This window comes from Kogia breviceps, chromosome 6, assembly GCF_026419965.1.
Source record: "Kogia breviceps isolate mKogBre1 chromosome 6, mKogBre1 haplotype 1, whole genome shotgun sequence".
NCBI classification, from domain to species: domain Eukaryota; kingdom Metazoa; phylum Chordata; class Mammalia; order Artiodactyla; family Physeteridae; genus Kogia; species Kogia breviceps.
In genome coordinates this window covers 43,443,294-43,587,472 of record NC_081315.1, presented here as the reverse complement: position 1 = coordinate 43,587,472, position 144,179 = coordinate 43,443,294, and the positions used below count along the sequence as shown (strand labels likewise).

At 35.6% G+C, this 144,179-nt stretch overlaps 2 pseudogenes; one reads left to right on the top strand and one right to left on the bottom strand.

Moving 5' to 3' along the window:
- Window positions 1-33,035: 33,035 nt before the first annotated feature.
- LOC131758149 (speedy protein C-like) lies at window positions 33,036-64,013 on the bottom strand (annotated as a pseudogene).
- Window positions 64,014-64,091: 78 nt separating this feature from the next.
- On the top strand, window positions 64,092-117,078 carry LOC131758148 (retinoic acid receptor RXR-gamma pseudogene; annotated as a pseudogene).
- Window positions 117,079-144,179: the final 27,101 nt, after the last annotated feature.

The following is a 144,179-nucleotide window of genomic DNA, read 5'->3' as shown; positions in this document are numbered from 1 at the left end:
CCAAGATTAGTATTGTAGTCAATATATCCATTAACACACAGTGCTTAATGCAGTACCTAGCATATAGTAGACTTCAGGGAATATTTCCTGAATCTTATGTTGAAGATGATGCAGGATTTGAGCTCGTAAGATGTTCTGCCAATATGAGAAATTAGGTATAATATTTAAATGGATCTTGGGTATTTCAAATAAATCATGTATTTATGAGATACCATTCCTGTTTCTCAGCAGCTGTATTTTCATGTTTAATTCTATGAAATATTAAATTCATTTGTTTTTAATTATAAATACTGGAAATATTGAGTTATTTCCCCATAATATAAGCTTTGTTTTTTCCTGCAGGGTACTCTGTGTTTCATTGGCTTGGGAAAACTTTCTCACTTCATGAATAGAACAGAAGGTGTGTCAAATTCACTCAGTGCTAATCATGAGTTGAGTATTTTGATGTTTCACTTCCTCCTCTAAGACAAAGTTAGAGGTGCCAGGAATATGGAGTTGCAACTTGTGAATCTTGATAATCCGAACATACACAGGAGACCAGAAATTACCCAGGGCCCATATAGAAGTAGGTGATAGAAACTGAATTGCAGTATATTGAAGGACGTGGGAGCTTTAAACATTGTTTTTCTTGTATTTATAGTTGGCCCTAAACACTTTGTTTTTCTTTTTTTTAGCCACGCCTCATGACTTGTGGGACCTTAGTTCCCTGACAAGGGATCCAACCTGTGCCCCCCTACAGGGGAAGCACAAGTCCTAACCACTGGACCACCAGGGAATTCCCTCTTGTATTTATAGTTGGGATTTTAGGATGGATCAGCATATATGGAGTAACAAAATGAATTCTATGTGGTTGGGGAAGAAACTCGAACTGGATACTCAAGCTTTTCCCAGAGATTTGCTTGTGCTGGTTCTCATAACTATCTAGTTTGTGGGGACTCCTATATTCCTAATTGTCTGCTGCCCATATCGTCACTTCAGTGAAGTACTAAGGTTTTGGTTTGCATTTGCTTTGATTTTTGGAGCAGAAAATGGGCCTTCCATCTAATGTAGGGTGTCCTGACATTCCAGATAAAAGTGGTCAAGTGGCTACTTTGGGATTTTTTATAGACAGATTGTTATTTTTTTGAAGTATAAAAGTTACCTCTTCTCACACCATCTGTGGTTGCATAAAATGCTGAGTTTTTAAAAAAATTTCTAAATATTCTAAATAACTCCAAAAATGGCTTGTTTTATAAGATCACTCGTAAGTTTTACATATTAGAATATTCATGTATAATATTTTAGACCCCTTGCTAAGTTGATGTTGAATCATTGCACAGTTTTGTGTGTGTGGGGGGGGGTTTCTGTAGGATAGGAGAATATTCCCAGAATACATATATCTTTTAATTTCTTTTTCTAATAAGTCACATGTTATACTTTTTAAATCAAATAAGTAGAAGCTTGGGTGCTTAGAAGGGCTAGGATGTGTTGATCCAACAACCTAAACTGAGCACCTGGACAGAATGAGAGCTGCTCATGAATTTCAGTGTATAAAATTGAGGTAGGCATCTGGAGAGTCATGATTGGGGGAAAAAGAAAACCAAAGTGAAGCAGTCAGTCTAATTCAGATGTTGGTCTAAAGAGGCTAAGAGGAAAAGGAGCAGGTAGCCTACTGGCTCAGCAGAATTAATCAGAGCAAGAATTAAGAGTGAGAAAATATTGCCTTTGAAAAGGGAAATATAAAAAAGGCTTTTTAGTTGTATTAACCAGGGTTCTCCAGAGAAACAGAGGCAATAGGAATACATCTCTCTCTCTCTCTCTCTCTCTCTCTCTCTCTCTCTCTGTATACATATATATATAGCAAGAGAGAGGGAGAGAGAGATTTATTATAAGGAATGGCTCACATGATTATGGAAGCTGTCAAGTCCCAAGATCTGTAAGTTGAGTTGGCAAGCTAGAAACCTAGAAGAGCAGATGGTGTAGTTCCAGGTTGAAGGCCAGCAGACAGACTTTACCCAGGAAGAACTGATATTTCAGTTGAAGTCTTAAAGCAGGAAAAAAGCCAGTGTCCCAGTTTGAATACCATTAGGCAGGAAGGAATCTTCAATACTCAGGGGAGGGTCAACCTTTTGGTTCTATTCAGGCCTTCACCTGTTTAGGTGAGGTCCACCCACATTTTGGAAGGCAATCTGCTTTACTCAGTCTGCTGCTTTTAATGTTAATCTCATCTAGAAACACACTCACAGAAACACCCAGAATAATGTTTGACTAAATATCTGAGCACCCTGTGGCCCAGTCAAGTTGACCCATAAAGTTAACCATCATATTAGTGGAAACAGAAAATATAAAGTCAATGAATTCACAAATCACAGATCTCTGACACCTTGTAGAAATTAGACAAGATGACCACAAAATTTCACTGAGCTTTGGATGCAGTTGGGCTGGATCAAATGGATTAGAGGGTTCACTGTGGCAGAGTTGAATAGGTGGAAGTCTCAGTTGTTCAAGTGATGAGGCTCCCTCCCCACGCCAGATACCTTATGATGAGAAAAAGAGGAAACTCACACTCACAAAAAGGAAGTAAAGTATAATTAGAGGGAGAGTCACTTGTGGTCTAGCAGCTAATTCCACACTGGAAGAAGGTACTGGAAGGAGTTTGGGAAGAGTTTATCATGAATTAAATAATTTGAGAAATGTACATATTAACTTAAACCGGGGTATTCACATAACATCAGAATGTACTTTGTCCCACTAACTTTGTTCAAATCCGTGTAGATAACTGTTCATGTGGTTTCATGCCTGTACGTTTCACCTATTGTACTTGTCAGCCTGTGAGGAGTTTTAGAACTGGGAAAATACTGAAGATTATCCTCCCCACATCTGTGTAACTTGTTTAAGGATCAGAGACATTGTAGTAGTCAGCATCTTAGACTAGTTCTGTTGCCCTTACTGAGGTTGGACCCCACTACGGCAGGTAGCAGAAATGGAAAAGGGAATCAGTGCTGGCAAGAATCGCCTGGTTGGAAATCAAAAGAAACAGCGCGCAGTGGTTTATCCTAAGAAGACGCTAGGAGGCAGTCTTGGAATAGTTTCCTCAGTTTCAAACCATGTGTGCATTTTTCATGTGCCTTAAGACCAGAGACTATGTTTTGCTTCTGTTGCTGCTGTTTTTCAAGATCTCATAAAGCACCAGAGAACTTGTAATGTCTTTGATGTCAGTGCTCCTTTGCACTCATTCCTGTATCTCTGCATTCCACATGCCCTTCACTCTGACAACTGCTGATTACAGTCACAGTGTTTAGTTTATAGTTGCTCAATTCGTATTTGTTGATCATTTGTTTTATAATAAAAACATCTTACCTGACCTTTAGTTACTCAACTCTGTAAATTATGCAGATGAATGCCCATTGCATACTGAAGTCCTGGCTGAAAAGCCTGTGCGTTTGTAACATTTGAGTTGAATCTTTACCAAGAATCACTTGTGTTCATTCCTAGATCTATTTATTCCAGTTAACATTGTCGTTGCAATCATAAACTTAAGTATGCTTGTTCAGATGAAATATGAGTGTGAAAGATGAAGTGTTGTTGCTTGTATGAAAACGAACTTGAATGCTTAGGATAGACTTGATGAAGATGAGAGGAAAAGAAAATCTGCTGAATGTTGCATAGGCAGAAAATTGCAAAAAAGTGGGAGAACATTTTAAAAATCTGGAAATAATCTACATCATACTGCTTAGCAACTGTCTTAAGTTCCAACTCACTTTGAAGAAACTCAAGCTGAAATTCATACATGAGATAGTTTGTGCAAGGAAGACAGTGCAGAACTTTAACTACGTTGAAAATAATGGGTGAATGGATGTGCATTTTATACTTTATATTAAAGTAATATGTTAAAGGTACTTGTAGGCTTTTATAATCCCCCATTTTAATCAGATGATTGGCTAAATATCTATACTAATACTTTTGGCTACAAGACATCTACTGTGGTCAAGTCGATTTTCTTAGCATCAAAAAATTACTTAATCATTATTCATCATATTCCTTATGTTCTAACAATATTTAGGCCTTATGGCTGTTAAATATAAGCATAGGAGTTATTACTTTCCAAGAAAAAAATTGTATCCAATTACAGGAGATACTATTTTACATATGGGTTGCAGTAACTAGGAAAGTCATTATTAGAAGGAGGTGGGACTTGAATTGAAATGAGGAGAAATAAGTCAGCCATGGTGGAGTGTGGGGAGTGTAGGCCAAGTCTGTTCAAGAGAACATTAAGGGATAAGAAAACCAAGAGGTTGCAATTGGAAAAGCACCTCCAAACTATCTACCAGATCCAAAGAGTCTTACTGAGGAATAATAAGTGATTCATCTATAGAATGGAGACAGGTGGTATCAGCTTTCGATGCCATGCCCAAGTATTGTGATTTATTTCTTTGTGTGCAGTTATCAAATGATTCTGAATAGCAGTAATAGTAAAAAGAGACAACCTAATTAAAGCCATATTTTATGTGGAATCAATTCATTAGATAGATAAAAGGGACAGGAAGATGAAAGATGTGGCAACCATTAGGAAGATTATTATAAACAAATCTTTGAATTATTTGACCCCAACTCTCTAATTCACCATAATTACTAATATAAAAGAGTATTAATATTTTGTCCTAATTTGAATAACTATCCTTTTACTGTTGTTATTCTTTGCAGTTGCTCTGAATTTTCTAGGCTTTTAGTTCAAATCATTTTAATTAGATCACATCATATATGTATATATGTAAACACACACACACACACACCACACTCACACATATATGTTTATAATTTATTATTTTATAAGACAAATACAATGATATATTTTGAATGGTTTGTTCTGACCTATCACTGTAGTAGTCTCTGGAATATTCTGACAGTTACAGATCAGCTGGCTTGGTTCACTCAATTCCACAATATGAGTTGCTTGACCTTGATACATTTTGTAATGCTATTTCTATCTACTCCTCAATTTCTCTGACTTATATATCTCCATGTAACCTCAGTTTTATCTCTCCTTAGCTTATTTCATAAATCCTTCTCTTCTAGTCACCTGTCTAATACTATCTCAATATACCATCTAATAGAGGATGCCCATTAATAGTAGTAAACTCTAAACTGCAGTAAATTATATGACTGGAATTTTTATCTAGGCTTTTTTTCTCATAAAATATGTGGTTTATTGTGTCCCTCCTGAACAGGCTTTGTCAAAAATGAACAGCATATAAATATTTGATTTATTACATTCCTATCCACAACACCAAAATTGAAATGCCATACCTAAAACACCATTTGTCATCAGTGTGGTAAATGTTCAAGCAGTCTGCTTGAATTCTTCATAGGCATAACTAGAACTAGGATTTATATGACCAAAAGAAGAAAAAAACCTACAAACAATTGTAGTGGTTAGTATTTCGCCTGGATGAATACATTTCCATTCTCATTACTAAGAGATAAATGTGAAAGGGACTAAGAAAAGAATTTAAATCTATTTATAATCTCCAAACATCATTTTGAGCAATAATATCAACTTGTCACTCAGAAAAATTTAACAGAGCTGGCCATAAATATCACCATTTGACAGAATGTTTCATATTTCCTCTCTTCTCTTGTCTATCCTCTATGAATTTATGTATAATGTACCCTCTCATACCTAATTGATTACTGTGAAGGGCTTGCTAGGGATCTTCTACCTGAACTCTGTGTTTTAGTGGTGGAGGAATGTATAGAAGGAGGATGGATGTCATCACTCAGTACTGTACTTGGGTGAGAGAATAGGCTGTCCACAAGCCATCAAATAGCGAATGGGTAAAAAATAATTTATTCATTTAACAATTATTGACACTTACTCTAGACTAGTTAGCTTACTGAGGTTAAATCTGGCTTTAGAACACCTGCATTTTAGATTTTCCTTTAGATAGTCCTTCTCAGATTTCTTTGCTGGTTTCTCCTCTTCTTGAACTCAAGGTTGGTGTCAAGTGCTCAGTCTTTGGCTTTCTTTTCTTATCAGTCTATACTCTTTCCTTTCAGGATTGTACCACACGGTGTCATGGCTGAGAACTATTTTCATTCTATCGACTGCCAAATTTGTATCTTCAATCCTTGACCACTTTCCTAAATTCTGGATTCATATATCCAACTATCTACTCAAGTATCTCCATTTAGAGTCTATAAGACACCATGAATCAATATGTCCAAAACTGAACTCCTGGCTTCCCCAAACCCTCTTTACCTCTAGCTTTTTCATTCCATTTGAAGACACCTGCACCTTTTTAGTTACTCGGGCCAAAATGTTTGGAACATTCTTTGACTCTTTTCTTCTTCTCATAGCTCTGCATCCAATCTGTTAGGAAGCACTGTTGGCTTTACTTCCAAAATATATCCAGAGTCAGACTTCTCACCACCATTCACACCTGAGCCACAATAGAATTATCCTGTTAGAACATAGATCAGATCAAGTTATTCAGTTCTAAGTGCTACAGAAGATTCCCATTTTACTCAATGTATGAGCCAAAGTCCTTCTGATGGCCCATGAGGTTCCACATGATCCAACTCCCACTTGTCTTTATCACTTCATTCCTTTTTCACTTTTCTCTTTCTCACATTTCTCCAGTCACGTTAGCTTCCCTGCTTTTCCTAAAATATGCCAGGAACATTCCTGCCTCATGACATTTGCACTAGCTCTTCTTTCTGCCTGGAATGATTGATCAATCACAAAATATCCACATAGAAAACTCACTCACTTCTTTTAGTCCTTGCTTACATGTCATCACGTGAATGAGTCCACCCTATTTAACAACTCTATTAAATATTTAACACACTTGTATTTTCTATTTTTTATGGCATATATAAACATTTAACAATTCATTCGTATGTTTGTATTGTCTATTAGGTTTTTTTTCTGTCTGAAATGTACCCCTTGTGAGGGCAGGGACTTTAACCTTTTTTTTTTTCTTTTTTACACTGATATATACTGGGCATATAAAACAATCTCTTGTACATACCAGATTTTATCTAGTCTGAAATGCACATTTTAAAACTTTTAAAATATCATAGTAAACAGAATACATTTTACTATTGATAGCAAATCATAGATCAATTAAACAGATTTTTCTTTCTTATTTGTGCATAAAATAGTATAGTATAATGTACCATTGACAGCATGCTAGTTTTAATGAAATACAAAGGGAGGCAGTTAATGAATATTTGTTGAATGAAAGAGTAAATGACTGAGAAAGAACAAAACACAGTTTTTCCTTTAAGGAATTTACAGATTAGTTGAGTAGAAGACTTGTAAAGGGATATTTATAATAGCACAATGCACAAACTTATCTAAAAGTAGTATCTGCTCACCCCAACCTCCCACTCCATCCCTCCCCCAACCTCCTCCCCCTTGGCAACCCACAAGTCTGTTCTCTATGCAGATGTAAGGTTAGCAGATGTAACCTATTATATATAGAATGGATAAACAACAAGGTCTTAATGTTGCACAGGCAACTATATTCAATATCCTATAATAAACTGTAATGAAAAAGAATATAAAAAAAGAATGTGTGTGTGTGTGTGTGTGTGTATATATACACACACATATATATCTGAATCTCTTTGTGGTATAGCAGAAATTAACACAACATTGTAAATCAACTATATTTCAATTTAAAAATAAAAGTAGTATCTGAATACAGAAAAGACATTTACATTTAATTTTATTGCTGACGAGTAGGAGGGGATGGTCAAAGAAAGTTGTTGCCAGTATCACCAGGAAGGTAAGAAGTTTTGTGAACACTAGGGTAGAAAATTGTTGGTCAGAGAGATAAGAACATAGTATGGAGAGTGCTGTGTGGTGAAAATTGGGTAGAACCATCTACAATCTATAATTATTGTTATAGGAGTTTTCCTGAGCTTTCTTTTTGAACGCTGTTTTAAGGCTTCTATAATAAACCTTTGCATGAATTATGCTTATATATATGAAATTTGAGTTTATTTAGATTTACATGTATGTGCTTTTTTCTTGATTGTGAGAGTTTTATTCTAATATCTGGGAAATGTAATTTCACTCCTTTTGGGAATAAGTAGAAAAGAAGTCATAAAAATCTGTGCCCTTGTATTTCTACAGGATGTGGATGATGTCTGGAAACATGGTTAGTATGTTTGGATTTTTTACAAACTGAAGAGGTCCTTGATAATATTATGTATATTTTCCTAAGTTTCCTGACTTCAAAAATGCCCTCTAGAGATGTTTTCAAAGAAAGTTTTAAAAAGTTAAAGCAAGGATGTTATGGTAAACCTAGGTCACAGAATTGCAATCTCAAGTTTATTATGAGAGAGAAAGGGAGGTAAAATGGGCAACTGGGATCTTCCTTGGCATAAAACTGACCATAAACAGTTTACCTTGTTATGATGTATGGGTGGGGGCTCTTTAGTGTTTGTTTGTTTGATTGCTTTGTTTGTTTGTTTGCTTTTGGTGGGGTGAGAAGTGAATTTGACAAACATCTTCTCTGTAGATAAAATTAACTACCTAAATTATCAAGTTAAATATCAAGCAAAATACCAAATTATTTGGTGCTTTGGGACCATAAGATGGTAACATTTGAATGATGATCTATAAATAGTATTAGAAATATATTGAGAATTTGGACAAAAGAACCAAACACACAACAAATACACATTAATGGTTTTTGGCTTAGCATGTTATCTATAGCGAAAAGAAATTAAAAGCATCACATAAAAATGAGGAAGGGAAACATTAGAAATATTTAAGGTACAGGGATGAATATTTATGGTGTAGTGTCTATAAACTCTATTTCACCTTATTTAGCTCTAATTAATTCATATAATAATGTGAACAAAGAAATATGTATAATTTAAAAAAATCTTTTCTAAGAGGAGGATGAAATTTCATAAAATAAAATAATTATTCTGGGAAGTTTAGCTACTTAACAATAATGAGGCTTGATTGACTAATTTGTTCATTTCTTTCATTAAAACTTATAGCATATTTCCTGTATTGTAACCACAGGACCATGTGCTGAGTTAGCTATGAATACCTTCTAGTGAGAGCCTCTAACAGACAATACTCTACTTAAATAGGAACCATTTTATTTTTGCTACTGTTCACCACTTGAGCCCTACTACCATCTAGCACAGTATTTGATGCCTTTCATTTATCCTTGATTTCTCTCCTTCTTTCACACCCCGCATCCAACTCATCAGCCCCTCTTATCACCATTTGCTCCACACCCAACTGCTTCCTGCTATCACCTGCTCCAATGTTATTTCATTTTTAACCAGACTATCAAAATGACCTCTTAATGGTTTTCCTGCTTCCTCTCTTACACACACCCACACCTGCAAATGTCTATAAGACTGTTCTCCATACAGCAGTCAGTATGGTCATTTTAAATTTAGATCTAATTGTATAATTAGAAGTGTCAGGACTAAGTGAAGAATTCAGGGCTCCTATATTCTTTCATCTTTCCATGAAACTAAGGAGCTTCATTTACAATTTGAATTCATGTTATGTATCAACTATGATGCAATCACATTTATCATTTAAATATGTAGTTGTATGAAAGAAAAATTACTTTCCTTCGTATTATTAAGTATGAAGTACATAGTCTGGGTACTAGCATGCTGTACTAGCTACTCTTAAAAAAAAAAAGATGCATGGGCTGAGTCCAACCTCTCATTTTTCTAGTACTATCTGTACAAATCAACAGATCTCCTAACCCACCTAAACAGGGCAACTAATATAAATGTTCACTCTCCCAAAGTTTCTATTTCTCCATCTTTACCTTCTTGAGTTTATATTGTGTTCATTCTTTTCATTTCTCAAGCCATTACTTTGTTTAATAAGTTAGAATGGCATCATTGTACATCAGGTAACCTAATCCTGAATCCTGAATCGTTAATCTGGAATTAGTTTCTTATCTCAACCAACCTCATTTTATCCAGCTTCTCATCGACCCCAGTTTTAGATCTCAATATCACTCTTACAAGTGTTACACTTATTGTCACATTCTTCTTCTACACTCCAGCATACCTGAAGAAGTGCTTTAAATCAGTATCTGTTTGAAGTGAGTGTGCTTGGAATTTTTAGCACCATGTTAGCAAGAGGTTCTTTGCTTACTAGAGAAATCTGGAAAAATTAAAGCTTAGATTCATGTATACCTCCAAAAATACCATACAGATAATATTAAGTTCTTAGGAGATTAAATTAGAGAAAATAAATTACTCTTTATTCTTATTTAATAGTAAGCAATGGCATTTATGACAGGTATGAAACTATTTTACATTAACTCAACAAGTACTTATTAATTTCCTATTATATGGAGTACCATAGTAAATATATTGGACAAAAATCCTTATACTCATAGAACTTAAAGTTTAGTTAATATTGAGGAACAATTTAAAAATAAGTAAGATGTAAGATATTCAGTAGGCAATAAGTGTTTGGGGAACATTAGAGAAGGAAAGTGTGATGGAGAGTTTTGGGGGCAGTGTTCATGTATAAATCAGGGAATGTCCCACTGAGAAGATGACAGTAAGTAAAGGCTTAGGGAGGAAAGTGAGTCGTGGAACTATCCTTGGGAAAGTGTTCCAATCAGAGGGAAGCACCCATGCAAAGACTGAAAATAATATTGGGCACATTATATTTCATCAGTCATAAATTTGACTGTACCCAATTTCCTGACATAAAGTTTAAACCTGTTGGTCCCAGAAGTATGTTTTGACAATTTCATACAGCAGTAACTCTTATAAGCTGAACTGTGTGCTCCCCAAATTCATATGTTGAGGTCCTACCCTTAGTACCTCAGAATGTGACTATTTGGAGATAAGGTCTTTCATGAGGTAATTAATATTAAATGAAGTTATGAGAGTGGGCCCTAATTTAATATGACCAGTGTCCTTATAAGAAGAGGAGAGTAGGACACAGACACACACAGAGGGAGGGCCACATGAGGACAGAGGGAGAAGACAGACATCTATAGCCAAGGAGAGTGGCCTTAGAAGAAATAAGCCTGCAGATTACCTTTATCTCTGACTTCTAGTCTTTAGAAGTGTGAGAAAATAAATTTTTGTTATTTAAGTCACCCAGCCTGTGGTACTTTCTCATGGCAACCCTAAAATAATTAATACAGTAATATTTTAACTATCCTAACTGTTATCCTAATTAAGAAATTTGCAAACAAAAGATGCATCTTTAGAAGATACTCTTGTAGGATATCAAGTAAGTTGTTATGCTTTCCTGAAAATTTATTAGTGCTATGGCTTAGACATAGGGGATCCAAATACCATAGGAAGTACAAGTCATTGCACAGTTATCTTTTATTATATTTTCTGTTCTGAACATGTTAGTCTGGATTAATAAGAATAAGAGTTATTTTGAAATCTTATCAGAGCAGACCTCCATTATACAAAGCACAGCTGTGGAAATATTAATTATCCTACAGTGTTGGATTGTATTACAAAATCAAGCCAGTCAGGAAATCGAGGTATTGGAAATGTACTTCAGTCAAATCTTGTAAGAGAGTCTAAATAGTTTTAAAAGACTTTATTATAAAGGCATACTTGGCAGACTCCCTGTGCAGTGATGAATATGCTTACATCTTCTGGAGGACATTACAGCCAGCAGGGCTTTTGGAGAACCTGAAATTCGTGAAGAGGTAATTTTTTTTTTCTTTTTTTTACAAACCTTATAACCCATGGAGTAAAAAACGTACAGACAATCTGGCTGTTCTCCAGGCTTCTTTTGATTAACTTCACGAGAGAGCAAAGATTTATGTGCGGAAGTTGTTTCTGCATTGACCTCTTGTGCGCTCCTTTCAGAATATGAAAAATGGCATCATCTGATTCCAGAAGGGGGTGACAGGACAACGCACCATTATAGGGGTGCATTTGCAGATTCCTGCTGCTTGCTTTTCCAGGAGGTTTACACTGGGCAGAAATAAATCTATTCTTGCTTTCACTTACCTTTGTCATTAATATGTTGTGCAGAAAGAAAATTCCAATAAATCTCTGTTAATTCCAATTTGCACCAAGAGTTTTCAAGAAGCTAGAGATGAACCCACTTGAGTTCAGCATTGCATCTTCACCTGCAATAATTCTTCAGTCTAAAATAACCTAGAAGAAAATGAGCAGGAGAAAGCTTTGAGAGTCTGAGTTAGTAGAACTCATCCTTGGTACCCATTCTTTTTATTGTTAATGTGCCTAAAAATTACTTTGATAATAGTAGCTGTCATTTATTGAGGTTTGCTTTTAATCCTACCCATTAATTTACATTTATTATCTCATTGAATGTTCAAAATACTTCTCTGAATTGACTTACAACACTCTTACTACAGACATAAAAAAACTGATGTGCAGAAAAGCTAAATAATTTGTCCAATGTCACACAGCTAAAGAGTTGATGAAAAATTCAAACCCAGTTTGACTCCAAAGTTTGTTTGTTTAGCCCCTAAAATATACTACTTAAACAGCTTATATGAATGGATGCTTGGTGCATTTAAATACCTTTCTCTTCTTTAGAAATGAAAGGCGGAACTGACACATCTCCCAGCCTGGTTTTGAAGGGTTACATGTCAGTAAGGTTTGAAAGGATGACTTTGTGTCCTGATATATGTGCTTGATATTTTCCTTCCCTCCTCCCCATACCTCTCTTTACCCTTCTCCACCCATGCCATGCCCCAGGAATTGATCTACATGGATTACGTTAATGGGTTCTCTCCCTCAAACTTCCAGTGGGTTTAGACACTGGGGAGCTCAGGCAATAGATTGGAAGAGGAGAAAGAGGCGGGAATCATTATTACCTTTACTCCCTCCCTGTGGTGCAGCCAGGATTCAATTGAGTCCCTTGACTAAAGATTTCAACTCCTTGAGACAGTCTTTCCACAAAGACTTCTCAGCCTCTGAATGGTGGTAATTCTTTGGAGGTAGGAATGGTGTCCTATACTCACTAGCCATGGGGGATTATTCTATCTCATGGTCTTCCTATACTGCCACCAATCTTGTATGTTATTCCTTTACAAAACTCTCCTTGAATTATCATAATTTGTATATACTGAATGGTTACCTTGATCAATACAATTTAAAATGTTGTGTGGACTAATATAGAATACTGTGCTTCTTACTTTTTTATAACCAGTCACTGCATTAAGCATGCTTTCTTATAGTCCCCAGCCATTTCCTCAGTCTGTCCTCAAATCTGTCCTTGCTGTCTACCTTTGACGTACTAAGTATCAGGTCAGGGTCCAAATGGATCTAACCACTAAAGCATGATATAGGGGATAAACAAAACAAACAAAACCCCATAATGGACTACAATTGTGACTCCTGTCCTCTATATAAAAAATAAAATATATCCTTACTGTACAAAATTCATTAGTGATGATTCATTAAAATAGGCCTGAGTAGTTTTTCTTTATTATACTTAATTTCTTAATATATTTAGTTTCTTAAAATTTCTTGTTTTGGAAAAAAAATATATAAGATACATATTATTTCTTTGCTAGAAAATTAGTTAGAATTCTTCTAGAACACTGAAACATTGATCAACTGTGAATTATAATAATCATCATCATCATGTTCAAGCAATATTGATGAGGCCTCAGGGTGTGTGCATAATAAAAAAAGTTTACATATTGCAGTCCATAAGATACGTTTCCCTACCTAATGAAGAACACTACTAAATAGAAGAGGAGGTAAAGCTTAGCAGTTTCAGACACTAATCACAGAATAATTTACTGCTTTTATAATAGAAACCAGTTTGACTTTTGAACTTGCAGTATTTTCTCCAATAGCAATAGAATTGGGGCCTTGGCCCCAGCCCTGAGAGAACACAGTTTTCTATTATTCTCTTTACCTCCAACAAAAATGATCTTCTTCACGCAGTGATTTTTTTTTTCTTGTTGAAACATTTTATAACCCGCTTACATTGCTTCACCTTTGTACTATTCCGTGAGAATAATAATGGGGAAAATAAGCTTGAAGTACTCTCTTATTTTTTCCCTTCTTTTACTCTGTTAATAAATGAATTGATTTGAGAGAAAGTAAGAATTGCTTAGACAACTCTAATGGTTGCAATCATTTCAGAATAGATTGTTGACTATTGATTAAATTGGAATGCTACACATGAACACATTTGTGATCTGATTTCAAATAGCAGTGTTCTGATTTGGTTTTGGTAGACTATAAGTGACTTAAGGTAGGTGTTTACTTAGAAATAAAAGCTAAGTCTTTATCAAGGTTCTTTTTGTTTGTTTTTATTTTATGTGTTTACATACAGGAAACAACAAAACATAATAGTTTCCTATACAAGAGTGATAGTACCTGCTCAGAGCAATATGACTTATACTCACTTTGGTGACACTTGTTGTGTTTGATAACATCAAATAGTTTCTTAATTCCTAGAAGAAGGAAAGTTGCCACACTATCAGGGTGGTTTTGCTGGCCAAATGGCAGTGATGAATAACTCTTAGCTATACTGTGTAATTTTTCCCTAACTACTGTTATTCTAAGTAAATGTCTGTGTAATACTTTTCTCAAAAATTTAACCTATTAGCTACTAATCTAAAGAACAACCAAAAATGTCATCTCATACAAAAAAAAGAAGAAAAATTACAAGTTTAGTAATATCACACCTAATCAAATCTCAGGACCACATAAGAAATACATTATGGCATTCTCCATTTAGCATGCAGGAAGAAAGTTGTTGTATGATATTAAGAGAAATGTATTTTAATTTAAAATATTATTAAAATTGTAGTTATATTTTAGCTGTGCTTTAATTTATCTCTATTACTTAAAATCTATATCTAAATAGTGATAATATTTAAGGACAAATGAAAGATGCATGATGTTCTCTTTGAATTATAAACTCTTAAATAAACTAGAGTAAAATTAATAAATAACTTATAATTTGAGGTAATTCTACCAACATAAAGAGGAGAAGAATAATATGACAAAGGGGTGGAATGTCTGATTGCTTAGCTCCGTCCTTTAAATTCTAACCTCCCATACGATGACAGTCAGGAAAGACTCATATCATAGTCAATAGGACTACTTTGTCTTATTGAGAGATTACAAAATGGTTACTTTGATCAGTTTCAGATGAAAAAGGAAAGAAAGGTATTAGACTGGGAATAAGAGATCTGGCTCTTCTATTACATACTTGTATAATCCTGAGAAATCATTTTGCCTCTGTGGACTTTCTGTATCCAGCAGTACTGAATAATGATTAAGACTACTTATTCTTGGAACCAATTTGCTGAAGTGAAAATTGCAGTCCACCATTTATGTGTGTTATTGGGCAAGATTCCTAATGTCTCTGTTTCCTCACTTTCACAATGTAGACCATAGTATCAGCTCATAGGTTTGTTGTGAAGATCAAGCGAATAAATACATTTAAACCATTTAGAATAGTGCCCAGTCCATTTTAAATTCTTAGTAAATGCTGGCTTTAACATGCTACGGTGCTGTCATCAATTAATTGAATTTTTAAATTTAATTTTGATTGACATATTGCATTTATTCAAGATCTGAATATAAAATGAAAACAGTGGCTTTTTAACTTTTTTTTTTTTTTTTTTTGCGGTATGCGGGCCTCTCACTGCTGGCCTCTCTCCTTGCGGAGCACAGGCTCCGGACGCGCAGGCGCAGCGGCCATGGCTCATGGGCCCAGCCGCTCTGAGGCATGCAGGATCCTCCTGGACCGGGGCACGAACCCGCGTCCCCTGCATCGGCAGGCAGACTCTCAACCACTGCGCCACCAGGGAAGCCCCAGTGGCTTTTTAGATTCAGCCCACTCGTTCATGTGAAATTCTATATTGATGAACGCTTTGCCAAAATGTAAATGTAAGGAAGAGAATGGGCCATTTATGGTATAACACATTTGGCTCAATTCAGATGAAGGCAGTCAGGCATGTGAGGCTGTCAGCACTCTTCCTTCCTTCCTACTTATCTGGTATCCACTTGCAAGACGGGCCCAAGCAGCAGAAATCTGGTAAGGAGTTGAAAGAAGGAGGTTCTTATGGTACTCAAAGCAAAAAGAAAAAGGTTACTTATTGTGTTATTGATATCTGTTTTTTCTCTCAGCTTTGGGGATTGGCTCTGAAATCTCTAAAAGGATTTCATATAAAAACAGTTTTAGAGATGGTTTTTGAGAGATCTGGGACATATGTGGCAGATGGTAATGTGCAAGCTACAGTTGGGGTTGTGTAATATTGTCCTTATCACAATAAGGGATTCTTTAAGGCTCCAGAAACATAACAGAGGCTTTTTTCCAAAAATTTAATTGTAGTAAAATATACATCACATAAAATTAACCATATTAACCATTTTTAAGAATACAGTTTAGAGGCGTGAAGTACATTCACGCTGTTGTGCAAACAATCTCCAGAGTTATTTTCATCTTGCAAAACTGAAACTCTAAAGCCATTAAACAACTCCTCATTCACTTCTCTCACCAGGCCCTGGCAACCACCATTCTATATTCAGTCTCTATGAATTTGACAACACTAGGTATCTCATACAAGTGGAATCATACAGTATTTGCCTTTTTGTGACTGGCTTATTTCTCTTAGCATAATATCCTCAAAGTTCATCCATCTGTCGTATATGTCAGAATTTCCTTCCTTTTTAAGGTTGAATAACATCCCATTGTATGTATATATACCACATTTTGTTTATCCATTAATCTGTTGATGGACACTTGGACTGCTTTCACTTTTTGACTATTGTGTATAATGCTGCTATAAACAAGGGTGGTCAAATATCTCTTAGAGACTCTGCCTTCAATTCTTTTGAGTATATACTTAGAAGTGAATTTTTTTGATCTATAGTAATTCTATGTTTAAGTTTTTTAGAAAGCTCCATAACGATTTTCATAGTGTCTGCATTGCACTTTACATTCCTGCCAACAGTGCACAAGGGTTCCAATGTCTCCACATCCTTGCTAACACTTGTTATTTATTTATTTATTTATTTATTTATTTATTTTTGGGGGTACGCGGGCCTCTCACTGTTGTGGCCTCTCCCGTTGTGGAGCACAGGCTCCGCACGCACAGGCTCAGCGGCCATGGCTCACGGGCCCAGCTGCTCGGCGGCATGTGGGATCTTCCTGGACGGGGGCACGAACCTGTGTCCCCTGCATCGGCAGGCAGACTCTCAACCACTGCGCCACCAGGGAAGCCCCTATTTATTTTTTTTAGTAACCATCCCACTGAGTATGAGCATAACAGGGACTTAAAATTTCTTTCTTTTCCTCTGGATTAAAAACTCCTCAAGGCAAGTGTAAGTGTCTTATTTACTGCTCTATCCCCTGTGCCTCATGCCATGTCCAGAACCCAATACAGATTCAATAAGCGTGTGTGAAATATAAATATATAAGGAGCACAGCATAGTTCGGGCACCTCGCGTGTTCTGCAACTCTACTATATGCCAGAGAGCAGCATCTCAGGCAAGGTGATTTCCCAACATGCTCAGGAAACAGATCAGAGGTGACCTTCCTCTCTGGGGAGATTTGAGGGCAGCAAATATCAACAAGACAGCTGTTGAGGAGAAATATAGATAGATAGACATTTCTGTAGGAATACAGGTATTAAATGAGCACTTTTGAGACACTCCATAGGGCTTTCTGGAATTATTAAAGAATATGTTAGACTTAGTAAAGTAAAAAATGGAGGACAGCAGGGACGCTGACGTTTTACAACTAGGATAAGTCAACAGAATTCAGACATTACAATTTAAGTGACTACAATTGGATTTTAATTCCAAACAGCTATCCTGAGCCCAAAATGGGCTAAATTTTCTCTACTTATGAGTTCGTATTTCTGACTAACCTGCTTATTAAGTCTTCACATTATAAACAAATTGTTAGTCATCCTATTTCAGGCATTAGTAATGGTAATTGTTAGTAAAGAATTGATAACGGACAACAGCAGTTAGCTTTAGCTCACGGATGTCAAAATACGCTTGATCTAACAATGACTTCCATTGGATGATATTTCTTTCTGTAGAAAAGATTTGCCTAAAACATAGATGATTATAGATGCTAGGTAACAGTTGAGAGGTCATGGAACAATGTACATAAGTCATATGATTACCTACTTTGCTGTGGCATATGGTCCTTGTATCACTGTATGAAACAGCTCAAACTTAGAGCTAATTGAATTAAAAAACACAGGAGGAATTTGCTAATTTACAGTAGAAGTAGGGTCAATAATAGAAGATCCAGAGAGAGCTGAAATTACAAAGTGAGTGGAGACTGTTAAGTTTCTACAAGAAAACAAGCCAGTAGATGAGAGACAATAATTAGATGCATTTGGAGATTGAGAGGCAAATCGAGAAGAGGTATCCCCTGGTTTCAGAGAAAGAAGGAGAGAGCAGCCTGAATCTAGAGTTGTCTCACTTTGTTTATAGGTTTTCTGTTCCACTTCAGTCTACAGGCATTAATAAAATCATCCCACTTTTTCCTGAAATAACTTGAGCTACCATCCTTCGAAATCACTCTAAGAATTATATCCTGTGGTTAAAGCTGATCCCAAACCTGCTTTTATGTGCTGAGGGCAGTTTCATTCTCCACTACGCTTTAGTTTGTAAATTGGTTAAACATAGTAGAGGGTCAGAGAGTAAAGTTCTGCACATTATGTTATTATTTACTCTCTTACATTGTAAGTCACCCGCTTTTGCTATGGAAGTTTAATACCAGAATTAAGTACAACAGCCATTTACGGCATGCATTTTATTCAGTAGGTATGGAGCTAGGTACCTCAAAATAACTCTGTGACATAGGTAATAATATCCTATTTTATACTGATATATGAAGACGTGAAAGCCCAGAATGTTTAAGGATTGTTTCAGAGGTCACACTCAGGTCTTCTAAACTCCAAAAAACAAAGGCTCTGAAACATTAGAATGAGAGAGTATGATACCTGCTTCTATGTCGAAAAGCCCAGATCTTGTCAAAGAAAAATTCTATGTTTAGTCCTCAAACATCCATAATGTGTAAAGTGCTAAAGTGTAAAGAAATTTAAGGTGCAGAAACTTCATCTGTGCTAAGATATACGTAAGTCATACTACATTAATACTACACAGGAGCTGTCTGTGGCCATGACACTCCTCTCCTACCAGATGCTTCCTGGGTTTCCTCCAGTGCTTCTTGTAGTCAATGGTTCTGACTTCTGAGTCACAGCTGTACCCGTGACCTTATATTTTATGAGACACCACTGTATCCTAATCATAAATATATTGGAAGCCCTACTAAGCTGTCTGCACTTTACAGATTCACCAGGTGAACCAACATTCTCCATTCCCTTCGAAAAACATACCAACCTCTCATTGTAATCATGGTTGAGTGCTCACTGCTTGTAGGCCCCTGTCTAGAACCCTAACTACTCCTGCTGTTTGAGTTCAATGCTTAACTAGAGTCAGCCTTGGTTTTTCCCTACTGTGCCAATCGATTGTCCCTAAGTTGAATCATTAAATTCAAATACCTATTACATAAGCCAATGGAATATGAATGAAAAAAAATAAGAACAATTTCTGTTGTCATGAAATCTAAATTGAATACTGAGGAAAGACTCAAGAAGGAAAGAAAAATATTTTTTTAAATGCTGTGGAATTGGAGTGAGCAAGTCAACTCTAAAAGACTGGGATACAAATCTTTTGTAAAAAAATATTCTACCCATACTTTTGCTGTGTTCTTGATACAGTTTGAGAAATTCTAAGCTCATGTTAAATTTGGGGCATGGTTTACTCAAAATAGGTGATTCTAAACTCCAGTCAAATATACACCCCCAAAAAGCTTTGGCCCTATATCAAAAGTTTAGCAAACAACTATATACTTTCAAATTTAAGTCAAAAGAAAATATTTAAATTAGGAATGTGTCACTTTTTTGGTCCACAACTTAAAGTGGATATTAATTAGTCTACCAATTCCCAAGCCCTCTGGATTTGGATAATAACACTTTTATTCTCCTCCTATTGCTTAAAATTGAAGTAGAATTTGTTATTAGATTCCCCCCTTTACCCCCAAAACAGAATTTTTTAATGCAACTTCCATGGATTATTTGGCATTTTAGCATGGTGAGGGAAGCCACGGTGAGGCAGAAAACATCATACTGGGAGGAGGAGCATTCAGAGGCAGGGGCAGCTAGGACTCAATAATAAGATGTAGAAGTTAGCTAGGTGAGATTTTTTTGTTTCCTTGCAAGGAGTGAATTCACTATTACTTTACATAAGGTATATAAACCAGTGTTATGGTGTTTCAGTTTCTTTTATTTACTTCTACATTTATATTTTACCTTTTGCTAAAAGGATTTGAAGTGGTGTATCGTAAAAACACAATTCACTAAGACTGGACCATTAACTGAGAATTGTTCTCATTGAGCATTTATTGCATTCCAGTTCTATGTTGTATTTGAAAATGTCCTTGCATTCCAAAAATTAGAGCTCGTAAACAGTTTGAAAAAAAAGTCAACTCTACAAAACTGCATGTCTTTTCCTCCCTTTCCTCTCTAACTACCCTCCTCACATTTAGTAATCAAAAGAAGAAACTTAATGTAATACATGTTGCAAACTTACATAAAGCTATATAAAGAAGGTGTCTATAATAATTTTTTATCACATGCTCTGAATTGATTTTGTTTAGCTGTATACACATAAGTAACATATATATGCAGTTATGAAGAGGAAAGTGGTTGTTTTTGAAGGTGACTGTGTTATAGAGGTTTTGTTTTTTAGGTATGGCTAGAACATCTATAAAAATTAAATTCAGGACTTGCTTACTTATCACTTTTACACTTTCAATCTGAAAACTTCTTCACTATTTTTTTTGCCACCCTACTCCAAAGACTGTGCCAGCCTAATAGCTATAAATCTTTTTGTTCCATTTTCTGCAATAGTTTCCAGGCTATAAAAAGTCTACCACACTGCTTATGGGTCTAATTTACTGACTCAATAAATATGCCCCATCACTTGATTGACAAGAGTGAATTCATTAATTTCTAGCAGAAATTTTAGATAAAAGAATCAGCTCAAGATTCCTATTCTTGGATGAAGGCACGGTGATGCCCCTATGCATGCTTTGCTCTGGATCCACTAGTGGTGATCTCATCATGTCACTTGGTGTCCAGTAGAAAAGAGATTTATATGATATTTATAATTATTATAGATGTCTAAGCCTCATTGTGGAAGAAAAAAAAGTATTAGAATTTTAAAGTTATTTTAGCTCTGCATTCTCTGTCTGTTGGGTCCTCAAAAACAACTTAGGTTTGACTGGCTCAAAAATATATTTAGATCTGACTGATCAAAATAAAATGAGCTGGTTTCTGTTTTTATTTTTTAATATCCAGTGTACCTGATGTGGGATTCTTATAAGAGGTTCAAACAGAGAGAAGCAAATATCTATTTTAACTAATAAAATATCCATTAAAAAAGTTAAAGAGGTTCATTATAGCTCTGATCTGCTCATTCCATTAAAGAAGTTATTAAAGATTGCTTCAGGATGTGGCCAAAGTAATGAAGTGCTCAGAGTAATACCTTATAAACGTCATTCTTACAACTAATGGCTTCTGAGTAGCCATTTTAAATATTAAACCTTTTAAACATCTTTTTTGAATATTTATGATTTTGGGAAAGAGACTCTACTTATTTAGTATGTATCCCCTTGTACATTTGTATGAATGTATGTTTACATGTGTGGTTTATGTGTACAGGGCACTTAAACTATAATCTGGCAATTCAGGTTGATCCTAATTCCATCCATGTACACTTGGATTTGGGACAAATAGATGTCACTAAAATGTGCCCAGCTTCACACTTCTAGCAGCCTTCTTTTATATATTTAATTTAGTTCTTTCCAAATCTCACCAAAAAAAGGTCACATCCAAATAAAAGATTTGTAAATTTCAGGAGAGCAGACTGATAAATGTTTTGCTATGTTTTGTATGCTCTCAATTCCAAGGAGGGTGCCTGGAATATAATTTAAGAATTAAAAGGGCAGGGTACAGGATAATATTGCCTGAATGGGAATCTAGCATCATCACTTACTTGCTGTGTAATGTTGGGTACGTTGTTTAACTTGTTCGTGCCTCAGTTCCCTGAAACATAGAGTGGATCTGATGTCTGCTGCTATGTTTGTATCTAGGCTGTATCTATTCCATGATCATGTCAATTACAGCACAATCCTGTATACTCATCTAATTAGATAATAAACTCAATCTAAATTTTAGTTTCTCCTACCAATTCATAGCCCATTTGAAAATTTCACTTTGAAATCTACCTCAAATCCTTTTCTTGAACACTGAAGTAACTGATCTACTAATCTTATGTGGTATGGGTTTTGTGTTACCCTTATTCTACCCCCCTTTTATGTCCTCATAGTAGTATACAAACACTTGGAACTTTTAAGCTGAATAACGTGTGTTGTGTGTGGGGTGTGTGTGTGTGTGTGTGTGTGTGTGTGTGTGTGTGTGTGTGTGTGTGTGTGTATTTGGTATGTGAGGAGGAGGAGCAACTCTGCTTGTTGGTATGGTGTAACAATACTCTTTCCCCTTTTTTAAATGTGTGGGCATCAATCTGCTCAGATAATAGAACATGTCAGTGTCTTGAATTTACTTGACATTGCACTAGCTAACTCACGATTCACATTTTTCTCAAAAAAAGTGAAACAGAAAATATGCTTTAATAAAAAGAGCATATATATGGTTTTCTGGTTTAAAATGTAAGAATTTTTTTTTTGCTTTGCTCTTTTAATTTCACAATTTCTCCATTTTCTTATAAGTGGGGTATTTCTCAGAAGGGCTGAGTCTGAATTTTGTGCTAAAGAATGAAGAGATTAACCATGTAAAGGGATAAGAAAGAATATACACGACTCTATGGTTTCATAGGGATACGATCAAAATCTCCTAAATTGCAGTGAAACCAACCAGTCATGGTTTCACTAGCTGCTGTGGAGTCCTGGGGATGAGGTGGTATTTATCTACTTAGGACTGATAATAGCTCCATCAACACTGTTGGCAATATCGAGGGCTGCTGAGAGTTCAACAAAGTTAGGGACCAAACTGTATGCATTAGATTTGACTATAAAGTGATCACTAGAGCTATGCAATCAAGTGGTGTGAATGCTGTTCTATTATCTGCTCTATTATCTCAGCCCTGTGTCAGGGTGTCAGAGGAGTAAGGAACAGATCCTTCCTATTCAAACAGTGGTTTATGGACCAATGGCATCAGCCCTACCAAGGAGCTTGTTAGAAATGTAGAATCTCAGGCACCTCCTCACAACTACTGCATCAGAATATGCATTTTAACAAGACATCCAGGTGATTGCCAAGCATGTTAAAGTATGAGAAGCACTGGTTGTAGACACCAGTTTTGAGAAGGTTGCCTATGAAAGAAGGGACAAAAAAATAAGACAGCAGGTAGAGGAAGAGATATAATTCATGAATTTTGTTACTATTATTATTATTAACAGACTGAGCACATAGAAAATGATAATAGGCAACGTTTAAAATACATATTACATATAATATCAAATCAAACATTAACAGAATAGATGTTATTTTCAAAGTATAGATTTGAAAAATGAGTCTCAGAGAGGTTAAGATAAATTGTCAGTTATAAAATAAGATGTTGAACCATTTTTCAAATGTGGGTGTGTTTGTCTGCAGATGCTCATACCCTTTATTGTAATTAAGGTTGACTCTTAATGAGAAGAAACACACTGAATTAAGCAAAGGAAGAAAGCTATGATGGTGGAGACTGTTAATTTTGGTATTATCATTGATGGTACCAAATGGTATAGGAATTGCTTAATTTATTCACTTCCCAATTATTTTATCTAGCAAAGCAAGTCAATTTGGCTAATAAAACAATCAATGGACATTTTTAGAAGATATTTTGTGATATGGCAGGTTCATGACAGGTATAATTGCTACTAGAGTTGCTACTCTTTTGGGAAGCTAAATATTGTGAAAAACTTGAATAAAATATAATTTCATGTAAACATAGTCTCCTAGCTGGTAGTCTATCAATGTTGGGGTGTCCATCCCAGATAGCTGTCACAGAGTTGATACACTCCATCCTTGAGCTGCACGGCTAACTCCTTTCCACGAATTGTCCTTAGCTAAAGGGATTTTTTTTTTTTGCCCTCTCCTTGGGCAGCTCAACTCCAATGACTATAGAGGTATAAAGACTTAGCCCTCTTGTTTCAATCTGGTCTAACTGGAGAGAATCTGAGCTCACAGAATGCTATGTGGGATCAGCTGAGGCCTCCGCTGCACCTCCGCTGCATTATAGTTCAGTTCAATGGTGTGCTGGGGCCAGCTCCAAATGGCTGCTGAGAGGGAATTTTGTGCATCATTCCCAATTCCCCATTTAGTGAGTTTATGCCAGTAGTTTGAAAGAATTAAATACATCATGAAAATCAGCAAATGCTATAAATCAAGGATTTTTTTTTCCTGGAGAACTTGTTAAACTGTTACCAGCACACCACAGTTTCAAATACTACTTCTACTCAAACCTACATTCCTTACTTCTCTAAATTTGTCATGCATTCCTCAATAAACCCCCTTCATGCACACCTTTCCTAGCATCTGTTTGGAGGGAACCCACCTAAAACAATGGCATTTTTGTAAAAGTCAGATATTTTCAACACTTTTCAGAAGGGTTTGGTAAACAATGGCCAAAGGGCCTGGTCTTGTAAATAAATTTTATTGGAGCGCAGTCACTCATTCATATATTTATCATCAATGACTACTTTCATGAGAGAATGCCAGAGTTATATTGTCTCACAAAACCAAAAATATTTTACTGTCTGCCCCTTTGCAGAAAATGTTTGCTGACCTTTGAACTACTGGATAACTTTTATGTCTCTCTAAGACAATTTAAGCTTAAAGGTGTCCAAAACTAATCTCACTATACTGCCTCTCCTCCATTTTCTATAATATTCCTGTGCCTGTGTATTTCTTCATTTTCAGTGTCATAAACCATCCAGTTTCTGAAGAAACACTTGAGTTCATGTTTGTCTCTCCATCCTTACTGTACTAACATTCAGAATTGTGTTTATTGTTTGGTGCCACCTTTTATCTGCCCCCTTTATAAGCCATTTCTGCCATGTCAGTTTTCTCTCTATGTTCTTCTGAGAATGATTTTTCTAAAACATAAATCTTATTATACAAGTTTTAGGCTTAAAACCCTCATTCAGTCACCATTGATCAAATAAATTGCAAACCCCTTAACTTCGTATATGTGCTCTATTTTTTTTAACATCTTTATTGGAGTATAATTGCTTTACAATGGTGTGTTAGTTTCTGCTTTATAACAAAGTGAATCAGCTATACATACACATCTATCCCCATATCACCTCCCTCTTGCGTCTCCCTCCCTCCCACCCTCCCTATCCCAACCCTCTAGGTGGTCACAAAGCACCGAGCTGACCACCCCGTCCTATGCAGCTTCTTCCCAGTAGCTATCTATTTTACATTTGGTAGTGTATATATGTCCATGCCACTCTCTCACTTCGTCACAGTTTACCCTACCCCCTCCCCATGTCCTCAGGTCCATTCTCTACATCTGCGTCTTTATTGCTGTCCTGCCCCTAGGTTCTTCAGAATCTTTTTTTTTTCTTCTTAAATTCCATATATATGTGTTAGCATACAGTATTTGTTTTTCTCTTTCTGACTTACTTCACTCTGTATGACAGACTCTAGGTCCACCCACCTCACTACAAATAACTCAATTTCATTTTTTATGGCTGAGTAATATTCCATTATATATATGTTCCACATCTTCTTTACCAATTCGTCTGTCGATGGACACTTAGGTTGCTTCCATATCCTGGCTATTGTAAATAGAGCTACAATGAACATTGTGATACATGACTGTTTTTTGAATTATGGTTTTCTCAGGGTATATGCCCAGTAGTGGGATTGCTGGGTCGTATGGTAGTTCCATTTTTAGTTTTTTAGAGAACCTCCATACTGTTCTCCATAGTGGCTGTATCAATTTACATTCCCAACAACAGTGCAAGACGGTTCCCTTTCTCCACACCCTCTCCAGCATTTATTGTTTGTAGACTTTTTGATGATGGCCATTCTGACTGGTGTGAGGTGATGCCTCATTGTAGTTTTGATTTGAATTTCTCTAATAATTAGTGATGTTGAGCATCCTTTCATGTGCTTGTTGGCAATCTGTATATCTTCTTTGGAGAAATGTCTATATAGGTTTCTGCCCATTTTTGGATTGGGTTGTTTGGTTTTTTGATATTGAGCTGCATGAGCTGCTGGTAAATTTTGGAGAGTAATTCTTTGTCAGTTGCTTTATTTGCAAATATTTTCTCCCATTCTGAGGGTTGTCTTTTCAGCTTGTTTATGGTTTCCTTTGCTGTGCAAAAGCTTTTAAGTTTCATTAGGTCCCTTTTGTTTATTTTTGTTTTTATTTCCATTTCTCTAGGAGGTGGGTCAAAAAATCTTGCTGTGATTTATGTCATGGAGTATTCTGCCTATGTTTTCCTCTAAGAGTTTGACAGTGTCTGGCCTTACATTTAGTTCTTTAATCCATTTTGAGTTTATTTTTGTGTATGGTGTAAAGGAGTCTTCTAACTTCATTCTTTTACATGTAACTGTCCAGTTTTCCCAGCACCACTCATTGAAGATGCTGTCTTTTCTCCACTGCATATTCTTCCTTCCCGAAGAGGGAAAGTTCCCTCTATGCCTACTTTCTGGAGGGTTTTTATCATAAATGGGTATTGAATTTTTTCAAAAGCTTTTTTTGCATCTATTGAGATGATCATATGGTTTTTCTTCTTCAATCTGTTAATATGGTTTATCACATTGATTGATTTGCATATATTGAAGAATCCTTGCATTCCTGGGATAAACCCCACTTGATCATGGTGTATGATCCTTTTAATGTGCTGTTCGATTCTGTTTGCTAGTATTTTGTTGAGGGTTTTTGCATTTATGTTCATCAGTGATATTGGCCTGTAGTTTTCTTTCTTTGTGACATCTTTGTCTGGTTTTGGTATCAGGGTGATGGTGGCCTTTTAGAATGAGTTTGGGAGTGTTCCTCCCTCTGCTATAATTTGGAAGAGTTTGAGAAGGATAGGTGTTAGCTCTTCTTTAAACGTTTGATAGAATATGCCTGTGAAGCCATCTGATCCTGGGCTTTTGTTTGTTAGAAGATTTTTAATCACAGTCTCAATTTCAGTACTTGTGATTGGTCTGTTTATATTTTCTATTTCTTCCTGATTCAGTGTCAGAAGGTTGTGCTTTTCTAAGAGTTTGTCCATTTCTTCCACGTTGTCCATTTTATTGCTGTAGAGTTGCTTGTAGTAATCTCTCATGAGCCTTTGTATTTCTGCAGTGTCAGTTGTTACTTCTCCTTTTTCATTTCTAATTCTATTGATTGAGTCTTCTCCCTTTTTTTCTTGATGGGTCTGGCTAATGGTTTATCAATTTTGTTTATCTTCTCAAAGAACCAGCTTTTAGTTTTATTGATCTTTGCTATCATTTCCTTCATTTCTTTTTCATTTATTTCTGATCTGATATTTATGATTTCTTCCCTTCTGCCAATTTTGGGTTACTTTGTTCTTCTTTCTCTAATTGCTTTAGGTATAAGGTTAGGTTGTTTATTTGAGATGTTTCTTGTTTCTTGAGGTAGGATTGTATTGCTATAAACTTCCCTCTTAGAACTGCTTTTGCTGCATCCTATAGGTTTTGGGTCATTGTGTTTTCATTCTCATATGTTTCTAGGTATTTTTTGATTTCCTCTATGATTTCTTAAGTGATCACTTCATTATTAAGTAGTGTATTGTTTAGTCTCCATGTGTTTGTATTTTTTAGAGATTTTTTTCCTGTAATGATACCTAGTCTCATAGCATTGTGTTCGGAAAAGATACTTGATACAATTTCAATTTTCTTAAATTTACCAAGGCTAGATTTGTCACCCAAGATATGATCTATCCTGAAGAATGTTCCATGTGCACTTGAGTAAAATGTGTATTCTGTTGTTTTTGAATGGAATGGCCTATAAATATCAATTAAGTCCATCTTGTTTAATGTATCATTTAATGCTTGTGTTTACTTATTTATTTTCATTTTGGATCATCTGTTCATTGATGAAAGTGGGGTGTTAAAGTCCCCTATGATGATTGTGTTACTGTCAATTTCCCCTTTTATGGCTGATAGCATTTGCTTTATGTATTGAGGTGCTCCTATGGTGGGTGCATAAATATTTACAATTGTTATATCTTATTCTTGGATTGATCCCTTGATCATTATGTAGTGTCCTTCTTTGTCTCTTGTAATAGTCTTTATTTTAACGTCTATTTTGTCTGATATGAGAATTGCCACTCCAGTTTTCTTTTGATGTCCTTTTGCATGGAATATCTTTCTCCATCCCCTTACTTTCAGTCTGTATGTGTCCCTAGGTCTGAAGTAGGTCTCTTGTAGACAGGATATATATAGGTCTTTTTTTTTTTTTTTTGTATCCAATTAGCCAGTCTTTGTCTTTTGGTTGGAGCATTTAATCCATTTACATTTAAGGTAATTATTGGTATGTATGTTTCTATTACCATTTTCTTAATTGTTTTGGGTTTCTTATTGTAGATCTCAGGGTATATGCCCAGTAGTGGGATTGCTGGGTCGTATGGTAGTTCCATTTTTAGTTTTTTAGAGAACCTCCATACTGTTCTCCATAGTGGCTGTATCAATTTACATTCCCAACAACAGTGAGTGTTTCCCTTTCTCCACACCCTCTCCAGCAGGTGATTTCCACGTCTTACTCCTCCGCAATCTTGATGGTCTCCCTGCGTTCTTTCTTTGTATGACCCTTCTGCTTTTCCAGTTTTGCCTGTCAACAGTCTCTTTCAAATTCAGCCTCTACTTTAACACCACCGATGATCTTTTACAAACCAGAAGAGCTCTTTGTTCTTCTGTGTCTGTGTAAATAGATTCAGCTGCCTATAATGGCTGCCTCTCTTCTGATTCATAAAATCCTATTTATCTCTCAAGATCCAGCTCAAACGTCCCTTCTAACTTTAAGGCTTCCATTGCTCCATCTAACAAAATTAATTACTCTTTCCTTGGCATTCACAAAGCATGCTGTACTTATCTCTACTTTGTATTATATTGTGTTTCAATATTTAATTTTATATATAGTAGGGCCAGTACTGTTTGTGCATCTGTCTTTCTCCACACAGTGAGTGAGTTCTCAGATCATGGACAGTATTTTGTTATTCCTTTTTATCTTCCCCAGAACCTAGGACAATGCCTGAGTTTCCATTGGTTCTTAATGAATGCTGCCTGTATGGATAAATAAATAAAAATGTATCCCTTGAAATATCTTGAGATTTGTCTTAGAGGGGGTTTAATCTTATCAAATGGTAGGAAGTGGTGTATACTAGATTATAATATATTATCAAGTTTCAGAATTTTGAAAAGACCACTGCTTTCTGAGTAACATATATTTTAATTTGAGTGTTTGAGTTTGGATGAAGAAATGCCTTATGCAACTTCTGGAACTAGAGAGAAATTTTGGATTTCTTAGGAAATGTATTTTATCATTTTGCTTGGCTTGAAGCAAACATAAACGTTGAAATTCCTATTCTTGCCATTTTTGCATGCCCTTGAAAAATGGTTATGGGAGATTATTTGGGGAGATTAAATTACACAAATGGTATTTTAACAACTTTTTCCTTTTAAAATCATATCCTGAGATAGAGTTCCAAAAGTTCATGTTTCCTGACTTCTCAGCTGCCATAAAGTTAGACATAGCTCTTTAATTTAAAGGATTAAATTGGTTTTAACTGAAAGAGTAGAGCTTGGTTTTCTTTCACAGATTGCAGTGGGAACATGAGTGCTGCAAAGCTATTAGACCTCTCATATAAAACATTTCAAATAATTTGGAATATTTCAAACAATGACATTCAATATCTCCCAAGCATGATCCAGAATATTAAAGCTAGAAGACCAGGTTATTTAATGATATAGTATCTTTTTAGATATTGCAGTAGCACCAATTTAATAAATCATAACTCATCTGGAATAACATTTGATTCAGTAATATTTTTAAATGTCTAATTAGAACAGAATATGTATGGCAAAAATGTAGCAAGCCCAAACATAAGACAACAAAACTCAAGCAATAGGAAAGAAATCATTAAAGATGTAGCAGGTGAAATTGACCAGTGATTTTTCTTATGACCATATAAATATTAAAAACATCTTTTGGAAAAGAAGCCCATTGAAAATAAGATTTTATAGCAATTTGAAATGTGAACTTTCTATCTTTGACATGTTACTGATTTGCAGTGCCAGTTCTATACTCAACAAGAGAACTGAAATAAGGTCGCTTTTTCCTTCATTCAGTATCAAGTACAAATTTTACATTTTATCCAAACTTATTGCTACTGCCAGCATGATAAAAAGTTCTATATACAAGTTATCTTTAAATTGGGATACATACGTTTTTATTTTTAATTTTACTTCAATGTTGTTGGAAGCAGTTTTAGTAAAGGCAAAAAAACACAACTAATTTTCTTTAAAAAAACAACAACATAAGCTGCTCCTTTGATTTCTTTCTACATTAAAAAAAATGCTGTCTGAATATACTTCAAACATCATGAGGCAAACATTCTTTAATGAAATGTTGATTTTTCACATCATTAACCAATTGGTTTTATTCTTTTTCTTCCCTTCTTATTTTGCAAACATCTGAAATTATCTTTTTTTAAATAGTCCATTATGGACTATACTTTAGCTTTCTAAGTACACAGGGAACCTATATTTTCCCACACAACTATAACAAAAATTCATTCTTTTTCTTTTTTTTAGGTATAGTTTTATTTATTTAATTTTTAAACATCTTTATTGGAGTATAATTACTTTACAAAGGTGTGTTAGTTTCTGCTTTACAACAAAGTGAATCAGTTATGCATATACATATGTTCCCATATCTCTTCCATCTTGCATCTCCCTCCCTCCCACCCTCTGTATCCCACCCCTCTAGGTGGTCACAAACCACCTGGCTGATCTCCCTGTGCCATGTGGCTGCTTCCCACTAGCTATCCACCCTACGTTTGGTAGTGTATATATGTCCATGCCACTCTCTCACTTCATCATAGCTTACCCTTCCCCCTCCCCATATCCTCAAGTCCATGTTCTAGTAGGTCTGTGTTTTATTCCCGTCCTACCTCTAGGCTCTTCATGACATTTTCTTTTCTTAGATTCCATATATATGTGTTAGCATATGGCATTTGTTTTTCTCCTTTTGACTTCACTCTGTATGACAGACTCCAGGTCCATCCACCTCACTACAAATAACTCAATTTCATTTCTATTTATGGCTGAGTAATATTCCATTGTATATATGTGCCACATCTTCTTTATCCATTCATCTGTTGCTGGACACTTAGTTTGCTTCCATGTCCTGGCTATTGTAAATAGAGCTGCAATAAACATTTGGGTACATGACTCTTTTTGAATTATGGTTTTCTCAGGGTATATGCCCAGTAGTGGGATTGCTGGGTTGTATGGTAGTTCTATTTGTAGTTTTTTAAGGAACCTCCATACTGTTTTCCATAGTGGCTATATCAATTTACACTCCCACCAGCAGTGAGTGTTCCTTTTTCTCCAGCATTTATTATTTCTAGAGTTTTAAATGATGGCCATTCTGACCGGTGTGAGATGATATCTCATTGTATTTTTGATTTGCATTTCTCTAATGATTAAGGATGTTGAGCATTCTTTCATGTGTTTGTTGGCAATCTGTATATCTTCTTTGGAGAAATGTCTATTTAGGTCTTCTGCCCATTTTTGGATTGGGTTGTTTGTTTCTTTTGTTATTGAGCTGCATGAGTTGCTGATAAATTTTGGAGATTAATCCTTTGTCAGTTGCTTCATTTGCAACTATTTTCTCCCATTCTGAGGGTTGTCATTATTTTTCTAATGATTTTAACTTATGCTCTTGACTAATCAGAAGGAATGCCAATTTTTCCTAAGGGAAGACTATGTTTTGGCTATTTCTTAAATATTTCACATTTTCTAACTAGTTCAGGGTCAGATTCATTAAACTTTAAGTAAATTCATCTGAAAGTTTGGTTTTTCATTCTTAATGCACTGTTTTCCAACATTCTCTATTCTGTTACATCTTCCTAACAGTAACTGGGACTGTGTAGAGTACTGGAGATAAACTAGTGAGGAAAAATCAAGCGGAAGAACCATGATATAAAATGTAGCAGCGTGGACTTATTTCATTTTGTCCCTAAACAGAGGGTAAATGTGTGAAGGTAACTGCACTTTCAGCAATTAAAAAAGTTACATAAAAATAATTTTCACTTACTGGGACATGCTTCAGAATAGATTTCTCATTTGATTGCATAACCCGTTTCTGAGTTTCTTAAAGCAATCTGATTAATGTTAAAGACAAATTAAAAACCATTTTTAGTCATTTTCTTCCTTCAATACCTAGAAAGGAGGAAAATTTATGACTGTAGTTTAATTTTATTGCTACTGAACTTTTCTTAAAAATGAACTGGCAGATGCCATTACTAGGTTAATTGATTTAATAATGTTCCTGTGAATAAGCTAGCACTTCTGACTTGAATTGCTTTCTCAATTGATTGGTACTCTACAATAGAATTCTATAAAATGTATAGAAGGAGCAACAAGGAACTCAGCTCTGGATTTTTTGGTTAATTCATTAGCATTTAGAAATCTAAGAAATCATTGCATTTTCACTTTGCTAAGTACATGGCATTTGTTACTAATAATTAGGCACATACATTGCTTTTATGTAGGCTCTTTAAAATGCAGTCTTGTAAAAATCACACTAGAATAAAAAGTGCGTTAATAACCTAGTGGTGTGTTTATTTTTCAAATGCCAACAAGTAGCACCTTCTAGGGATTTACAAGATGGCAGAAATCAAGATCAGTTAAGGTAACCTGCAGGGCAGGCTTCGTTCTGGAAAAAGAGGAGGAAAGGGGAGTGTCACAGAGAAACTGCAAGACAGGAGCTGCCACCTGAAGCAGGAGTCAGGGGATGGGGGGATATATCCAGTAGAGCACTGGGTCAGCAGGCAAGCAGGCAGGCTGCTCCTCACCCTGTGAGTTTCTGAGCCTTGGAACATTGAGAGACTTTGGGGGAATGTGGAGGGTGTAGGTGCCTGGCTCCAGTTGCAGCTGGGGTGGGGAACAGGATGATGAGGAAGTCCCCACCCCAGAGATCTTCAGTCACTGAAAGACAAGCTTGGGAGAGAGGGTGATACCACTCAGGGTTGAGGGAAGGGCACTTGGATGAAGTAGGCAAGGGGCAGGTATGGTGGCATCAATAGCTGTGGTGAGGGTGTGAGCCACAGAGGGAACAGTGGGGTTACAAGAGGCCGGGCCTGGGGATGTTGGACTCAGACCTTTGGATAGGCCTCTGAAGCCTGCTGTGATGGGGGCACCAGGCCCAGGAAGACCATGACCTCCTTACAGCACTGGCAGCTCACAATGACCCAGAAGGCCATCTGTGCCCATAGTGTGTCCCTCTGGTACAGGAAGTTTCCCACCCAACTACCCAATCTTTGCCCAGGGCCCACAGGAAAATCCTACATTTGGGGTTCACCATGTTCTCTTCCATGTCCTTTACAAGCACTATAGCAATGTAGTGCTATGTTTATATACTGTATATCTAATAGAGATTTTTTAATTAATTAATTAATTTGCACCTGGTCTTAGTTGTGGCAGGTGGACTCCTTAGATGTGGCAGGCAGGCTCCCTAGTTGCCCACGCAGGCTTCTTAGTTGTGGCATGCAAACTCTTAGTTGTGGCATGCATATGGGATCTAGTTCTTTAGACTTCTGGATCTTATATTTTTTTTGTAATGAGCACTACAAGTAAATAAAGCATGCTTTCTGGCATATATAAACACAAAGTAGCCATTTTTCTACCTTGTCTTTTAAGGCTTAGCTCAATTCCCCTTCTTTAAGATATTTCTCTCCTTAGGGAATTATTTCTCTTTTCTGTGTTTTAATGGACTGTATGTATTTGTATTCACTTATCATGGTTTCTACTATATTATATGATACAGATTTATTTGTCTATCTGTTCCACTAAGACTCTGGTAGAAGACATGCTATATAATAAATGCCCAACCATGTTTGTTCAATTAATTAACTCACAGTATTATAACACAACATGCTTCCTTGGTATCCTCTTAGTATATGGCATCATTAACAAAATGTAATGACATCTTATTTTTGAGTGATAATACATTTCTTGTTTAAGTTAGATTTCTTTCTTCTTATTTTGTATTACTTATCAATCCTTGAACATAGAACTATCATGAAAATAATATTGATGTGGAAAATATTTAAATTATTGTTTTTAATTTCTCATATCATCTATATATTAAATAAACATTCCATATTTATAATGAGACCTTGATTTCTTTTGAGTGGATTAAACAACACAAATTTATTTTCTCACATTTCTGTAGGCTGAAAGGTTAAGGTGCTGTCAAAATTGGTTTCTGGTGAGACCTCATCCTGACTTGTGGATCGCCACCTTCTCTATGTCCTCAGACGGCCTTTTCTCTGTACACACATGGGAAAGGAGATCTCAGATGTCTCTTCCTTTTCTATCTAATAGAATATATTCTGTCAGATTCCAGTTCTATGAGATTAGGGCCTCATCTATTTTTATGACTATCTGTAAATAGTCCTATAGATTAGGATTCAGATTGAAGGAGAATACTCTGCCTTCAAAAGACAGAAAAATATTCTAAGTCAGAGAGGATATCTTAGCACTAGTAGGTACTAAGGCCACTCTGGGTAAAGTATTTTTACTCTCCTGGGATCCCTTTCTTAAAATATTTAAATAAAGAAATCAAAAGTCATTCTCCCCATAGTGGTCCTTGATAGCCACAGAAGAGAAAACCTTATTCCGTTTCTTATTTAAAAATCAATTTTATCTAATAAGTATTTATCAAGCACTTATTGAGTCAGGTCCTATGTTAAGCACTGAGAATATTTCTAGGATAAAATGTACATGATCCCTGTCCTCATTGAGCTCACATTCTCAAATAGGTGACAAACATTAACTAAACAATATTTATACAATTAAAATTAAGAAAACTGCTATGAAGAGCAGAGAGAAATATTCTAGATGTTCCAGAAATATTTCTTTAAGGTAGTTCCATTTAAGTACTGTATTAGGTTACTATTGCCACAAACTCAGTAGTTTGAAACAATACAAATTTACCATCTTACAATTCTGGAGACCAGAAGTCCAAAATGATTCTCACTGGGCTAAAGTCAAGATTTTCAGGGATGCACTCCTTCTGGGGCAGAGTTTGTTTCCTTTCCTTTTTCAGCTTCTATAAATCATGCACATTCCTTTGTTTGTGGTAAGCTTCCTCCAATTCAAAGGCAGCAACTATGGTTGTCACACTGTTCTCATACTGCCGTGCCTGTGGTTCTCTCTCTTCTGCCTCCCTCCTCTACTTTTAAGGTGTCCTGTGATTACACTGAACCCATCTAAATAATCTGGGAACATCTGTCCCTATCAACCCTATTTCTATCTGCAACTTTAGTTCTCATTTGCCATATAATCTAATATTCATAGATTCCAGGTTTAGGATTCGGGCATCTTTGGGTGGCCATTATTCTGCCTACCACAAGTAGCAACGTAAATGAATGGGACTTGTCCCTGCAAAGGCAGGTAAGGAAGGAGAGCAGTTCAATCAAAGGAAACAACATGATAGAAGACTGTAGACTGTAATAGAGTGGTATGACAAGGACAAAAGTGGTCTACCCCTCAAGCGGAGAGCATGGGTAAGAGTGAGACAAGATCTGTTGACCTCGTTACATAATGAGAATCAGTCTTCTGACCAAAAAGTACAGCCATTCACGTTATCTAGTGACCTGTAATTCCTGAAATTTCTAATGAAACTAGCATTTCCATCAGCAAGAATCTCAACAGTTAGTTATTTAAGAACAGGACATAAAGGATGTCTGGACGAGTCATGGGCTGAAGGAGGTGGCTCTGGGAGGCACGGACCGCTGGTGGCGGGCCCCGGTTGCAGCTTGTGTGTGCCTGCCAGCTGCACTGGAGAGACGGAATTGGATTTTGTGAAAAAGTAACAAAGAAGAATTATCTGCAAGGATCACATCTAAGTGCACTTTTTGCTGATACATCATTTCTACCATGTGGAAGACAGGCTTTTGGTGCTCCAGCCAGGCATCAGGGCTGTGCCACTGAGGTGGGAGAGCCAACTTAAGGATACTGGTCAACAAGAGACCTCCCAGCTCCACATAATATCAAATGACAAAAATCTCCCAGAGATCTCCATCTCAACACCAAGACCCAGCTTCACTTAACGACCAGCAAACTACAGTGCTGGACACCCTATGCCAAACAACTAGCAAGACAGGAACACAGATCCATGCATTAGTAGAGAGGCTGCCTAAAGTCATAATAAGGCCAGAGACACCCCAAAACACACCACCAGACGTGGACCTGCCGACCAGAAAGACAAGACCCAGCCTCATCCACCAGAACACGGGCAGTAGTCCCCTCCACCAGAAAGCCTACACAACCCATTGAACCAACCTTAGCCAATGGGGACAGACACGAAAAACAACAGGAACTATGAACCTGCAGCCTGCGAAAAGGAGACCCCAAACACAGTAAGATGAGCAAAATGAGAAGACAGAAAAACACGCAGCAGATGAAGGAGCAAGGTAAAACCCTACCAGACCTAACAAATGAAGAGGAAATAGGCAGTCAACCTGAAAAAGAATTCAGAATAATGATCGTAGAGATGATACAAAATATTGGAAATAGAGAAAATGCAAGAAACATTTAACAAGGACCTAGAAGAACTAAAGAGGAAAGAAGCAATGATGAACAACACAATAAATGAAATTAAAAATACTCTAGGGGCTTCCCTGGTGGCACAGTGGTTGAGAATCCGCCTGCTCATGCAGGGAACACGGGTTCGTGCCCCGGTCCGGGAAGATCCCATATGCCGCGGGGCGGCTGGGCGGCTGAGCCTGCGCGTCCAGAGCCTGTGCTCCGCAGCCGGAGGGGCCACAGCACAACAGTGAGAGGCCCGCGTACTGAAAAAAAAAAAAAAAAAACAAACAAACAAACAAAAAAAATACTCTAGAAGGGATCAGTAGCAGAATAACTGAGGCAGAAGAACGGATAAGTGACCTGGAAGATAAAATAGTGAAAATAACTACTACAGAGAAGAATAAAGAAAAAAGAATGAAAAGAAATGAGGACAGTCTCAGAGACCTCTGGGACAACATTAAACACACCAACATTCGAATTATAGGGGTCCCAGAAGAAGAAGAGAAAAAGAAAGGGACTGAGAAAATATTTGAAGATATTATAGTTGAAAACTTCCCTAATATGGGAAAGGAAATAGTTAATCAAGTCCAGGAAGGATAGAGAGTCCCATACAGGATAAATCCAAGGAGAAACATGCCAGGACACATATTAATCAAACTATCAAAAATTAAATACAAAGAAAACATATCAAAAACAGCAAGGGAAAAACAACAAATAACACACAAGGGAATCCCCATAAGGTTAACAGCTGATCTTTCAGCAGAAACTTTGCAAGCCAGAAGAGAGTTTCAGGACATATTTAAAGTGAAGGAGAAAAACCTACAACCAAGATTACTCTACCCAGCAAGGATCTCATTCAGTTTTGATGGAGAAATTAAAAGCTTTACAGACAAGCAAAACCTGAGAGAATTCAGCACCACCAAACCAGCTTTACAACAAATGCTAAAGGAACTTCTCTAGACAAGAAACACAAGAGAAGGAAAACACCTACAATAACAAACCCAAAACATTAAGAAAATGGGAATAGGAACATACATATAATTACCTTAAATGTAAATGGATTAAATGCTCCCACCAAAAGACACAGACTGGATGAATAGATTCAAAACAACACCCATATATGTGCTGTCTACAAGAGACCCACATCAGACCTAGGGACACATACAGACTGAAAGTGAGGGGATGGAAACAGATATTCCATTCAAATGGAAATCAGAAGAAAGCTGGAATAGCAATTCTCATATCAGACAATAAAGACTTTGAAATAAAGACTATTACAAGAGACAAAGAAGGACACTACATAATTATCAAGGGATCGATACATGAAGAAGATATAACGATTGTAAATATTTATGCACCCAACATAGCTGCACCTCAATGCACAATGTAAATACTAACAGCCATAAAAGGGGAAATCAACAGTAACACAATCATCGTAGGGGACTTTAACACCCCACTTTCATCAATGAACAGATCATCCAAAGTGAAAATAAATAAGGAAACACAAGCTTTAAGTGATACATTAAACAAGATGGACTTAATTGATATTTATAGGACATTCCATCCAAAAACAACAGAATACACATTTTACTCAAGTGCACATGGAACATTCTTCAGGATAGATCATATCTTGGGTGACAAATCTAGCCTTGGTAAATTTAAGAAAATTGAAATTGTATCAAGTATCTTTTCTGAGCACAATGCTATGAGACTAGATATCAATTACAGGAAAAGATCTGTAAAAAATACAAACACATGGAGACTAAACAATACACTACTTAATAACGAAGTGATCACTTAAGAAATCATAGAGGAAATCAAAAAATACCTAGAAACAAATGACAATGGAGACACAATGACCCAAAACCTACGGGATGCAGCAAAAGCAGTTCTTAGAGGGAAGTTTATAGCAATACAATCCACCTTAAGAAACAAGAAACATTTCAAAGAAACAACCTAACCTTATACCTAAAGCAATTAGAGAAAGAAGAACAAAAAAACCTCAAAGTTAGCAGAAGGAAAGAAATCATAAAGATCAGATCAAAAATAAATGAAAAAGAAATGAAGGAAATGATAGCAGAGATCAATAAAACTAAAAGCTCATTCTTGGAGAAGATAAACAAAATTGATAAACCGTTAGCCAGACTCATCAAGAAAAAAAGGGAGAAGATTCAAATCAATAGAATCAGAAATGAAAAAGGAGAAGTAAAACTGACACTGCAGAAATACAAAGGCTCATGAGAGATTACTACAAGCAACTCTATGCCAATAAAATGGACAACCTTAAAGAAATGGACAAATTCTTAGAAATGCACAAACTGCTGAGACTGAACCAGGAAGAAATAGGAAATATGAACAGTCCAATCACAAGCACTGAAATTGAAACTGTGGTTAAAAATCTTCCAACAAACAAAAACCCAGGACCAGATGGCTTCACAGGCGAATTCTACCAAACATTTAGAGAAGAGCTAACACCTATCCTTCTCAAACTCTTCCAAAATATAGCAGAGGGAGGAACACTCCCAAACTCATTATATGAGGCCAGCATCATGCTGATACCAAAACCAGACAAAGATGTCCCAAAGAAAGAAAACTACAGGCCAATATCACTGATGAACATAGATGCAAAAATCCTCAACAAAATACTAGCAAACAGAATCCCACAGCACATTAAAAGAATCGTACACCATGATCAAGTGGCGTTTATCACAGGAATGCAAGGATTCTTCAATATATGCAAATCAATCAACGTGATGCACCATATTAACAAATTGAAGGAGAAAAACCATATGATCATCTCAATAGACACAGAGAAAGTTTTCGACAAAATTCAACACTGATTCATGATAAAAACCCTGCAGAAAGTAGGCACAGAGAGAACTTTCCTCCACAAAATAAAAGCCATATATGACAAATCCACAGGCAATATCATCCTCAATGGTGAAAAACTGAAACCATTTCCAGTAAGATCAGGAACAAGACAAGCTTTCCCCCTCTCACCACTCTTATTCAACATAGTTTTGGAAGTTTTAGCCACAGCAATCTGAGAAGAAAAATAAATAAAACAATCCAAATCGGAAAAGAAGAAGTAAAGCTGTTACTGTTTGCAGATGACGTGATACTATACACAGAGAATCCTAAAGATGCTACCAGAAAACTACTAGAGCTAATCAATGAATTTGATAAAGTAGCAGGATATGAAGTTAATGCACAGAAATCTCTGGCATTCTTATACACTAATGATGAAAAATCTGAAAGTGAAATTAAGAAAACACTCCCATTTACCATTGCAACAAAAAGAATAAAATATCTAGGAATAAACCTACCTAAGGAGACAAAAGACCTGTATGCAGAAAATTACAAGACACTGATGAAAGAAATTAAAGATGATACAAATAGGTGGAGAGATATACCATCTTCTTGGATTAGAAGAATCGACATTGTGAAAAATGACTCTACTACCCAAAACAATCTACAGATTCAATGCAATCCCTATCCAACTACCACTGGCATTTTTCACAGAATTAGAACAAAAAAATTCACAATTTGTATGGAAATACAAAAGACCCTGAATAGCCAAAGCAATCTTGAGAATGAAACACAGAGCTGGAGGAATCAGGCTCCCTGACTTCAGACTCTACTACAAAGCTACAGTAATCAAGACACTATGGTACTGGCACAAAAACAGAAATATAGATCAATGGAACAGGATAGAAAGCCGAGAGGTAAACCCACGCACATATGGTTACCTTATCTTTGATAAAGGAGGCAAGAATATATATACAGTGGAGAAAAGACAGCCTCTTCAATAAGTGGTGCTGGGAAAACTGGACAGGTACATGTAAAAGAGTGGAATTAAAACACTCCCTAACACCATACACAAAAATAAACTCAAAATGGATTAAAAACCTAAATGTAAGGCCAGACACTATCAATCTCTTAGAGGAAAACAGGCAGTACACTCCATGAGAGAAATCACAGCAAGATCCTTTTTGACCCACCTCCTAGAGAAAGGGAAATAAAAACAAAAATGAACAAAAGGGACCTAATGAAACTTAAAAGCTTTTGTACAGCAAAGGACACCATAAACAGGCTGAAAAGACAACCCTCAGAATGGGAGAAAATATTTGCAAATAAAGCAACCGACAAAGGATTAATCTCCAAAATTTATAAGCGACTGATGCAGCTCAATAACAAAAAAACAAACAACCCAATCCAAAAATGGGCAGAAGACCTAAATAGACATTTCTCCAAAGAAGATATACAGATTGCCAGCAAACACATGAAAGAATGCTCAACATACTTAATTATTAGAGAAATGCAAATCAAAACTATGATGAGATAGCATCTCACACCAGTCAGAATGGCCGTCATCAAAAAATCTAGAAACAATAAATGCTGGAGAGTTTGTGGAGAAAAGGGAACACTCTTTCACTTTTGGTGGGAATGTAAATTGATACAGCCACTATGGAGAACAGTATGGAGATTCCTTAAAAAACTACAAATAGAACTACCATATGACCCAGCAATCCCACTACTGGGCATATACCCTGAGAAAACCATAATTCAAATAGAGTCATGTACCCAAATGTTCATTGCAGCTCTATTTACAATAGCCAGGACATGGAAGCAACCTAAGTGTCCAGCAACAGATGAATGGATAAAGAAGATGTGGCACATATATACAATGGAATATTACTCAGCCATAAATAGAAACGAAATTGAGTTATTTGTAGTGAGGTGGATGGACCTGGAGTCTGTCATACAGAGTGAAGTAAGTCTGAAAGAGAAAAATAAATACCGTATGCTAACACATATATGTGGAATCTAGGGAAAAAAATAGTCATGAAGAACCTTGGGATAAGACGGGAATAAAGATACATTCCTACTAGATCACGGACTTGAGTATATGAGAAGGTGGAAGGGTAAGCTGTGACAAAGTGAGAGAATGGCATGGACATATATACACTACCAAATGTAAAATAGATAGCAAGTGGGAAGTAGCCACATAGCACAGGGAGATCAGCTAGGTGATTTGTGACCACCTAGAGGGTTGGGATAGGGAGGGTAGGAGGGAAGGAGACCCAAGAGGGAAGAAATATGGGAACATATGTATATGTATAACTGATTCACTTTGTTATAAAGCAGAAACTAACACACCTTTGCAAAGCAATTATATTCCAATAAAGATGTTTTTAAAAAAAGAACAGGACATTGAACCAATATCAGAATGACTTAATCTGATTGGAAACATTTTGTTCCCTGTTCTTAACACAAATTCAGATAAACTTCATCTTCTATCAATAACATGGACAATTTTCTAGTGGGATCTTTAGGTGGTGACAGCAGAAAGATTTGTCTAGGTGAATGCAATTTGAAACTTCATCAGTGTATTATATCTGTTTTGGTAAATTTTTTCAAACTTGTTAAAAATTTGCTAAATATTTGAATTTTACATTGTTACTAAACAAATTGAACTATGACTTATGTTTCACAATTAGCATAGCTGTTTCATGGACTATCATGTTTTGTATCATAGCAAGTTTACCTTTTTCTTCTTTTGTAACAGTGTGAGACTGCATTGCTTGTGACACTATTACCTTATGACTTGGGATAGTCCCAAAACATCCCTCTCCATATTTCTGTTCATCCACCCTGTCTCCCTCCCTCACCAATCAAGACTTCCAACATCAGGATGCCTGTCTTAAAAGTGACTCTTATAGGTGGAATATTTGTGTCTCCCTAAATTTATACATTGAAATCCTAACCCCCAGTAAATTGGTTCAGCCACTATGGAAAACAGTGTAAAGGTTCCTCAAAAAATTAAAACTAGAACTCCCATATGATCCAGCAATTCCACTTCTGTGTATTTATCCAAAGAAAACAAAAGCACTAATTTGAAAAGATGTATGCATCGCTATGTTCATTGCAGCATTATTAAAAATAACCAACACATGGATAAAGAAAATGTGAGATATATATATCTATATATCTATGTCTCTCTATCTATTTATATACACACACATACATACACACACACAATGGGATATTATTCAGCTATGAAAAAGAATGAACTCTTGCCATCTGCAACAACGTGGATGGATCTTGAGGGCATTATGCTCAGTAAAATAAGTCAGACAGAAAAAGATAAATATGATATGATCTTCCTTATTTGTGAAATCTAAAAACAAAACATAACAAAAACAAACAAGAAAAAAACAAATGAGCTCATGGACATAGAGAAGAGATTGGTGGTTTCCAGGAGGTGGAGAGTGGAAAGTTGGCGAAATGGGTCAAAAAGTAAAAATTCCCAGTTAGAAATGAGTAAGTCATGGGGATGTAGTGTATAGCATAGTGGCTATAGTTAATGCTGTATTACACATTTGAAAGTAGCTAGGAGAGTGGACCTTGAAAGTTCTCATTACAAGAAAAAAAGTTATAACTATGTATGGTGATGGATGTTAACTGGACTTATTATAGTGATAATTTTACAGTACATACAAATATCAAATCATTACATTGCACACCAGAAACTAATATAATGTCATTATACTTCAATAAAAAGATCTAAGATGAATAAGTAAAAACAACAATAACCTATGCATTTATCTTCTTGTCTTCAATATATACCTATAAAGTTATCAATAAGAATATTTTACTCCCAGAGCTTGAAGAAGTTTAATGCTTTGTACAAATATAAATTTATATGACATGAGAATGAACCTTACATAAAATTCACTTGATACTTTTCAAGCATTTAAAGAAAACTGAGAATCTGTAATTCGACTTTCAGTGAACTATGAGTGAATAGAAAATATTTTTCAATCGAGAGTGAAGGGTAAGTGACTGGAGGGATTGAAAATAAGTCACCTGGAAAGTCTGAATTTCTGAAAAATTTCACGAAAGCTCTAACTTAGTCTAGGAATTTTGATACATACTGGCATTTAAACAAATTTAGAATTTAAAAGTCATTATATATGCCAAATATAAATATGTATTTCTTCTGCATCATAACTCTTTCTTAACTCAATAAAAGCTTCCTATTAATTATATGAAACACAATTTCTATTGAATACTAATAAAAATGAATTACAGGCCTTGAAAAGAATGTCACCTGTTCAATTTATATGACTGTTTCATTTTTAATCAGAGCTTCTTCTCAAATGATTCTTTTTTTTTCATAGTCACAGAATAAAGGAAGTGTTAGAAATTGACCTTGGTAATTAGGCTCTAAAGATGAAAAATTTTAGTGGTGACAGGATGACAGAATTGAATGATTAGCTAAGGAAAAGCAAAGTTTCTATGAACTTACCATACTTGAAATTTTCTCATTTATAAGCATGTCACTTTACCACTAAATAAGAATTATTTTTGAGGAAAATAGAATGCTATATGATTTTTCTTCCTGCTAAAATGGGCATAGATAACCACATATCCTACAGGTAGGGAGTATTTGTACATTCAAAACTGGGTCAAGGAGGAGAAAAATGATGGGTGTGTTGATCAGGAGTAGAAAAACTAAACAAAGTGTTACTAAAATGCAAATAAAATTGGGAAAGAATCACATTTGTGTATAATTTTAATTGAATACTATTTATCAAATATCTGGATTTTTCATGGTTTTAAAAAATAATAGATTATTTAAATAATAATAGACAAATCTAGTTACAAAGTATATAATCTGTTAATACTCAAACTGTGTACAACACCTTAAAGATAAAGGATACTCAGTGCTGGCCTTGAGGAGTAACCATTTTAAAACACTCAAACTGACATTTTAACCAACTTTGTTACCATGGAACCCCCTACAAAGGCGGTCTGAATCTCATTCATGGAAATCTCAAGGCGAATAAGAGTGGGCAGAACTATCACAACAGATTTTCAGAGCCAAAGATACTATGGGGGTTCATATACAAGCTTTGTGACTCTATTTCTAGCTGCTTCCTAAGGCACACTTCTCTCCTAAAAGTTCGGAGCCACATTGACACTCCCTGGAGAAACTGTAATGTTTAGCTAATAATCATGATCAGTCATTATTTGTAAATGTGGTCAATTCTAAATTTTACTCCCACCTTCTCTGGATCAGCCAGTTCCCCTTTCTTTCCCAAGGGAGCCATTTCAGTCTCTGTACTTCCCGCTCTCACTTAAGAATAAATTTTTTTCACTCTAGACTAAGAAGTCCGAAGATGGGCCAAGACTCTCACCGAGCTGGGTGGGTGAGTAGGTGCTCTACAGGGCAATCTGTGTGACTTCGTATGTGGTAGAAACAACACAAAATAAAATTATTAAGTAAAAGGTTAATTACAGAATTTCTAGAAGAGACTTCTCCGGGCAAGAATCCTCCTTAATGGATTTGTTTTTGGTTGTGGAAATGAGTATGGCTAGGAAGATCAATAGAAGATGAAAGAGAAAACCAAACTGCTCTGGAAAAAACTGAAAAGGGCTTTGGGGAATGAAATTGAGGATTCTAGGGAGATTAATGAAAGAGTTCTGATAGAGACAGAGGGGCTATATGAACATGGCAAATGACTGAAGCTTGCACAGAAGAAAACTGCAGTGACAATTTCCTTTAAGGGAAGAATACCCAAGGCACTTTAAAGAACAGGGTTTAAAATGCTAACACACACACCTTTTCCCCAATCCAGGTGCCTAATATACATGATCTAGAAGTGGAGAAATAATGGATTGAGTAGCATGTGGAAATTCAGTGCAAATCTTACCATCTTTCTCAATTTTAGCTCCTGCTCATGGGTCATCTTTCAGTAGAATGGCTAAAATCCAGTAAATGGACAATGCCAATTACTAGTGAAGAGGTACAGCAACAGGAACCCTCATTCATTGTTGGTGGAAATTCACAATTGCACTGTCACTTTGGAAGACAGTTTGGCACTTTTTAAAAGAGCTAAACAAAGCCCTGCTATACAATCCAACAATTGTACTTCTGCTTATTTACCCAACTTATTTGAAACTATGTCCACACACAAAAAACTGGCATGCAAATGATTATAACATCTTTACTCATAATCACTCCAAACTGGAAGCAATCAAGATGTCACTCAGGTGAATGTGTAAACAAACTGTGATACAGCCATACAATGGAATACCATCAAGTTTTTAAAAGGAATGAACTAACAAGCCATTCAAAGACATGGATGAATGTTAAATGCATTCTGTAAAGTGAAAGAAACAGTGTGAAAATTCTACAAACTGTATGACTGTAGCCATTTATATGACATCCTGGAAAAGGAAAAACTATAAAGAAGTTAAACAGATAAAAAAAAAAACCCAAAACAGATCAATGGTTGGCAGGAATCTAGAGTGGGAAAGTTCAAATATGTGAAATGCAATGGAATTTTAGGGGTATGAAACTATTTTGTATGATAGTATAACTGTGAATATATGGCACGATTCATGTACCTATGTACTTATAGAACTTGACAGTTCAGAGTAAATCCTATTGTACATAAAATTTTTTAAAAATTATGAGGGCACAAGTCCTATGATAGAATGCTGTCTGTGGCAAAAGGATATAACTGTATTACAAATAGAAGAAACAACCTCATATTGGGGTTCGAAGGAAAAGCTGCTGACCTATGTAATTTTGGAAGTGAGTGTAATCTGCAAGACTGAAAGTAAAGGGAAGTGTACATAACTCTGTACTGCAGTAGATAAACGTCTTTACATGGGGGTGCAGATCTACAATTCTGAAACCACTATACATGTATCCTGAAATTTAACAATTATGTAATGAATGGTAGATGGTAGGATTTCTCATTGTTAAAGTGGAAAGGTACATACCAGCAAGGAGAGGAGGCTAGAATAATCCATGCCATAAAGGACTCAGTTGTAGACAACAGTATGAACTCATGTTTATCTTTGCATAAATACAGATGTTACATAGAGAAATAATTACATATATGTGTACATACATGGTTTAATATATGTATATATATTTCCTTGCTTAGTCAGGTGAGAGCATCTATCAGCAACACCACCTGACTACGCTGAGTGTCCAGATCTTGGCTTCTAATGCCATTTTCCAATGAAAGGAACCAGGGGTACTTGGAGAAATAGCTGATTTAATAAATACAAGATGAGCCTGAAGCATTTTACAGTGCCTGAAATTAAGGTAGCACTAAAAAAATTACAATAAAAAACATAAACAATGGTAGAGGTATATCAAAGGGACATAGTTACCCAATGAAAGAGCTTCTAGTTGCCAAATATAAAACAATTTGAGCTGCACATGCACATACACACACACAATAATATTGGATCATAACCCAAAGTATAAAATGAATCCATGATGAATAATTAAATGGGGAAAAATAACAAATCTGGGCAGAAATTTTTCAAAGTATTTATGTAAATAATCCACCCTCCAGGAGGTAGAGTAAAACTCTCCACTCTTTAAAGATAGACTGCACATAATGACCATCTTCCAAAGACTACAGTATGGAAAAGAAGAAAAATTAGTAACTTTACAATGGAGAAATCTGACAAATTCTATCTCAACTCAGGTGATCAATTTTAACATTAACAGTGATAACTCATGTTGACAGTATGTACTTTTGATGTGATGCAGTGAAGATGACATTTGACCTCTGTGGTCTTCCTCCCACAAATGCATAACACTAGATCTAATTATGAGAAAAATCCCAATCGAGGGGTATTCTACAAAATGCTTGAAAAATACTTCTTAAAATTGTTAAAGTCATAAAAAATAGGCAAGTCTGAGAAGCTGTCACAGTCAACAGGAGCCTAAGGAGACATGATGACAAAATGTAATGTGGTATCCTACATGAGATCTTGAAACAGAAAAGAATATTAGTTACAAACTAAGGAAATGTAACATATGGACTTTAATTAATAATAATATATCAGTATTGGTTCACTAATTATGAGCAATGCATCATCATAAGATTTGACAAGAGGGTAAACTGGGTGTGGACAAAACTTTTTGTGTTATCTTTGTAACTTTTCTGTAAATCTGAAACTGTTCTAAAATCAAAAGCTTATAAAATACTAAAAGATTAGTTCTGAAAATGGAAAATTACATTTCTTATAGTGGAGTTCTGGATACAGGAACTTGTGAGTAAATATATAGACTTCTAATACAAGCTGAGCAAAAATATTTTTTATTGACAGAGGGTTGACTATAATAGATCATGTAATTAAAAGAACGTGAACAAGGTGTAAATTTCTGAATATAGTTCAAAAAGATAGTATGAATTCATCTTACCAACAGTACATTCTGTTCAGTTCTGTGTCCTAGCAGCATTGAAGAAGAAATCTTATTATCTAGCATCTATTAATCAACTCAGTAGGAAATTCACACCACAAAACATTAGAGTGATGAGGATTTTCTTCAGTATTTTAGAAGTCCTCAAGGTAAAATTAGTATTTTGTTGCATTGCTTAGAGAAAATAACATTTAGCTTTCATTGTCATTATCATCATTGGCAAGTCTTACTTGGTTTTGTTGACAATTTGTTTTGTTAGAATATTAGTTGTTATTAGTCTCCTAAACAGAAAGGAAGAGCTATCTTTAGGGAGAAGCCATTTGAGATAGAAATATATGTGACAACAGAGTTGTAATATCTTAGGTGGGAAACATGTTGATTTAAAAATATGAATAGAAATCGTGGCATAAACTTCAAACATTTCAGGTATCATAATCATTAATTCTTACGTATTCTATTTCTTATGTTTCCTTATTATCTCAAACTTAGTTGGATTATTCACTGTGGAATACATTCTTAATCAAATGCATATATGATCTGTACAATTGTTAGCTATTTTAATATCACTGGCTGGAACTCTGTGTTCTTGATCAGGTACTATTTTTACAAAAATGTTTAAGATAATTTATTAGTCAGTTTAGCAAAATGGAAAGGTAGTACCCCCTTACCAAACCCATACCCACTCAACAGGCTAGAAGGCAGCATGATTTTGTGATGAGCAGCATTGGTGAGATTTCTTGCTACATATCATGGTGGGAGGAATGTTCATAGAAGAATATAGTCTGATGGGAAGCAAGGTGACTTTGTAAAAAATATCTATATTTTAAAAATACCACCTCTGGGAGAAAAGACTACAGTTACTGAAGTGCCTATATTTTATTGCTGTGTTCACATCAACACCAATGGGTAAACATACATAATTTTAATGATCTAAAAATATATGACTTACTTAGACATTGTGATTATTTCTGTGATTACAACATGGCAACTCAATATATAAAAACACATCTTTTGTTTCCAATTATACCTGTTCCTGAACATTTCCTTCATGCTAATTTCAGTTTATTAAATAAGCAGCTGAAATAACTGAATTTGCGTTTCCTTTCATCTCATATTTGTTTAAGCAGACACCTGGGAATTTCTTTCTATAGGGAGAAATATAACAAGATGATTCAAAGATACAGCTTACAACAAAGATGTACTGTTTTCATTTTTTTGCTATTATTTTTATAAAGTTCAAATTTCCCATTTCTTTCCCCAGAATTAAAACTGTTTTATCCTCTTCAGCTAGATGTTATTGGTGGGAAAAAAAAAAAAAAAAATGAACCCTGCAACTTGAAAGATTTTCCTGGAAAATGACTTTGATTAAACTTTATCATAAGTAGAGCTGAAAAAGTAACATATTTACAATGAACTAATTTTTCCTGTTAGTTCTTGGAATTCAAGTAAACTCATTATTTCCATTTAGATAACTTACATCAATGCCTCAGTGAATCACATTATTAATCAATCAGTTATAGAATTTACTATCTTCATCATTTTAGGTGTTATATATAACATGAATTTTGCTCTTGCTGAATATGTAATCTAGTTGAGGAGACATGTCTTAACATATAATTGAACATATAATAAGAGAGTTAATACTATTATCAATAATGGTCAAAATATGTCACATAATCTATATGTTATTAATTTTCATGAGAAGGTTAAAGAAGATTAGACCAGAGAGGCAAAGCTTTAAGAAAGGGGTGACTTTATATTGGGTTGGCCAAAAAGTTCATTCTGGTTTTCTGTAACATGTTATGGAAAAACCCAAACAAACTTTTTGGCCAGCCCAATATATGTGTTTAACTGAATAATAAAGTTAAGATGTTCCTGAGGAGTGAAAAATATATTTCAAAAAAATAAGAAGAGATGAAAGGCAAAGAGAGCATGGGCAGATATGACTAAAAAGTTAGACCCAACTTCTCCCACTTTTATTTGAAGTTCCAAATCAGTGAACCTGACAGGGACTTTAAAACCTTTCACAGGTACGTACTAGGAGGCCAAATTATTCTGTTAGGTGAGTATAATTATGAAAAAAGCAAGCAATTAAAAATCACAGTGATGTCTAGTAAAAATTTTAACTTTACCTAAAGCAAGAGCTAGGAAGAAATGCTTACCTAATAAACGAGGGAGTATCAATCTTCATGACCCATTTCACATATTCCCTCTTATTCTCTTTTTAAAAGTGTCTACTCCTTTTTACTTCATGATTAATTGTCAGGGTAACTGAGTAGCTCTTTCCTGAGCAATATAAATGTCATTCACTTCTCTTGAAACAAGTTTGGTACCTCTTCTTAGAAGCCGAAAATCTCAGACTTCAGTAATCTCACAGACAGAGAATGATAAATTATCTTTCAAGACAGCAACAGGGTCAAACTTGTGGAGAATAGATTTCTAAAATTAAGTTACACATGGAAATTGGTATTTTGTTGTATAAATTGGCATATCAGTGAAAAGTTGCTAGAATATGCCACAATTATTCTATTTTCATCTACATAAAATAAACCTTTGATAAAACAAAATGTCATGAGTCATCGCAAATAGTGTTTTTTCACATGCCCCCCTTTTTAAAAAGGGATATATCTATGCTTACAGTACTCTAAACATTCTTTTGTATATTTTGTTACTTTTATTTCTATTACCATTCTCACCTTTGAAAGAATAGTGTAGTGTAGGGGCTAAGAACTTAGCGCTGCACTTAAACAACCAGAATTCCAGGCTTCTCACAGCCACTTTCAAGTTGTGTGACCTGTGCCTCACTCCTTTGTGCCTCAGTGTCTTCACTGTAAACTAAGGAAAAGAATAGTGTCTATATCATGGGTTATTGTAAGGATCAGTAGAATTAATACTTGAAAAACCTTTAGGGTATTGCCTAATATTGCCTATATATGGTATTTGCTACCATTTTATTATTACCTGGAAAAATTCCTACTCATTTTTTCCTGGATTCCCTTCTAAAAACTCTTTTTCTGACAGACTTGGACAAAATTAATCATTCTCACCTCTGTGTGACCATCTATTTTTACTTATACCTAGCTCTTTTCCTGTTGCATTTCTTGTATGGTTATCTTTCCTGCTACACAGTGAGCTTCCAGAAGGCAAGATTATGTTTTACACATCCTGTGTCACTGTAACAAAATGATGTGCCAAGCACATACTGCACAAATGATTATCATTCCTGGCGGGATCATTGTAAGGAGTCCTCAAAATATGTACACTCTGAGATGAGGATTCAATAGGAAATTTAGATCTTTGTTTTAGAAAGTTCATTGTATGGTTTTCATGTTTTGACTACTTGAGATTCTCTCAGGTGGGCACACAATAAACAGGTAAATAAAGAAATGAGTTATACTTTCTCCTTGCCTGCTATTTATAAATGTAAACATTCTTATCTCTCATTCATTCTGAGTGTCTTGTAGAAAACTTTCTTTTATTGATGGAAAAGAATAGCTAGACATCATCTGATTTGTGTAATTACTTTTTATATTTGGATACTATTACATATCACTTTTCAATTTTCTCTGATAAAGTCTAAATAATTACATATAATACCTTTGGATTTATTTAGGAATGTCTCTGGGTATGATTCAACACCTTACCAAAAGAGAACTTAATCAGGCAAAGGAAAACTTCAAACGTATAGGGTAACTGTACCCAAGCTTTGTATATATTTCTACTTTCAAGAGTTCTTTATTTGAATGTGGTGATTTATGTTTGTCTAATATGTCCACTGGGCAAATTAGTTAAAACACATAAAATGTTCCTTGTTATCTCTAGGTTTCAAAGAGGAGAAGAGTATATGTAGATAATATGGGAAGGAAACTTCTTTGAGGAAAAAACCATTTAAAAATGAAAATCAAATCAAATCTCTCATTGAAACTATCAAAGAGTGTGTTGTAACCATGAATTTGGAGTATTGTTGAAAATAGGAATACATTTTGATAGATATATTTTGATATTATTACAAGTTTTAGTATTAGTAACGTTTTTATTACATTGAGATCTATATAATCTTTTTGTTTGTTTTACTGGCACAATTTCAAATTTTTCATTGCAGTTTTCCAAAAGTTTTGGAATGGACACACATATGTACACACACACACACACACACACACTGTTTTTTCTTAATTACAAACAAGATGAACAGATAATTAGTAAAATGTCACTTTGCCATCAGATTAAATTAAATGAATCTGCACCTGTATAGTGGCCTTGGAACTGAGAGATAAAGTGAACCCATGTGTCTTTCTGTACTCCTAGAACAAGTGTATTTTATCAAAAGACAGATGGTTGTTTAGCAATGTATCACCTGCATAAAGAACATGAGTGGAACATTAACTCTTTTCTGAACTGTATTGAAATCCTCATGTATTTATTATTTCTCATTATTTTTTCATTAACTGAAATTTCCACTTGTCTTTATAATATAATTGGATGTTTAAAAGATACACATTGTTTCCTGTTTTGTATTCAAATCTCTTTGGTTATTTTCAGTAGCAGATATTTTAAACATTTCCCCACTCCAAATATATTTTTTTTAGAAAATACATATGGTAAGGTGTTCTCTCATTTGAAAATTACTTGCTGTGTCATACTTAAATACCGAACAAAATTACTAAACTCATAAAAGCATAGTTTCCTATAAGACTTCTGGGTCACTCAGGTTGATCCTATGGTTCTCTGAAATATTGTTGTAAAACTTTTTCATAAAAGAGTTTTTGAAGGATCTTTTATGACAAATTCTTAGTACACAGCGGGTTTTTGTTTGTTTTTGACCTGTATCTTTTAAAAATTGTCAGTATGTAAGGAAAGTCACTGAAACTGGGGGGCAAAATAATAGCTATACCTTTGGGTTTCATTCAAATTTTTTGCAACAATGGTATTCTATCCCTCTCTTTTATAAAGCTGAAAACAAGTTTCTTGGAGCTGAAAACTCACTTGGGAGATCCATCTTCTCTTGTGCTCCCAAGGAGGATTCTTTCAAATCTTGACCTAAAAGGAAAATTCTAATTGATGATTATGAGCATGTAACCCCTGCTCTAAGCCAGGAAGGTACCTCTGTTTACCTTACGGGTTATTACTGATTAAAGACCTAGATCTTGTCCAGTAGAGTTTCAAATAATTTCTGTCCATTAGAAAAAAGTCCCAGATGTTATATTTTTAATTCTCTGCAAGTATTAATCAGTTTTGTGTCTTTCCTAGTTTTCTAGTTCCCCAAAATACCTAGTTTCTCAAAATGCTGTTTCAACCAGCTTTTTCATTTACTGGTTTCCTATTTTACAAATTAAATATATTTTTGATATATATCATTCTGTATTTGAAAAAATGGTTTGAGCATATTATTAATCTTTATACCTCTCATAATGCACTTTACGCGGGCCTCTCACTGTTGTGGCCCCTCCCGTTGCAGAGCACAGGCTCCGGATGCGCAGGCTCAGCGGCCATGGCTCACGGGCCCAGCCGCTCCGCGGCATGTGGGATCTTCCCAGACCGGGGCACGAACCCATGTCCCCTGCATCGGCAGGCGGATTCTCAACCACTGCGCCACCAGGGAAGCCCCCATAATGCACTTTTAAATTTATTTCACAGAACAGTTTGATGTGCTTGTGACAGGTAAGCCTCAATGAACTGTCTCCCAGCCAGTGAGGCTACTAAAAGTTGAACTGATTATTCCCAAGATCAATCTTTATGGTAAAATCTCTCATGAGAGAGATTCTCCTTTGAGTATCTTTTCTAGTTGGAAGGTACAATGAGAAGATAAGGTTCATACCAGTGATATTCTCAGTGTACTCTGAAAATTCCAAGCGATTAGGGGATAATGAGCTCTTTCACTTATCTTTCTCATGGTTAAGATTATTCATGATCTAGAGTAACATTGTAAAGAATGGACTGTATTATGCTAACTCATATATAAACTTAAAACACAAGTCTTACCCAATTCCAAAACATTACTATGTAATTGTATCAATATTTTAAGAGAGCCTACATTTGAATTTTGTTCCCGATAAGAAGTCAAGCAGCAGTAAATAATTAATTTATATTTCTTCTATATATTATTATTGTTACAAATTAGTGAGCTAGTGTTTGGAAGAAGAATGAAGCAACATGTAATTTTTTTTTTTTTTTTTCCTTTTTTTGTGGTACGTGGGCCTCTCACTGCTGTGGCCTCTCCCGTTGCGGAGCACAGGCTCCGGACGCGCAGGCCCAGCGGCCATGGCTCACGGGCCCAGCCACTCCGCGATATGTGGGATCTTCCCGGACCGGGGCACGAACCCGTGTCCCCTGCATCGGCAGGCGGACTCTCAACCACTGCGCCACCAGGGAAGCCCGCAACATGTAATTTTTGCTAAATAATTGGTTTTCTTAAATCATATGGCTGCATAAGGATATATGCTCATTTTCTTCTACGCCTACACATTACTTAGATGTTCTTGGAAGAAAGGTAGATAAATTGGAAACAAAAGTAAAATCCTAAGACAAATTTTCAGTCATTCGGAAAAGAGTAGGATAAAATCCTGAGTTATTTTAACTCTACTGCAGGGACTAATCAACTAGTTTCCAGTGCTTTTCTTTGAAATAGATTTAAAACACAATGTCCTTGTTTTTTCCTTTTATACCATTCCTCATGTTTGAGTTATGCATCATTGGTAGTGATTTAAACCGTGGCATCTACATCTGGTCTTTATTAAATGCTTTATTGCATACTTGAATGGCATTTTTCAAAGCCTGGAGGTTTTTCATATTTCCTTTAGTGAGATTTATGCAATAGAATTTGTAGAGTCAGAAAAAAGAGAATCAAGAAAAGAGAGTTGATGACTCTATTTAATGTAACCTTAGATTGCCACAGGCTAACTCAGACCTAAGGAAAAAAAATCAAGTACCCAACTTAAATCAATGGCTTTTAATTATTTATTTTATTTTATTTTATTTTATTTACTACTCTATTGAAGTTCTAATTCCACCAGTCTTCACAAGTGGCTGCTTGTGATGCCGGAATGCCTTCTAACTTCTTTTTCTCTCTCAGTATCAAGGGCAACTTATTTAAGGAAATATGCCGATCACAGTTATAGAATGCTTAGAAAACTATTTATTGAATGAAAGGGCAATGTCAAAAATCTAAGTAGTCTTTGCACTGTAAGACTCCTTTCAGCAATGGGCAGATGCCCTCCAGTATCTGGGGCAATCAATAAACTAGGATTGTTTCCACTAAGAGTTACATATTTCACAGGCATCATGGTATAATGTAAAGCACCAGACAGGCATAGATTTTTAATCCCATCTCTGTATGGCTATGGGAATGTTACTTGGCCTACTAGGTTTTAGTTTCCTCTTATATAAAAAGGATGTGACCTTGGAAGTTTGCTGGTAGATTAGAAATAATGGATACCGAGCACCTGGAACATAGAGTCATTCTATAATAGCTGTTAGTAAAAATTTTCCCACCCCAAGTAGAAAGAACTGTCATTTTTTTTGGTTGCTATTGGATACCCTAATTGATTCATGTTCTTTTGGTCTCACAAGGTAACCTTGTTCTTTCAGGCTTACTTACTTTTCTGTGAGTTTATATCATGTCCTCCCAGGAATTGGGACAGGAGCTGTTTTTCTGTCAAAGCTTGATGCTAAGCTCAGTTGTCTCTTCCACTGACCTTCCCCAATTTTTCTGAACTGAAGTTTTGTATTTCAAATCTGTGACTAATCGAGGTGGAAGGGACTGGAAATACAATGCTGAGTTAGATATGAGCCCTGCATCTGGGATCTCCTGTCTTCCATGTCACTAATTCTCATGTTTGTTTTAGAATGCTTCCAGCAGAAAGCCCAGGGACCTAAATGCCAATAGTATCCGTAGTAGACTGATTTACATAAGCTGTTCATGGTCTCAATTTCATTGCTTTTCAGACTATTAAAATAAAATTTTAAAATAAAATCTCTCTATAATACAACTGATTGTTGAAAACCAGAAAAAAATGTATAGTTCTCTCTCCCTCTCCCAGTACTTCCATCCTTAAATTGCTGCTGCAAATGAATAATAAACCATTTATTATACAAATGTTTACTGGGAAGCTACTAAAGTTCTAGGGATACAGCACTGACTAAAACAAACAGCAATCCTTCATGGAACGCACACATTTGAGCCTTGGCCTTGTGTGGAACATAGATTGTATAGGCTACCATATGTAGGTGATGGGAATCATTTTTTAAAATTTTTATTATTTTTCTGCTTTTTTTGAGATATAATTGATATACAACATTGTATAAGTTTAAATTGTACAGCATGATTTGACTTACATACATTATGAAATGATTATCACAGTGAGATTAGTGAATGTCCATCATCTCATATAGATTCAAAATTAAAGAAATATTTTTAAAAATGTTCTTTGTGATAAGACACTGGATTTCCTGTCTTAACAACATTCATATATAACATACAGCAGTGTTAATTATATTTGTCATGTTGTACAATATTTCTCTAGTACTTATGTATCTTATAATTGGAAGTTTGTACATTTTGACTGCCTTCTGCCAATTCCCCCTCCTTCCCCCACCTCTGGTAGCCACAAATCAGATCTCTTTTGCTATGAGTTTGTTTGTTCGTTTCTTTTTGAAGTATGTTAGTTCCTGGTATACACTATAGTGATTCGATATTTCTTTACATTTCAAAATGATTACCAAAATAAGTCTAGTTAGGGTATGTCACCATACAAGGATATTGCATAGTTATTGACTATTTTCCCTACACTGTACATTTCATATTCGTGACTCATTTGTAACTGGAAGTTTGTACCTCTTAATCTCCCTCACCTATTTGTTTTCTCCCCTCATATGCCCCCCCCACCCTCAGGCAACCACCTGTTCATTCTCTGAATCTATAACTCTATTTCTGTTTAGTTATGTTTGTTCATTTGTTTTTTTAGATTCCATATATAAGATAAATCATTCAGTAGCTGTCTTTCTCTGTATGACTTATTTTACTTAGCATAATATTCTCTAGGTCCATCAATGTTGTCGCAAATGCCAAGATTTCATTCTTGTTACAACTGAGTTATATTCCATTGTATATATGTACCACACCTTCTTTATTCATTCATCTATTGATGGACACTTAGGTTGTTTTTATATCTGGCTATTGTAAGTAATGCTACTATGAACACAAATGTGTTTCAAATTGACGTTTTCATTTTCTTTGGATAAATACTGGGCATGGAATTGCTATGGTAAGTCTATTCTAAATTTTTTGAGGATCTTCCATACTGTTTTCCATAGTGATTGCACCAGGATACATTCCCACCAACAGTGCATAAGCATTCCCTTTTCTCCACGTCCTTGCCAACACTTGTTATTTATTGTCTACTTGAAACTCGTGGTTTTGATTTGCATTTCCCTGATGACTAGTGGTGTTGAGCATCTTTTCATGTGTTTATTGGCTATCTGTATATTTTCTTCAGAAAAATGTCTGTTCAAGTCCTCTGCCCATTTTTAAATTGGGCTGTTTGTTTTTTTGGACGTTGAGTTGTATGAGTTTATTGTATATTTTGGATAGTAACCCTTTATTGGAAATATTGTTTGCAGATATATTCTCCCATTCAGTATGTGGCCTTTTCATTTCATGATAGCTTCCTTTGCTGTGAAAAAATTTTGTAGTTTGTTATAGTCCCATTTGTTTATTTTTGCTTCTGTTTCCCTTGCCTGAGGAGACATATCCAAAACAATATTACTAAGACTGATGTCAGAGAGCTTACTGCCTATATTTTATTCCAGAAGTTTTATGGTTTCAGGCTTTACATTTAATTCTTTAATCCATTATATATTTATTTTTGTGCATGGTGTGAGAGAGTAGTCCAGTTTGATTCTTTTGCATGCAGCTGTCCAGTTTTTCCAACACCATTTATTAAAGAGATTATCTTTTCCCCATTGTACATTATTTCCTCTTTTGTTGTAGATTTAATTGTCCATATAAGTGTGGATTCAATTCTAGGCTCTCTGTTCTTTCCCATTGATCTATGTGTCTGTTTTTGTACCAATACCATACTGTTTTGATTACAGTAGCTTTATAGTATAGTTTGAAACAAGGGAGCCTGACACCTCCAGCTTTGTTCTTCTTTCTCAAGATTGGTTTGGTTATTTGGGATTTTTGTTTCCATACAAATTTTACAATTATCCTAGTTCTGTGAAAAATGCTGTTGGCATTTTTGTGTGTGTGTGTTATGCAGGTCTCTCACTGCCATGGCCTCTCCTGTTGTGGAGCGCAGGCTCCGGACGTGCAGGCTCAGCAGCCATGGCTATCGGGCCCAGCCACTCTGTGGCATGTGGGATCTTCCCGGACCGGGGCATGAACCTGTGTCCCCTGCATCGGCAGACGGACTTTCAACCACTGCGCCACCAGGGAAGCCCGCTGTTGGCATTTTGATTGGGATTGCATTAAATTTGTAGCTTGCCTTGGATAGTATGGTCATATTAACAATATTAATTCCTCCAATGCATGAACACAGTATAACTTGCCATGTGTTTGTGTTGTCTTCAGTTTCTTTCATCAGTGTCTTGTAGTTTTCTGGGTACAGGTCTTTAACTCCTTGATTAGATTTATTCCTAGGTATTTAATTCTTTTCAATTAGATTATATTCTTTTCTTAACTTCTGATAGCTCATCGTTAGTGTATAGAAATGCAACAGATTTCTATATATTAACAGTGTATCCTGCAAATTTACCAAGTTCATTGATAAAGTTCAAATAGTTTTTGGTGGTATCTTTAGGATTTTCTGTATATAGAAATGTCATTTACAAATAGTTACAGTTTTACTTCTTTCCATGTAATGTGAATTCCTTTTATTTTATTTTTTTTCTTGTCTAATTACCATGGCTAGAACTTCCAATACTACATTGAATAAAAGTGGCAAAACTGGATATCCTTCTCTTGTTCCTGATATTAGAGAAAGTGCTTTTAGCATTTCACTATTGAGAGTGATATTAGCTGTGGGCCTGTCATATATGGTCTTTATGATGTTGAGGTATATTCCCTCTATATCCACTTCATGGAGAGTTTTTATAAATAGATATTGCATATTGCCAAAATCTTTTTCTGCATCTGTTGAGATGATCATATGATTTTTATTTTTCAGTTAGTAAATGTGATTGATTTACAGATATTGAACCATCCTTGCATCCTGGGATAAGCCTCAGCTGATCCTGGTGCATAATTCCTTCTATGTATTGCTGAATTCAGTTTGCTAGTATTTTGTTGAGGATTTTTGCTTCTATGCTCATCAGTGATATTGGCCTATAATTTTCTTTTTTGTGGTGTCTTTGTCCGGTTTTGTTATCAAGGTGATGCTGGTCTCATGGAATTAATTCAGAAGTGTTCCTTCCTCTGCAATTTTCTGGAATAGTTTGAGAAGGATAGGTGTTAACAACTCTTTAAATGTTGATAGAATTCAATTGTGAAACTGTCTGGTCCTGGATTTTTTTGTTGGGAGTTTTTCTTTTTTTAAAATTACTGATTCAATTTTATTATGGTGTTGGTCTCTTCATATTTTCTTTTTCTTCCTGGTTCAGTCTTTGGGAGATTGTACATTTCTAGGAATTTGTCCATTTCTTCTAGGTTGTCCATTTTATTGATATATAATCGTTCATAGTAATCTCATAATTCTTTGTATTTCTGTGGTGTCAGTCATAACTTATTTTTCATTGGTGATTTTATTGATTTGGGCCCTCTCTCATTTTTTTCTTGATGAGTCTGGTGAAAGGTTTACCAATTTTGTTTACCTTTTCAAAGAACCATCCCTTAGTTTCATTGATCTTTTCTATTGCTTTTTAGTCCCTTTTAAAAAAAATTCTGTTCTGATCTTTATGATTTCTTTACTTCTACTCACTGGGTTTTTTTTGTTCTTCTTTTTCTAGTTCCTTAGTAAGGTTAAGTTGTTCATTTGTGATTTTCTTGTTTCCTGAGGTGGGCTTGTTTCAATAACAACTTCTGTCTTAGAACATTTTTTGCTGCATCCCATAGATTTTGGATTGTTGTTTAATTGTTTTCATTTGTCTCAAGGTATTTTTAAATTTCTTCTTTGATTTAATCAGTGACCCTTTTTTCATACCCTCACTTTCAGTGTCTTTAGATCTAAAATGAGTCTCTTGTAGACAGCATATAAATGGTCCTTGCTTTTATATCCACTCAGGCACTCTATATCTTTTGACTGAGGCATTTAGTCCATTTACATTTAAAGTAATTATTGATAGGTGTAAACTTATTGCCATTTTATTGTTTGGGGTTGATTTTTTAGTTCTTTTCTGTTCCTTTTTTCTTTTTTTTTTGTCTTCTTTCCTTGTGATTTGATGAATATCTTTAGTATTATGTTTGGATTCCTTTGTCTTTTTTTGTGTATGTATCTATTATACATTTTTTGTTTGTAGTTACCATGAGGTTTATATATAGCAATTTATATATATGTGTGTGTGTGTATATATATATATGATTATTTACTTTCAAACGCATTTTAAGAACCATGTATTTTTACTCACCTCCCCCCCACAGTTACTGTTTTTGACATCATATTTTATATGTCTTTCTTTTGTGTATCCCTTAACTACTTATTGCAGTTATAGATTTTACTACTTTTGTCTTTAATCTTCCTACTAGCTTCGTACATGGTTGATTTACTACTTTTACTGTATATTTGCCATTCCCAATAAACTTTTTCCTTTTCATGTTTCTAGTGGTGACCTTTTCTTTTTTGCTTAAAGAAGTCCCTTTAACATTTCTTGTAAAGCTGGTTTGGTGAACTCTTTTAGCTTTTCTTGTTTCTAAAACTTTTAATCTCTCCATCAAATTTGAATGAAATTCTTGCTGGATAGAATATTCTTGGTTGTAGGTTTTTCCCTTTCATCACTTTAAATATATGATTCCACTCCTTCTGGCCTGCAGAGTTTCTGTAGAAGAGTCAGCTTATAGCCTTATGGGAGTTCCCTTGTAGGTAACTTTTTCGCTTTTCCCTTTCTGCTATTAATATTCTCTCTTTATTTATTTTTTTCAAATTAATTAATTTATTTTTGGCTGCATTGGGTCTTTGTTGTAGTGCATGGGTTTCTCATTGCAGTGACTTCTCTTGTTGTGAAATACGGGCTCTAGGCTTACAGGCTTCATTTGTGGCACATGGGCTCAGTAATTGTGGCACATGGGCTTGGTTGCTCTGCGGCATGTGGGATCTTCCTGGGTCTGGGTTCAAATCCATGTCCCCTACATTGGCAGGCAGATTCTTAACCACTGCACCACCAGGGAAGTCCCTCTCTCTTTATTTTTAATTTTTGCCATTTTAATTACAGTGTGTCTTGATGTGGTCCTCTTTGGGTTGATCTTGTTTGTGTCTCTGTGCTTCCCAGACTTGGATATTTGTTTAAGGAAGTTTTCAGATATTATATCTTTAAATATGTTCTCTGCCCCTTTCTCTCTCTCTTCTCCTTCTAGGATCCCTATAATATGAATGTTACTATGCTGGATCTTTCCTCAGAGGTCTTTTAAACTGTCCTTATTTATTTTTATGCTTTTTGCTTTTTCTGTTCAGCTTCAGTGATTTCCACTATTCTGGCTTCCAGATCTCTGATCCATTCCTCTACATCATCTAATCTACATAATCTTATCATATTCTTCATATATATATTTGGCTCTTCTTTATATTTTTAACTCTTGGTTAAAACTTCTAATTTTTCACTCTGTTCATCCATTCTTCTCCTGAGTTCTTTGAAGCATCTTTATGATCATTACCTTCAGCTCTTTATCAGGTAGACTGCTTATCTGTACTTCATTCTTTTTTTAAAATATATATATTTATTTATTTATTTATTTATTTATGGCTGCATTGGGGCTTCATTGCTGAGTGAGGGCTTTCTTTTTAGTTGCAGTGAGAGGGGGCTACTCTTCTTTTTTTTTTTTTTTTTTTTTGTGGTACGTGAGCCTCTCACTGCAGTGGCCTCTCCCATTGCGGAGCACAGGCTCTGGATGCGCAGGCTCAGCGGCCATGGCTCATGGGCCCAGCCACTCAGTGGCATGTGGGATCTTCCCAGACAGGGGCACGAACCCGTGTCCCCTGCATCAGCAGGCAGACTCTCAACCACTGCACCACCAGGGAAGCCCGAGGGGGCTACTCTTCATTGTGGTGTGTGGGCTTCTCATTGCAGTGGCTTCTTTTGTTGTGGAGCACAGGCTCTAGGCACACAGGCTTCAGTAGCTGTGGCTCACGGGCTTAGTAGTTGTGGCTTGTGGGCTCTAGAGTGCAAGCTCAGTAGTTGTGATGCACAGGCTTTGTTGCTCTGGGGCATATAGGATCTTTCTGGGCTGGGGCTCGAACCTGTGTCCCCTGCATTGGCAGGCATTTTTTTTTTTTTTTTTTTTTTTTTTTGCGGTATGCGGGCCTCTCACTGTTGTGGCCTCTCCCGTTGTGGAGCACAGGCTCCGGACGCGCAGGCCTAGCGGCCATGGCTCACGGGCTTAGCTGCTCTGCGGCATGTGGGATCTTCCTGGACCAGGGCACGAACCCGTGTCTCCTGCATCGGCAGGCGGATTCTCAACCACTGCGCCACCAGGGAAGCCCTGGCAGGCATATTTTTAACCACTGAGCCACCAGGGAAGTCCCTATACTTCATTCTTCATCTTGGGTTCTATCGTATTCCTTCATTTGGAATGTATTCTTCTGTCGCCTCAATTTGCCTAATTTGCTGCTTTTATTTCTATGTGTTTGGTAAGCTGGTTAAGTTTCTCAACCTTGGAGAAGTGACCTTTTGTAGGAGATGTCCTATGTGTCCCATCAGGGCACTCCTCTCTGATCACCAGAACTATATGTTCTAGGTGTATCCCATATATGCACTGCATGGGTCCTTCTGTTGTAGCAAGCTGACTACTATGGGTGGTCTGATAGGCATGGCTGACCCCCAGTCTGGTTGACTGCCAGGCTCTGACTCGTGTGGAGACAGCCAGTAACAGATGGGTTGGGTAAGGTCATGAAGCAGTTGGATGCAGATCCTTGGGGCTAGTACTGGCCTACTTGTGGGTGTAGCCAGGTTCCAGGATGGGTAGTGCAGGGCCAGAGACCCTGGATCTATATCAGCCTGCTGGTGGGTGGGACTGGTTCCTGACTTGGCTAGCTGCTGAGTCTGGGGAGTCCCAAAGCTGGTATCAGCCTGCTGGTGAGTGGGAATGGATCCTGGGGCAGCTGGCTGAGGTGTCCAAGGTGTCTCAGAACAAGTGTCAGCCTGCTGGTGGGTGGGGCTGAGGCAGAGGGTGTCCCAGAGCTAGTCCCAGGCCAGTTGTGAATGGATCTAGGTCCCAGGGTTTCTGGCTGCAGGGTCCTGGGGTTTCCGAAGTTGGTGTTGGCCTGCTGGTGGGTTGGGCAGATCCTGGGGCTGCTGGCTGAAAGGCTCAGGGTATCCTAGAGCTGGTGTTGGTCAGCTGGTTGGTGGAACTGGGTCCGGAGGTCCTGGGGCTGGTGTCATTCTGCTGGTGGGAGGGCTATTTCCTCACATGACAGGCTGAGGGGCTGTGATGGTCTCAGGGCTAGTGCCTGCCCACTGGTAGGTATAGCCAAGGTGTTGCTGCTGGCTGCAGGGTCCTGGGGTTCCTGAAGTTAGTGTCATCTTGCTGGTGGGTGGGAGTGGGTCCGAACATCTGACTGTGTTGTCCCTGGGGGGTTCCAGGACTATTGCTGGTGCTCTGGTATGCAGGGCCGGGTCCTAGGGCTTTATGGTGGACAGGACCATGTCCCAAAATGTCTGTGGGCTCAGAGGGTCTTAGGGCAGTTGGCCTGCTGTTGGGTAGAGATGTGTCCCTACCCAGTTAGCTGCTTGGCCTGAGGCGTCCCAATACTGGTGCCAACAGGCTGGTGGGCAGGGCTGGGTCCCATCACTAATAAGATAGAGGGAAGATTCCAAAATGACGCTTGTCAGCACCAGTGTCCTTGCGGTGGAGTGAGCTCCCAAAGATGGATGCTACCAGTGTCTATATCCCTATGGTGAGCTCCTGTTGTATCCTGCCTCTACAGGAGGCTCTCCGAGATCAGCAGGTGGGTCTCACCCAGGCTCCTTTTAAATTACTGTTTCTGCTCTGGGTCCAGAGTGTGTGAGATTTTGTGTGTACCCTTTAGCAGTAGAATCTCTATTTCCCATAACCCTCTGTGTCTCCTGAGAGTAAGCTCCACGGGCCTTTATAACATGTTCTGAGATCTCATCTTCCTGGTGCAGGACCCCTGGGCTGGAGAGCTTGATGTAGGGCTGACACCTGTTGCTCCTTAGGGAAACTCTCTGAAATTGTCATTATCCTCCCATTTGTGGGTCACCCACCCAGCTATATGGGTCTTGAGTAAACCTCATCTTCAGCACTCCTACCTGTATCATTGTGGTTCCTTCTTTATATCTTTAGTAGTAGAAGATCTTTTCTGCTAGTCTTCTGGCCTTTCTCATACATAGTTGCTCTGTAGGGCTTCCCTGGTGGCGCAGTGGTTGAGAGTCCGCCTGCCGATGCAGGGGACACGGGTTCGTGCCCCGGTCCGGGAAGATCCCACATGCCGCGGAGCGGCTGGGCCTGTGAGCCATGGCCGCTGAGCCTGCGCATCCGGAGCCTGTGCTCCGCAACGGGAGAGGCCACAAGAGTGAGAGGCCCGCGTAGTGCAAAGAAAAAAAAAAAAAGTTTCTCTGTAAATAGTTGTAATTTTAGAGTGCCTGTGGGAGGAGGTGAGCTCAAGGTCTTCCTACTCCACCATCTTGGCCACTCTAGGAATTTTTTTTTTTTAATGCATTGCTTTCTCTGTTCTGCTATTGGTTTCTTTGGAAAGCATCATTTATCTGCTAACTGGGCATCATTGCATGTTCTATAACCATTCATCAGAAATTTAAGATCCCTTTCTTAAGGCACAAGCAAGGACCCAAAGTCCTATTTAGCCAGAATAATCACCTCAGGTTAGAATTTTATCCGGGACATTTATTATTTTATTTTTGAGCTAAAAAGCTGTACTGAAGCACATTTTGACAAAGGGAAAGTGCGGGTTTTTATTTTGATCCTGGGAATAAGATATCAGTTTCTTTTCTTTTCTGCCTGAAGCTATTTGCTTGCTTCAGTTAATAATTAACCCCTCAGAAGAACCAAAAAGCAAAAACAAACAAAAAAAACTTTTCAAGGATAAAACTATAAGTTGTTTTCTCAGACCATTAATAATTTGGTCAGCAGAAGCTGAATTAACTGTAAAATTATAGCTATAAAAGCCGTTTTACATAGTGGAAAGAGAGAGCTCAAGAATGACCTAGACATTTGTTAAAATCTTTACTTCACCACCTGGCTATTGTGCAGTCTCAGGTAAGTATCTTATGTGTAGTAAGCTGAAATTTCCACACCTGTAAGATAAAAATAATATTACCTATCATATAGATATTTGGGGGGAAAATGAATACCATAAGTACAATACTGTGACTAGAACATGGTAAGTAGTCAGTAGGTAGTAATTGGTCTCATTGTTATTAACTTTCATAAATTCACAGGAATTAGAGAATTAATATTTTAAAAAACTATTGAAAATGTGAGTAGTATTGTAGAAATTTAGAAGAAAATGTTGCATTTTTACTTGAGCTGAAATATTGGATTATTATTAATATAAATAATAAACCTTAAAGATTTCTCTATTTACTAGAATTTTCCTCTCTCCCAACCTGACAGAGAATGTTGAGGAAATCTTTGTTGAAAATTCGTGTTACAGATAGCTCCACTTTTAGATAAGAATAACTTATAGATAAAATAACATTCAAATTCATAAAACCAGTATTTTACTAACCATTGTTCATGTATCAAAAATTGGTTTAGATGAGAAAAAGTTAGATGTATAAAATTAAGAAAAACATTCTCAAAACTTTGCCTTCTCATGGATAAATTCTTTCACTCATTTGCAAAATGCCATAAATTGTTTAAAATGCTAGATATACACATTTAAATAAAATTTAATTTTTGGTCTATTATGTGTAAGAATAAAGTAATATAAAATAAAATCTTTCTTTGAAGGTAAAATAATATAGAGTTTTACCCTTAAAAAATGGGATGTCTTGAGACCTACATGTCTTTATTTCATTTTCTACAAAGTCAGCTTCAAAGCATCTAGTCCAGACTTTGTTTTCGGAAAACAAAATGACTTTTTAAAATATAATACATGACAGATGGATGAAAACATATACACACATGCACGTTGAGTGTTCTTTCACACTGATTCCTCAATGGTGAAAGGAGAGTCTAATGCGAGTTCCAGTGAATGGTGACCAGGAGGTGACACAGAAGGACTGTATGCTCACCTTTCTCCCTTAATTTTACTTTGTTAAGACTTGGCATTGTTCATGTAAGACAGGCTTTGCTTGTTCCCTAACATTGTACTTCTTTCACCATCATTTAGTGTTTCAAATCATTTATAAACTCATGAAGATGAGATGAAATACAATACATTTTTCCTAATGGAACCTTAATCTTAATCTTTTTCTCATTCAGTAGAAAACTGAAATTTAAGTTACCATTACCTTTGGGCAACTGTGACATATACACTAAGTCTCTGGAGTTTAAAATATCATGTTGGGTTTCTGTCTTTGAAAATATTAACAACTGTAAATGCTAAAGCTGGAGGGTTAAATAAAAATGTTTCATTGAAATTCTTGTGGAAGTAAGGTGCTGTGGTCAGAAGAATCTCTCTTCTCTTGACTCAAATCCAGCCTAAGAACTTGTGGAATCCAGGTATGGGAAAGCTGTATGTCTAGCTGGACCAGCATGCCAACACAAGTACCAAAGAAACTTTGCCTCATAACAACTTCATGAAATCGATATTGTCCCAGTTTTGCTGCTGTGGAATTTGATGCTTAAAAAGTTATGGCAAATTAAGAAGGTCACACAGCTGATATGTGATGAAAAAGACTCTCCTTGACTAAACTTTATTTAGCTCCTCTAAGCCCTCTTCTCAACCAGACCAAACTGTGGCCCCAGTCCTGCTAGGCCTGCATAGTCCAATTTTAGTGAGAACCCTGTTAATCCAGTTTAGAGAGAATCCTCTACCCTCTATATCTGATCAAATTCCTCATGCACCAACTTGGCCTGCCTTCAGCAAAAATCCCTAGTCACTTTAGCAAGAATTCCCCTTACTCTTAATGTCTCCTCTTAGTAATTTTCCATCCACCAACAGCCACCACCAACCTGCTGCTCTACTGTGTTCCCTTTTCCTTATTGCATTCAGGATAGAGCTCAATCTCTCTCCTCTATTGCTATGGTCTTGACACCTATCACAATAGTCTGGAATAAAGTTTGCCTTACCATTTTAACAAGTGTCAGAATAATTTTTTTCTTTAACAGAGACAAAACCAAGAATGGAATCAAGTTGGCTGAACTCAAAATCCTGGTTCTTTTCCCTAAATTGTTCAACATTTTCCTTTTCCTTAATAGCTCAACATTTGATATTTTTATTCTCTAACATTAAATTTCTGTTCTATTAATTAGACATATTAAAATATTGTTTTAAAAAGCAGTAGACAGACAATTCTATTTTTGGATAGCAATGAGCATAAGACACCTAAAAATTTTTCAAAATCACTTTTTTATGTCACAAAAGTATTTATAATACGGTTTATTTCCTTTTTAAAAAATCTCTGCAGGCCATATGATCTGTGGGCCAATGCCTTCTCTGAAACATCCAATGAACTTGGTCAAACATACTTAGTTTAACAGGAAGAGAATTAGCAGATTTTTTTTCCATTGTAGAGTCTTTTTTTTTTTTTTTTGGTAATTTTATTGAAGTATAGTTGACTTAAAATGTTGTGTTAGTTTCAGGTGTACAGCAAAGTTATTCAGTTATACTTATACATATATTCATTCTTTTTTAGAATCTTTTCTCATATAGGTTACCATTGAGTAGTTTTAATGACTCTTTCTGCTGTCATAATTACAAATATTAGCTAATGTTGCATTGAGTTGGTGTGTGATTTTAAAAATGGGTATGTAAAGTAAGTTTCCAAAGAATAGTGGTTTTCATTTAATACCTTCATTCATTCTTTATGTGGTAATATTTGTTATTATTATTGCTGAGAGAAAAATGTAACAAAAATTCTATTAGAAAATCCCTTTTTTGTGGTAGCTATGATGTCTGTCATCACAACTAAGTTTAAACAATTAGAAGTGATTTTCAAAATCTGTAGTCCTATATTTTGGCTATTTTAAAAATAGAGTTTGTCACTACTTATCACTTTTATTTTTTAATTAGACAAGAAAGTGTTTATTTTTCTTCATAGTTGACACTTTCCTTCTAGTTCATCAAAAACTTTCATTTTCCTAACTTTAATGCTTTATTGCTGCCTGCTGCCCTTAAAGAGATCATGTTTTCCATTGCCTATAAAAGATCATGCTTAAATTGTGTTCTTTGCTACATCACACAAACAATAGTTTTAATAGTTTTCCTTATTAACTGTACTTTGCCTACTTTAAGAAAAAAGTCAGATAAACAAACATCTTCAATCACAAATGTTTTATTTATCCTGATTTTATTACTCAACATTTATAATCCCTTGAATAAAAACAATTACTAGTGACTTAGGCAATACTTGAAGATCATATCATTTTCACAACCACTATATGTTAGGTTTATTATAATGCCCAAATTTTAATCTGAAGGGTTTAATTTACTTCTCCGAATTCCCACGAACTGTAAGTAATGAATCTTGGACTTGAAACTTGGTCTTTTAACAGCAAATTCAAAGCATTTTACATTTGATCTTCACAAATGTACAATTGAGCAGTAAATATTTATTGTTGATGCTTAATTAAAGTTGTCTGTATCCATTAATCTATTTCTCTGTGCTTCAGAAATGTGCTCACCGTGTTGAAGAATATTGAAAGTAAAGCTTGGGTGTTTCAATAGAAAATCTTAAAGATATCTGGGTTTTATTTAATGGGACCTATTTCATTGCAGAAAAAATAAAATATTCTAATGTATACTTACGCAGCATCAAAAAGAGCATATCCGGCATCAAAAATCTTTGATGCAGGTTTATTCTGTTAAAGTGTGTCATTCACTTTAATTATCTTGAATCCTTGCCCTTTTCTGTTTAATACTGTTGATATATATATATATATATATATACTTAGAGAATGAACTTATGGTTACCAGGGGGAAGGATAGCGGGGAGGGATAGGTTGGGAGTTTGTGATTGACGTGTACACACTGCTATATTTAAAATAGGTAACTAACAAGGACCTACTGTCAAAAAGTAATTAATTTTTTTTAAAAAAGACTTTCCCTGACCCCTTCCTCTCCTGGAACTATCTCACTAGCCCATCTTATTGTCTAAGGAAATAACAACTTTGTGTGTGTGTGTGTGTGTGTGTGTACACACACATATAGATATATATATTGCAGCTTTAAAACCATTCTCAGAAACACTAGGTTTACATATAGGTACTTGGCCTGCTAAAAATGTATTCAGCCCACCCCTGTGTATCAATAGCTCCCCTTAATCCGTACCTCCTACTGTTCCTTGTTCTAAGAAGCTAAGACAACACTAACATTTGCCTGTGACGGTTATGCTTAGAATTTACAAACACATGCTGATGCAAGCCAAACAAGTAGCTTGTGGATTTAGAAGTGGCTTGAATTTCTTTGGGGCTTGCTACTTTATTCTTGTTAGTCCCCTGCCTGACTGCCATCAAGCTCAGTTCAATTCCATTTAAGCCTTTAGCATACAGACTGCATTTGTCATCACAGCTGATAAAGACAGAATTTATATGATTATACCGATTTTTGTAACTTTACTACTGAATTCAATTTGAAGTCAAAGATATTTTATAATTTAAAATATGTAAAAGAATATGGCCTCAAAATACATAGTACTTAGTATTGTCCACTTCGAATGATAATGAGCTGTCTTCCACTGAATAAGAGTTGATATTAGTACTACAAAACTTTATAAGGCATTTACCACAAACTGGAAAAAGGTTCTGTTCAGCACTGAATTTAGGGCTGAAATCTCCATTTCAGCGTGGAGGCAGTGTTACCTCTGTTTAATGATCTTATTTTAAGTTTAGATAAAAACATCCTCAGGTTTTAAAGGTTAATGTTCCTGAAAATATTCAAAGCAGATTTCATCAAAAAATATTTCTTTTTATTCACAGTTGTATGTATGCCATATAGTGCTTTTCAAATAAATGAGGGAGATGCCTCATTACAAGAATGTACCATGTACATTAGACTGCCTATATAATGCAAACACTGATATATTAATAACTGCTCACGCAACTGGTTTCTTTCTTTCTTTTCTTTTTAACATCTTTATTGGAATATAATTGCTTTAAAACAGTGTGTTAGTTTCTGCTTTAAAACAAAGTGAAACAGCTATACATATACAGATATCACCCTCTTGTGTCTCCCTCACACCCTCTCTTATCACACCCCTCTAGGTGGTCACAAAGCACTGAGCTGATTTCCCTGTGCTATGCGGCTCCTTCCCACTAGCTATCTATTTTATATTTGGTAGTATATATAAGTCCAAGCCACTCTCTCACTTGGTCCCAGCTAACCATTCCCCCTCCCCATGCCCTCAAGTCTATTCTCCACGTCTGAATCTTTACTCCTGTCCTGCCTCTAGGTTCTTCATAACCATATTAATTTATTTTTAGATTCTCTATATATGTGTTAGCATATGGTATTTGTTTCTCTCTATAACATACTTCACTCTGTATGACAGACTGTAGGTTGATCCACCTCACTACAAATAACTCAATTTCACTTCTTTTTATGGCTGAGTAATATTCCATTGTAAATATGTACCACATCTTTATCCATGCATCTGTTGATGGACACTTAGGTTGTTTCCCTGTCCTGGCTATTGTAAATAGTGCTGCAGTGAACATTGTGGTACATGACCCTTTTTGAATTATGGTTTACTCAGGGTATATGCCCAGTAGTGGGATTGCTGGGTCATATGGTAGTTCTATTTTTAGTTTTTTAAGTAACCTCCATACTGTTCTCCATAGTGACTGTATCAATTTACATTCCCACCAACAGTGCAAGAGGGTATACTTTTCTCTAAACCCTCTCCAGATCAATTGTTTGTACATTTGTTATGATGGCCATTCTGACTGCTATGAGGTGATACCTCATTGTAGTTTTGATTTGCATTTCTCTAATGATTAGTGATGTTGAGGATTCTTTCATGTGTTTGTTGGCAAATTGTAAATATTCTTTGGAGAAGTGACTATTTAGGTCTTCTGCCCATTTTCTGATTGGGTTGTTTGTTTTTTTGATATTGAGCTGCATGAGCAGCTTGTACATTTTGGAGATTAATCCTTTGTCAGTTGCTTCATTTGTAAATATTTTCTCCCATTCTGAGGGTTGTCTTTTCAGCTTGTTTATGGTTTCCTTTGCTCTGCAAAAGCTTTTAAGTTTCATTAGGTCCCATTTGTTTACTTTTGTTTTTATTTCCTTTTCTCTAGGAGATGGTTCAAAAAGGATCTTGCTGTGATTTATGTCATAGAGTGTTCTGCCTGTTTTCCTCTAAGAGTTTGATAGTGTCTGGCCTTACATTTAGGTCTTTAACCCATTTTGAGTTTATTTTTGTGTATGGTGTTAGGGAGTGTTCTAATTTCATTCTTTAACATGTAGCTGTCCAGTTTTCCCAGCACCATTTACTGAAGAGGCTGTCTTTTCTCCATTATATATTCTTGATTCCTTTATCAAAAATAAGGTGACCATATGTGCATGGGTTTATCTCTGGCCTTTCTATCCTGTTCCCTTGATCTATATTTCTGTTCTTGTGGCAGTACCATACTGTCTTGATTACTGTAGCTTTGTAGTATAGTCTGAGGTCTGGAGGTCTGATTCCTCCAGCTCCATTTCTCTTTCTCCAGATTGCTTGGACTATTCAGGGTCTTTTGTGTTTCCATACAAACTGTGAAATTTTTTGTCCTAGTTCTGTGAAAAATGCCATCGGTCCTTTGATAAGGATTGCATTGAATCTGTAGATTGCTTTGGGTAGTATAGTCATTTTCACAGTGTTGATTCTTCCAATCCAAGAACATGGTATATCTCTCCATCTGTTTGTATCATCTTTAATTTCTTTCATCAGTATCTTACAGACTTCAGCATACAGGTCTTTTGTCTCCTTAGGTAGGTTTATTCCTAGGTATTTTTTTTCTTTTTCCTGCAAAGGTAAATGGGAGTGTTTCCTTAATTTTTCTTTCAGCTTTTTCACCATTAGTGTATAGGAATGCCAGGGATTTCTGTGCATTAATTTTGTATCCTGCTACTTTACCAAGTTCATTGATTAACTCTAATAGTTTTCTGGTAGAGTCTTTAGTATTCCCTGTGTATAGTATCATGTCATCTGCAAACAGTGACAGCTTTACTTCTTCTTTTGCTATTTAGATTCCTTGTATTTCTTTTTCTTCTCTGATTGCTATGGCTAAAACTTCCAGTACGATGTTGAATAATACTGGTGAGAGTGGGGAACCTTGTTTTGTTCCTGATCTTAGTGGAAATGGTTTCAATTTTTCACCATTGAGAACGATGTTGGCTGCGGGTTTGTCATATATGGCCTCTATTATGTTGAGATAAGTTCCCTGTGTGCCCAATTTCTGGATGGTTTTTGTCATAAGTGGTGTTGAATTTTGTTGAAAAATTTTTTTCTACATCTATTGAGATGATCATATGGTTTTTCTCCTTCAATTTGTTAATATGGTGTATGACATTGATTGATTTGTGTATATTGAAGAATCCTTGTATTCCTGGGATAAACCCCACTTGATCATGGTCTATGATCCTTTTAATGTGCTCTTGGATTCTTTTTGCTAGAATTTTGTTGAGGATTTTTGCATCTATGTTCATCAGTGATATTGGCCTGTAGTTTTCTTTCTTTGTGACATCTTTGTCTGGTTTTGGTATCAGGGTGATGGTGGCCTTTTAGAATGAGTTTGGGAGTGTTCCTCCTTCTGCTATATTTTGGAAGAGTTTGAGAAGGATAGGTGTTAGCTCTTCTCTAAATGTTTGGTAGAATTTGCCTATGAAGCCATCTGGTCCTGGGCTTTTGTTTGTTGGAAGATTTTTAATCACAGTCTCAATTTTAGTGCTTATGATTGGTCTGTTTATATTTTCTATTTCTTCCTGATTCAGTGTCAGAAGGTTGTGCTTTTCTAAGAATTTGTCCATTTCTTCCACGTTTTCCATTTTATTGGCATAGAGTTGCTTGTAGTAATCTCTCGTGATCCTTTGTATTTCTGCAATGTCAGTTGTTACTTCTCCTTTTTCAATTCTAATTCTTTTAATTTGATTATTCTCCCTTTTTTTCTTGATGAGTCTGGCTAATGGTTTATCAATTTTGTTTATCTTCTCAAAGAACCAGCTTTTGGTTTTGTTGATCTTTGCTATCGTTTCCTTCATTTCTTTTTCATTTATTTCTGATCTGATCTTTATGATTTCTTCCCTTCTGCTAACATTGTTGGTTTTTGTTCTTCTTTCTCTAATTGCTTTAGCTGTAAGGTTAGGTTGTTTATTTGAGATGTTTCTTGTTTCTTGAGGTGGGATTGTATTGCTATAAACTTCCCTCTTACAACTGCTTTTGTTTTATTCCATAGGTTTTGGGTCATTGTGTTTTCATTGCCATTTGTTTCTAGCTATTTTTTGAATTCCTCTTTGATTTCTTTAGGGACTTTTGTTTATTGAGTAGTGTATTGTTTAGCCTATGTGGGTTTTTTTTGTTTTTTTTTAACAGATTTTTTTCCTGTAGTTGATATCTAGTCTCATAGTGTTGTGGTCAGAAAAGATACTAGATATGATTTCAATTTTCTTAAATTTACCAAGGCTTGATTTGTGACCCAATATATGATCTATCCTGAAGAATGTTCCATGAGTAATTGAGAAGAAAGTGTATTCTGTTTTTTTTTGAAAGGAATATCCTATAAATATCAATTAAATCCATCTTGTTTAATGTATCATTTAAAGCTTCTGTTTCCTTATTTATTTTCATATTGGATGATCTATCCATTGGTAAAAGTGGGGTGCTAGAGTCCCCTATTATGATTGTGTTACTGTCGATTTCCCATTCTTTGGCTGTTAGCATTTACCTTATGTATTGAGGTGCTCCCCTGTTGGGTGTGTAAATATTTAACAATTGTTATGTCTTCTCTTGGATTAATCCCTTGATCATTATGTAGTGTCCTTCTTTTTCTCTTATAATAGTCTTTATTTTAACATCTATTTTGTCTGGTATGAGAATTGGTACTCCAGCTGTCTTTTGATTTCCATTTGCATGGAATACGTTTTTCCATCCCCTCATTTTCAGTCTGTATGTGTCTCTAGGTCCGAAATGGGTCTCTTTTAGACAGCATATAAACAGGTCTTTTTTTTTGTATCCATTTAACCAGCCTATGTCTTTTTTTTTTTTTTTTTTAACATCTTTATTTGAGTATAACTGTTTTACAATAGTGTGTTAGTTTCTCCTTTACAACAAAGTCAGCCTATGTCTTTTGGTTGCAGCATTTAATCCATTTATACTTAAGGTAATTATCGATATGTATGTTCCTATTTACCATTTTCTTAATTGTTTTGGATTTGTTATTTTAGGTCTTTTCTTCTCTTGTGTTTCCTGTCTAGTGAAGTTCTTTCAGCATTTGTTGTACAGCTACAACAAATTGCAAAGCTGTTTTGCAAAGCTTGTTTTGTGGTGCTGAATTCTCTTAGCTTTTGCTTGTCTGTAAAGGTTATAATTTCTCTGTCGAATCTGAAAGAGATCCTTGCTGGTTAGGGTAATCTTGGTTGTAGGTTTTTCCCTTTCATCACTTTAAATATGTCCTGCCACTCCCTCTGGCTTCCAGAGTTTCTGCTTAACGACTAGCTGTAATCTTATCAGGATTCCTTTGTATGTTATTTGTTGTTTTTCCCTTGCTGCTTTTAATATTTTTTCTTTGTATTTAATATTTGATAGTTTGATTAATATGTGTCTTGGCGTGTTTCTCCTTGGATTTATCCTGTATGGGACTCTCTGCACTTCCTGGACTTGACTGACTCTTTCCTTTCCTGTGTTAGGGAAGTTTTCAATTATAATCTCTTCAAATATTAGCTCAGACCCTTTCTTTTTCTCTTCTTCTTTTGGGACTTCTGTAATTCGAATGTTGGTGTGTTTAATGTTGTCCCAGAGGTCTCTCAGACGGTCATCAATTCTTTTCATTCTTTTTTCTTTATTCTGCTCTGTAGCAATTATTTCCATTATTTTATCTTCCAGGTCACTTATCCATTCTTCTGCCTCAGTTATTCTGCTATTGATTCCTTCTAGGGAATTTTTAATTTCATTTATTGTGTTGTTCATCATTGTTTGTTTGCTCTTTATTTCTTCTAGGTCTTTGTTAGTGTTTCTTGTATTTTCTCCAATCTATTTCCAAGATTTTGGATGATCTTTACTATCATTACTCTGAATTCTTTTTCAGGTAGACTGCCTATTTCCTCTTCATTTTTTTTGGTCTGGTGAGTTTTTACCTTGCTCCTTCATCTGCTCTGTGTGTCTTTGTCTTCTCATTTTGCTTAAATTACTGTGCTTGGGGTCTCCTTTTTGCAGACTGCAGGTTCGTAGTTCCCATTGTTTTTGGTGTCTGCCCCCAGTAGGTTAGTCTGGTTCAGGTGGTTATGTAGACTTCCTGGTGGGGGGGGACTGGTGCCTGTGTTCTGGTGGATGAGACTGGATCTTGATTTTCTGGTGGGCAGAACCCCATTGGTGGTGTCTTTTGGGGTGTCTGTGAACTTAATATGATTTTAGGCAGCCTCTCTGCTAATGGGTGGGGTTGTGTTCCTGTCTTGCTAGTTTCTTGGCCTAGGGTGTCCAGCACTTTAGCTTGCTGGTCATTGAGTGGAGCTGGGTCTTAGCATTGAGATGGAGATTTCTGGGAGAGCTTTCGCTGTTTGATATTATGTGGAGCTAGGAGGTCTCTGGTGGACTAGTGCCCTGAACTTGGCTCTCCAACTGCAAATACGCAGGCCTGACACCTGGCTGGTGCCCCAAGACCCTGTCAGCCACATGGGTCAGAAGAAAAGGGAGAAAGAAAAGAAAAGAAAAGAGAGAGAGGAAGAAAGAAAGAAAAGAAAGAATTATTAAAATTAAAAATAATTATAAGAATGAAAAAGTTAAAAATAATTTTTAAAAAAGAAAGAAAGAAAGAAGAGAGCAACCAAACCAGAAAACAAATCCACCAAAGATAATAAGCAATAAAAACTATACTAAAACCGCCCCCCCAAAAAACTGACAGAACCCTAGGACAAATGATAAAAGCAAATTTATACAGACAAAATCATATAAAGAAGCATACACATAAACACAAAAAGAGAAAAAGGAAAAAAAAAATATATATATATATCTTTGCTCCCAAAGTCCAGCACCTCAATTTTGGGATTATTTGTTGTCTATTCAGGTATTTCACAGATACAGAGTACATCAAGTTGATTGTGGAGATTTAATCCACTGCACCTGAGGCTGCTGGGAGAGATTTCCCTTTCTCTTCTCTGGTTGCACAGCTCCTGGGGTTCAGCTTTGGATTTGGCCCTGCCTCTGTGTGTAGGTCACCTGAGGGCATCTGTTCTTCCCTCAGACAGGCTGGGGTTAAAGTAGCAGCTGATTAGGAGCCTCTGGTTCCCTCAGGCTGGGGGCAGGGAGGGGTATGGAATATGATGAGAACCTATGGTGGCAGAGGCTGGTGTGCTGTTGCAATAGCCTGAGGCCTGCTGTGTGTCCTCCCAGGGAGGTTGTCCCTGGATCACAGGACCCTGGCAGTGGCAGGCTGTACAGACTCCCAGGAGGGGAGGTGTGGATAGTTACCTGTGCTTGCACACAGGCTTCTTGGTGGCTGTAGCAGCAGCCTTAGAATTTCATGCCTATCTCTGTGGTCCCTGCTGATAGCCACAGCTTGCACTCATCTCTGGAGCTCATTTAGGCAGTGCTCTGAATCCCCTCTCCTCGCGCACCCCGAAACAATGGTCTCTTGCCTCTCCGGCAGTTCCAGACTTTTTTCCGGACTCTCTCCCAGCTAGCTGTCATGCACTAGCCCTCTACAGGCTGTGTTCACGCCACCTAACCCAGTTCTCTCCCTTGGATCTGACCTCCGAAGCCAAAACCTCAGGTCTCAGCCCCACCCACCCTGATGGGGAAGCAGACAAGCTTCTCAGGCTGGATCAGTGCTGGTCAGCACTGATCCTCTGTGCGGGAATCTCTCCGCTTTGCCCTGTGCACCCCTGTTGCTGTGCTCTCCTCTGTGGCTCTGAAGCTTCCCCCCCCGCCACCCCCTGTCTCCACCAGTGAAGGGGCTTCCTAGTGTGTGGAAACTTTTCCTCCTTCACAGTTCCTTCCCAGTGGTGCAGGTCCCATCCCTATTCTTTTGTCTCTGTTTTTTCTTTTTTCTTTTGCCCTACCCATGTACATGGGGGAGTTTCTTGCCTTTTGGGAAGTTCTGAGGTCTTCTCCCAGCATTCAGTAGGTGTTCTGTAGGAGTTGTTCCACATGTAGATGTATTTCTGATATACTTGTGGGGAGAAAGGTAATCTCTAAGTCTTACTCTTCCGCCATCTTGTAGGTCTCTGGTTTCTTTCTTATTTCCACTTTTGATTAATAGTTTAGGAGTGGTATGGAAAACAGGGTGATAGAAAGGTATATTAGATGCTGTATTATGGGTGAAAGGGTGTAGAAATTAGAAGGGAATATTGAATGTTTAGTGTAGAAAATGAAAGGAATCTTGGAAGAAACACAAAAATATTGATACTTTCATGAACCAACACCGCTTGTACACATCAAAACTTCCGAATACTCTGTGATGAGAGTTCTTACATATTTAACTATAGAGTTTTTTGACTTTTTGTTTTCTTAGGGATTGTTTTGGGGGATAGCAGACATATTAGCTCTGTAACAGACTATTTGAACTAATTCTATAATATTGAAGGCCATTAAAACCTATTTTGCTGGCAAACAAAAATTAAAATGTAAAAGTATTAAAACTAATATTTGTTATAATTAACAAGGCTTGGATTTGGAACAACCATAAAGCCCAACACTGAGAAATGGTGTTGGAAATTCTTTGTGATTCTTCTTCCAGTTTCATTTTGATTTCTATCTCTAAACACATCTGAAAAGTTGTTTGAGCATGATGTTAAATGGTGAATGCTAGAGACTATGGTAATACAATTTCATATATTTGCTTAATAAGTATTTGCTTTTTTCCCCCTCTCTCTGTTCTTTCTTCCCTCCCTCCTTCCATTTCCCATTCCTCCCTCCACCCTTCCCCCATCCTTCTTTCTATTTTTCCTTCTTTCCTTTCTTTCCAGTTCTTAATAAAGAATTCATGCAATATAAATTGCATTGACAAAATTTTCTTGGGAAGATTGAATCTTAAATAACATTTCTTTCATTTATCAAATTTTAATATTCATCCTATACAATGCTATAAAAATAAACATTATTTACATGTATATTTAAAAATATTCGAACACATAAAAACGTGTTATTTTTAAAAGAGAAAATATCTGTAGTTTTATATCTATGTAGATATTTGCAGAAAAGTCTTGGGAAACACTGCAAACTAAATAAGGTTTTCTTTTTGAAGCCATGTTGTGTTTCGTCTCTGCTTCATTTTCAGCGCTCATATTGTCACCATCCAAGCCCTCACTTCTCTTGTCCCACAGAGATTGTTACTGCTGTGCTCTGTTTTGCACCTCAGGTTGAACTTCATTAATATATTATTGGATAAGACAGAAAAAGAAATCACTGAAACATCTGCCAAAGATCATGTGGAACTTCCATGTGGCAAGAGAATGTCTTTACCATCTAACAGAAATGGCTATGTATTCTCTTCCTGAAGGCAATCACATGAAGGGCCTCTATCACTATCCCTGCTTATTTTCCATTATTTAGTCAACTGACAATCAAAATATTCTTCTTGGTGCTCGTCTTATTCCTCTGCTGCCTTTATTTAAGTCCATTGCTTCCATGTGTTCCTCTGAAGAGAAACGATTAAGTAGCAGTTCCCTCAAGACTGAAAAAAAAAGTCTTTATTTTTGAAAATCCACAAAATTACACAGATTCCCTTAGAGGAAAAAATTGGGGGTCATAGGCACAGAAATGAGTTCTATCAAATGGAAGAGTCCCAGGTATTAAAAGGTAAACTAGATTTTAGCATACAGATGTCTTTTCTTACACAAACCTGACAATTGCATGTTTGAGCAGCTTATTATATATAGTCATTGCTTCCTCTTCAATAACTCATTTTGATATTTTGTAATTTGCCAAAACGTGCCTTTGTGATCCCACAGGCTCTTAGCTACTTTGTAATGAGTGTGTATGAACAGATGGAAAATGTTTTCAATTTCAGAGAAAACCACTAATGGATGTCACCAGCTATTAGAAAAGCTCAGGTGGCTCCATTTTCCAAGGAAAGATATTGTCATAAAGCTCTTCATTTTTTTAATAAAATGTTTGCTCATTTATACCTGGATGGTAATTTAAGATTTCACAAGTCTAAACAGATTACAACTATAGTTGGAAATTATTTAGTGCTAAATAGCCTGGAAATCCAATCTCAAGAATCTCACTTGAAAACAGTAATGACAATCCACGTCATTTTATTAGAGCAACATGAATTACTATAAAAACAATCCCCCCAAGGAAGTGGACAAAGACATTTCACTAAGAAGTCAAATTCATGCTTGAGCTTTGGTGATAATCCCTCTTTTAAAGTAAAAAGGAGTATACCTTCTGTCCTCAATTTGTATCCCAAACAAACACATCTTCTAAAAGAGAAACACATCAAAGGAATGATTGTAGCAGAGGCTGTTCCCAAAGTATAGTCTATCTCATGTTCAAAAGGTAGTTACTTGTTCTCCAAAATGCAGAGCCATTAGCTGTTAACTCTCCCCTCAAAATTCACACCAGCTTCTTCTTTTACAAAGCTCTTGGTCTGATATCCTGTGGAAGAAATAAGATTTCTGGTCTAATTAGTTTATTTTCAGCCTTTGTTACCTCTGTTTTACTTAGTTAAAACATTGGTCAAAAATAAATGCAATACCATCTGTGCAGTGACTGATCTAGCATGTGCTTATTTATTTAGAGCTCCACTAATAGGAATTATTTATATGTAGCTTAGGAAAGAATGGAGCTAGCAAATTCTTTCTAGCAAAGTAAATTCCTATAATTTTAAGGAGTGCTTCATGGTTGCATCTCTTCCTTACTTGAATATGAAGTATTCAATATATATTTTGGATAAATGCTTTTCTCTTGTCGTGGAAAATAGGTGGTCTAACACCATCCAGAGTGCTGACATTACACTTCTTTTAGTATCATGGACATCATGTAAATGTAATTACATCAAAACCAAATTTATTAACAATAATATATATCTTTTAATAAGAGTGCTTCAGTATAGAACAAAAAAGTTAAAAAATTTATAGGTCTAAGGGCTATGTCAAATGAACATTGGAGTTTCTTCATATTTTATTTCACCATGGAGACAAACTATCTGACAGTGGTACTTCTGATGAGCCTACATTTTAGAGTAGTAGCAATTAGACAATGCTGTAGAAGCAATATGCATAAGAAAAGTCACTGCTTTTAAAAATATAACTACTCTAAGGATATCATTTGTTTTGATCTCAATGACTTTTACGTATAGATTTGTAGGTTTAGTAATATAATTTTCTAAACAAGACAAATGGCACACACCTCACTTACTTCATTATAAATGCTGGGAAGTTCCCACTTGTGAGTATATTATTTAGCTAGGGATTATTGATATAATTTTCTTAGCCTCACTATCCAGCTTTTATAACTTGCTTTCATTTTCATTATTCTTTTCAAATAGATCTTGGTCATATGGTATGCATTATATTTTTTAAAATTTCAAATCAAATCACCTTTTAATCATTTATTTATGTAGATGTGGCTTTAAGTCTAAATGAATTGTTTATAATAAGATGAACTTACTCTTCTTAAACACACGTTAGAATATAATTTAGAATCCCATTGTCATATGGGTTAATAAATGAAGGGTTTTAATTAATTCATGAGTTAAATTATTGTCCCTAAACATAGCCATCTGCATTAGAGTCACCCATGCCATTTTTGGCCTTTATGAAAGGATGTGTTAATTTCTGACTTTGAATGTTAACATTATTAAGACATGAAATTTTATGCTTCTGTTCTTTTTACTCAAATGAACACACACACATACATAATTATCTTAATCACATATGAAATTAATAGAAGATTAGATAATGGAGAAGAAAAGATTAGTGAACTTGAAAAGATAGTTAAAGAAACGATCCAAAACGAGACAGAGAAAGAAAATCTGTGGAACAACTTCAAGTTGCCTGATATATATGTGATTGGGGTCCCTGAAAAAGGGGAAGGGCAGAAACTATTTGAAGTAATAATGGCTAGAATTTCTCCAATTTTATGAAAATAATAAGTCCACAGATTTAAGAATCTCAACAAATTCCAAACAAATAAATATGAAGAAAATGACCTCAAATCATAACATAATCATATTGCTCTGAAGTAAGTACAGAGGAGCAAATATATAGAGATGATAACAGATTTCTTATCAGAAAGATGCAAGTAGGAAGACAATTGAGCAGTGTTCTTCCACTTTGTCTTCATTATCCCTCTCACACAGAAGACTTTTTAAATATATATATTTTTCCTAATCAATCCTGCCTGATGAAATCTCAATATTTCAGATGTAAGGTATATCTGTTCAATATATACAGATATATATATACAGATATTTGTTCAATATTATATATATATTGTATGTACTGTGGCTCTTTTGAGAGAGAGAAATCATTTCATATGACACCCCCCACCCCGAGAATAAACTTTCACTCCCTTGAGGGTGGTATTGCCCCATTGAGGATGCATGCAAAAAGTAACATCTTGAAAATAATGGTGGAAACTGTCAATCTGGGATTCTATATCCAGCAAAAATATCCTTCAAAAAACTAAGAAATAATAAATACTTTTTCAGATACAAAAGTGCTGAAAGATTTCATCACCAGTACAGATGTACTATAAAAAAGAAGCCAGAAGGAAGGCAATACCAGATTAAAATCTAGATCTACACAAAGAAATGAAGCACAGAAAAAATGGCAACAGCTTTTGAAAATATAAAGGCTTTTCCCTTTATTACTTACATCTCTTTAAAAAGATAATTGACTGAATTAAACTATTAACAACGTTTTGTGAGGTTCGTAACTTTACCCCAGTGAAAAGAAACAGAAAATAAACATTAAAAATACTCAAAATAATGGCCATTAATAAGAGGTATGAAGAAAATAAAAGGATATGATGGTTTAGTAATTGACCACAATGGTGGAAGCAGGCACTGGCATTGAAATTATAAAGTTCTCCTTGAAGAGCTCAGGAAGTCAACCACAGGAGAATTCTGAAGTCAGAATAATCAAGGCAGGAGAAATAGTTAGAACAAAGATTCTTAAAAAACCTACACAGAAATCAAAGTGTGTGGTATAGTGATAAAAGATGGGATGATTAGTTGTCAACTCCACAGAAAGAATACAGATTGGGGGGAGTGTTCAAAGGAGGAATAACAATATTCAATAAGTCTCTGGGGTCAAAAGGACCTTGTTTTGGAGAGAAAAGAAAAAGGAGAAAGAGGAAAAAGATAGGATTAGACCTAAAGGGAATACTTTTTGACACATATCATTATTGAGTTTGATATACCAAAGGATATTATAATAACATGGTTTTAATCTAAGCATATTCATTCGACCACCTAAAAAGCATATTCTCTTATTTTAGATTATCATATATGTTCATAACTTGAGAATATGGCCATTAATCTTTCATTACTGTGACTCCAGTGCTAGTATATAGCTTTCATATCAAAACTTTCATATCCCCCGTTGGACTCTATGCCAGAGCTTTATGACATGGTCAGAGCTAACCTTTTTTATTCTGTCTAAACAACCTGTTACTTAAATGTAGTTTATCACATAACACAGAGGCACAATTTTATCAATTATCTCAGTCATAGCACAGATAATCTAGTATATTTAATTGCATTTTTGCCCATGTCTTAATAATTGTTTGGTTAAACTTGGAATAACATCATAGCAATCTTTTCTTCTATGTTTCTTATTCATGAGGTATTTTTCAGTATCTTTTTTTTTTTTTGCGGTATGCGGGCCTCTCACTGTTGTGGCCTCTCCCGTTGCGGAGCACAGGCTCCGGACGCGCAGGCCTAGCGGCCATGGCTCACGGGCTTAGTTGCTCCGCGGCATGTGGGATCTTCCCGGACCAGGGCACGAACCCGTGTCTCCTGCATCGGCAGGCGGATTCTCAACCACTGCGCCACCAGGGAAGCCCCTCAGTATCTTTATTGGAGTATATTTGCTCTACAATGGTGCATTAGATTCTGCTATATAACAAAGTGAATCACCCATACATATACACATATCCCCATATCCCCTCCCTCTTGCATCTTGCTCCCACCATCCCTATCCCACCCCTCTAGGTGGTCACAAAGCACCAAGCTGATCTCCCTATCCTATGGAGATGCTTCCACCCAGCCATCCATTGTAATTTGGTAGTGTATATATGTCCATGCCACTCTTTCACTTCATTCCAGCTTACACTTCCCCCTCCCTGTGCCCCCAAGCCCATTCTCTACGTCTGCGTCTTTATTCCTGTCCTGCCCCTAGGTTCTTCAGGACCATTTTTTTAAAAAATTCTATATATATGGGTTAGCATACAGTATTTGTTTTTATCTTTCTGAATTACTTCACTCTGTATGACAGACTCCAGGTCCATCCACCTCACAACAAATAACTCAATTTCGTTTCCTTTTATGGCTGAGTAATATTCCATTGTATCTATGTGCCACATCTTCTTTATCCATTCATCTGTTTATGGACATTTAGGTTTCTTCCATATCCTGGCTATTGTAAATAGTGCTGCAATGAACATTATGGTACATGACTTGACTCTTATTGAATTACAGTTTTCTCTGGCTATATGCCCAGTAGTGGTATTGCTGGCTTGTATGGTAGTACTATTTTCAGTTTTATAAGGAAACTCCATATTGTTCTGCATAGTAGCTGTATCAATTTACATTCCCATCAACAGTGCAAGAGGGTTCCCTTTTCTCCACACACTCTCCAGCATTTATTATTTGTAGAATTTTGATGATGGCCATTCTGACGGGTGTGAGATGATAGCTCATTGTAGTTTTGTTTTGCATTTCTCTAATGATTAGTGATGTTGAGCATCCTTTCATGTGTTTGTTGACAAAGAAGAGAAATAGACATTTCTCTTCTTTGGAGAAATGTCTATTTAGGTCTTCTGCCCACTTTTGGATTGGGTTCTTTTTTTTTTTTTATATATGGAGCTGCTTGTACATTTTGGAGATTAATCCTTTGTCAGTTGCTTCATTTGCAACTATTTTCTCCCATCCTGAGGGTTGTCTTTTTATCTTGTTTATGGTTTCCTTTGCTGTGCAAAAGATTTTAAATGTCATTAAGTCCCATTTATTCATTTTTGTTTTTATTTCCATTTCTCTAGAAGGTGGGTCAAAAAGGATATTGCTGTGATTTATGTCATAAAGTGTTCTGCCTTTTTTTTTCTCTAAGGGTTTTATAGTGTCTGGCCTTACATTTAGGTCTTTAATCCATTTTGAGTTTATTTTTGTGTATGGTGTTGGTGAGTGTTCTAATTTCCTTCTTTTACATGTAGCTGTCCAGTTTTCTCAGCAACACTTATTAAAGAGTCTGTCTTTTCTTCATTATATATTTTTGACTCCTTTCTCAAAAATAAGGTGACCATATGTGCGTGGGTTTATCTCTGGGGTTTCTATCCTGTTCCATTGATCTATATTTCTGTTTTTGTGCCAAGACCATACTGTCTGCATTAATGTATCTTTGTAGTATAGTCTGAAGTCAGAGAGTCTGATTCCTCCAGCTCCATGTTTCTTTCTGAAGATTGCTTTGGCTATTCAGGGTCTTTTGTGTTTCCATACAAATTGTGAAATTTTTTGCTTTAATTCTGTGAAAAATGCCATTGGTAGTCTGATGAGGATTGCATTGAATCTGTAGATTGCTTTGGGTAGTATAGTCATTTTTACAATGTTGATTCTTCCAATCCAAGAACATGGTATACCTCTCCTTCTGTTTGTACATCTTTAATTTCTTTCATCAGTGTCTTATAGTTTTCTGCATCCAGGTCTTTTTTGCCCTTAGTTATGTTTATTCCTAGATATTTTATTTTTTGTTGTTGTTTCAATGGTAAATGGGAGTGTTTCCTTAATTTCTCTTTCAGATTTTTCATCATTAGTGTATAAGAATGCCAGAGATTTCTGTGCATTAATTTTGTATCCTGCTACTTTACCAAATTCGTTGATTGGCTCTAGTAGTTTTCTGATAGCATCTTTAGGATTCTCTATGTATAGTATCATGTCATCTGCAAACAGTGACAGCTTTACTTCTTCTTTTACTTTTTAGATTCCTTTTATTTCTTTTTCTTCTCTGATTTCTGTGGCTAAAACTTCCAAAATGATGTTGAATAAAAGTGGTGAGAGTGGGCAACCTTCTCTTGTTCCTGATCTTAGTGGAAATGGTTTCAAGTTTTCACCATTGAGAGCGATATTGCCTGTGGGTTTGTCATAAATGGCCTTTTTTATGTTGAGGTAAGTTCCCTCTATGCCTACTTTCTGCAGGGTTTTTATCATAAATGGGTGTTGAATTTTGTTGAAAGCTTTTTCTGCGTCTGTTGAGATGATCATATGGTTTTTATTCTTCTTTTTGTTTATATGGTGTATCAAATTGATTGATTTGTGGTTGTAAATGACACTTGATATGATTTCAACATTCCTAAATTTACCAAGACTTGATTGTCATACAAGACATGATCTATGCTGGAGAATGTTCCATGAACACTTGAGAAGGAAGTGTATTCTATTGTTTTTGGATGGAATGTCCTATAAATATCAACTCAGTCCATCTTGTTTAATGTATCATTTAAAGCTTGTGTTTCCTTATTTATTTTCATTTTAGATAATCTGTCCATTGGTGAAAGTGAGGTGTTATAGTCCCCTACTACCACTGTGTTACTGTCGATTTCCCCTTTTATGGCTGTTAGCATTTGCCTTATGTATTGAGGTGCTCCTATGGTGGGTGCATAAATATTTACAATTGTTATATCTTCTTTTTGGCTTGATCCCTGGATCATTATGTAGTGTCCTTCTTTGTCTCTTGTAATAGTCTTTATTTCAAAGTCTTTATTGTCTGATATGAGAATTGCTACTCCAGCTTTCTTTTGATTTCCATTTGCATGGAATATCTTTTTCCATCCCCCCACTTTCAGTCTGTATGTGTCCCTAGGTCTGAAGTGAGTCTCTGGTAGACAGCATATATACGGGTCTTGTTTTTGTATCCATTCAGCCAGTCTATGTCTTTTGGTTAGAGCATTAATCCATTTACATTTAAGGTTATTATAGATATGTATGTTCCTATTACCATTTTCTTCATTGTTTTGGGTTTGTTATTTTAGGTCTTTTCCTTCTCTTGTGTTTCTTGTCTAGAGAAGTTCCTTTAGCATTTGTTGTAAAGCTGGTTTGGTAGTGCTGAATTCTCTCAGGTTTTGCTTGTCTGTAAAGCTTTTAATTTCTCCATCAAATCTGAATGAGATCCTTGCTGGGTAGAGTAACCTAGTTGTAGGTTTTTCTCCTTCATCACTTTAAATATGTCCTGCCACTCCCTCTGGCTTGCAGAGTTTCTGCTGAAAGATAAGCTGTTAACCTTATGGGGATTCCCTTGTATGTTATTTGTTGCTTTTCCCTTGCTGTTTTTAATATATTTTCTTTGTATTTAATTTTTGATAGTTTTATTAATATGTGTTGGCATGTTTTCCCTGGGATTTATCCTGTATGGGAATGTCTGTGCTTCTTGGACTTGATTAACTATTTCCTTTCCCATATTAGGGAAATTTTCAACTATAATCTCTTCAAATATTATCTCAGACACTTTCTTTTTCTCTTCTTCTTATAGGACCCCTATAATTTGAATGTTGGTGCATTTAATTTTGTCCCAGAGGTCTCTGAGACAGTCCTCAAGTCTTTTCATTCTTTTTCTTTATTCCACTCTGTGGTAGTTATTTCCACCATTTTATCTTCCAGGTCACCTATCTGTTCTGCCTCAGTTATTCTGCTATTGATTTCCCTAGGGAATTTTTAATTTCATTCATTATGTTGTTCATCATTATTTGTTTGCTGTTTAGTTCTTCTAGGTCCTTGTTACATGTTTCTGGTATTTTCTCCATTCTATTTCTACGATTTTGGATCATATTTACTATCATTACTCTGAATTCTTTTTCAGGTAGACTGCCTATTTCCTCTTCAGGTGTTTGGTCTGGTCGCTTTTTACCTTGCTCCTTCATCTACTGTGCATTTCTTTGTCTTCTCATTTTGCTTAACTTACTGTGCTTAGTGTCTCCTTTTCACAGGCTTCAGGCTCATATTTCCTGTTGTTTTTGCTGTCTGCCCCTAGTGGGTAAGGTGGTTCAGTGGGTTGTGTAGGCTTCCTGGTGGAGGGGACTGGTGCCTGTGTTCTGGTGGATGAGTCTGGATCTTGTCTTTCTGGTGGGCACAACTGCGTCCATTGGTATGTTTTGGTGTGTCTGTGAACTTAGTATGATTTTAGGCAGCCTCTCTGCTAATGGGTAGGTTGTGTTCTTGACTTGCTAGTTGTTTGGCATGGGGTGTCTACCACTTTAGCTTGCTGGTCTTTGAGTGGAACTGGGTCTTAGTGTTGAGACAGAGATCTCTGGGAGAGCTCTCACTGATTGATATTATGTGGGGACTGGGAGATCTCAGGTGGACCAATGTCCTGAATTTGGCTCTCCCATCTCAGAGGCTCAGGCCTGACAGCAGGCCAGATCACCATGACCCTGTCAGCCGCACAGCTGGAGAAGATGGGCTATGAGTTTGTCAGCCACTGCCCTGTTGTAGCTCTGTCTCAGCTATCTCCAAAGTTTCACCCAGATACATTGAGATATTCCACCATTCCTCAGAACTTGCACACACCAGTCTGGGATTTGTAGATGTCCTCCTTATACTCTTCATTGAAACACCTAGCATTCATGGTGGTGAGAAATATGCTAATAGTGTTGGTTCTCTTCAGTTCAGAGACTGGGACAGTCTGAGCCATCATGTGACCAAGTCAGAAGCAGCTGGCTACCAATCCCAAAGTGATAACTTGGCAGATTCCAAGAAGGCTTTCTGCAGCACCCAAGCATTAGTCCCAAGCAGCTGCTCCACTCAGTTGCAGCACTGTGACTGGGGAACTCAGTGGGACCCTCAAACAAGGATTTCTGCTGGCCCTAGATCCTGGCTTGCTCACACAGGCAAGGAGCTGAGGAGAGTGTCTCCCAGCCCTGTCCCACCAGAGGGGCGGATACCTGGAAGCTGTGCAGCCGACAGCGCAGGAGCTCTCATGTTTTTCTATCAATGTGTATTCCCCACTCCCATAACCCTCCCCTCCAAAACTTAGCATCTGTAGTTTGTTTTAAAAAAGATTTCTAACAATTTTCACAGAATTTGGGGATTGCTTGTAGCTTATATGAAAATATTAAGTAGTGATGTTCTACATCATTAGCACATGACAAGACAAAACTTTCAAACTATTAATCCATAATTTCTCTGTGTTTTCTTACATGATTTGACCTTTTCCTCACACAGAAGAGGGCTAATTTGGCTAAGAGAATGCAGTGGTCAAAAGCTGCTTTTTGTGTTTCAAAAGCCTTATAATTGGAGGGAAATAAAAGCATCTCACAGTTTGAAAAGTAAATATAGGAGAGAATATCTATGGTATAAATGCCAGGTATTCTATTTTCAGACTAGATCAGAATGGAGAAAGAAAAGTATCAGAGTAGAAAGAGAGAGTGATTAGATGTGGGAGAGTCCCTTTGAAAAAGGGTTTAGACTTCAAGTGGGATGAGCCTCAATTGGAGTAGGACAGTGAGAAACCAGTTAGGTTGTGTAATCTAAGAGCAAAAACAAAAACAAAACCAAAAAATGGTGAATGTGTATATTTCTTGGTAAACGTTAGGAAGTTAGAAAGACCCAATTCTCGGAATATATATGTAATGTCTAGAAATGAGCTTACTTGGTTCTCCCTTGCACCAGTATAGTATAGGTGTACCTGAATAATTACACAAACTTAAGAGTGCACTTGGCATTAAACTAGACATGTGACATTCACAGAGATACTCTCCTGTCCTGGTATGGTGTGAAGCACTAAAGTGAACGCCAACAAGGAATGTTACTGAAAGTAAGAGAAATTAGTCAGACATTAACATGGGATGAAGCAGAGGCACTGGAATGGATCAGTGATGGATGATCATTCAGAATGATGAATGTTTGACTGAATGTCAACAGAGACTAAAGGCTACGAGGACAAGATATTACCTACAAAATCCTTGCCATTCTGCAGGGTACACACAATTCTTGGCAGTAGGGTAGGGAATTTAAATGGACTGGTTTTAAGTTTTCCCGTCTCCATTGAATAGGAGCTTGAAATAGAAATGATACTGAATTATAAAAAATAAAGAAAATGACACTTCTTGCATATTTCTGGTTTTGGAGTGAGACATGCACCTTCTATGAATAGAGTTTATGTTTCCTCTGAGGCACATCTTACATTACATTTGAACAATCAAATATGTCATTGTCTGGGTTTACTTTCCTCATATACCTGAAAATGGGAACAAAACTCAGAAATTTTTAACTCATTTTTTCCAGATGACTTGTATGGGTTATCAAATGTATTACTTAAATTTAAAAAACAAACCCACAATATCTTTTTCTCTATAGAAAAAAAAATACTCTTCTAAAATTATAACTATAGTTGATATCTTTTCCAAGTATTATATTCAGCTCATGGAACATAATCACATTAAAGGATCCTAACTTAGGACCCCACCCCATCAGGTTATATGCCACATGTTGTTTATAAATTAGTTGGCCACTTTATCTCTACTTATATTAGCAATTCTAACCGATGTTTTTTCAAAATTTATAGATTATTCATTTAAAAAAACACTTAGAAACAGTATGGTTAAGTCTTAGGTAGTAATATACTTTTCTAATTCACTTCTAGATTTTTATCAGTTTATATCAAGTTATATAAATTTGCTTAGGTTATAATATCTGATTCACTTCTGAAATCTCAGTATCAAAAATGTCTTTCTCTCTCTCTCTCTGATCATATCCTATCATTCAATTTACTTATTAAAGAACCTTTACTACAGTGATTCTTTGATTTCATTGAGATCGCTAGTCCACTTATTGTACCACTTTATCATTATTAATCAGAACTCTCTGGTGTTCATTTTTCCTAGTCTAGCATACAATTCGTACTCCATCATTGTCATTATTTCTTACTTTTATTTTGCATCCGTATACTAAGCTGAACACATTAAAGTGATATAAACCCCCATATCCATTTATTTTCTCAAGATCTGTACTACAGCACATAACTGCTTGGTTGACGTGAATCATTTCATATTACACATTGTAAGCAGGTAATCAAGACTACTTAGCTCTCTTATAGTGCTTTCTTGTTGAGCTCATGTTCTCATGCCATGAAATATTCCTTCTCTCTTTTAACCCTAAACTTCTTCATCTTTAATCTGAGCTGAATATTCATCTTTTAACTCACTGAGAAAGTGGAAGCCACCAGAAACCATTTCCTTCAAAATTCCACCACAAAATCTACAGATTTATCTATCCCACACCCATCTTTTCTTTCTATCCTACCACAGTTTAGAGTGTTACCCTTTTTATCAAAAGCTAGTCCATCCCTGCATTCTTTGGATCCAGTTCCTTTTCAAAAAGCTCAATCCTTTTGTCATATCTTCTGTTTCCTCCCTCGAGATTATCTTCCTTTATAGCCAGCTGATAATTCCTGCAAGCATAAAACATATTTTTGCTAGCTCCTATTTGTTCTGTGGACTGCATATTCCTTCCACCTTCTTTCTTGGCTTCTACAAAATTCACCTCATTGGGGTTTCCTTTTACCACTTATTCAATCTTCTTTGCAAGCTCATCCTCCTAAACCAAACCTTTAATTGTTGAGATCCTCAGAATTTGGTCTTGGTCCTTTTATTCATTTCTTCTTGATTACTTCTCAATAATGTCATTGACTCCAAAGAATTCCAGTGTCATCTGTATGCTGATGACTCAAAAATTATCTTTTCTCTCCACAGGCATCTCTTTTGACTATCTGTTTCTCTCAAATTGCATACCTTGCACCTTTCAATAAATGCTACTATCAGCCACCTGAGGCCAGGAATTCAGAAATAATCATTTATTATTAATAGTAATCTGTCATACAGAGTGAAATAAGTCAGAAAGAAAAAAAACAAATACCGTATGCTAACACATGTATATGGAATTTTTAAAAGCGGTAGTGATGAACCTAGTAGCAGGGCAGGAATAAAGACGCAGATGTAGAGAATGGACTTGAGGACACGGGGTGTGGGGAAGGGGAAGCTGGGATGAAGTGAGAGTAGCATTGACATATATACACTACCAAATGTAAAATGGATGGCTAGTGGGAAGCTGCTGCATAGCAAAGGAGATCAACTCAATGCTCTGTGATGACCTAAAGGGACGGTATAGGGAGGATGGGAGGGAGGCTTAAGGGGGAAGGGATATGGGGATATATGTATACATATAGCTGATTCACTTTGTTGTACAGCAGAAACTAACACAACATTGTAAAGCATTTATACTCCAATAAAGATGTGAAAAAAAATAGTAATAATTTATATTAGTAACTATATTAGTAATTCTCTAAGCTAACAATTGCTCCCTCCTATCCTTTCCTATTGATTATAGTTCTGAAATATATTGATTACATATTTGAATTGTATACTGATTATATTTTGGAAATATCTGCCAATTTTTAGATTCTTTTACTATATGATTGTTCTTTATCTTGAGTTGCTATTAATTATTATCTGAATTACTAGAGATACCTCCTGTCCATTTGCTTCAACTTCTTCTCTACATGGCAGTAAAAGTGATCTTTTAAAATGTAAATTGGATCACATTGTTCTACTAAAAAGTTTGAGTTGTTTACCAAAGCGCTCAGAAAAAATTTAACGTTTACTGTGATCTATACAGTTGGGCATGATTCACTTCTACTGAATCACTAAACTCACTTCACACTTGTGCCCCTCCATCTCCTTCCCCAGCCACATTGATCTTTTCTCAGTTGTGAGAATATGTGAAATTATTTTCATTCGTTTGGGTGGAAATATACATGTTGGACCCCAGTTCCCACTAAATGTGCCCACAACTTCCTCTTCATCTGATTGTTTCTTTTTCATTTTTAATTCTTATCTTACATGACATGTGCTCAAAGAGACTCTCCATCTCTACTTTATTTAAAGTAGTTTTTTCCTCAGTGATCTCGTACCTTTCTAATTTATTTCGTATCTCTTATTCACCCTAAAAGTATTTTCTTTGTCTTGTATTTGTCCCTTTGTCTGTCTACTCTACTAGAGTGTACATTCCATGAGGTTAGGCACTCTTTCTCCTAGTTTACCACTTTTTCTCCAATACCTTTAATGGAGTTCTGTCATACTGTAGATGCTCAGCAAATATATATGTTAACTGAATTGCTCCTCACCAAAGGTATTTTTGATAAATAGCTATCATTATATCTGATGGATATAATGGATATAAAGCTTGGCAGGACATTTTGAACTGTTTATCTTACTTCTTGTAACAATCAACCACACAGGTAGGAAGATGACTATATTCCTAAGGATCTTTCATATTTCCTATTCGTGGTAACTTTTGCTACTTTACCTTTGCTTTCCAAATAAGACTATGGGAATTGTGCCCTAATCACAAATTTTAGGACATATTTGGAGTTTGGACACATTTTCTTACATTTGGAGGTGGGGTGGTATTGTTAAGAAAACTCCTTAAATAGGAGCTTGATTTTCACTAATACGTAATTCCAGACATTATTATGGTCAGTGCTCTCATTCTCTATTGTAACACAACAAACTATCACCAAATTTAGTGGCTTAATACAACATCCATCTTGTTATTATTCTTTATGTTTTTGTGGATCCAGGATTTAGGCAGAGCCCACAGGGAAAGACTTGCTTCTGCTCCACAAAATGTAGCCTCTCACTTGGGATAACTCAAACAACTGGAGTCTGGAACAGTTGCGGACTAGCTCAGTATCTCTTTTCACATTATCTCAGGGTTTCTTCTTGTGGTTTCTCCACATCATCTTTTATCTTGGTGTCCTCAGTATCAAGCCTCAGGATAGTTGAACCTCCTACCTGGTAGCTCAGTATTCCAAGAGCAAGTGTTCTGAGAGCAGAAGAAGATGTCAGTCTCTTGAAGCCAGTATCTGAAAGCAGGTACAGAATCACTTCCAGTGTATGCCATTTGCCAGAGCAGCCACAGAGACTGCAAAGATTCAAGAAGACGACACTTAGAGGAATGCCAAACAATCTGTAGCCACCTTTAATCAACCAAAATAAGGTACAGAGTTTTAATTACAAGTAGAAAGATGTTATTAAAATAAAAACAAGTGAAGGGCAAATCTTTCCAGTAATTAGAATATGAGCATATCACCCTCCTAGTCAATGTTGATTAATTTCCAGTTTGCCTTTTGTCCCCAGGGCCTAACACTTACAAGGATGAACTGAAAAGTTGGGATGTTTACTAGGCCTCTCATACTTGAAAAGCCCGAAGTGCTAACTTCATCTCCCTAGTGTGATAGGGCTGTTAAAATTTCTGCTTAGCTTTTAGAAGCTGCTATAGATTTGATATTTGCAAATATTACCCTAAGAATGAGAATCTTTGGAGTCAACAAATAAATATAAATTTTATTCAAAATGTTGTACTTGCTTCTTCTGGTTCCCTTTCCTCTGTGTCTTGACCCATAAAGTCATACTTTATTTGTTAGACCTCAGTGACAATTTTTGTCTCCTCAGCCCAGTGAGACTCTTATAAGCTCTAGATCACTGTATGTTTTTGCTCGTTGCCCCTGAACAGTGAATAATCAAATTTCAAGCCTGGGAATGGGTGGAAATTTAGCACTCACATCAATATATTTCCCATCCTTCAAAAACTTTGTCTCTCAAATACCTGCTACCATGTTTAATTCCTGATGCCTTCAAACACTGTTTTTATATTTTAACCAGATTTTATAGCTGTTATTAGTGAGAGATTTAGTCTAATGTCATTTATTTTATCTATGCCAGAAGCAGAAGTCAAATCAAGTAATTACAACATATATGCACATTTAATACACAGATATGTAGTTTATTTTTTCACTTACTCATAATTAGTTCTTAAAAATGTTGAGTTCAGAAGCTTAGATTTAGCTATGGTTCTATAGGATGTACTGGGAGCCAGAGTATAGATATACTGGTTGAAGAGAACATCATGATACAATCTGAATAAGAATAGATAAATATTTTTTTCTGATAGTAGAAACTTATTCCTCTGATATCTGCCATATCAATTGACCTCAAGCCCAACTTTGCTGAAACAGTATAGGACCACAAAATAGCAGATTACATTCTGTTTTCTTAAAGATTCTGCTTGGAACTACCGAAACCCAGAGGGAAAATATATTTCATTGGGATTAATGGATAATATCTATTGAACGCAAAAAGTTAAAACTATATTATGTCTACAGTTGTGAACACTAGCAAAGAGAGGATGTAATTTTATTTACAGATTCTTGCTTTGAACTGCATTTAACTTTATCAAAAGTATCTTTGGGCAATAAAATTTTCTGTGATTTTCTAAAAATATTTTATTTTTGGTTCTGGCTTTTTTAAGTAAGAAAGATTATAACATTTAAAATTTTTATAGAACTAAGAACTAATGGGATAATATAACAAGGCTTAGAGAAGTAAAGTTATAGTATATTAGAAAATGGCAAATATGCTCTAAGAAAACATTTTAACATTTACATTTTTTGCACTCAAGATCAGATTCTCTATTGAAATAATTATAATGCCAACTCATTTTAAAAATTGGTTATTAAACTTGAAATTTATTTGCACAATTTTTTATTGTCTACATGTTACTACTTTATTTTTTTCAGGTTTTTTTTTTTTTTTTTTTTTTTTTTTTGCGGTACGCGGGCCTCTCACTGTTGTGGCCTCTCCCCTTGCGGAGCACAGGCTCCGGAGGCGCAGGCTCAGCGGCCATGGCTCACGGGCCCAGCCGCTCCGTGGCATGTGGGATCCTCCCGGACCAGGGCACGAACTCGCGTCCCCTGCATCGGCAGGCGGACTCTCAAGCACTGCGCCACCAGGGAAGCCCTTTTTCAGGTTTAAAAAAAATTTTTTATTGGAGTATAGTTGATTTAAAATGTGTGGCCACATTTAACTGAAACTCTACTCCCTTTCCACAAAACTTTGAAAAAAATCTAAATACATTAACATGTCCCACAAAACCATGCATTATCTGAGTCCTCATAATGCAGATGAAATTACCAACTTTCCAGGTTCATCTCCTGTCTCTACCTAGTTGCTTCCTTGTCTTCAGCCACTTGAATTATGCTGTTCCTTCAAATTGTGAACTTATTCTCACCTAAAGGTCTTTTTCTTATTCTCTTAAATTGAAGAGCTCTTCTTCCAGATTTTTAAATGACTTCCTCAATTGCTTCACTTGTCTTTCCTTGCTTTTTATATTTTCAGATTCTCTCCTCTCATTATTGTAACAAAATAACATTACTCTTTTCTCTTACCCATACTGCATTTTACAAATAGCTTCTAACATTATATATTTGTTATTTTACTTGCTTAGTATCTCTTTCTTCCCACTAAAGTGTCAGTTCTGTGAGAAGCTGCATTATCAGTGCAAATATTAGTGCTTAAAGAGAGTAAGTAGTTCCTATTTGTTATTGAATAAAGGACTCCCAGGCCCTTCACACACACATACAAATAGAAAAAGACAGAGTGTAACTAACAAAATCACATTTATAGAATTAATCATCTGACAAATATGTTTCTATTGATTTTTATGCATAATTTCCTTGAGAAGCAAACTGATACTTTGATCCCAACTTTAGAGATATATGATCCCATCTGTTTAGAGATACTAAGCAAGAATCAAAGTATTTGGATCCTAGTGATGAAACATAACTAGTAGTTAGGTATGTGTTCCCTAGAGGGTGAGAGACAAGGTTTCAAAACCCAGGTTTGTCTTTTATAAGTGCTATTGTGTAATATTGGACAAGTTGCTCTCTACACCTCAGTGTCTCATCTATACAATCAAAATTACTATAATACTTCGTGAAGTGGAATAAATAGGTACATTCTAAAACAGACTAATGAAACAATAAAATTTAGTTATTATTTTCACTATTAGTTCTTGTTTCAGGAGATACAGGCTATGAATGACCATTTATGTCTCTGAGGCTCATTTTTCTCATTTTCAAAAATAGAATTTGCAAAACTTACAAATGTTTTTATCTTTGAAGGTAGAGAACAGTTAGTTGTTGCTCTTACCATTTAGAGTATCTCAACACTGAAAAACAATAATTAGGACTCTACTCTATTTTCTCTTTTCCAAAGTAAGTAAGCAATCTCATGGCTTTTAATACCATCAAGGCTGATATTTTTTATGTTATTCTCAATCAGAGACCAGCTTCATGAAGAGCACAAAACCTGACTTTGCTGTTATTAAGGAACACTGTGAAACACACAACTCCTAGGCTACTATATCTTTTCTTTGCCATGTGGATGGGTCAAGGGTAGTGGGAGCAAACTAGTCTCTAATTGATCTTACTCTGCCATGGTGCATGTGGAGTCAGCAAAGTTGGTATCTCCTTTGAACTTTCACTATATTCTCTACGTCTTTAGGTGAGATTAATTTATAATTATAACAGGAGATTTTTAAGTTCAGTTAAAAACAAACAAAGAAACAAACCTCAGTGTAGCTTAAATAAAGAAAGGATTTTATTGGCTTACTTATCTGAAAAGTTAGAGGCAGGCAATACTGGATCCAGTCTCCCCTAGGACTTCATGTCTCTGTCTCTCCGGTATGCTTTAATGATGTCAGTTTCCATACCAGAGCTCCAAATTCTCCTCTTAGGATAGTAAAATCACTACAGCATATTCAGACCACACATTTTTACAGTTTCCAATCCAAGAGAAATTAGTGTGTGTCTTCTGCTATATCTTGAAATTTTGGATATTACTTGTTTCCATTTATTTGAATCAGCTTTCAGTGACCAGAGAGGTTTGTTTTAGGCCATCAGTTCTACTCAAGCCATGTAGCTAAGAATGGGAAGAACAAAAAATGTTGATGGAGAAAAAAGAATTGGACCTGAAGAAGCAATCAGCAAATGTCTACTGACCTGTTTTAAGTTACACATTTTCATATTGAGAAAACCTGTCTGATAAATACCACCAGGAATATACCAGCAATAAAACAAATTTGGTTTATTTAACTTTCTGCAGTATTGGCAAACACTGTCCATGAGTAACACTGGTGCAAATAACTAAAAGGGAACGGGAAAGGACTTTTAATATGGCTTGCATTTCTGCCTAATGACTATTTCTAAGGAGCAATTTGGAGAAGCATGAAACATTGCTAGATGTTTGTCACAGCAGTCCTATTCAGGAGGCAGGAGAAACAAAGCAAGGCTAAGGAAATCATTGGTAAGGAAGCCATAATTTCTCAAATTATGTGTCCTTGGCCATGTCTAGTTGAAAACATTCTTTTAGTTTCTGTTAGAAATGCTATAGTCTGATTACTAGTCACACTAAGAAGATGACTTTGGGTTTTGTTTCTTCAGAAACTACAAATTTAGTGTAAATGAGGAATGCTGTGAAAACAAAAAACAAAAGTGAACCAAAAAAAAAAAAATCCTCTTATTTGAAGAACTGAGGATGGAAATTAAAGCTACTTCAATTGTGACTCAGAATAGTTCAGATCCTTTAAGCAAGGACAGAATGTTCTATTTTCACTGATTTAATTTCAAACAGTTATGTTTCTCACAGCTGAGGGTTTTAATCAACAAGGTTTCTCAGCACTAGGTGTTTGAAGTTAGTAAAATAAGTCTTTACATATTCAAAATAGATAACTGCCACACTTTTTAAAAAAGATGTTATTTTTTTTAGTGCAGTTTTAAGTTCAAAGCAACATTGAGGAGAAGGTACAGAGATTTTTCCATATGCTTCCTACCCCTTATATGCATAGCTTCCCCAATTGTCAATATCCCCCACCAGAGTGGCACATTTGTTAAAATTGATGAACCTACATTCACACATCGAATCATTAAAAGTTTACAATAAAGTCCACTCTTGGTGTCGTATATTCTATGGGTTTGGACAAATATATAATAACTGTATCCAACATTATAGTATCAGACAGAATACCTTGACCACCCTAAAAATTCCTTGTGCTCTGCCTAGTCATCCCTCTACCCACTCCCAGCCCCTAGAAACTACTGATTTTTTTTTTCACTGTCATATGGTTTTACCTTTTCCAGAATGTCATGTAGTTGGAATCATACAGGATGATGACTTTTCAGATTGGCTTCTTTTGTTTAGTAATATGCATTTAAGGTTCCTCCATGAATTTTCATGGCTTGATAGCTCATTTCTCTTTACCACTGAATGATATTCCATAGTCTGAATGTACCACAGTTTATCCATCCATCTACCAAAAATATCTTTGTTGCTTCTAAGTTTTGGCAATTATAAATAAAGCTGCTATAAACATCTGTGTGCAGGTTTTTGTGTGGAAGTAAGTTTTCAACTCCTTCAGGTAAATACCAAGGAGTTTAATTGCTGGATCATATGGTAAAAGTATATTTAGTTTCATAAGAAACCATCAAACTGACTCTGCAATTTTGATTTCCTACCAGCAATAAATGAGAGTTACTGTTAATTCATGTCCTCTTCAGAATTTAGTGTTCTGTATTTTGGCCATTCTAATAAGTAGGTAATGACATTTTGTTGTTTTAATTAGCATTTTCCTGATGAGAAATGATGTGGAACATCTTTTCATATGCATATTTGCCATCTGTATATCTTTAGTGAAACATCTGTTTAAGGTCTTTGGCCCATTTTCTAATTGGATAATTTTCTTATTATTGTTGAGTTTTAAGAGTTCTTTGTATATTTTGGAAAATAGTCCTTTTTCAGATGGGTCTTTATGAATATTTCCCAATCTGTGGCTTGTCTTCCTATTCTCTTGGCATTGTCTTTGGAAGAGCAAAAGTTTTTAATTTTAATGAAGTCCAGTTTATCAATTATTTCTTTCAGGGATTGTGCATTTTTTGTTGTCTCTAAAAAGCCGTCAATACAAGATCATTTAGATTTCCTTCTTTTTTTTAAAATGAGTTTATAGTTTTGTGTTTTACATTTATGTAGGTCTGTGATCCATTTTGAGTTCATTTTTGTGTAGGCTGTGAGGTCTTTCTGCAGATTAAAAAAAAAATTTTTTTTTGCATGTGGATGTCCAGTTGTTCCAGCACCATTTGTTGAAAAGACTATCTTCCCTCCATTGTACTGCCTTTGCTCCTTTGTCAGAGATCAGTTGAATGTATTTATGTGGATCTGTTTGTTTTCCCTATTGTGTTTCATTGATCTATTTGTCTGTTTTTTGGCCAGTATCACACTGTCTTGGTTACTGTCATTAAAGTAAGTCTTGACATTAGGTAGTGTCAGTTTTCCAACTTTGTTCTTTTCCTACAATATTGTGTTAGCTATTCTGGGTCTTTTGTCTCTTCATTCAGACTTTGGAGTCACCCCGTCAATATCCACAAAATAATTAGCTGAGATTTTGGTTGGGATTACATTGAATCTATAAATCAATTTGGGAAGAACTAACCTCTTGACAATATTGAATCTTCCTATCTATGAACATGGAATATCTATTTATTTAGTTCTTCTTTGATTTCATTCATCAAAGCTTTGTTGTTTTCCTTATGTACATCTTGTACATCTTTTATTAGACTTATACTTTAACATTTCATCTTTTTCGGGGTAATGTTGATAATATTATGTCTTTAATTTCAAATTCCACTTGTTTATTGCTGGTATATAGGAAAGTGCTTGACTTTTGTATATTAATTTTGTATCCTGAAACCTTTCTATAATTGCTTATTTCAGGAGTTTGTTGTTGTTTATTCTTCAGATTTTTAATATAAATAGTAATGTCACTTGCAAACAAAGACGGTTTTTATTTCTTTTTTCCCAATCTGTATCTTATTTCCTTTTCTTATCTTATTATATTATCTAGAACTTCCAATATTATATTTAAAGGAATGGTGAGAGAGGATATCCTTGCCTTGAACCTGATCTTAGTGGGAAAACAGAGTTTCTCACCATTAAGTACTATGTTATCTATAGGTTTTTTATAGATATTCTTTATCAAGTTGAGGAATTCTTCTCTATTCCTATTTTACTGAGTTTTTATCATGAGTAGGTGTTTGCTTTTGTCAAATGCTTTTTCTGAATCTATTGATATGGTCATGTGATTTTTCTTCTATATTCTGTGGATGTGATGTATTGTATTAATTTATTTTCAACTGTTGAACTAGACTTGCATACCTAGGATAAATCCCACTTAGTCATGAGGTATACTTTTTTTTTATACATTGTTGATTTTGATTTGCTACTATTTTGTTGAAAATTTTTGCAGCTATATTTCATGAGTCTAGAGTTCTATTTTGTAATATTTTTGCCTGGCTTTGGTATTAGGGTACTATTGGCCTCATTAAATTAGTTAGGAATTGTGTCTTCTGCTTCTGTTCTCTGAGATTGTAGAGAATTGTTATAATTTCTTCCTTAAATGTTTGGTAGAATTCACCAAAGACCCAATCTGAGACACTCTATAACTTAGTGTTAAATAAAATATCCATCCCTTAAATAAAACATATGTGGTAAAAAAGTAGTACTATTCTTTGTTCTGTTTTTTTTTTTTTTTAATTTTGTTTTCCCATGGACATTTAGTCTAAAAATTAACTTTAGGAACCTTTTATTTTGTCCTAATAATTTTTCAGATAAGAAAGCAGAGATGTATATTGGTGAAATAACTTGCTCAAGTTCACAAGCTAATTAGTGCCAGACCTAAGAGTAGGTTCTCTCTCCACAATACTGCACTGTTACCAGCTAAGTGGCAACAAATAAGAAATGTTTGTACAGAAAGTTGCATGCTACAATGCTACTAGTTGTAAGAACTCACTCGGACAGAAGTTCCTTCCCTTAAATAATCCATCATCTTCTTCCATGGGTCTGCTATTTGTATGCCATTCATTTGGACAGTTTAATCAGTGGTAAAATAATTTCAACTGCCATTGGAAAAAAACACTTTTTATTATTTTTTCAGAAAAATATTAGCTACAGCTTTTCCCATCTGTAAAGAAAGAAAAAACACCAACTTATCAAGAAGGAAAAGTTGGAGGGCTATCTTCTTAACTATGATGATTTGGGAAGTAAAATCTCATTATGGGAAGAAAGGGGTGGGGGGGGGTAATGTGTTTGCCTTGGTAGCTAAAACTGACTCTTCCCTGTCCCTGGTCCTTCTCAAGGGATCTATTGATACTTTCATTTTCAACAGACACTTTTGAACATCATTTTGTGTCAGGCACTATTCTAAACTATAGAGATATATAGTAGCAGTTATTAAAGTAAACCAAGTCCTTGCCTTTAGAGAACTTACTTTCTAGTGAAGGGAGGCAGAAATAATCTGATAAGGAAATAAATATATAGCATTCCAAATAAAATGGGATTTGAGGACATTCATTCAACATGTATTTATTTCACATCTGTTATATGTAAGTGCAATCTCACCTCTTGGAAATGCAAAGACAGAAGTGTTTCATCCTTGGGAATTCGCAGCGGGAAACACAGATGAATAAACAGGCAAAGTTAGATTAAAGCTTTATAGAAGAGCAAAAATGGAATATAGAAACTTATACATTCTGCCTTATTCTTTCCAGAGTTATGGTGATTGGGAAGATGCCATTAGCATAAGCTTGTTGGGGGAAAAGTAACTACCTGGTTAATTGGCAGCCTCACCCTGATGATCAGACCTCTCATTGCTGAACTTAGATAGATTTTTACTATAGCAAAGGAACTGTAAATAAAAGAACTGTGAAAGAACTATGGGTATTCTACAGAGTAACTCAGACTATTAGAAACATAATATGAACCACAAATAAAAGCCACATATGTAGTTTAAATTTTCCTAGTTGCTTGATAAAAAGTGAAATGGATTTTAATAATATATTTTATTTAACTTGATATATTCAAAATATTATCATTTCAACATTTAATTACTATAAACTTATGAATGAGATTTATATATTTTTCTTTCCATACTGTCTTCAAAATCTAGTACATATTTCCACCTAAGCACAGCTCATTTTGGACTAGTGATATTTCAATTGTTCAATAATTCATATTTTACAGCATAGCTATAGAACTTTCCATCTCAGCCTACCCTGCCTTTCTGCTGAGATTTTTGTCTTAGACAATAAAGATATGTAGAGATTTCAGCATAGTTAGAGTATGGATTTTCTAGATTGTTTTGATTACAAAATTGCAGCTGGCAATTTTGGGGGCTTTTCTGTTTATGGTGAATATTTGGTTAATATTTATAATAAGTTAAAAGGTAGTAGACATTTTTGTGTAGAGAAAAATGATGCTGTATCTGAATAAAATAAGCCAAATTTCTGTGAGTCTCTTACCCCTGCTAAATTACTGTAAAAATATTAATTATTTTAAGAATCAAACAAAAATTTTTTATTTTTCTTGTTTTTTTTGGTCCAATAACAATGAGAGTATGAAGGTCAGGCTCAAGTGTCCCAAGATTTTCTGAAATTGTAAAACACAGTGTAACAGAGAAGAAACTGCATTTCTTCTAGTTTCTTATTGAATTACATAGTCACTAAGAACTGCCAACTTTCTGACTATATATATTTTTAAGTTCAAAAGGCAAAAAGTGAGTATTCACCATTGACTTGCTTGTCAAAAACACTGAAAAATTTTTTCTAAATACTGACAGTTTATATGATTTTTTTCCTGCTTTGTCCTTACAGCCTTCTCTCACAGGTGTTTTCTTTCTGTGCTTTTTCAGAACATTTGTTCAGGTGATGCTTAAATTTATAAACTCACTAAGTATAAGTTCTAATTTAGTCAATCAGAACCAAGAGTCTGTAATCTGGAAAGGTAGATTTTAGGTGTCACAATACAGTATAAATAAAATACATCATTTAAAAAAATAATTTATTTTTGATATTTAATTAGTAAGTTATTGGTAATTATGGCTCAACATAACTATGGAAAGACTAATAATGAAATATCCTCCAAATCTAAATGATATTCTTATAGGACACAAATTAAAAAGTTATTCTTTTATGTATATAATCTGACCAGTAAATGAAAAAAGTTAATTAATTATTCTTAACTGAAGTAATTTATGGTTAACTTCCATTTTTTAATTTTTCTAATTGAATAGTTAGTTGATAGAGATATAAAGAAATTTTTATTCCCCTATACTGTTTCCCTGCCTTTGTTTCAGGTCAAGTGGTATTGAAGCATTGATCTTTTGTAGGTTTCAATTTTCTCATTAATACAACTTGAGGACACCACTATGTTCACCCCAAAACAAGCTGAAATGCAGTCATCAAATACATACAACAGAATGTATTATAAACCTTTAACTTTTCTTTGGTGAATTACTGGGGAAATATTTAAACCTCTCCAAGAATTTTAACATTCCTGAGTATATTTACTTCTATTTGTATTGTGTTGGTCCACTTTACTTGAGATATTAACTTGAGAAAAAAGATCTGCCAAATTACCTTAGGTTTCCTATTTGTCAGCATGAAATACAAAATGTTAACAGATTTTTCTTCTAAACACAATTTATTTTTTAAGTCAGTATTTAAAACTTAGGGGTTGACCAAGTTTACTAATTGAACATTTTTATTATTAGATTATAAAGTTGCTTAAACATGTCCTATGTATGCCATTTATTTTATCTTTAGTCTACAGATTTTTAACTTAAATCTATATTCTATGTTAGTGAGTTGAACCTCTCTTTTAAATTATCATAATTACTTTTCCTTTGATGTATATTCCTCTTTTAAATATCCTTTGGTATGAGAATCTGCAGATATTTTATAATGTAGTATTTGTTTCTCCATATTTTATTATAGCATGCTATGAAAACTACATTCAGACTTTTAAAATTTCATTAGACATTTTAGTAGTAACTTCCTACAAAATTTTTAAGGAAAGCATCACTATTTTATAGTTAAAAAAGGAAGAATAGGATAAAGAGGCAATTCTAGAAATTCCAAATGGTCTATTGAAATCTAGGGGCAATTGCAATAGACCATGTTGATTCGCCAAAGATCTAGTGTCCCATTTAGCTAGTCATACAGATAGACTCAGGCATCTGAAATGTATTTTCTTAGCATCATTTTTTATCTAGTTATTATAAGCCTATTCATTAAGTAGAAAGAAAACACAAAAAAAATTAGTCATGGGTTGAAAATGACAAAAGTAGGATATTTTATTGTTAGCTGTCTAAGGAAAAGAGCCAACATAGGTTCTCAGGATGTTTATTAGGACAAAGTCCTGATAAATAATTTTGACCAAACGAAAATATTTTAAAGGACACGTAAACTGAGGTATAGAGAGTAGACCAAATTATCTGAAAGAGTATTTATACAACAATTTTTAAAAAAATTTATTTTGAGGTGAGTATAGATTCACAGGAAGTTGCAAACGCATGCACACACACACACACACACACACACACACACACACACACACACACACACGGAGATTATGCATGTTTCACCCACATTTCCCCAGTGGTAACATCATGAGTAATCATAGTATAGGATCAAAACCAGGAGATTGACATTGGTATATGCTACACAGAATTCATTTGTGTGTGTGTGTGTGTGTGTGTGTGTGTGTGTGTGTGTGTGTGTATGTGTGTGATATGTAGTGCTATGCATTTTTATCACATGTATGGATTCATGTAACTACCACCACACTCAAGATACAGAGCTTTTACAGTACCGCAAGGTCCATCAGACTAACCCTCGCCCAAACGTTTTCTCATCTCCATCCCTAACCTCTGTAAACCACAAATCTATTGTCTATCTCTATAATTTTGCTATCCAGAAATGTCAAATAAATGGAATGATACAATATCTAATCTTTTGAGACTGGCTTTTTATTCACTCAGCAAAAGCCCTTGAGATCCACCCAAATTTTTGTATGAACTTCACATTCTCTTTCTCCTCTCTAGGATTTCAGTGCTAGACAGATAGTCCTGTATTGGTCTGCATGTTCTTGTGGTTCTATTCTTTTTTTTTTTTTTTAAGTCTATATTCTCTCTGTTTTTCAGATTATTCAGATTGTGTAAAGTCTATTGACATATCTTTGAGTTCACTGATTCTATTTTCCATCATCTTATTCTGCTATCGGGCCTATCCATTGAGATGTTCTCCCCCAACCACCTTTCATTACTATATTTTTCAGATCTATGATTTCTTTTTGTTTCTTTTTTATATTCTCAATTCCTTTGACAAGATTTTCTATTTTTTCATTTGTTTCATGACTGTTCATAATTGCTCATTGAAGCATTTTAATGATCACTACTTTAAAATCCTTGTCTGGTAACTACAGTTTCTCAGTAATCTCAATGTTGATGTCTCTCGATTGTACTTTATACAAGTTGTTTATTTGTAAAAGAGAAATTATTTGAAAAAGAGGTTTTTTTATTGTCATGTGGCTATTTTGGGTATTACGTTGTGAGACTCTGGATTCCATATAATCTTTTTTAGTAGGCAGTTGTCCTGTTTAGGATACCTTGGAGTTAGATGAGAGTGAAGGTTCAGCTCCTCATTGGTTCTTGTTGACACCAAGGTAGGGTGGGAGAGATCAGAGTGCTGAGTAAACTTGCCTCACTCAGCCTCATTCAGTCTTATTGCTGCTGGATGGGAGTGAAGGCTCCGCTCCTCATTAGGTCTTGCTGGTACTGAGACATGATAACTGGAGTGCTAACTAACCTACATTCTACCACATTGTTAGGTATTATTGCTGCTGACTATGGTTGGTGGCTCAGCTCCCTGCTGGACCTTCATGAAATTTCCATAGTAGGTGAATTAGAGCATTGCCTAATTGCTTCTTCTGTACAGGGGATTGAAGACCTACTCCCTGTTTAGGTACACTGACATTACCCTAGTAGTAGAATTAGAGCATTGCCTCTTTACACCAAGTAGGGGATGGAAGATCAACTCCTGTGGTTGGCAAACTCTAAAATTGTCCCTCAATATTTTTCTCTTTAATCCCCATGACCATAAGTATAGAGATATCTTGCCCATGATTATGTCATTACAGAGGAAAATGGATTTTGCAGATGTAATTAAGGTTTCTAATCAGATGACTTTGAGATAATCAAAATGGAAATTATCCTAGTGGGTCTAATCTAGTTATATGAACCCTTTAAAAGCAGAGAAACTTCTCTATCTAGTAGCAGAATGGGAAGTCAAAGATATTCAAAGGAAAAAAAAAAAGATTTCAGACATCTTTGCTGGTTTCAAAGATGGAAGGGGCCATGTTCAAGGATCATAGAGCAGCCTCAAGGGGCTGAAAGCAACCCCTAAGCAACAACAACCAATTATTAAAAGTAGGATTATGGTGGTTGATTATATGAATAAGATGCTTAAAGATTTTTCTGAGACATGCATATTAAGCTACCTGATTATGTCCCTTGAGTGGTATCCCTGGACCATTACCAAGCCATCTGTTGTACAGAACCTTGTATTATGTGACTCTCAAGATGTTGATCTTAATTTATTTACCTAAGGATGGCCAAGGACATTGCTTCATTACTAAAAGTTAGAGTAATCCAAAGTTTCTAAGTTATCCTAACTCTTAGTGGAATTTAAAAAATAATAATCACAATTTGTTTTCTCTAACTGAGTGCTGTGATAGCAGAATGTGAATGAGAAAAATCATAAATGAGGATGATCTGTGGAGATAGATCTGATTTTATGCTGGGTATAAAGAATATGGCTTAGAATAATTTGGTTTGTTTTTCACTGAATCACTATTTTTTTAATATGAATTGTCATTTTAAAACTTTATTCTTGCATAGATTTTGTAGATATGATCCTTTGTCAATACAAAGACTCAGTAATGGGGCAGAGGAACAAATGCAAAAGAAAACTTTAAAGGATTTTCCTATCTCTGTATCTTTGATGGCAAGGGCAGTGAGCAACAGTATTAAGAGCACATAGATCCAGAAAAGGTGGGAGAATCTCCTGCTAAAGGATTCTTGAAGAAGTTTCATTGCAAAGTTAATTTTATGGAAATACAAGGAATGCTCACAGGAACAGTCAGGATTTCAAGGCTGCTTATCCAAAGTTTTAAAATCTATTACAGTACAAAAGTGAAATACAGACTTTAGTGGAAGAAGCAATAATTTCCTTAATGTTAAAGAAAACACTTAACAGTTATATAAAAGTAGGAGTAAATTTTATTTACAACTGCAGCTATATTCTCAAATTCAGTATTGAAATCAATCAAGACTGAAAAGCTAAAGTGTCATTTACAAGCTATTCCCTCATAGTTCCTTTTTACTCAAATCACATTTGGAGCCTGTCTTCTGTGATAGAAGGTAACATTTGCTGAATGTACTGGGTGGCATTTGCAATATGCCCTTACTGAAATCCCAACTCGTATTTATAAAGAGAGGTTCAGTCAAAAAACATTTTCAACCCATTTACTGATACATACTTTATAATCTTCAGTACTTTCCCTGTTTCCTAATATACAAGTTTGTTACAAACTGACTACCATGAAAAGCAGAAGAAAAAAATAATTTTTACATGACAAGAACACAAGATTTCAAGCTGATTTTTACGTTTGTGAATATGTGTCGTTGGCTAGATTTCCTTAAACATTTCCTGAAATGAATTCAAGACTGTTTTCAGGTATCAGATGAAAAAGCGTATGTAAGAATAAAGATCCTATATTTGTGTTACTGAAGAGTTTTGTTTCCTCCATAGATATATCACATATAAAAAGTAAATCAAAAAATAAGGCTAAAAAATTATGTTTTCTGAGCATCTACAAAATTTGTTATAAATCTGTTGTTCCCTTTCCAGCATTAGATGTTTGTGTGTTGTTACCAAAACTATTTATGCACAAGTGAAGATTTTCAAAGTGCAGGAGGATTTAGGTTGGAGAAATGGAAGAATGTATTGAATACAATGATATACAACTATATACTTTTCAAAATAGGCTCAATTTTTTTACCTTAAATGGCTTAAATTTTGCTATAACTACAATGTAAATAAGAATTGCATAATCATGCATATCTTAAAATGAAGATTTTGAATTTTAAATATATACATTTAATATATGGTAAACCTTTGAAATTAGTGAAAATTAAATTAAAGTCTAATAAATACCTATTTTTAGCTGGCTAGCCATTTGAAGAATAAAATGAAGCTGGATTTCTCTGTCTCTATATCAGAAATAATTCTGGCTAACTCAAAATTTTAAACAAAAAAAGCAGTTACTAAATAAATTATGATTGAATATTCATTGTGGAAAAGTGACACAAATTCCAAAAGAGCCTTATGTTGAAATAAAATCATCACAAAAAATTATGGAAGATAAATTCAAAATCTAGTTCTATGGTTAAAAGAGATAATGTGCACATTCTTTTCATTATAAAATAAACAGTAATAAATCAGTTAAAGGAACATCCCAAATAAATGAGAGTAAAAAATGAAATGAATTATAAAATAAATGATCAACCTCACTAATAAAGAAGTTAAAAATAGATTTCAAAAAGTACCTTCTCCATCTATCTATTTATATTTCTCTATACAAATATATATGTTCACATTTCATCAAGAGTCATATAAAAGAACTTTCTTTTCTCAATGCCAACAACAGTCTTAATTATTTTTGTCAATCTTATATGGATGAGCAAAGATAAACAAGGACAAAATTATGATTGTCATGGAGAAACAAATCTCTTTATATGCTGTTGATGGAATGTGAACTCAATTTCTACATCCTTTTGAATCATTTATTAAAAGACAAACATTTTAGATGGGGACCCGACCTGAGGAGCAGGGGTGGGAGCTTTGAGACAAGGGCAGCATGAAAGCTCGAGAGAGGGTATATTCATTTGTGTTAATCACTGCTATGTTTCCTGAACATGCCTATGAAACATACTGAAGAATGGTGCCTGAAATTTGCCGTGTGGATTAAAGGCTCTTGGTGCTCCAGCCAGGCGTCAGGGCTGTGTCTCTGAGGTGGGAGAACCAACTTTAGGACCTGGTCCAACAAGAGACCTCCCAGCTCCACGTAATATCAAATGGCAAAAATCTCCCAGAGATCTCCATCTCAACACCAAGACCCACCTTCTCTCAACAACCAGCAAGCTACAGTGCTGGACACCCTATGCCCAACAACTAGCAAGACAAGACTACAGCTCCATCCATTAGAAGAGAGGCTGCCTAAAATCATAATAAGGCTACAGATAGCCCAAAACACACCATCAGACGTGGACCTCCCCACCAGAAAGACAAGATCCAGCCTCATCCACCAGAAAACAGGCACTAGTCCCCCCAACCAGGAAACCTACTCAACCCACTGAACCAACCTTAACCACTGGGGACAGACACCAAAAACAACAGGAACTACAAACCTGCAGCCTGCAAAAAGGAGACCCCCAAACACAGTAAGCAAAATGAAAAGACAGAAAAACACACAGCAGATGAAAGAGCAAGGTAAAAACCCACCAGACCTAACAAATGAAGAAGAAATAGGGAGTCTAACTGAAAAAGAATTCAAAATAATGATAATAAAGATGATCCAAAATCATGGAAATAGAATAGACAAAATGCAAGAAACATTTAACAAGGACCTAGAAGAAATAAAGAGGAAGCAAGCAAAGATAAGCAACACAATAAATGAAATTAAAAATACTCTAGATGGGATCAATAGCAGAATAACTGAGGCAGAAGAATGGATAAGTGACCTGGAAGATAAAATAGTGGAAATAACTACTGCAGAACAGAATAAAGAAAAAAGAATGAAAAGAACTGAGGACAGTCTCAGAGACCTCTGGGACAACATTAAATGCACCAAAATTCGAATTATAGGGGTCCCAGAAGAAGAAGAGAAAAAGAAAGGGACTGAGAAAATATTTGAAGAGATTATAGTTGAAAACTTCCCTAATATGGGAAAGGAAATAGTTAATCAAGTCCAGGAAGCACAGAGAGTCCCATACAGGATAAATACAAGGAGAAACACACCAAGACACATATTAATCAAACTATCAAAAATTAAATACAAAGAAAATATATTAAAAGCAGCAAGGGAAAAACAACAAATAACACACAAGGGAATCCCCATAAGGTTAACAGCTGAACTTTCAGCAGAAACTATGCAAGCCAGAAGGGAGTGGCAGGACATATTTAAAGTGATGAAGGAGAAAAATCTACAACCAAGATTACTCTACCCAGCAAATATCTCATCCAGATTTGATGGAGAAATTAAAAGCTTTACAGACAAGCAAAAGTTGAGAGAGTTCAGCACCACCAAACCAGCTTTACAACAAATGCTAAAGGAACTTCTCTAGGCAAGAAACACAAGAGAAGGAAAAGACCTACAAGAACAAACTTGAAACAATTAAGTAAATGGTAATAGGAATATACATATCGATAATTACCTTAAGTGTAAATGGATTAAATGCTCCCACCAAAAGACACAGACTGGCTAAATGGATACAAGAACAAGACCCATATATATGCTGTCTACAAGAGACCCACTTCAGAACTAGGGACACATACAGACTGAAAGTGAGGGGATGGAAAAAGATATTCCATGCAAATGGAAATCAGAAGAAAGCTGGATATACCATTAACCATACTCATCAAGAACAAAAGGGAGAAGATTCATATTAATAGAATTAGAAATGAAAAAGGAGAAGTAACAACGAACACTGCAGAAATACAAAAGATTAGGAGAGATTACTACAAGCAACTGTATGCCGATAAAATGGACAACCTTGAAGAAACGGACAAATTCTTAGAAATGCACAACCTGCTGAGACTGACCCAGGAAGAAATAGAAAATATAAACAGACCACAAGCACTGAAATTGACACTGAGATTAAAATCTTCCAACAAACAAAAGCCCAGGACTAGATGGCTTCACAGGTGAATTCTATCAAACATTTAGAGAAGAGCTAACACTTATCCTTCTCAAACTTTTCCAAAAGATAGCAGAGGGAGGAACACTCCCAAACTCATTCTATGAGGCCACCATCACCCTGATACCAAAACCAGACAAAGACGTCACAAAGAAAGAAAACTACAGGCCAATATCACTGATGAACATAGATGCAAAAATCCTCAACAAAATACTAGCAAACAGAATCCAACAACACATTAAAAGGATCATACACCATGATCAAGTGGCGTTTATTCCAGGAATGCAAGGATTCTTCAATAAATGCAAATCAATCAACGTAATACACCATATTAACAAACTGAAGGAGGAAAACCATATGATCATCTCAATAGACGCAGAGAAAGCTTTTGACAAAATTCAACACCCATCATGATAAAAACCCTGCAGAAAGTAGGCATAGAGGGAAGTTTCCTCCACATAACAAAGGCCATATATGACAAACCCACAGCCAACATCGTCCTTAATGGTGAAAAACTGAAACCATTTCCACTAAGATCAGGAACAAGACAAGGTTGCCCACTCTCACCACTCTTATTCAACATAGTTTTGGAAGTTCTAGCCACAGCAATCAGAGAAGAAAAAGAAATACAACGAATCCAAATCAGAAAAGAAGAAGTAAAGCTGTCACTGTTTGCAGATGACATGATACTATACATAGAGAATCCTAAGGATGCTACCAGAAAAATACTAGAGCTAATCAATGAATTTGGTAAAGTAGCAGGATACAAAATTAATGCACAGAAATCTCTGGCATTCTTATACACTAATGATGAAAAATCTGAGAGTGAAATTAAGAAAACACTCCCATTTACCACTGCAACATAAAGAATAAAATATCTAGGAATAAACCTACCTAAGGAGACAAAAGACCTGTATGCAGAAAATTATAAGACACTGATGAAAAAAATTAAAGATGATACAAATAGATGGAGAGATATACCATGTTCTTGGATTGGAAGAATCAACATTGTGAAAATGACTCTACTACCCAAAGCAATCTACAGATTCAATGCAATCCCTATCAAACTACCACTGGCATTTTTTACAAAGCTAGAACAAAAAATTTCACAATTTGTATGGGAAACACAAAAGACCCCAAATAGCCAAAGCAATCTTGAGAACGAAAAATGGAGCTGGAGAAATCAGGCTCCCTGACTTCAGATTATACTAGAAAGCTAGAGTAATCAAGACAGTATGGTACTGGCACAAGAACAGAAATATAGATCAATGGAACAGGATAGAAAGCCCAGAGATAAACCTGACACACATATGGTTTCCTTATCTTTGATAAAGGAGGCAAGAATATGCAATGGGGAAAAGACAGCCTCTTCAATAAGTGGTGCTGGGAAAACTCGACTGGTACATTTAGAAGTATGAAGTTAGAACACTCCCTAACACTATACACAAAAATAATCTCAAAATGGGTTAAAGACCTACATGTAAGGCCAGACACTATCAAACTCTTAGAGGAAAACATAGGCAGAACACTCTATGACATAAATCACAGCAAGATCCTTTTTGACACACCTCCTAGAGAAAGGGAAATAAAAACAAAAATAAACAAATGGGACCTAATGAAATTTAAAAGCTTTTGCACAGCAAAGGATACCATAAACAAGACTAAAAGACAACCCTCAGAATGGAAGGAAATATTTGCAAATGAAGCAACTGACAAAGGATTAATCTCCAAAATTTATAAGCAACTCATGCCACTCAATAACAAAAAAACAAACAACCCAATCCAAAAATGGGCAGAAGACCTAAATAGACATTTCTCCAAAGAAGATATACAGATTGCCAACAAACACATGAAAGAATGCTCAACATCATTAATCATTAGAGAAATGCAAATCAAAACTGCAATGAGATATCATCTCACACTGGTCAGAATGGCCATCATCAAGAAATCTAGGGCTTCCCTGGTGGCGCAGTGGTTGGGAGTGTGCCTGCCGATGCAGGGGACATGGGTTCGTGCCCCGGTCTGGGAAGATCCCACATGCCACGGAGCGGCTGGGCCCGTGAGCCATGGCCGCTGAGCCTGCACGTCCAGAGCTTGTGCTCTGCAATGGGAGAGGCCACAACAGTGAGAGGCCTGCATACCACACACACAAAAAAAGAAATCTAGAAACAATAAACGCTGGAGAGGGTGTGGAGAAAATGGAACACTCTTGCACTGCTGGTGGGAATGTAAATTGATACAGCCACTATGGAGAACAGTATGGAGGTTCCTTAAAAAACTACAAATAGAATTACCATATGACCCAGCAATCCCACTACTGGGCATATACCCTGAGAAAACCATAATTCAAAAAGAGTCATGTACCAAAATGTTCATTGCAGCTCTATTTACTATAGCCAGGACATGGAAGCAACCTAAGTGTCCATCACCAGATGAATGGACAAAGAAGATGTGGCACATATATACAGTGGAATATTACTCAGCCATAAATAGAAACGAAATTGAGTTATTTGTAGTGAGGTGGATGGACTTGGAGTCTGTCATACAGAGTGAAGTAAGTCAAAAGGAGAAAAACAAATACCATATGCTAACACATATATATGGAATCTAAGGAAAAAAAATGTCATGAAGAACCTAGAGGTAGGATGGGAATAAAACAGAGACCTACTAGTGCATGGACTTGAGGATATGGGGAAGGGGAAGGGGAAGCTGTGATGAAGTGAGAGAGTGGCATGGACATATATACACTACCAAACGTGGGTTGGATAGCTAGTAGGAAGCAGCCGCATGGCACAGGGAGATCAGCTAGGTGGTTTGTGACCACCTAGAGGGTTTGGGTAGGGAGGGTGGAAGGGAGGGATACACAAGAGGGAAGAGATATGGGAACATATGTATATGTATAACTGATTCACTTTGTTGTAAGGCAGAAACTAACATACCATTGTAAAGCAATTAAACCCCAATAAAGATGTTAAAAAAAAAAAGACAAACATTTTAAAGAGTTTGTTTGACACATTCTCATCTTTAGAATATCACAAACATATTTGCATGAATGGGACAATACAGGCATCTATATACTGTTGACCCTTGAACAGTCCTGGGGTTAGGGGCACCAACCCTCTACACCAACCAGCTGAGGACCCGTGGTACATATTTAGTTAAAATAAATCTGCATGCAAGTGGACCCGCATTTCAGACCAGTGTTGCTCAAGGTCAACCCTAGAAGGTTTTCAGGTTTTCACATTATTGTTTGTGCTCTTCCTCTTTAGTAGATTGATAAATGAAATACGACTCACCCATATGACTATATCTATTTGTAGCAACAACAAAAAATTAAAAACGGATGTTTAGAATTTAGTGTGAAATAGCAAACAAAACATTGTAAAATACGTAGTATAGTATCAGGGTGTTTATTAAAATATGCAGTAATAATATATGATTTATTTTCATGCAAGCATATAAGACATATTGAAATGAATTAATCATATTTCATCATTTATTTCACAAATACTTTGAGACTCCACACTGTGTCAATCATGTGGTTCTTTCTCTTTTTTGTGTCATTATTATGCAACCATATGATTATTAATTATTTTTTAATAGTTGTGCAAATAGTTGCTACACATATATCTACATGGTAAAAATAAGCAATAAAATGAATATCTTTTAATCCACAATCCAACTTAATTGGAACTTTGCCAGTAACACTGCATCATCTCTGTGTTTCTCCAAATTACCATCAAATGCCTCCTTTTATTTTAATTATTATTCCCAAACTGTGTGTATTATTCCCTTACTTTTCATTTTAATATTTATCAAAGTATAATATTCATATAGGAAACAAGTAAGTGACCAGTTTGATGATTTTCACACTTACACAATAAAGCAAAACAAATACAAAAACAAAAAAATAACAACAATCCCCAGATGGAGAAACAGAGCTTTACTAGCACCCAAGAAGCTACTCATTCCCCCTTTAAGTCAATATTTTCTTTGAACAGTAACCACTTCCCTATCTTCTTACACACTGTATCACTTTTGCCTGTTTTTGAATTTTATATAAATAGAATTATTTCATAGTGTTTTGTTTCTTTTGTTCAATATTATGTTGTACATTTTGCCTATCTTGTTCAATGAGGCAATGGCTCATATAGTCTTGTTAGATAGTTGTTTGTTATAATGTAGTCTAATTTATTGTTTTTTCTCATTTACAGTTTGTACTGTTGCATCGTGTCTTTAAAATATTTTATACCCTGTGACTATAAAGATAGCATATATTATATTTTAAAATTTTTATTGCTTACAGTATTTAAATTTAAATCAGTGACCCATGTGGAATTATTTTCTATGTATGCTGTGAGTTAGGGTCACAAGTTTCATTTTTTTCCATAAAGATTTTCATACCGAATAGCCCATGCTTTTTCCCATACTTGAAACCCACACTTTCATCACTGCATTCCCACATCACTCTTACATGGTTTATTTAGAGTTACACATATGATATGGCTGCATAAAATCACTGAAGCCTCTTTGGCTTACAACTAAATCTTTGGATAAAATACAAAAAATCTCCTTGGAAAGAAAAAGAAGAGACTCTGCATTGACAAATTGTAGAGAAATAGAAAGGAACTGGCTACCTTTTGCACTATCTGTAGTCATGCACAGAACATGATCAAAAGGCATTACACTGGCCTTGTTTCACGATGAGGACTGTGTATACTCACTTCCCCATCAGCATGGTTATTCACAACAACGGGTCTCTTGTTAAAATTTCAAATTTCTTGGGTGAAAATATATCCACAGGGTTCAGATGAGGCCAGGCATTGCTTCTTCAGTATCTCAAGCACCAGAAAAAATATGTTAATTCCTGAAGGAAACGATAATAAACTTGTATCAGATTCAGCTGCTTTGATTCAGCAAGCCCCAACAATTAAAAACACGGATATCAGAAAATTTGGGGATAGTATTTATGTTTCTGAAAAAGGATGTTCAGCAGGCTGATGATTAAGACCTAAGTTGTCCAGCTACAAAAAAGTAAGGTGCTGGATGATTCCTGTTTATGATGTTTTAAAGACACAATTAATACCCTGTGTCAGAAAAAAAAAAAAAAAAAAAAAAAGTTAATAAGCAGGTTTTCGCTCTTTGAATGAGCCAGGCACATTTCCTACTTCTCTGACCTCAAGTTGGAGGACCAGATCATTTTGTTCTGGGCAGGGTAGAAGGGATTACTGATTGCCTCCTCTTTCTACTTGGTTTCTGTGCAGTATGGCATCCTTCTGGCCATAGGCTTATACATCTACCTGAGCAGTGTCTATAGCACTGGGGTTGGCTCCATCTTTGACAGAATTCTGACTGATCTGGTGTTCAAAATGAAGCAGATGGATAAGTTGTAGCTGGAAATTCTGCAAGCCATTGTGCATTTAACCCAGATGCCAAGGGTCTGTCCAAACTCCCAGAGGTTCTGTGGAAGTTTATGTTATTCTTGAGGCCTATACCAAGCAGAAGTATCTGGAACAACCAGGCTGCTTTGCAAAACTGCTGCTGTGCCCCCCGTCCTGCGCTCCATCAGCTTGAAATGCCTGGAGCATCTCTTCTTCAAGCTCACTGGGGACATGCCCATTGACACCTTCCTTATGGAGATGGAGATCCTGCTGCAGATCACCTGAACCTCACCAGTTACAGCCTCCTCTACCTCATAATTGTTGATGATAAATGTAAACAAGTATAATCAGATTGTAGAGGGAAGAAAATATTTGGAGAAGTCGAGCATTAGGGAAATGAAGATATTAAGGGAATAAAGAAAGGTATTCTGAAATGAATGAAAAGAGCATTTGCACTAGCAAACTTACTGTATGAGAAATGTTAAAGAAATTTCTTTAGGCTGAAGGAAAATGATACCAGAGGGAATCCTGGGTCTTTAAGAATGAAGAGAGACCAGAAATGCCAAACACCTAGTTAAATACAGTAGACTATTTTTTGTTTTAATTTCTTTAAAATATAAACACATATTGACAGCAAAAAGTATAACAATATCCAATGGGACTTTCAGAATATGTAATAGATTTAACAACTATAAGATAAAGCTTATGGGGGTATAAAGAGACTTAAATGGCAGCAAACATCCTATATTTTATTGAAGTAGTGCAACATTATTCTGAGACAATTGTGAACACTTGAATATGTGTATTTAAATTCCTAGAGTAAGAAAAAGTTATACAAAGAGATATAGCCAAAAATCTAATAGATACCTTAAAATACAGTGATCCAAAAGAAGGGGTAAAAGGTAAAACAGAGCACCAAAAATCAGAAGAGACAAACAGAAAACAAGCAATAAATGAGACTATATCAACCACATGAGACTATATCTAACCATAACAATAATTACATTAAATGTTAATGGTCTAAGCACCAAGAACCAGAGACTGACAGAGGTAGATTAAAATGTAGAACTGCATGATATGTGGCCTACGAGAAAAAGATTTTAAATATAAAGTCACAGGTTGACTAAAAGTAAAGAAATAGAATGAGTCTTACCATACAAGCAGTAAGTTGTCTTAACATCAGATAAAATCGACTTCAAGACAAATAATATTACCAGAAATAAAGTAGGATATTTTATAATGATAAAAGTTAGAAATCTTCAGCAGCACATAATTCAAAATGTATATGCACCTCAAATAAAATAGCTTCAAAATATACAAATCAAAAATTGAATGAATTGCAGAAAGAGACAATTCAACAAACATAGGAGATATTAACATCTCTCTCTCAACAACTGATAGAATAACAAGACAAATAAATCATTAAAGATATAGGAGATCTTAGCACTATTCATCACTAGAAATATTAGTTATTACATTATCACATTCAATATAATGTATACTCAACACACATTCTTTTCTATGGAAAAGAATGCTATTTACATTGACCATATACTGGACTATAAAATAGTACTCTAAATTTAAAAAGATAAAATACATAAAGATTTTATTATGTGACCAAAAGAGAGTTAAAGTAAAATAAGATATGTAGACCTCTGCCCCAAATATCTAGAACTTAGTAAAATACATCTATATAATGCATGGGTCAAACAATGCACTCCTGGATCATAGATGAAATCAGAAAGGAAATTAGAAAATAGTTTAAACTGAATGACAATTGAAATCCAGCTGATCAATATTTGTTTGAATCAGCTAAAGAAACACTTGGTAGGACACTCATAGCTTAAAATGTTTACATTAGGAAAGAAAAATAACCTAGAATAAATTATCTATGGTTCCAAATTAAGGTATTAGAAAAAGAAAAGCAAAGTAAACTCAAAATAAATAGAATTAAAGAAATAAATAGAAAAGCATATATAAATGCAATGAAAACAGATAGGCAACAGAGACAATTAGAAAAGCTAAAAATGTGTTTTGATATGATTAGTGTCATCGATAAATTCCTAGGTAGACTAATTAAGAGAAAAAGAGGTAACACAAATCATCATTATTAAGGGGGATATTGTTATAGATATTATAGGAATTAAGATGTAGTAATTGAATATTATGAACAACTTTATGCCAACAAATTTGATAACTGAGATGAATGGACATATTTCTTGAAAAAGATAAATTATCAAAATTGACACAAACCCTCCCTTACAAAATCTGAGCTCTATATCTATTGAAGAAATTGAATCTGTTATCAAAATAACTCCAAAAAATTTGCAAGATCCAGATGATTTTGCTGGTGAACTTTATTAAACACTTAAGGAAGAAATAACACATATTTAACATAAATCTTTTCAAAAAATAAATGAGGAGGGATGACTGATCTGTTCTTTTAATGAGGCCATTATGAACCTGATATTAAAATCTGACAAAGAAATTGGAAAACAGAAGGAAGCAAGGAAGGAAGGGAGGGTGGGAGGGAGGAAAGGAAAAAGAAAATTACAGAAATGGCTTATTGATACATACAGTAGGAAGGATAAATATCAATATCATTGGTACATAGTTTATGATTCCGTTTACATAAAATTCTAAAGTTGTAAAATGTTTATATGTGCTAATTACTGTACTTAATATATCTTAAAGTTATAACCTATATAACATGATAGGAAAGTGCCTAACAGAGCATATAACAAGTGTTAAATTTTCAGTAAATTATTATTGTATTAGTAGTTTCTTTGGGTTGCCATAACAAAATGTCATAAACTGGGTGGTTTAAACAACAGAAATTTATTGTCTCAAAGTCTGGATGTCTGAAATCAAAGTGATGGCAAGGCTGGTTCCATCTGAGGGCTATGAGGGAAAATCTGCTCCATGCCTCTTCCCAGCTTCTGGTGAATTGCTGTCAATCTTTAGCCTTCTTTGGCTTTCTGATACTTCACTTCAATCTCCGTTTCTATCTTCATGTGGCATTCTCCCTGTGTGCCTGTCTGTCCCTGTGCCTAATTTCCACGTGTTATAAGAAAACCAGTCACATTGAATTAGGGCCCACCCTAATGACTTCATTTTAACTTGATTACCTCTGTAAAAATTCCTTCCAAATAAAGTCACAATCAAAGATATTGGGAGATTGGGAGTTAGGGCTCCAACATATCATTTTTGAGGGATAACAATGAAACCCCTTGGAGGAAGGAATATATTGCAAGAAATAGGAAAATCATTTAAAAAATTAAAAGTTTTTTTTTATATTGAAAAAAAATTCTCTCTCCAGATTCTCTGTTTATACATCACATTTATGAGGACCACTTGTTCACCCAACTCTAGCTGGTGGTGTTTGAAAGCCACTCTGGTACTCACTGTCCAAAATTAATCTAGACCAACTCCTCTTTATATGCTTGATCGTGCTCTTTAAAAAAATTGCTCTTCAAATTCTTGTTCTGTAAATATGTCTCCATACTTAGCATTTGCCTGGCTCCTTTGATGAACGACCAGGTTCGGGTTCACTTTTCTGCTTGACTTGGTTGCTATCATCTGGAAACCACTTTTGGTATTTCCGGCCTTTTCTCTAGGCCCTTTTGTGTTCATCTATCAAGTCCAGTTTTAGTACCATGAAAATGATGGGATTTACACATCCTCTGTTCAGTCTCCCACAGAAAATGCCCTTACTGATATTTCTGAACAAAGCAAAACAATTCTGTTCTCTCTTCCATGTGACAGCACTTGAAAATATTTGAAGAGAACTATTTTATGCTTTTAATATACTACGTTTTCTTTTGAATTGCCCATCTAAGCCTTGTTTTTCTTGAATTCTTACATATCCTACAAGGATAAACTCAAACATTGCCTATCTAAAAATTCTGCAAACTTCAAACCCTGGCTGTGTTGATCATGACTTCTACCAAGTTGTAGTTCTCTGCCTGCCTTAGATTATTATAATGTATTGTAATTATTTAGTTAATCTTATTTTACCCACAATGCTATCTGCCTCTTGAGTAAAGATATCTTGTTTAAATCATCTTTTCAATTCCAGGGCAAAGAATTAAAATTAAAATGAAAACTTACAGGCAAGTAGTAAATTAAATTTGAATGAATGAATGAATAAAAGAGTCATGAGCTCTGTAAGCATTATCTTCAAGTTGAATAGTAATCAGTTCTCCAATATCTTATTATATTATGTCTACTCTCTGTCTGGTTAAACATCTGAGTGCAGTCTCATTAGTACATGCTTTGCTTAAAATGCAGTGAGCAGAACTGAACAAAATGATCTTGAAATACAACTTACAGTTAGAAGTTACTGCAAGTTTTTGTTCTGAGAACTACACATAACATTAGTTAGGATAATCTAGATTTTGGTGAAATATAGTACCTGTGATGGTTAATTTTATATGTCAACGTAACTGCACTAAAGGATGTCCAGATAGCTAACCTTATAGCGAACCAGTTAGGATTAGGGTGAGGGTTAGGGTTAGCTAACATTATTTCTGGGTGTGTCTGTGAGGGTACTTCCAGAAGAGATTAGCATTTGAATCTATAGACTGAGTAAAGAAGATTGCACTCACCTATGCAAGTGGCATCATCCGATGCACTGAGGGTCTGAATAGAACAAAAAAATGGAGGAGGAGAAAATTTGCTCTTTGCCTGAGTTGGGACATCTATCATCTGCTGCTCTCTAACATTGGTACTCTTAGTTCTCTGGCCTTCATACTTGGACTGGGACTTATTATCCTCCCCCTCTCCCCACTCCCCCTTCTTGGGCCTTTATACTTGGACTGGGACTTAAACACCATTGGCTTCCCTGGTTCTCAGGCCTTCAGACTTGGTTCTCTGGAAGATATCAGGTATGGGACTTCTCAGCCTCCACAACTGCATAAGCCAATTCCTATAAAAGTATATAAATATATAGATATATACAGATTATATACAGATCTCTCTCTCTCTCTCTCTCTATATATATATATATATATACATACATATATACATATATATGTAATTGGTTCTGTTTCTCCAGCGAATCCTGACTAATACAGTACCCAAATTTTAACTACTTTAAAAATGCTGTAATTCTTTCTCAGGTAACATAGCAGGCGTGGGCAGACATACTCTGAATATTTATTTGGGGACTAGAGTAATAGCAGCCCTTTTATCCTCTATACATCACATGCAAATTCACTTTTGATATTATCAACCAGAAAGAAGAAACACTACTGTAGCACAAGCATAGGGCTTTTTATTAAGCAGTACTCACATCGAATGTGCCTTCTGCTCACAGATCACTGGTTGGAACTTAGTCACCTGGCCAAAACTAATTGCAAAGCAAGTTGAAAAATGCAGCTCAACTGTGTGCCCTGAAAGAAGAGGAAACAGATTTGGGGGAACATATAGCAGTTTTATATATGCTGTAGAGACATTCTTTTGTCAGAAGGATTGTCATAAAGGGATGATTAGGGGAGTGAGATAATGACCCAACTACTGAAACCAGTAAAACTTTAGCTAACTTTCTTTGATAGAGCACTATGTTAAAGACACTGATCTGAGTGAATATCTATCTATCTGTCTACCTATCTGTCTGTCTGTCTATGAACCTACCTACCTATAGTTCTAGCAAAAGAGTGAGTTAAATGTACTTTAAATTTAGAAATTAAGCAAGAACTCCATCTGTTGAGAAATAATGCAGATACTAGCTGATGAAGTTAAAAACTAATAATAGGGACTTCCCTGGTGGTGCAGTGGTTAAGAATCTGCCTGCCAATGCAGGGGAATGGGTTCAATCCCTGGTATGGGAAGATTCCACATGGCATGGAGCAACTAAGCCCGTGCACCACAACTACTAAGCCTGTGCTCTAGAGCCCGCAAGCCACAACTACCGAGCCCACGTGCCACAACTACAGAAGCCCATGCGCTTAGAGCCCATGTTCCACAACAAGAGAAGCCACCGCAATGAGAAGCCCATGCACTGCAACGAAAAGTAGCCCCCACTTGCTACATCTAGAGAAAGCCCACATGCAGCAACAAAGACCAGTCATAAATAAATAAATAAATAAAACTAATAATAAATTTTATTTTTGAAAAGTAAAACACAATAGAGTAATTTTTCTTAACATCTTGTGTGTATCTATCTATAGATCTAGATATCTTAATACATATGAATATATTTATTTAAAAATCATAACATTATGAGGTTGATTGATATCATACACCATTGTCTCAATTTTACAGAAGAAAAAATATAAGCCCAGAATTTTCTCAGGTCACATATTGATGAGACAGATCTAGGGATGAACATAGATCGTTCACTCTGGTAGCTGAACTATGAACCATCATGATGTAGACTACCTTTGGCTATACTGGCAGCAGGAGGTATAAAAGAAATAAGACAGGTTTCAAAATAAGATAGGCCCAGGCAATGTGTTGAATGCAGGAGGGTAAGGTATAGAAATTTATAAAATATTCCATTATCTAATGTATATTTTGAAGCCCTAGAAAGGTCATGTCACTCTGCTAGATATAAGAATTATAACTGTACATTTGAGAGAATTAATCAAATTAGGTTGCCTCACTGTCTATACCTGAAAAGTAATCATCAATCATCAGTTCTTCAAAGCAACATTTAATATTTGCCAACTTCATAGTGTGTTTTCATACAACACCTCTTTCTAACTCTTTTTATAAAAAATGCACATTGCCTGATATGCAATAAGAGTTTGTTGATGATGTTCCTCTGTTAGACACTCTGCCAGTGGAAGAGCCAACTATGTGAAGACAACAACAAAGTTCTTTCAAATGAAAAGAGAAGGTCACTACATAAAAATGTATGTCTTAGAAACGTTTTATTTTTGGCAGTAATGCCTATAAAATTTATATTATAAAATTTAAATTATAAAATTTAATAATTTAATAATTTTGTTCTTTACATTCATTCCCTTAATCATTACAGTTTTCATTTTTTTATATTGTATAAGCTAGGGATTTTATCTTTTTTTCCACACAAATAGGCAATTTTAATAACATCACTTATTGAAAAGTCTATCATGGTCAATGATAATCTGCAATGCCTCCTCTGTCCTATGCCCTGCTTTCCTATATACGTGATTCTGTTTATAGTGGTTGGCTGAGCAATAATGCCTACAGGTATTTGGAAAAGTGAGTCCTCAGAGCTAGTACTTCTTCCAATTTTTTTTGTTTTTTATGGTCCACTATTGTTCATGTAATTTTTAGGATCAGCTTCTCAGTTCATGAAAAACCTTTTGAGGATTTAAATAAAATTTTATAAAATGTATATATTTCTATATTTGTTTAGGACTTCTTATAGATCTTTTGAAATAGATTTTATACTTTTCTCTGAAAAGTTCTTCTATATCTTTTATTAAAATTCCATATCAGACCTCCTAAAATTTTGATTTTTTTTCTCTTATTGTACATGAAATATATTAAGATAACTAATCTTTCTGTTTTGGAGACAATAAATTTTGGATGTAGATATTATTATAATCTCACATATTATAAATATTCTCTACAAAGTTACTTGAGATTCTTGAGGAATAATTATGATCATGAAGAAAAAATTGCTCTTTTGTGTTTTCCTTTCCAAAAATGAAAATTGTTTTAACTTCAAAAGCCAGTACCTGTTCATAGTTTCTATTTCTTCCTGGTTCAGTCTCAGAAGGTTGTGAATTTCTAAGAATTTGTCGATTTCTTCCAGGTTGTCCATTTTATTGGCATATAGCTGTTTGTAGTAATCTCTCATGATCCTTTGTATTTCTGCAGTATCAGTTGTTACTTCCCCGTTTTCATTGCTAATTCTATTGATTTGAGTCTTCTCCCTTTTTTTCTTCATGAGTCTGGCTAATGGTTTATACATTTTGTTTATCTTCTCAAAGAACCAGCTTTTAGTTTTATTGATCTTTGCTATCGTTTCCTTCATTTCTTTTTCATTCATTTCTGATCTGATCTTTATGATTTCTTCCCTTCTGCTAATATTGTTGGTTTTTGTTCTTCTTTCTCTAATTGCTTTACATGTAGGGTTAGGTTTTTTATTTGAGATGTTTCTTGTTTCTTAAGGTAGGATTGTATTGCTATAAACGTCCCTCTTAGAACTGCCTTTGCTACATCCCATAGGTTTTGGGTTCTCGTGTTTTCACTGTCATTTGTTTCTAGGTATTTTTTGATTTCCTCTTTGATTTCTTCAGTGATCTCTTGGTTATTAAGTAATGTATCATTTAGCCTCCATGTGTTTTTATTTTTTACAGATTTTTTTTTCTGTAATTGATACCTAGTCTCATAGTATTGTGGTTGGAAAAGATACAGGATACAATTTCAATTTTCCTAAATTTACCAAGGCTTGATTTGTGACCCAAGGTATGGTCTATCCTGGAGAATGTTCCATGACCAGTTGAGAAGAATGTGTTTTCTGTCATTTTTGGATGGAATGTCCTATAAATATCAAGTCCATCTTGTTTAATGTATCATTTAATGGTTGTGTTTCCTTATTTATTTTCATTTTGGATGATGTGTCCATTGGTGAAAGTGGGGTGTTAAAGTCTCCTACTATGATTGCATTACTGTCAATTTCCGTTTTATGGCTGTTAGTATTTGCTTTACGTAGTGAGGTACTCCTATGTTTGGTGCATAAATATTTACAATTGTTATATCTTCTTCTTGGATTGATCCCTTGATCATTATGTAGTGTCCTTCTTTGTCTCTTGTAATAGCCTTTGTTTAAAGTCTATTTTGTCTTATGTGAGAATTGCTACTCCAGCTTTCTTTTGATTTCCACTTGTATGGAATATGAACAGAATAACCATAAGAACTGAAATTGAAACTGTGATTAAAAATCTTCCAACAGGGGCTTCCCTGGTGGCGCAGTGGTTGAGAATCCGCCTGCCAATGCAGGGATCACGGGTTCGTGCCCCAGTCCGGGAAGATCCCACATGCCGCGGAGCGGCTGGGCCCGTGAGCCATGGCCGCTGAGCCTGCGCGTCCAGAGCCTGTGCTCCGCAACGGGAGAGGCCACAACAGTGAGAGGCCCGCGTACCACAAAAAAAAAAAAAAAAAAAAAAAAATTCCAACAAACAAAAGCCCAAGACGAGATGGCTTCACAAGCGAATTCTACCAAACATTTAGAGAAGAGCTAACACCTCTCCTTTTCAAACTCTTCCAAAATATAGCAGAGGAAGGAACACTCCCAAACTCATTCTACTAGGCCACCATCACCCTGATACCAAAACCAGACTAAGATGTCACAAAGAAAGAATACTATAGGCCAATATCCCTGATGAACATAGATGAAAAATCCTCAAGAAAATACTAGCAAACAGAATCCAACAGCACATTAAAAGGATCATACACCATGATCAAGTGGGGTTTTTCCCAGGAATGCAAGGATTCTTCAATATACACAAATCAATCAATGTTATACACCATATTAACAAATTGAAGGAGAAAAACCATATGATTATCTCAATAGACGCAGAGAAAGCTTTCAACAAAATTCAACACCCATTTATGATAAAAAACCTCTGGAAGGTAGGCATATAGGGAAGTTTCCTCCACATAATAAAGGCCATATATGACAAACCCACAGCCAACAGTGTCCTCAATGGTGAAAAACTGAAACCATTCCCACTAAGATCAGGAATAGGACAAGGTTGCCCACTCTCACCACTCTAATACAACATTGTTTTGGAAGTTTTAGCCACAGCAATCAGAGAAGAAAAAGAAATACAAGGAATCCAAATCAGAAAAGAAGAAGTAAAGCTGTCACTGTTTTCAGATGACATGATACTATACACATAGATTGCTAAAAATGCCACCAGAAAACTACTAGAGCTAATTAATGATTTTGGCAAAGTAGCAGTATTCAAAATTAATGCACAGAAATCTCTTGCATTCCTATACACTAATGATGAAAAATTGGAAAGTGAAATAAGAAAACACTCCCATTTACCATTGCAACAAAAAATAAAATATCTAGGAATAAACCTACCTAAGGAGACAAAAGACCTGTATGCAGAAAATTATAAGACACTGATGAAAGAAATTAAAGAGGATCCAAACAGATGGAGAGATATACCATGTTCTTGGATTGGAAGAATCAACTTTGTGAAAATGACTGTATTACCCACAGCAATCTACAGATTCAATGCAATCCCTATCAAACTACCACTGGCATTTTTCACAGAACTAGAACAAATAATTTCACAATTTGTATGGAAACACAAAAGACCCTGAATAGCCAAAGCAATCTTGAGAACGAAACACAGAGCTGGAGGAATCAGGCTCCCTGACCTCAGACTATACTACAAAGCTAGAGTAATCAAGACAGTATGGTACTGGCACAAAAACAGAAATATAGATCAATGGAACATCATAGAAAGCCCAGAGATAACCCACGCACATATGGTCACCTTATCTTTGATAAAGGAGGCAAGAATATACAATGGATTAAAGACAGCCTCTTCAATAAGTGGTGCTGGGAAAACTGGACAGCTACATGTAAAAGAATGAAATGAGAACACTCCCTAACACCATACACAAAAATAAACTCAAAATGGGTTAAAGACCTAAATGTAAGGCCAGACACTATCAAATTCTTAGAGGAAAACATAGACAGAACACTCTATGACATAAATCACAGCAAGATCCTTTTTGACACACCTCCTAGAGAAAGGGAAATGAAAACAAAAATAAACAAATGGGACCTAATGAACCTTAAAAACTTTTGCACAGCAAAGGACACCATAAACAAGACCAAAAGACAACCCTCAGAATAAGAGAAAATAGTTGCAAATGAAGCAACTGACAAAGGATTAATCTCCAAAACATACAAGCAGCTCATGCAGCTCAATATCAAAAAAACAAACAACCCAATCCAAAAATGGGCAGAAGACCTAAATAGACATTTCTCCAAAGAAGGTATACAGATTGCCAACAAACACATGAAAGAATGCTCAACATCATTAATCATTAGAGAAATGCAAATCAAAACTACAATGAGATATCATCTCACACTGGTCAGAATGGCCATCATCAAAACATCTACAAACAATAAATGCTGGAGAGGGTGTGGAGCAAAGGGAACCATCTTGTCCTGTTGGTGGGAATGTAAATTGATACAGCCACTATGGAGAACAATATGGAGGTGACTTAAAAAACTACAAATAGAACTACTATATGTCCCAGCAATCCCACTACTGGGCATATACCCTGAGAAAACTATAATTCAAAAAGAGTCATGTATGAAAATGTTCATTGCAGCTCTAATTAGAATAGCCTGGACATAGAAGCAACCTAAGTGTCCATCACCAGATGAATGGATAAAGAAGATGTGGCACATATATACAATGGAATATTACTCAGCCATAAAAAGAAATGAAATTGAGTTATTTGTTGTGAAGTGGACAGACCTAGAGTCTGTCATAGAGAATGAAGTACGTCATAAAGAGAAAAACAAATACCATAGGCTAACACATATATATATGGAATCTAAAAAAAAAAGGTCATGAAAAACCGAGCGGCAAGATGGGAATAAATACACAGACCTAGTAGAGAATGGACTTGAGAATACAGAGAGGGGGAAGGGTAAGCTGGGACAAAGTGAGGGAGTGGCATGGACATATAAACACTACCAAACATAAAATAGATAGCTATGGGAAGCAGCTGCATAGCACTGGGAGATCAGCTTGGTGCTTTGTGACCACCTAGAGAGGTGGGATAGGGAGGGTGGGAGGGAGGGAGATGCAAGAGAGAAGAGATATGGGGACATATGTATATATATAACTGATTCACTTTGTTATAAAGCAGAAACTAACACACCATTGTAAAGCAATTATACTCCAATAAAAATGTTTAAAAAGAAAACAAAAGAAAAAAGCCAGTACCTGCATTTTGTTTCTCACTAGAAGGAGTCCTTTCCTAATTTCTAAATTTAAAGTACATTTCAATCATTTTGTGGTATACCTTTTGATCAAGTTGTGGAAGCTTAATTCTATTGATAAGTTGCTGAGATGTTTCTATGAAATACTAGTCTTTGTTTTGCATTGATTTTATATTTCTCACCTTAAAATGTTAATACATTTAGTAACTTTTATATTTATTTTAATTATAAGTTATACTTGCATTTCCAAGACAGATTGAACCTGATCATGATATATACTTATTTTATGAAATTTTGTTGCATTCAGTTTGCTCATATTTTATGCACAATATATTTATGATAACTTGTGGAATTAGATGATAATTTTAATTTATCACATGATTCATTCCTTCCTTTGCTATCAAAGATGTACTTGCTTTATGTAATGAACCTGGGGATATTCTGTTTTTTCTATTATCTCAATGTTTATATGAGATTGATAATATATATTACTTTAAGTTTTGATGAAAGTTTCTGATAAAAACATCTGAGTATGATGATTTATTTGGGGGGAGAATTTTAAATATTTATTTGATTATTTAATACTTATAAAACACCATGTGTTTCTAGTTTTTATATAAGCTTGGTAAGTTATATTTCTAGAAAGGTGTACATTTTGCTTGTTGTCAAATTTATAGCATCTATATTTTCATAAAACGATGCAATGATGGTTTTTAAAAGTCTTTACTGCTAGTATTATTTTTTCATATCCTTTTTTTACTCTTTTACCTATCTTGCCAGAAGTGTGCCACTTTTATTAGTTCTTTCAAGGAAATGTCCTTTTAATCTATATTTAATATTTCATTAAGCTTTTTTCTTGTTTTATTTCTAGATTGTCTAGTTTTCTTTTCATATTCATCTAGCTTCTGAATTAAACACTAACTTAATTTTTTTTTAAAATCAGTATTTTAATAGATGCATTTAATGTTATAATTTTCTAAGTATATTTATTTAGTTATATTCTGTGTCTTGTCTCTAGCCTAAAAATATTTCAGAGCTCTTCTGGCTGCCATGACACAGCCTATCACAAAGAGTTTCTCATACAATTTCCATCCTAATTAAAGGACCAGCAAAAATATCTTTTGAAGTCTTAAAAGTTTCATTTTGGAGTTCACCCATTTCATTAAAAGTTATCTGCTTTACCTGTGAAAGTGATTTTATGTTTAGTTCAGGTGAAGGGAGGGGATAGAATGGTACAATGAGACCATTGTCATAATACATGTTTAAAAAACCTAGAAGTTTAAAGATTTGAAAATATATATGTGTGTGTGTGTTTGTATATATGTATATATATTCTTCTTAGTATATTTCTTTTTTTTTATATATAAATTTATTTATTTATTTTTGGCTGTGTTGGGTCTTCGTTTCTGTGCGTGGGCTTTCTCTAGTTCTGGCGAGTGAGGGCCACTCTTCATCGCGGTGCGCAGGCCTTTCACTGTCGCGGCCTCTCCCGTTGCGGATCAGGGGCTCCAGATGCGCAGGCTCAGTAGTTGTGGCTCACGGGCCTAGCCGCTCCGCGGCATGTGGGATCTTCCCGGACCAGGGCACGAACCCGTGTTCCCTGCACTAGCAGGCAGATTCTTAACCACTGTGCCACCAGGGAAGCCCCTTGGTATATTTCTTATGTATGGTTGTCTTTTCTGGGAAAGAAAAACAAATTAAGTTCTTTGAATCTAAAAGTTTATCTTGATTTTGGATATAAAATTTTCTTATCTTAAAGGTCCCCATGAAAATTCTCTAAATCCTCACTTTCACCTTGTCCTGTCTTTTCTTCAATACTAAGCACAAACAAAGCCAGCCTAAAGTCAATTTAGCTTCAGTAATAGTTGAAGATAATGTCGGAGACAAACATCAGATTGGGAGATAGCCAAGCACTATAGTCAAGCACTGGAGCGCCATGCTGCTTCCATCAAAAGTGGCATATTGGTCAGTACTTCAAACTCTTGGTTTCTTAGATCTCATTAGAACTCCCCAAAATGCCTTTTGGCTATTTTTCTAATCAACACCCTGATGGAGAAACAAAGTCTGAAACTCTTCTCCCTTACAGTCTTACACTTCCTGCTTCCTGTAACTATGTGTATTCTGCTGATTCTGTACAGTACTAGGAATAAAATAAATACTGACATTTGCCTGCAAACTGTGTGCAATGTGTGACAAGTGATGCAATTCACTCTACAAAGTGAAAAAGCAGAAATTTTAACAAGTAAAATGATTACCTCCCAATTCTCTCTGATATCAAAACTGTTAGTTGCTAGCCTTCATCTTAAGGATGGAACTCAACTGTTCATAAAAACCTCTCTTAATGAGGAATGGCTGGCTAGTGACAAATGATCATTATCCTTCCTTCTTTGCAAAAAAAAAAAAAAAAAAAAGACCTTAACATGATGAAGTGCTCTAATCGACTGTAACCTCTCTTTTGTTGTTGAAAAATCTATTAACCTATGGAGAACTGTGGCCTTAAAGGCCAAAGAGTCAGCATTGCTGATTGAGGAAGATCTATATTTTTCGTTTGGCAGTTTTGCCCAAATTAAAGAAATAAGAAAAATGGCCATATTTTTTCCCACTTTTTCCCAATAGTATGTTGTGCTGTTTTTTTTTTTTTTCTCCCCATTCTGTCTGATTACTTATCCTGAGGTGAAAACGTTTTTAAATAGCTCAGAGTGCTCTACCTGGACCTTTTCTGTATCTGGGATACTTCTAGAATTTTACACAGGTGGTACAGCTCAAGCTGGCATTGCCTTCTCCTTGGCAGTGTCTCAAATATTTATCTGAGGAGAGAAGGTATAAGATTTCCTCCAGACTTCTTGATGGTCTCAATTTTTCAGAGTCAACAGCCTTACTTTTCCATAGGGAAAATCAGTGTTTAAATCATGATTAATAGTAGTATAGATCCTGGGTTCTACTTTAGAATGATCTCAGTACTGGAATTATTAAATGAACTCAACATGATTGACAACTTTTGACTAGTTATTTTTTAAAATTCTTATTATACTTTCAAATAATAAAACAGCTAAAATCCTTTTTTTATTTAGTGAGTCACCATATATGTTTAAAATTGCATTCTATGTATATGCTAATTTTATAATTGGATAAAAGTGACTATTTTAGAAAGATATCTAGATATAGATATAGATATAGATATTTTTTTCCCATGGAAGAGGAAGACTATATCCCAAAGCTGGGAGATAAACCCTAACAATCTAAATATAGCCATGTATAAGGACCTTACTTGCCTTGAGATTCTTCCTTTTGTGAAATTGCTAAATGATCTCCCTTAGTGAATGGCTTAGGATACACAGTCCCTTTCATACGGTTTTCTAGTGTCAAGATAGGAAGGGTATGCTAGAGAACACAGAAGTGAGCAAAAGCAACTCTTAGGGAACAGTCACTATCAGTTTATATTAATTCAGACTTTCTCTTCCCATACTTCCCTCAGCTACCTCCTGGCCCTATGAGTCTTCTTCTTTTATATTAAAAAGTATACATCTTCATGCCCTCTTATTCATTCTTTATTAAAACTTACTTTCAGAAAATACGTTTATAACCATGTAAGATTTTCAAAACATTAACAACAGGTAGAGCATGGTGAGTGTACAGTCAGAACTGATGGCAGCCATGGGGCTAGAACAGGATTGTGCATACCTTCTACTGTGCAAGGCACCAACCCTGGGAGAAAATGTGTTAGATACCTATATATATATAGACTTCCTGGCACCTTTGAAATAACCTCAGAATCAAGCTCTTTTTTCCTGGGGACAGCTATAAAGTAATATATAATTACATGCATTTCATTGGCTGATTTGTCTCTGGACACTTTGGGGCTGTTTTGTTATTGAGGTTTAGGAAATTTAGATTTCTGTGGGTTAAAGTACATTGGTCCTGGGATTATATGCTAAGGAACTACCAAGTACAGAATCAATGAGTTTCAAATTTCGTTATCTCAATGGTTTCTGTAATGTTGGTTATCACAGTCTCAGTCAAACTGAAAAGTCAAAATATTTTATTTTAGTAAATTAGTTCAAGATATATTCATTCCATATAATATGAAATTGTTAAGATATATTTTGTTTACCTTAAACATTTTTTGTTTACCTTACCTTAAACATGATTTTAGCACTTATGCAAACAGATGCAAATATTCTGAATTAGATATTAATTAGCATTATATTTCAGCCATATATCAAGAATAATACACTATGGCCAAATACGTTTAACTTCAGAAATGGAAGGGTGGCTTCAATGCAATTATGTATTCATATATAATCAATTACATCAACACATAAGGGGGAAAAACAGAAGATAAACATATAAAAATGTAGAGCATTTGATAACATTTCATTACCATAGTAAATAAAACACTAAACATATGTAATAGAAGAAAACTATATAAATAATATAAACTACTTAAATTTACTTAATAAAAATACTATACCAAGGCTTCACTGGTGGAGCAGTGGTTAAGAATGAAGCCACTGCAATGAGAAGCCTGCACACTACAACAAAGAGTAACCCCCGCTCGCCACAACTAGAGAAAGCCCATGCACAGCAACGAAGACCCAACGCAGTCAAAAATAAATAAATAAAATAAATAAATTTTTAAAAATAAATAAAATAAAAATACTATCCCAATGTGGAAACCTTAAAAACATTTAATTAAAATGGGAACTAGCCAGGGATGCCAGCTATCACCTGTATTTGTTTAATGTTGTCTTAGAGATTCTAGCAGATGCATTGGACAAGAAATAAGTAGCATACATATTGGAAAATAAGAGGCAAGTTTAGCTCCTTTACTATCATTGAATTCCTTATGGTTGAATTCCTCAAAAACCTGAGAGCTTCCAGTGAAAAACTGCCAGAAAAAAGAAAAATTGGTTGTATACAATATTAGCATATAAAGTCATTTCTTATATATGCCAGCAATATGCTCCCAGTAGTAAAACTTAGAAAAAAGATGTTATTCACAATACCACATAAACACTATAAACTTAGAAGTATGTTTTAAGAAGATATAGAAATTATATTAAAAATCTTGGTGAAATATATAAAGATCTAAACATGCGGCAAAACACAAATGTCCTTGGTTATGAAATCAGTATCTCACAGATATTAATTCTCCAAATACTTTTATGTTTTCAAAATAATTTTCCTATATCCCTTGTATAAACTAACTTCAACATTCATATAGCAAAGTAATATCTTACAATATCTAAGAAGAAATTTTAAGAAGAAAAAGAGTGCTAAATTGTCAATATCATATTATCTATTAATATGACCATAACATCAATGTTATACGGTACTAGCATTGGCATAGATGAATTGAACAGAACCACGCAGGATGATATGCAGAGATAGATTTCAGTTCACTATACAAGAATATATTCTATGAAAAGTGGTATTTCAATTCAGTGGGAAAGGGATATATTATTTCTTAAATAATCTGGCTTAAGAGGACCTTCAAGATGGCAGAGGAGTAATATGTGGAGATCACCTTCCTCCCAACAAATACATCAAAAATACATCTACATGTGGAACACATACTGAACGCTGGCAGAAGACTTCAGACTTCCCCAAAGGCAAGAAACTCCCCACGTACCTGGGTAGGGCAAAAGAAAGAAGAGAGACAAAAGAATAGGGGCAGGACCTGCACATCTGGGAGGGAGCTGTGAAGGAGGAAAAGTTTCCACACACTAGGAAACCCCTTCACTGGCAGAGACGGGGTGGGGGTGGGGGGGAAGCTCTGGAGCCACCGAGGGGAGTGCAGCAACAGGGGTGTGGAGGGCAAAGTGGAGAGATTCCCACACAGAGGATAGGTGCCGACCAGCACTCACCAGCCCGAGAGGCTTGTCTGCTCAACCGCCAGGGAGGTTGGGGGCTGTGAGCTGAGCTTGTTGTTTGTGAAAAAAACAACAAATATATATATTTCTGATTATATATATATATATATATATATATATATATGCATATATCTTACAAAAATCCAAATCAATACCTGTACAGTCCAAAGGCATGGAAAACATTATTTATCAAAAGTAGAACCTTAGAAACTATAAAAAACAATATAAGCATACTACTTTGAGAAATTATATATCTATATAATCTTCAATTCAGAAAAATACTCAGATGGTAAGAGTCTAGATTCTGGAATACACAAAGAGTTCTTAGCTCTTACAAATTGACACATAGAAGCAAGCAACTCAATGCATAAATAGGCCAAGATTTTGAATAAGAAATTATGAGAAGAGCATATTCAAATGCCTAACAGACATGTGAAAAAAATTTTTAATTCACTAACAGTAAGATAAATGCCGATTTCAGTAACATGAGGTAGTTTTATATGCATCAGACTGGAAAATATCAAAATGAGACAAAAATATTTTGCCAACCGGCAGGGTGGGAGAATGGAATTCTCATACACTGAGAGTTATAAAATGTGAAATTACAAATACACTGAAAAACAAACTGGAAAAATATATTAACATTTAAAATTATTTTTGTATTATTCTAGCAAACGGAATTATACAAATCTATTTGCTAAAGCATGAGAACTTAAAGAAAAACATATAAGAAAGTTTTCTGCAGCATTTTTGTAGAAACAATATACAAACCTATCATCCTTTGTGATAATGTATCAAGTTGTGTCATATCTATACCATGAGGTAACATGCAGTCATTAGAAAGAATTAGTTTAAGCTCTAATAGTTGGCTTTCCATGTATTACAAAAGGTATGTTGGAAAAGAAATGTAAGATGCAGAAAAATGTGTCATACTAGATATTTTTGGCAAAATGATGATGAATAATCTCTTATAAATATATAGATTTAAGTAGAGACATAGAAAAACATGGAAATATGCATATTCCATTATTAATTTGGTTTACACAGAGGGGAAGAGAGAGGTGAGAGAGATGAAGAGGGTAAGACAGGCATTTTAAAGGCAGCACTTTTAAATCGGCCTACATTCATGTAAAATTTGGTATATGTGATTAAGTGACCTTAAATTAAATTTCCAAATAATTGGAAAGATTTTTTAAAATAAGGAAGAACTTTAAAGGAGATACCTCAGACTAGGTATTGAGTAGTTCATATAATAAATCTTATTATTTTTTTACTTGTACTTAAAAATATTAAGCTTATTTAAATGTGGTAAAGAGGTTTCATTTCATGATGTTAAAAAATATAACAAAGTCACTTTATTCCTTAACTTTTTATAAAATGCATACTCCATGTGAATTTCTTCAAAGATGATAGTAAGAAAAATAAGCAATGAAATGGCTAAGTAGCTGTCATTTGTAGTTTGCATAGATGGTGTCACATTTGTTTATGCTTCAATAACTATTATCTTCCTGTCTACTTCAGAAGTTTCATTTCACATGTGACAGACTGCCAAATTGAGGGTGTATTTCTATTTTCTTTATGAATATGCAATCTTTTAGGGTGATTTAAAATGTATTATTATCAGAAAACTTGGAAGAATATTATATAGTACATTTATTGATATTTATTTTGTGTGTGGTAATAAATGTCTCACCTTAGGACAGAGCTAAAAACAACATTAAAAATTTTTTAAATTGACTTTATTTTTTAGAGCAGTTGTAGATTCACAGCAAAATTGAAGGGAAGGTACAGAGATTTCCCATATATCCCCAATCCCACACATGTATAGCCTCCCCCATAATCAACATTCCCAAGAGTGGTACATTTGTTACAACTGATGAATTATGCATAGGCACATCATAATCACCCAAAGTTCATAGTTTATGTTACAGTTCACTCTTGGTATTGTCCATTCTGTGGGTTTGGACAAATGTATAATGACAAGTATCCATCATTACAGCACAATACAGAGTATTTTCAGTACCCTAAACTCCTTGGTGCTCGAGCTATTCATCCCACCCATGCCCCTAGCCCTTAGAAACCACTGGTCTTTCTACTGTCTGCATAGTTTTGCGTTTTCCAGAATGTCATGTATTCTGGAATGATACAGTATGTAACCTTTTCCAATTTGCTCCTTTCACATATAATATTCATTTTAGGTTCCTTCTTGTCTTTTCATGGCTTGATAGCTCTTTTTTTTTTTTTCACTGAATAATATTTCATAGTCCGTATGTACCATAGTTTACTTTTCCATTAATCTACTGAAGGACATCTTGGTTGCTTACAAGTTTTGGACAATTATGAATAAAGCTGCTATTAAACATCCATGTGCAAGTGTTTGTGTGGACATAAGTTTTCAGTTAATCTGGGTAAATACCAAGAAGCTTGATTGTATGATTGTATGGTAAGAGTATGGTTCATCTTATAAGAAACAACCAGACTGTCTTCCAAAGTGACTGTATTATCTTGCAATGAATGAGAGTTCCTATTGCTTCACATCCTCATCAGCATTTAATGTTGTCAGTGTTCCATATTTTGGCCATTCCATCAATGTGTTTTAATTCGCAGTGTTGTTTTAATTTTCATTTCCTCAAAGACATATGATGTGGAGCATTTTTTCATATGTTTATTTGCCATTTGTAAATCTTCTTTGTGAGGCATCTATTCAGATCTTTGGCCTGTGTTTTCAATTGGATTGATTGTTTCTTATTATTGAGTTTTAAGAGTTTTTTTATATTTGATAGATAGATTCTTTGTATATTTGCATATTTATCCTTTGTCAAAAGAACATTCTTTATGTTATTCTTTTTCTTACAACTTATTCCTTTATCAAGAACTCAACTGACACAGGGATACAATAAGAATCATTATGACTAAGATAAAGCAAAGACATGTACCTGAGAGAGCTGTACTAGCTTGTTATAGGAGTAATATAGATTATAAAAATTGAGATCATCCTCTGAAATTGTCAGCCTTCATTATCTTGTAATTTAGAACCATGGGAATAACATTTTAATTATGTTAAATGTTATTGAAGCATAACATTTATAAATGTTACTTCTGTAAATGAAGCAGAAGTATACCACATTAAAAGCAAAATTGGGGTTACAGTGAATTTTTAATAAACCTTTATATCATTAGGAAAGTTACAGTTGCTAGGACATATTCTGAAGCATATATTTTCTAACTTCTAGAAATGTACATTTTCAAAGTCCAAGTCAGAAACATATGGCAATTAAAGATATAAGTAGGATAAAAATAATCCTAATTGTAGTCTGCAATGTAGAATTTATAAGGAAAATATCCCTTTATTTTTGAAAGTGGTCATTAATCATTCCAACTATATAATGCTATGAAAAATTCTACATTTGCAATGAAGACAAACAGGGATCTTGTATAGATTATGAAGGAGCGAAAATGCCACTAGAACCAGGAAAACCATTTTGTCTTGTTTTTTATACAAATGAGCCATCTGGCTTTGAGAAAATTAGTTAATATTTCTTATCTTCTGCCCCTGTGTCTTATGACTATATAACCCAGTTTACCTTTATAGTCCTAGTTTATGTCTGTGTCCTAGTAAAATATTAATCAGGTACCTTTCACTGTTAAAACTGTGTTGCTTTAGACAATGTATTATAATTGTAACCTTGTTTATGTACATATACTTTTTTTACATGGTATTTAAGTCCCCTTGAAGTTTATTCGTGGAACTCATAGAGAAGTGATTCTTTTTTTTTTTTAATTTATTTATTTTATTTATTTATTTTTGGCTGCGTTGGGTCCCTGTTGTGGCATGCGGCTTCTCATTGTGGTGGCCTCCCCCGTTGCGGAGCTCAGGCTCCAAGCCCGCAGGATTCAGTAGTTGTGGCTTGTGGGGTCCAGAGCACAGGCTCAGTAGTTGTGGCGCACGGGCCCAGCCGCCCCACAGCATGTGGGATCCTCCCAGGCCAGGGCTAGAACCCGTGTCCCCCGCATTGGCAGGCAGGCTCCCAACCACTGTGCCACCAAGGAAGCCCGAGAAATGATTCTTAATTTTAGTGTGCATACAGATCCCTTTAATGCCTGTTACATATCACATATAAAGCACTGGATCTCTCTCCCAAATTGTGTTCGACACCTCTGTAAGGGTGAAAAATGTCTTTTTACTCGGGTGGCAATCATTAGTGTTGTTCACTGCTATGCAGTTCTCTGATTTCAGGCATGGTGGAATTGCTTTCTGTGGACCCTTTGTGTCCTTTGTGGTTATCTGGGATATTTGACTAGTTCTGGCCATTGAGTTGAAGATAGAGGTGATATTTGTCACTTCTGGGCTGGGACTGTTTTTTGGGGCACAATAACAGGCAACATTTGAGACGGTAGCTGATCTACTGGCCTTATTCCTTCACTATTAGCAAAGATTTCTTCCTTGCCAGTCCTTGATGCTGATTATGGAAATGAATGAGAAACAAACCTTTTCTACTTTAAGCCATGGATATTTTTTAGCCTTTAGTCAGATCTAGCCTGTCTTGATTGATATGTGCTTCAGTCCACATTTTGCGAACATTGGATAGAAACTTTATTGATCTAAAGTTAATACTTAATATACTACAGGAATCCCAATAAATTATGAGTTAAAATATCTAAAGATTTTATGTAAGACAAACAATGATAAAAGAGTTTCTAAAGCTATTTTCAGAATGGTAGATGGAACTAGAGGAGGAAGAATTAAGAGAAGAAAGCGTTGCAAGCATATCAAATGGTCATGTGTCAAATGCTGTGAAGTTAAGTAAAATAAGGACTGAAGGTATGTACTGGATTTTGTTTTATGGTGACCAGTTTTTGGTTGCCAAGGGAAGATTTTGTGAAGAGTGTTGATAAGTCAGCAAAGAAGAAAGCCATTTAGACAACCAGTGTGTAAATTACTCTTTGAGATATTTTGCTTTGAAGGGAAGAAAAGCAATATCTGGAAGAGACAGGTGTACTGGGAGGGATAGTTTTAATTATATGAGAGATTATAACAATGCTTTTCAATCCTTTACATTAAAATAATCTAAATAATATATATTTTAAAAGATGCCCAGGACCCACTAATGGCCAATTAATCAGAATCACTTGGCATTTGTAAAAGCACTCCACATGATTATATTGTAGAGTCACATTATGAGAACTATTGACAGAAACATATTTGAATTCTAATGGGAGGAATTCAGTGGATTGAAAATGTCTCTGAGAGACAGAAAAGAAAATTATAGCAAAAGAGTCCTAAGAATTCCAAAGAATTTGGGACCAAAGCTGAGATAAAGAGCTGAACTTAAGTAAGAGAGATATTTTCTTTTTCCCACATTATAGCATAAGGGCAAGAAGAGAATATTTATAGTGCATATCATTCTGTTTATTAGAGACAGAATGTTGACAGAGTTTGCATCTGATAGAAACTTCTATTTTTGTTAGTGTAGCAGAGGAAAAGTAATATTCTTAATACAGAGAAATATAAGGAGGTCAGAGGTTTAAGGAGAGCTAACTTACTGGAGGAACACTGTGATGTCTCTGAGAAATACTGAAGTCCCTTATGAGACTGAAAACCACAAATTATTATAAACTTCTCAGGTATGTGATTTTTCTCCAGAAATGTCCAACTACCTGGTTATAGTCAAGGACAAAGCTTCTGATTGGGTTCACTGTGGTTGTAGATTTGCCATAAGATTGTAATTGGAAAGCAGTGGTGCAGGGATCTGGACATTTTCAAGATAGTGATTAAAATGAGGGGTTTTTTGCTTGGAATTAAAGCTGGATATGGAAAAAATAAAGGGATGATGGCATTGATTTTACATCATATACTGTTGGTCTGCATTATAACTAAGAGCAGGAAATTGAAGAGGGAAGAGATTGTGGCCAGAGAATGGCATGTTTAAGTTAACAAGTTAGGAAATGAAATAGTTTTAGGTCATGGGAAGAATATAAGATCAAGTGGCAGAGAAGTGTTGGAGGATAAGGTTATTAGTCTTAAGGAGAAAGAAAGACTGATTTGCTAGTATTCTTTGGAAAATTGATTTTCAAGGACATTGATATGTTAAAACAGTGACAAGGGTTAGGCTGGAAAGGATAGATTTAGAAGTCTTCATTGATTGATGACTACTGATTAATGGCTAATTGATTAATGGTAATGACAGGGAAATTTGGAGACTGCTGCAATGAAGGAGGAAGAGGTGTATAGTTAGATATGATTAATTCATTGGAGCTGCAGGACCTATAAAACTGGAAGAGCAACTACCTAGAAAAGGCATTGGAGAGCTGTGAGGATGCCATCTCTACCTTCTGACCTTTAGGTACACGGGGTGTGAGAGAGAGACAGCTGTGATGGAACATTACAGATTTTCCCATTTCAGTTATGGGTGGTAGAAATAATGAGATAGTGTGAGTTACACTACAATGAGCTAATAGGAGTTGGGATGATGTTGGGAGGAGATAGATGCTAAGGAATCTCCTTACTAGGGTCTTTAACTTTAGGATTTCCACTGATTTCTGAGAGGTGATTTCAGTATCTTCCGCTTTGGGAAAGGAAGTTGGATTTAACCAGACAACCGCTAAAGCATCTTTTCCACTGCTCTGAGGCTTGAAGTGTTCTTCACTTCACATGAAAGTATCAGTGCTTTAAAGTTGCCTAAGGTAATTGTATAATATCATGATATGGGAAGTCATATAACTAAAACCTCAAATAGAAAAGATTTAGGAATGTCTAATAGGATATAGGCTACTTTCCTGAGAGAGTTCTTATCTACATGGCAACCGTATCCCATTAACTATTTTAAGCTGCTTCAGTGACTGTTCTCTCGTTTGTCAGAAGTGAGTAAAGAAACGAAGGAAATGAGTATCATTGGGAGACTTCTTCAAAGTCACAAAAACCTTCTCAAAGCTTTTAATATGTATAAAACACTTGCATAGGGACACGCTGTTTCTTTATTGAGTCAAGTAATGAGTACAGTAGTTACCTGGATATATTTACCTTTTATGACCAAATGTCTTTTCCTTCCCACAATTATCTCTGAAACCTGAAACACAGGTATTCAAACAAATGAACCACACCTACTTGAATTGGTATTTCGAACTCCGTTTCTTTGAGATCTATTGATATTTTCTTAGAAAGAATTCACCACCAAAACAATTTAAACTTTTCAGTGTGACTTTTTAAATACAAATATGCATTTCCATCAGTCACAAAGTAAAAATTACCTCAGCAATTTGAACATGGGCCATTTAATGCAAATCATTATGAACTAGTAAAAAGGGTAACTTCTAAAAGGTTTGCAAACTGGTACTCTAGGAATATGGAAAAGCCAACGCAGGGGGCAACTACTCCCACTAGGGCTGAGAAAAAGCGAGCAAGGAAGAGACTAAAAACTTAGGGAAACATCTTCTGGCCCCACCTCCATCAATCCTGAGACTCTGAACTTGTGGAAGAGTGTGTGGCTGCCACAGAAACACACAATCTATCAGAGGCAGAGAAACTTGACGGAAGGAATAGGTGAGGACTGAAGGGCTGAACGATCAGGAGACAGAGAAATTCACAAGGGAGTATGGGCAGGCCAAAGCTGGCTTGTAATAACAGTCTGCTGGGGCCAGGAAACTTGCTGAAAGTCCAGGTGAACCAGGGCTGGTGTGCAAGGGCCACTGAGATAACCACCACAGGACCTCCCACAGGCCCAGCTGCTAGCAGGCATGCCCACAAAACAATAGCACATCATAGTCCGGAAGAAAGGCATCTTACTTGTGCTATATCTTCACAATGACCCTCCTCTATCCTCTATGAAAATGCCTAATGTTGCTCTAGTTAGCTAAAGAGAAATGTTTACAGAATTCAGCATAGAATCATCATCATAAAAAGCACCTCAAGGGCTTCCCTGGTGGCGCAGTGGTTGAGAGTCTGCCTGACGATGCAGGGCACATGGGTTCGTGCCCCGGTCCGGGAAGATCCCACATGCCGCAGAGCGTCTAGGCCCGTGAGCCATGGCCGCTGGGCCTGCGCGTCCGGAGCCTGTGCTCCGCGACGGGAGAGGCCACAACAGTGAGAGGCCCGCGTACCGCTAAAAAAAAAAAAAATAAATAAATAAAATAAATAAGCACCTCAAAAAAAAGCATGCACTTAGAACTGAAAAGAAATATACTGATCGTTGTCACAGCTTCTACATCGGAAAATCAGAAAACAGTTCCTAATTCCGGAGTCTCAGAAGCAGAGGAGCAAAAGTAAACTACACACAATTATCCGTCCGATTTTACGCTTCAATATAGTCATCCCCAAAGATGAATTTTGGAGTAATTAGGCAAGATAAGCAACATTTTATATTAAAAGGCCAATTCAAACTTAGACATGACTGAAGAATAATAACAAGCTGTAATACATTAAAATTGCTTTTATAACATACATAGAGATAAATTTTATAAGTGACAAATTTTATTTTGTAAACATTTGACACTTTATGTGCCAGTTTTGCAGGTTGATGTAAATGGACATAGGAGCTGGAGCAACCCCTATGTCCACATTGTCTATCTGTTGGCCACCATCACATATCATTCACTTACAGTACTTAATGCTTTGGGTTAATTGTTTTCTTCACTAGCTTCTTCTTTAGAAATGTAAATATCCCCAAGAGGATTATCCTGTTTAACTACTGTCAGCTACATCTGGAGTCAAAAACATATGCAGCTTTTAAACAGTCATTACTATTCATAGAGGCAAAAAGCACTCCCCTGGTTCTCAGAGAAATCTTGAATGTTATTCTTATCAAAAGCCAAATGCTGCATGTAAAAATTAGTCTAAAATCATAAGTATTATTTATCATAAAATTTCTCAGATTTTAATATCTTGAAGTGGATTTGAGGCTATCTTGCTCAATTGCACATATTTTCTGTTTAAGAGATGGGCAAGTGCATGTAACCCATAATCAGTTTTAGTTACTGTGGGGACACAATAGTACTCAAATCATCAGACCGCCCAATATAATTCAACTTCCTCTTTTTAGCGGTGAGGTACAATGAAGACAATGCATGAAAAACGTGGAAGGGCTTAAAAAGATACTTAGAGAATCATGAAAGCTAAAGTGGAATCACTGTGTTGGACATCTCAGATAACAAGGGCATGCTCCAATTCTAACTCTGTAATTGTCTCTACATCATTCCAACTCACTGTTTAAAAAAAATATTCAACCAACCAATCAGCTGATTTTTGTGGCTGTTGTTGCTTTTATTGGTCTCTATATACAATAGCATACAACTGACCCGACTGCCCTTATATTTCTCACTGAATTGACTGTGGTAGGCTAACCAAATCATTGGGGCTTTTGTTAGGCTTCAAGCATAACCGGAATTCTGCCTGTGAAAGATAAATAGCATTGTTAATCAACATCTATAAACCATGCTTAACAAATAAATGGCAGTGCAGAAATACCAACAAGAAAATTGTTTCGTTTTTAAATTTGCCTTTACTCAATATGTCTCATGAAGAATGGCAAAAGATTTCCAATCAGTTATTGGACTGTAGAAAGAAGTGAGGTCACTGCGTGTAGTATGGTCATAGGGCA